The 142,575-nt window shown below is 34.3% G+C and overlaps 1 protein-coding gene across 1 annotated transcript; it reads right to left on the bottom strand.

The window, feature by feature from the left end:
- Positions 1-21,535: 21,535 nt before the first annotated feature.
- On the bottom strand, positions 21,536-98,724 carry LOC129227474 (acetylcholine receptor subunit alpha-like 1). The gene is made up of 7 exons (XM_054862042.1): positions 98,530-98,724; positions 55,813-55,857; positions 52,421-52,530; positions 50,941-51,121; positions 49,206-49,666; positions 30,490-30,859; positions 21,536-21,971 (listed from the first exon to the last, which is right to left on the bottom strand). Exons 1-7 carry the CDS (start codon positions 98,719-98,721, stop codon positions 21,783-21,785), a joined length of 1,548 nt encoding a protein of 515 aa, XP_054718017.1. The 5' UTR covers positions 98,722-98,724; the 3' UTR covers positions 21,536-21,782.
- Between the last annotated feature and the right edge of the window lie 43,851 nt (positions 98,725-142,575).

Below are 142,575 nucleotides of genomic sequence, written 5' to 3'. Positions count from 1 at the left end.
GCGCAATATTTAATTTGCTTCTTGATTATCATAACGTGGAAACGTGGTAGAAAGATGCGGCAAAGTGCATCATTTGTGACGTCATCTAGACGAAGCCATGTTTGAAAAATCGGACTTTTAAAAAAAAATTAATTAAAAAAAACTCTTGGGAAAATAAAAGTATTTTCTGGGTCCATGTTTTTTTTTTTGCTCAATCTATCCATTTCAATGACTAAAAGTAGTACTTTTGACTAAAGGAAACCGCCCACCCTATAATTGTAATTAAAGAGAATATGTAAAAGTTAAGGCACTTAAATTTTTTTTCGATATTGATGAGATAACATTTATGAGTAAGAGGAAACAGTAGTAAACAACAAAGAATATATTTTCTGAAAGGATTGTATTAGAATAACTCTGGGGAAACAATGGCACATATACTCTTCACAAACAAACTTCGAAAAGATCTCTAGGGAAATACGCAATACAATTAGTAGTATTTCCGTTATTAAATGGAAAATCGACTTTTTCAAACTTGATTCCCTAGGCTAATAAATTATAACAGAGCAGTATTTGATTAAGATGGTCTAAAACTCATTGGATTGATGAAAATATTTGACGGTAAAAGTTCGCTTCAGAAATAAATTATATTTGAGAACTCGCTTTGGAATAAGTGTTACGATCGCAGCATAATAAATGCTGAAAATTTCCAAGTAATAAATCATGCGTATATGAGGCAGGGATGTAAGTGAACGTTTTCAAATTGTGAGTAAAACGCGTTTAAAGTTCCAGTTCTAGTTAGCCTTTTACTGAAAATTGTTTCTAAATCATGCTGTACCTAGTTTTACCTACCAGGGCTAGTGTGTTATCTCTTCCTCAAAACAGCAGATAGGTCCACCTACTATTTGTGCTGGTTATCTCCAAATTTTTAGTTTTGGCACTTGCATCACTTTGACACTTACAACCCACAGCCTCATATGTGGTATTTGAAAAATGAGAAATCGAAAAATAACAATAAAAAGAGTAAATTGAAGTTTATCAGAAAATTTTTATGAATAAAAATCACAATATACACTTCAAAAATAAAAAGATAGCTGGAGAAATACGCATTACAGTGTCAAAATTAGTGTTAATATTCGACACATTTGATGGAAATCAAATTAAGCCCCTAGACATTGTTAACAAAAATGTAAAATAAAAAGTATCGTAAAATTTGGTTAAAAAAGGTATAAAAACGAACTTTTTTCCTCGCTGTTGTTATATTATTATAGCATTAGCTCCCGATGTTACATTTATGAGACTGTTCTCTCTTACGCAGCAAAATGAATTGCTTTTCAATGTTTTATATTTTAAAGCTGCAAGCAAGAAGAGATTCATCTAACACTTTTAACTGTACTAAGTATATTAGACCTGCTGATTTAATATTGCAACCATTTCTTGGAAGTCAAATTAAACCACAGGACATTGTAAACATAAAGTGTAACATAGGAACTATCGTGAAAATTTGACGACAAAGGGAAAAAAAAGATTGTGTTCAATACTTTCTTCTATGTTATCGAATTAGTGCCCTGTATCAAATTTATAGGACTGTTCTTCTTTTACGCAACGCAATGAATTGCCTTTCAGTGTTTGCTATTTACTGCTCCAAGCAAGAAGAGATGTATTTCTGCTTCAAATCAATTTTAACTCTCTTATGTTTGATGCCTGTTTCTCCAACTTCGTACAATCGTTAGGGAAAAAAAGTTCTTCCAATTTTAACACATCGAATGGAAAATCAATGAAAAATCGAAACATCGACTCCGACGGATTAAAAACGTAAGGAACTCCTCAATAGCTAAACTAATAATAAAATTCATGATAAGTAATCGAATTATTTAAAAGCATGTCTACATTACGCACAGTATAGCCTTTTAAGGCTCTTGTGCTATTAAAATACAGTAACCCTTCGTTATATCACGCGCCTTTAAAAATCGCTCTCTCTCTCTCTCTCTCATTCAGAAATATCTTGCCTTCCATCTATCGAAAAAAAAAAGTGATAAGACTTTGCTTTTAATTTGAGACCATTTAATTTGTAAAAATATTACACTTCTCAGGAAACTTTTTCTTTAAAACAGGCATGTGTTCAGTAGTTCGGAGCTGCTAAACTCTAAATTATTGTAGTTTAGATTCTTACTTCACTCAACACCTGTTTAATATTTTTCAACTCGTTTTTTATTTAAAGAAATTAAAAAAAAAAAAAAAATAAAAAACTAGCCATTACACTTCTCAGGAAACTTTTTCTTTAAAACAAGCATGTGTTCAGCAGTTCGGAGCTGCTAAACTCTAAATTATTGTAGTTTAGATTCTTACTTCACTCAACACCTGTTAAATATTTTTCAACTCCTTTTTTATTTAAAGAAATTAAAAAAATAAAAAATAAAAAACTAGCCATTACACTTCTCAGGAAACTTTTTCTTTAAAACAAGCATATGTTCAGCAGTTCGGAGCTGCTAAACTCTAAATTATTGTAGTTTAGATTCTTACTTCACTCAACACCTGTTAAATATTTTTCAACTCCTTTTTTATTTAAAGAAATTAAAAAAAAAAATAAATAACTAGCCATTACACTTCTCAGGAAACTTTTTCTTTAAAACAAGCATGTGTTCAGCAGTTCGGAGCTGCTAAACTCTAAATTATTGTAGTTTAGATTCTTACTTCACTCAACACCTGTTAAATATTTTTCAACTCGTTTTTTATTTAAAGAAATTTAAAAAATAAATAAAAAACTAGCCATTACACTTCTCAGGAAACTTTTTCTTTAAAACAAGCATGTGTTCAGCAGTTCGGAGCTGCTAAACTCTAAATTATTGTAGTTTAGATTCTTACTTCACTCAACACCTGTTAAATATTTTTCAACTCGTTTTTTATTTAAAGAAATTAAAAAAAAAAAAAAAAAAACTAGCCAAGTTAATTTTTTCTTGCAATTTTTTTGGAACATTTCTCCTTAACCGGAATGTTTTAAAGACTCACAAATCAGCTAGTACTTAAATGCTAATTGAATTGCTATTTTTATCGACCTTCGTTATATCGAGTTTTCGGATATATCATGCAATTTTGCTGCTTCTAAACAAGCGCAATATAGCGAGTGGGTTACTGTAAATAGAATTAGCCAAACACAATTGAAATAAGTTTAGCAGATCCTTACTAATTTCATTTTTTTTTTTCGATTAAGCAATAAAAACCTTTCGTACTGAAAATTTATATAAAACCGTTCGTAAATTGCAAATTATTGCAGATTTTTTCAACAATTTGCAATTTTTGTGTCTCATGAGCGTTGCTAACTCTTTAGTTCTCATACAAAAGAGACAAACATTTTGCATTCTTCCCATTCTTTTTAAAGAGCCCTCATTTTTGTGAATTCTTGAATTCGCAATCCAACAACTCTTGCTTAACTTTGCATTTTTATTAACGCCACATACAGCTAGCTGTCAAATAAGCTAAGGTAGTTACTGGCTTTGGTTACGCTCGCTCGATAAAGTTTTATGAAAATATTTATGGCTCCGTGTCTCCGCTGGATTTCATGCCTTGATTCTTGAACAGGAATAAAACCGAATTTAGAAAGGAGATAAGGAATATAGAAGTAAATATGCCTTAAGAACGTTATTAATCATAGTGTGGATCCGAACTCACTTGCGAATCACCAGTCTTACTTCAGTAAGTCGCGATTATCTATAGATACTCTATTTATTTTATAGTTGGGGTATTTTTTTTTGCAACATATTTCTTAAGTTGGTTTATGAAATAAACTGAGTGAAGGTAAAAATTTTGGTTTCTTAGTTTCAAAAAGTTCGTCTTACACATTTAATGAACCAAATTTAGAAGGAATCATCGGAGTAGCAGAAAATTATTGATACGATTTAAGAATAAAAAAAGATAGTTATAATATATAGGTAGAAGTTTTGAAAGTAAATATCTGGTGATAATTACTTTTTTTTCTTCATAAGAATTCTCTTTTGACTATAAAACCGTCTACGACAAGGACATGATGTTTCCATTGTAATTAGTATCCGACATAAAAACGAAAGTGGAGTTTAAGGTGGTGTATAAAATATCTTCTTTTTGCGATATTTGTATCTAATTAATCAAGTTCCTAAAAAAAAAGCTTAAAGATGAAGTGGGTTCCTACAGTTTAAGTTTCTAAATGCAGGTCACTATAGCTTAAACTTCTAAAATCTGGTCTGTATAGTATCAGTTGCTGGAAGTAGGTTGTGATAATTTAAGTTACTGAAATTGAATCTCCGTACTCTAAGTTTCTAAAAAAAGGTTTGTGACCCCTGTTCCGTAATATCGTTTGTACAAGTAGTTCCTGCAGTGTATGTAAACCTTAAACATTTCGTTCATAAAAAAAAAAGAAAAGTAGAGCACAAAAAGTGTTTTCCAGAAAATTTGAAATTTTTATAACTGTATAAGATTTCACGTTTTGCAGTGAATTTTAAACCATTGAAACATTCTCCAGTATACTCAAACATTTTTTTTCTGTTCAGCAAAACGAGCTTTTCTATTCACTCATATTCTATGCAAAAGGAAACTTTTCAAGTTTTTCCTTGGAAAAAAAAAAAAAACTTTTAATTTCATCTAAAACCTTCTTAAAAGCATAAAACAAATAGTACCCCGAAGCAGGTAAATATTGATTTCCTTTCACCGAAATTACTAATCTTCTTTAAAGTACTTTAATTCAGTTCAATAATTGAAAAAGAAACTTATCTGTCAAATTATTTAAACATTTATTTGTAATACATTTCCATGTAATTGACTGATCTATTAAATACAAGTTAAACGCATTTAAAAATTCATCTTCATTTTATGCATGATCAAGTTCTAGTTTTAGCTAAAAGAAGTTAATAAAAACACGGCCATATAAATCATAACTCATCAGAAAACTCATTTGTTTCTTATGGTCCATTACCTTTTGCTGAAATTAGGGGAAGGACTATTCTATTACGCTGAGTGTCGCCATTTCTTTGCATCTTTTTCTCTCCAACCATGTTTTTGCTTTCAATAATTTATGTTTCTAAAAACTTTGACAGCTATTTCGTTTAAATCTCAATAAAAAATCAAACATCCAAATGAAATGAAAAGTTTTCGAAAGTTCCTAACCTCATGTTAACCAGACGTTCGCTTTGAACTTTTGAACAAAGGATGTTTTTGAGTAATCACTATTGCTTATTCTTCTCATTTGACTGTTTTGATGTCCTATCATTTTATTTTCCCACCGCCACCCTCTGCACCATAACCGTCGACCGGCTCCTCACGATACTGCTCCTATAGCGAAAGCCGTCTCCAGGTTGCATCCATGTCCTACACACACGCGCATGCATACACAACTGCACACACACACATGCACGCACACACATATACACACAAACACATACACACACATACACCTACACACACATACACATACACACACAAATACATACAGACACCCACACAACTACCCACACACTCATGCCTGCACACACACATATGCCTACACACACATGCACATACCCCCTACACACAAACACACATACCCCCCCACACACACACTCGTGATTGCGAAAAACATAATTTGAATTCAAAAAGACAAAATTCAAATTAATCTTTTTTTTTTTCTTTTTTCTGTTGTATCCTTACTGTCCAGAAACATTTTGCTTGATGTACACTGGCCTCAAAAAGTTAAGGTACAACAAGTTTTTCGAAGCTCACCATAAAAAAGGGGCAGTAACAATAAAATGCATCGTTTTCATGAATAATAATAATGAACTTTAAAACCATTTATAAAAAAACATTGCTACCACTTTTATTTTATTGAAAAGAAAATATTTTAACGAGTGAGAAAAAGGCATGCAGATATCAAGCTTCCTCATATTTTTGTGTGTAAGTTGTGTTAATCTTCTACTGTTATACGAAGCTTCGGTGACAATAGTCAATAGAGTTTAGAAAATGTGTCAGAGACGTCGGTTACACGATTCATTAAGGTGGAAGGCTGTGAAATGGATGGAAATATGATTGTCGTAGAATGATGCTGCAAGACGTCTCAATGTGTCTCATAGTGTTGTTCAGCGACTTTAATATCGATACCAATCCGAAGATTCTGTGTCCAGAGGACCTGTTCTAGGCCGATCACGAGCCACAACACTTGCAAAAGACCGTTTTCCAGTTCTTTGGGCCCGATGGAAGAGAATCACTACTGTGCTACAGTTCGTTGCAAACCCTTTTATAGTATCAGGAAGATGAATCTCTGCTTCTACGGCGCGAAATAGTCTTCATAATGCAGGTCTCTATGCAGGACGATCAGCTGGGTTTGTTCCCCTCAACGGACCACAGCGAGGGATCCACTTATGCTGGGCAATAGAGAAAGGTTTCCTGGACCCAGCTGCAATGGGCTTCTGTGCTGTTCGCAGACGAGTCCAGATTTACATTGGAGAGTGCTTCAGCGTCAGGCGTCTATTGATCTGGAAGGAACAGCGCAATAGATACCATCAATCCAACACTGCTGAAAGATCACAGTTATAGAGGTGGTGGAATCATGGCTTGGGCTGGGATCTCGCTCGGTGGTCACACTGACCTGCATGTGTTCCATGGAGGAACTCTGACTGGTCTGAGATATTGGGATGAGATCCTTGATCCATGTGTCTGCCCATATACTGATGCTATTGGTAATGACTTCATTCTGATGGACAATAATGACGGCCTCACCGAGCTTGGATTATTGAGGAGTATATTGAGGATCACGGTTTGGAACGAATGGAATGGTCAGCTCGATCTCCAGAACTGAATCCGATAGAACATCGTTGGGACTATCTTAGCAGATTGATGCTTTAAATCCTCCCCAAGGTCGTTACATGAGCTGGAACAAGGCTTACTCTGTGTCTGGTCTTCACTCCCTATTCCGGTGTCCAACACCTAAAAAAACAGCATGGAAAATCGACGCTGTCAATGAATTCAAGTTGGGGGGGGGGGGACATTCGTTATTAGAACCCATTTTTGTATTGTTTCTATAACATTTTATTACATAATACAGTGATGATATTTTTTCTTCAAGATTGGACTTTTTCCCGCAAAGACTGCTTTTTTTTTTTTTTTTTTATATCAATCGTTTTTGCAATTCCCCTCTACAAATTTCTACGACGCATTCAATAAAAAAAAAAAAACATTTAATGCACATGTCCTGCAAATTTTTTTGTTTCTACATTCATTCATTTGCAAACTAGACGCAAAAAATCGGTTGTACCTTAACTTTTTGAGGCCAGTGTATTTATTGTTCGTGAAAAACCTTATTTAAAATTTTAACTTTTTATTTATAAGTAAACATAATCTCAGCTAAAAGCTATCATTGGTCTGCATAGTTTGATATGCTGCAAAAACTCCACAGAATCTTCCTTAGGTTGAAGAGTGTTGCCATCCCTTTAAAAGGAATTTCTTTTTACTTAATTGTTTTGTTTATTTTATTTTATTTTATTTTTTTGAACGAGGCTGTGCTGCACGCAAAACTGCGATTAAATGCGCTTTTTAATAAAAGTAAAGAGTGTTCGTTGTTACAATTTCTCAGATTTGTTACTAACAACCGCAAAAAAAGTAAAAATTTAAAATCTGATTGACATTCGAGTAAACTAAATATAATCTCGCTTTACAAAGTAATTTACAAAATACATCTTTCCTTGTGAACCCTTTGACGGTCGCAATTATCATACATTCTTAAATATCTATTACACGCAAATGTAGATATGATACATACTTACTGCTAGTACGTATCATGGTCGCTTTATAATGCATTCAAAAACTTAACGACACAGTCATGACCTCAACTGGACCTTCAAGGAAGTAGAAAGTTTTTTTTTTTTTTTTTTTTTTTTTTTTTTTTTAAACATGGTCCTACACTTACAAAAGGTTTTAAACTCGTTGATCAAACCTTCTTTGTTTTTAATTATTTTAACATGAAAATAGTTATAAAATTTCAAATTTTTCAGCTAGTTGTTTTGTTTGTGTTCTAAATCGAAATACTGAATTAACCTTCTCACGTATTTCTATGCTGATTGTATAGGCAAAATAATCTTCGCATTTGATTGTTAACTATTACTTAGCAAAATAATACTTCTTATGCTTCACTCCGACGCAGTGCAGCATTTGGACAATAAAAAAAAATCCACAAAATTAGCTCATTTTGGGGTAGCATCCACTATTTTGGCTCAAAATACGGCAAATTTTTCAACATTTTTGGCATCGATGCTGCAATTGTGAATTTCTAAACTCCATAAATCCTTGATTTACTCTTTGCAGTGATTCATGTATCGAGCAAAAAATATGGTTACACTTTTTCGTTTTCGAATTGGTGACTTGGATCTATTCTATGCACTGCCGGGTTTAGGGTGTTGAGAAATCGAAATTGCAGCACCCATACCGTAAAGTTAAAGGACTTTTGCGCAATTTGAGCTAAGGTAGAGAATGCTACCGTAAACGCGCTAGTTCGGTGGATTTTTGAACAACATGCTATGCCGTGGGACATAGGGAAACTTGTCTTCTAGCCAAAGCAAGACACAAAATAATAGTTATTGTAAGTTGGAATATCTTTTTACCCGACTGCGCGTGCGCGACGCAAAGGAGGGTAATGTGTTTATCAGTCTATGTATGTATGTCTGTTCCTATGTGGCGTTCTAGGGGCTAAACGCCTTGGTCAATTTTGGCAATTCTTGCGTCAATCGATTTGTGTTAACCTTGGGAGTGTCACTAAACACATGACAGTAATCAAAATTCACCATATCAACAACCAGTTGCCATATTTTGTCAGTTCGGGATCGGCGGACGTTTGGTGTTGCACACTGTGTCGCACGCTACGTGCGTGCGACAAATGCAAGTAGTTTTCCCTGCCTGAATTTTTTTTTTTGTTTACTCAGGCTACTAATTGGAATTTCAGTGGCATAGTGGTCTAAGCGATTGATTCTCCCACTTGAGCCGGTGGGTCAAGCTCCGGATGTACTTTTACTCTTTCTGATGTAAATTCTTTCATGTGTTCTTTATTTGTATTCTGTACTGTAATAAAAAGTATATTACGCGTAACGAACGCAAGAAACTCAAATTGTAGTCCTCATCAAAATAAACCCGTGCAATAAGCACCAAAAGAAAGAAAGTCTACTAATTCGATTTTCATCTCTAACATGTTGCATTTGTTTTTGCCTTGATTCAAGGGACTGAGTTTCGCGACGTGTACTTTCTCGACAGGCTTTTTTTGTTTTGCGAGAAAGATTTGACTCACGACGTTTCCGATTTCGCGTCATCATGAGTTATACAGACTATTTATATAGCTGTGCTGTGGTTGACTTAAGTTCGTGCATTTTTGCCGAAGGTCAAGCATATGTAGCTTTAAGCGGAGTTAGGTCCCTAGAGGGACTAATTATCAGTAGTTTAGACCACCGCAAGTTACTTAATAGACCTCACGATACAAACAAGCTCTTTCAGTGAAATGACAAGATTGCGAAATGTACCGTATCATAATCATTATAACTAAGTAAATGAAAATTAACTAAAAAGTGTCAAATAAAAAATTACTAAATAAAAACAAAAAACCCGACTCGTAAAAACCAAAAAAACTAAAAAAGAAAAATGTTTAAGCCCAGTAGTTTAGAATGTTATTAAGTACTATTGAATAACTACGCCGTTGAAATAGTTTTATAACCGTACACAGATAAGACAAATTATAAACTCAAAAGCAGAATAGAAGGATCAACAGTCGGGGCTCATTCAAATTTCACGGGATTCCTTGAATCAGAAAGGAATGGGCCCCGACTGTTGATCCTTTTATTCTGCTTTTGAATTTATGATTTGTCTTATCTGTGTACGGTTATAAAACTATTTCAACGGTGCAGTTATTCAGTAGTACTTAATAACATTCTAAACTAATGGGCTTATACATTTTTCTTTTCAGTTTTTTTTTTTTTTTTTTTTTTGGTTTTTACGCAGTCGGGGTTTTTGTTTTTATTTAATAATGTTTTATTACTTGAGTTAATTTATATGGATAACTGCATCTTTGTAGGAAAACGTGCCTCATGAGTAAGAAGTTGTGTTATGATTTATTGTAATTACTTGCCAGAAAACATTATTTTAATTGAACCTCGCTGTTGAAATTTGAACAACTTCAATTTTCAACCTGTTGTTTTACGAGTGGGCTGACATGCAGAGAAAATGAAAGAAGATATTCATTTTATGTGAAATAAAGTCCAAACGTGAAAAAAGCTAGAGTATTATTCGTACATTTGATTTCTTCAGCAGTAGTATTCATTACTTACGTATTTACATCATTTAAATCAAACATAGAAAATCTTGAAAACATACCCCCACCCCTTTTTTTCAAAATGAATTTGTTTCAACCGCTATTTGTTCGTTTTTCTATGACTCAAAATATTTACGTTCTCATCTCATCTAATTGTTAATTCTTTGGCACTTTTATTAACCTCATTGAACCACGGCAGCAGCTGCAAAACCTTCCTTATATAGGAGGTTAAGGGGAGGGGGGAGAGAGGTTTGAAAATAATCCTTCTTAATAGAGTCTTTCTGTCAAAAATACTTCCTTCTTTTTATTGATTAACGACCTCAAGAGAACAAAATATGATTTCAGCGACAGACGGATATTACAAATCCATAAAACTTGAGCAAGCGAAAACAAAAGCGTAAAAATTATACGACTTTTGTTGTTGCAGAGCCAATTCCAATAAAAAAAGAAAAAAATACGACGAAAAGAAACTTCGTCGTATATATCTATATATATATTTCAATTTTCTATTAAATTGATGTTGTGATTGTAAATACTGATATTAGCAGGATGTTTTTCTGATAAGAGTCGAAGTGAAACGTAAAATAACTTCCGTTTTGGGAATAAAAATTTTATGTTTTGAGCGTTCGTGGGTTGATAATGTCCAAGCTCCGGGTGCCGAACAGCATCGTCGAATCTGTAATGATTTTTTCATGGATATTGACATTAAACATTGCGATTTATCTTTAAAAAATAAATGAACTGGGAAAAAAGATAGATGCGTATACCGAGCAAAAAATAGAAATGAAAGTTTTTAACTGTTGAAAAAACAATGCAATTGATTAAGGGTATGAAAAGTATTTAAAAGAACTTTTTGTGAATTAACAAGATAAAAGCATGCTTGTTTATTTAACTATTTTACATTTTATATAAAAAAGTTAAATTCATAACAGTTATTAAAATGTAGTAAAATAAAATTTTCTCATTAGTACTTTAGTTATTATTAGTTTTAGTGTTGTTTATTTTAGTGGAGCTATTGTGTATCATTTCATTTTATATTAACTTTCACCGCAATAGTTTTATGTCGTATGTTCACCAAATTTATGACTCACATATTTGTTACAAAGTTTCTCCAAACAACGTGGAATGTTTGTTTCGTTCAGCCATCGCGTTGGCAGTCAATTCATTTTTTTTTTAAATATGATTTGCATATTCTCTTCTTACCACAGGGGAATTAGCTCTTTTACTTCCACCGCCATTCTTATTTACTTTCACCATTTCTATATTTTCACCACAATAGTTTTACATCGTTTGCTAACCGACTGTAAGACTAGGAAGCATTTTGTATTACAAAGTTTCTATAAACAACATTGGCTAATTGATGTGTTCAACCACCGCATTGGCAGTCAATTCAGTTTTTGTATATGATTTACTATTTATCTTCTTATTTACTTTCTCTGCGATTCTTTTATTTACTTTAACTGTTTCGAAATTAACTTTCACTGCAATAGTTCTACATCGTTTATGGACCCACTTTAGGATTCAGAACCTTATATTAATAAGTTTTTCTAAATAATACTGAATGTGTTGCTGTGGCTAACCACCGCATTGGCAGTGAATTTATTTCATACAGATAATTTACGATTTATCCTCTTATTCTGATGTATAATAGCTCAACTTGTGAATTCTTTTAAATAGGCTGATTATGACTAATAACGGAATCGGATCGGATATCCAATCAATAAGTTCCCAGCAGTTTTCGACGGGCGTCATCGAATTACGTTGCACTCGCATCGTAATAAATGCTTCAAGTTTCCACATAATAAGTCATTTAGAAATGTCGCATTCTATAAATAAAACATCAAAATTATCATGAAAAATACATCCTAAAAGTTAAACAATAAGCGTTTATAAATAAAAAATATTCAAAATCCACTTATGACCGATATGAGTATACTTTGTATCAGAATAAACTTTTGCCAGTATTCTTACGAGCAACAGACCCGAAAAGCTCAACTTGAGGATTTTTATGGAATTGGATTTGCGGGTCGATCATTGCTCAGACACCTCATACATGATGATATCATCATTCCTATTGAGTTTTGACTCTATTGAGTTATATGGTTCGCGCACAAGGAAAATCCTATTTAATATCAGCTCCAAGGCAGTTTTTTTCTCTTTCTTGTTCTGAGATCATGTTATGATTCTGTTGGTTATGGCTACGTTAGTTGAGTATATTGTTAGATACGTGTTTAGTTATCCTTACGGTTTTATAACGGAAGTCACATTGGGTATCTTATTGTTGCCACACAAGAGTTAAACTCCACAAAATGTGAACTAGTTTTTTGATAATTGTATGTAAGGCGATGACAAGATATCTAATTTAACATACATTTAACTTCTGCTACAACTCTTTACTAATAACCGCTGAAGTTAAAGTTATTTGACCGATCTCTTTATTGATGGTAGAGTAACCATTACCTTCGACGTCTAGCAAAATTTCTTACAAAAACAGTTTCAGCACATTAGAGTTTTAAAAGTAATATAAAGGCCCTGCACACAACATTTTTAGCTTTTTGAAAGGCACATAGAATTTAATTTCAATAACTTCGAATTTGCAACACTTACTTTATGCGTTCATTTTATTTTAAAAGTTGTTTAACGGGAGGCTTTGTAAAACGTTAATGCGAAACACATGCATAAAGGGCCACCTGCGGAGATTCTTCTTCACATGTGAAGGTTCATGAGATGACAACAATCTTAATATTGTGTTCCAATTGACTTATTTAAAGTTTTTTTGAAATATTATCTTTCATTTTAACTAATCTACATAACACAACTGCGCCGTAAAAATGTATTGAGTTTTCACAAACCTTTGAGCCTCACTCCTGAACTTCTTTTCCTTCTTGATTCCTTTTTTTAAATTAATTATAAGGAGATTTATAATTTCTGCCTCATTTTACGGTACGGTTTTTGTGTGTCGAGATTAATGTAACATCCACCTTAAAACTGAGTTCTATGCCCTCTGTCTAGACAATTTTTTTTCCTTTCAGTCATTGAGCCATTGTTACTAGAATACGCATAATTTAGAATATTTTAACAAGAAATGATGCGTAACTGGATTAAGCATAGTCAAATAATATAATCGAAGGAAATAAATTAATGAAATTTTTATTAGATTTGTGCGAAACTCCTTTCCAGAGGGAATTAAGTCGAAATTCTCAAAATTTGATATTCGATGGGGAAAATTGCATCACATATTAAACAATGAGGGTGGTTTGGAATAAAAGTAAATTTAGGGTTATAAGAAACAAAATCTGAAGTAGGGTGGTTCAAAAATACATGTAAAAAAAGTTTCTCCTAGAGAACAGGACACCCCTTAACATTTTTAGAGTTGTGAATAGTAATATACTGTTAAGAATTTTAGCTTCTTATTTCAACTGAAAGAGGGTGCTCAACCCCCTCTCCCAAACTTCATAAGTATGGGGAAGGGGGTTAAAAAATACATTGAACTGAAAAAAACAATGCTACACACTATATCATATACACTAGTAATTTCCATATACACTGCAATAAAAAATTCAGCGGGGGACATTAAATGTTTTTAAATTTGTGGCATTTTTATGCTACGGGTAATATTGAATTGAGGGGTCATTGATCTCCCTCTTGAAATTAGAGCAAGAAGCTAAAACATTTCCTGCATAATACTATTAGTAAGTCATAAAAAAAAATAGGACTCCGTCCTGGACTTTAGCTGAAAAAAAGTTTATTTGAACCACCCTAATCTGATGCCTCACTTGGGGTATATTTTGAAACCAAACTATTGGTGGGTGAAAACTAGGTGATATATTAAAGACATTCTGAGAGTTCCGCGTTTTCCCAAATAGTTGTGCAGTTCGAAGATGACACTGTAATTTTTTTTTTCTTGAAAAGTTAAGTGATCTTACATTTTCCTTTCCAGCAGATCTTCAAATGTGCAGTAAGTAAATTTAACTAAGTACTAAAATCAATTATTTATGATTTTCACTTTACTTTGTGTTTTTGATGTGCAATTTAAGTATTTTTTATTCATTAAACTCATAAAAAAAACTACTCTGAGGTCAATGGAAAGAGCTGCGTTTTTCCTTCTTCCTATTTTTGTAGAAGATTCATTTTTGATGTAAACTGCAGTTTTGTGTGTATTTTAATTATGCTCCTATTTTTTTTTTGAATGATTTTGCTTTTTAAATCATTTTATATTCCATTTGGAGATTTTAGCGTGTGGTATTCAAAAGCCCATGGGTAGAGCGCCGTTATTATAGAACGTCTTTAGTTCTAAACTAATTTAATATGATGCGATTACCTACACACATAAACCTCATTGGTAAATGAATAAGGTGTTTTTATTTACCAACTAGTGTATGGGAGAAAACAAAATACGCTGGGTAAACGTAAACACGATTTTAATCGCTAACAAACATTCAAAAAATCAAATATTTCATAACCAATTACTTTCAAAGTGCAGTCCTGGACACAATACATAAACCTTTTATCCTCAATTCATCAAAAAAAAAGAAAAGAAAAAAGGTGAGGATCTAAAGTTGAAACACTGAAATTCCGTTTCTTTTTGCAGACCCCTATTTATAGTAAGTAGAAGTTCTAAGTGAAGTTTAGTTTAATTCAAAACATATCGTGAAATTCGTTTTTTGTCCGAAAAAAATTAAATTGCAATGAAGTTTTGTGGAAAAATGAGTATGGGGTTCAGTGGCAGCCAGACTTGAAGTCGCATGGTTTGTCTCACTTGGAGCAATAAATTCTTGCGTAAGTGAAGTCAACATTGGTATAAGAAAGTGGTTAAAGAATGAAAGAAAAAAGATCATTTATAATATGAGAAATTTAAAATGAATGGAGGTTTGAGAACAATATTTATTTCATAAGGTCATAAAAGATCAAAGCAATCATTTTCAAGAACAAAGAAATTGGCTTTATTTACTCAATTTGTACACAATAATTCACAAGTCGTCCTCAGTCAGTTGAGCGTGCGATTTTGACATGAGGACTATGTTACACAATAGTACATAAACACAAGTACGAACAGCTGTATACAAATATTCTTTGCATCTACGTGCAGATACAGGTTCATTACATTCTTCTCCTAAATTCAATGCAAGATTTATATTGGCAGCAAAAACTATAGACTTGCTTATGTTTGGCACAATTTTGGCATTGTTTAGAGAAAAATTCTCAAGTGGGGGTTCTCAGGTTACTCATTTCGATGCGAGTTCTCATGGGTTAGAAAAGTACTTTTTCAAGCAAAATTGAACAATTTTCACAGAAAAAAATCGCTTAAAAATTATTTGTAAATAAAAAACAGCACATAACTATTTTTTTTTGTACTATTGTTTACAAAAACCTTCACGTATTTTACATATTAAAGCCACTATCTCTGATAAGTCGAACTAAAATCTTGGCAATGCTTACTTGGCTCTTTTTGGGGAGTTCAGTGTAAAAGGGATGTGTTTTTGTCTAGGCCTTGAGTTAAAATGCTTTTGCACAATTATACTACATAACCAACTCAACTTGAATTTGGTCTCACTTGCTGTCCACCTCTGAGAATTTGAGCTATGGGCTGTGCCAAGTATATTTCTTTCAAGGGAGAGTAATCAGTAAGAAAAGGAACTTTTAGACGCGGAGTTGGCGAGAAAATCCTGTACCGCTTGTTTCTTCTTACCTGAATTATAGTGTTTGCCAAATTTGCAATAACTCTGCAAACTAAATCCGCAAGTTCTTAAGCCGTTTTTCCTCACCCATATTTCAACAAATGGAATCGTTTAATCGGTCCGGCAGCGGCGCTCAATATGCCAGAGGTGGACAGTACCTTCCCCTACCACCCCAAAAGGAGGTCAACATCTTATGGTCACAGCTCAACTTGTCAGAGCTACACTATTATTTCCATGCAAGACACTGTTGCTTTAGTTCTTTGGCAGTTTTGTACTTACAGTCATGTTGACCAGGGCTGCGGAGTCGGAGTAGTAGAGAAGGATTCGGAATAATTTTCGGATAAATGAATCAGAGTAGGATGTTTTAAAATTCTAGGAACCGTAGTCGGAATCTCTCATTTTTCCTCCGACTCTACAACTCTGCTACGAGTAGAAGTTAAAGTCTCATTGATTTTGGGGTAAAATAAGTCAGAGTCGGATATTTTAAACTTCAAGGAGTAGGAGTTGTTCCTTTTTCCTTCGAGTCTACAGCTCTGCTATGACTGCGGAATCGGACTCGGGTTCATTTTGAGGGAAAGTAGTCGGATTCGGATGTATTAAAATGCAAGGAATTGGAATCGTTCTTTTTTCCTACTTCCGAGTCTACTGTTCTAACACGGCTGCGGCGCCGAAATCTTATTGATTTTTAGGGAAAATAATCGATGTTTTGAAATTCAAGGAATCGGAGTCGTTCTTCTTTTTCGATTTTATAGCTCTGTCATGGCTGTGGATTAAGAGTCGTATTGGAAAAAAATACTCAGAGTCAGGCGTTTTAAAATTCAAAAAATCGGTGCCGGAGTCGTTCATTTTTCCTTCGAGTCTGCAGATCTGTCATGGCTGAAGATTATGAATTGGCTCAATTTTGGGGAAAAGTAGACGCAATCGGAGGTTTTAAAACTGTAGGAGACGGGATCGGAATGGCTCACTTAACCTCCGGTTCCGCAACCCTAAATTTTACAGCTATGTGCATTATGCACACGATGCAAGAGCCTCTAAAAGGTCTTAAGTCACTTGTTTCGTTGATATATTTAAAGCTTTTATCACTCAGGGTACATTATTAGTGTCCCAATATAATATATAAATGTAGTTTTCAATTAATGCAATTGACTAAATAACTGCAACAGTAATTAAAAGACAAATTATTTTAGGTAAGAAGTATTTACATTTTACAAAACTAAGATTTTAATGAATAAATTGCTCGTCTATACTGTGAATTATTGCATTTTGAGTTGGGAAATGCCGGTAAAATTATGGCCTCTATAGTTACTCACCAACGGTATTTATTAGGGCTTCAAAAAAGATATTTTGCCAAGATCACTGCCGACGCAATCACAGAATTCTTTATCAGTAATGCAGGGGGTTCAAAAAGATGGACGCAATTTCAAATTGCTATATTTCCTACACTATACATTGTACATTAATTCTGTAAATTGCTTCTGATTCTACACACATGGCAGTTTACAGATGTTTAATGCCCCTCCTTCGGCTGCATGGAGCCCAATTTATCCCACACTCGATGACTGATACGTCTCTGGGTTCACTGCCGTTGTGATTAGGTTTTAAAGGTCATAGAAATCTGTGGGAAGAGGTGACCTAAGTGATAAGTAAATAGCATCTTTCATCAACCCTCACAAGAAAAAATTGCAGGGTGTGAGATCAGGGGACCTCAGGGGCCATAAGTGAAGTGACAAGTGCAAGTCATATCCCCTTCAGCTGATGCAGTTACGTAATAATTAAATGAGAACTGACTGTACAGCAAAGTACGGTTATGGAGCACTGTAGTGGTAGTACTTAAAAACTTTTCAGCATCCTCTTTCAAACATACGGACAGAATTTTATAGGCAAAGTATAGTGCAGGAAATATAGAAACTTAAAATTTTGCCTTTTTTTTTGAATCAATGTAAGTTTTTTTTTTCTTTGCTGATGTATATAGCATATATGAAAACCTTTTATGTTCCCGTAAAAAGTATACATTTAGAACACTGCACATAATTCTGAATATGATGGCATTTTGAAAAAGTTCAATATCATTATTTCACCGATCACTAAGAGGAATTGTAGAAATCACTTAATAATGACAACGCTTACTAATCCAATTTTATCGCCAAATTTGAAACCATATTACGACGTTGGTGAACGCTAAGATTCCATGTTAAGCAAGATATAATAGATCAGTCAGGTGCGTGAGAGTTTGAGGACTAACGTCTCGGTATATTTCGGAAAATAGAGTGTTTTATTATTACGCAAAATGTGAATTTAACATACCTAGAATAAAGTGATTATTAATTCTAGACAAATCTGAAAAAGTTAAAACCTATAAATTTGTCCTAAATCTCTCCTATTATCCTAAATTGCTTGTGTTTTTCCCCACACCAAAGATTTTATATTCAATCTTTGATGTAGATATGTGTGATTTATTCAATGAAACACAGATAACTGTTACTGATACTCAACATGATTCATTTGTGCGCATTTTTGATGAGCAAAATTTTCTAATTATTAAACACAGAGAAGGGCAATTACGCGGTAATCCAGGATCAGTTTCAGTTGTCGGATAAAAGTTGTTTCAGTGCCTGAACTTCATGAAGAACATAGACTCTGCTTTTAAAAAAAAACACTTATTTCTTGAATATTTTGAATTTAAATTTGGCCAAATTCATCATGCAAAAAGATAACATTGTAGCATTGCTGGCCCACAATGCGAATTGACTGCGATTTTTATAGTTCACTGTAAAAAAAAATTCGAAATGTTACGGAGTATTTCCGTGTAATGTTTGGGATTTCAGTGGTTTTTATCCACTTCTCGGAAAAATCAAGTATCATTGTCAAAAAGTTTCCTGAATTGCTACAAGTCGCACGAATGCACTTCTCACAGTTGTAAAAAATACTTTTAGCTCCCAGTTTAAAGATTAACTAAGCGTATTTATAAAGTGCATCGGCTTCAATTCGACCGTGACCAGTCCAGACTGATAAAGCGTCCAAAGGGCGCAAATCATTCTTTGGACTACGTTGCTTTGCCAGAATTGCAGGCGAGTAAAATTCTTGATGATTTGCCCACAATTTTGTCATAGCTGTGGCCGAGTATTCAATAATGCTTTCTTTGAAAACGCAGTTAAGTGACAAGCTATTAGATTATACCAACCTTAGTTCGCTCTAAAGTTCAGAAACACGACTGGCTTTAAACAGGAAGAATTCTGAATATTTCAGGAGGGTACTGAACTTTAGCGGAAAACGTTTCTGTTTTTTGCAAGGTATGTTACTGAAAGAAATTGGGCACATCAGCTGCCCATTATTTTCCAGGAACGTTTCTAAATCGTTGTTACAGTGTTGCGTTTGTAGCAGGAGTTCACTGTTAGAGTGGGGTACGCAAGAGTGCAAACGTTGGGTAATTAATGGGCGGTAATTCCCCCCTCAACTTTCAGCTTCGAGGAAAATTTCCAATCTTAGTTCAATAACGTTATACCTATTAGGAATCACTACTTCTTACCCTCAAACATTTAATTTCTCTTAACTTACTCTTAAATACTTACTTAATAACTTACTCTTAAGTACTTACTTGATAATTTACTGTTAAATACTTACTTAATAACTTTCTCTTAAATACTTACTGACTTATTGTTAAATACTTGCTTAATAACTTACTTTTTAATACTTACTTAATAACATACTCCTAAATACTTACTTAATTACTTACTCTTACTCTTAAGTAAAATACTTAATTTTTGTAGATTTTCATAATTAATATTTAAATAAAAAATATTATGCAGTAGCGGACGTACGCCAGCCAAAAACTATTATTTAAGCAATTTCGCTGGAAACCTTCAAAATTTTACTGCCTTAGATATAAGTAGAGTCTGAGTTCTTCATAAAGTGAATGCAATAAAACAAGAGTTTAATACATTTAGTATCTTAGTAGGATGTTTTTTGCAACAAAAAATAAACCGATTAAAACGGAATTGCCCATGAGTAAAACTTTAAAATGTAAAAATTGCTATTAATGTTTCAACTTTCTCTTTCAGTTCTCTTTATTTTTTATGTTAATATTATTGAACTTAATTCAAACGAAAAGTTATAAAACTTTATTAAATGTGGTCAAAAGTCCATTCATCTTCAAGAGCAGCTAAGCAAAGTGCTGTTGCAGCATGAATCTTGAAAAAGAAAAGAAAAGTTTCGATATAGAAATCAACGGTACGTGATTGCGAAAATAATTTTTTCTTTCCATATTATTAAATTTCTGTAATTAAAAATCCGAAATTTGATATCTCACCACAGCAACAGTACTGAGACAACTAAAAATAAAAATAATAAAAAATAGCATTGGAAAAAAATCAATATTTTACGAAGCTTTTGAATTACACTGTAAAAACGATTCAGGAACGTTCCTGGGAAATAATGGGCAGCTGATGCGCCCAATTTCTGCCAGTAACATATCTTGCAAAATCCAGGAACGTTTTTCGCTGAAGTTCAGTACCTACCTGATATTATCCTAGAAGTCTCCTGAAAAATTCAGACATATTCCCGTTAAAAGCCAGTCGTGTCTCCGAAAAATTAGAGTAAACTTAAAGAAGGTATAATATAATAGCTCGGCATCTTCCTGATTTATCCAGGAAGCTCCAAGAACAATATTGCAAACGTGGCCAAAGCTTACCAATAATTGCTGGTAAGAAACGAGCATTTTACTCGCCTACAATTATTGCAAAGCAGCGTAGTCCATACTTATTCGCTCCCTTTGGGAGCTTAGCTAGCATGGACAGGCCGTAACAGAACTAACTGAAGCTGATTCACTTTATAAATATGCTCAGTTAATCTTTAAACTGGGAGCTAAAAATATTTTCAAAACAGTGAAAAGTCTGCATTCGTGCGACTTGTAGCAATTCAGGAAACTTTTTAACAATGATACTTGATTTTTCCAGGAAGTGGATAAACACCATTAAAATCCTGAAACGTAACACGGAAATATCCAGTAACGTTTCGGAATTTTTTTACAGTGTAATTTAAAAAATACGTCATGTCACATTTCTTGTTAGCCTCTCATCCTCTTTACCACAAAGTCAGAATTTAAAAACACACGCCCCCCCCCCCCCCGACATCATTTGTAGACGTCTTCAAACGAAATTGGAAAAAAAAAAGCAAATATTTTTGAGTTGTTGTGCACTTTTCCCCAAAGGTACTGCGCACACAAAAAGCAGTAGTTTTTACGTTTCACCCTCAACATTATTCATATTTTTAATGCCAAATAATGGTACTGATTTTGTATTTCTTTGGATTGGACCATATGAAGTGGAAAAGGCGATTAATTAAATACTGTCGCTGGGTCACGAGGATTTCTTTTAGATTAATACGGCGGGAAGGTTTGAAGCAGAAAAAATAAATTAGAAACAAAAAACCAGAGAAAAGAAAAACGGTACTTTGGTACCTTTAAGTGATTTTAGCAGAAGAAACTTAAACACATGATTCCCTTCCTTTTCTCTTGTAGATTTATTTCATTGTTTTATTCATTTTTTTTCCTTTCTTTCTCTTTTTTGATCTGATGAAGAGGCTCACTTTTTTGGCCTCAAAACAGCTGCTGAAATTTCAGATCAATTTTCATAAGTTTTATTCGTACTTTTGAATACGTTGCACCTTTTAACTTCTCATATTTTATTACAAAATTTTTGACGCTTTTTACAAATAATTTTTTCCTTTCCTTTATTGTTATTTATCTGAGACTAATCAACGCGCATAAACCTCAAGTATCTCGCGAGTCTCTTCACTAAAATAAATCGTTTGCAAAAGTCTTCCGGTAGAGCCTATTCCTGGCTTCAGTTTCTGAGCAGCCTTCGGATACGTGGCGCCACTTTCGAGAACATGATATCTATCGGCTGTTTGTCATCATAGAGAGCAGGGGCACAGAGGATGATCCATCCTGATCCGACAATGCAGGCTATCGTGAAGATCCACAGAAACAGACGATCCAGGACCATCGCAACATACTGCCAGTCACTCTCGATCTGAAAAGAGAAGAAAAGAAAAAGTTAAAGTTAAAGGGAACTTCTCAGCCGTAGGTATGGTAAACTAAGAAATTTGAATGAATATTAGAAAAATACACTACCTTCTCACAAACAACGTTGAATTGATGCAAAATACACTGATCTACCTATTTCTTATTAAAAGACTTCATCATTTCATCAGAAAATATATACAGCAAACTCCCGATTATCCACGAAATTTGGTGGCATAAGTGCCGCGGATAATAAAAATCAAGGATAAACTGCAAAAAGGCTAAAATGAGGGACAGCAAAGGTAAGAACCTCAGAAACAGGGATGAATTGATTCATTGTACTTTGTACAGTGTATATACAGGGTGTCCTGAAAAAGACAGACTGTTTTTAAAAATTTATAGCAGGGAAGCGGTAAATGATAAAAAAAATAATTCTTGCAGAAAATTCATGCGTTGGACTCCCCCCCCCCCCCGCTTGAGTTTCAAATTTTAGTTGAAAATTTTTGCAATAAATGGCGCTGCAGATAGTAAATCAAAAACAAGATGGAAAATTACACCGTAATTTTTCGAAAAAAATGAACAAAAGAACAAAACAATATTTTCAAACAATCGTCAGCTGTGTTCCCATGTCGCAATTAGAGGAAAAATCGGTGAATTTTATTTAATCTTTTTTGACTTACCGGCTTGCTATGTGCAGCGCCATCTATTGAAACATTTTTGAACTAAAATTTGGAACTCTGAGGGTAAAAATTTTGCGCCCACCACATGAATTTTCTGCAAGAATTTCTTTTTTATCATTCACCGTTCTCCTGTTATCAATTTTTGAAAACAGTCGGTCCTTTTCTGGACACCCTGTATATGCAGTACGGTAAAAATATTTTGTATTTTTGTACAACAGAACTTAATACCAATAAAGAACAACTGCATGTACGCTGAAGAAAGAACAAAAAAATAAATAAATCAGTAAATAAATAAAACAAAAACAGCTATAAGTTAAAATTTACAATTTTTAAAGAAAAAAAATCCATTGGTTTTTGCTTCTTAGTGCTAAAATACATGCTCCAGCTTACTAAATTACTCGCGGATAATCCGCTCGCGGATAATCGGGAGTTTACTATTATTTTTTTTTCGTGACTGAAAACTTCACTGTTAAACTTCATTTAATTTTGACTCATTTCGTCTCGTCATTTCATCTGAAATTATTATTTTTTTTTGTGTGACTAAAAGCTTTCATTGTTGAACTTTATTTAATTTTTGCTTATTTCGATTTCTTATGTGGTGAAATCCATGCAATTTTGTTGTAAATATGCCTCTATTACATATATTCTTAGTTTCATTTCTTAAGTCATTGTAGGAAACCTTTTTTATTTCCTTCAAGAAATGTATTTGTCCCTCAGATATTGTCGAGTAGTTTATTATGAGTATTCTTTCTTCATAAGAGTGCGTTCGGGTTTTGATGTGCCAAATTTTATTGTCAGGTACAGTTGCATAGCGAAAGTGAGGAATATAGGGTAAAAATCATTCTCACGTGGAAACAAAAAGTATCGCAGTACAGCATCCATCAAATTTTATTTAAAAAATAATAAATAAATAAATAAATAAACGTTTTCTATGTATGCAGTGCCGCTCATTCTACAAACCTATTTATCTCGCATTTATCTATCTATTCACATCTATGTATCGATCCATTTTTACCTATCTATTTATCTACATCTTCTCTCTCTCTCTTTATAACTATCAATCAATACCTATCTATTTATCGACCTCAAATCTGTCTATCTACAAATGAGCAAATTACACTTCTATATGAGCAGTTTATAAGATGATCTATAGGCGTGACTTGAATGTTATACCTAATGAATGCTATATCTATACCACAAAATGGTAAAATATGGTGCATGCACTTTTTTTCGGTTCTAAGTGTTGACACGAACCTCCTATTCGATAGCACATATCAGTAGGGATTTCCTTGAAATTCCGAAACATGTATATGCTATAAATTTTTCCAGCAAAATGTTGTTTCTGGATAATGTTTTTATTAAGGATGCCACATAATTTATGTTTGTATTTCCATCACATTGCATTAAATGTTAAACGTCAAACAACTGTACAACTTATCGTCTCGAATCGAAAAAAAAAAAAAACATTCGAATCAAAAATTTAGGTACATTAATTAATATTGTCTTCTTTTTTTTCTGAGATTAGGGAAAAAGTTTTTTTTTTTACAACTCCTTTTTTATTTTATTTCTTTTTAAAGATGTCTGAACTTAACTTTTCAATCTTATCAACTTTTTTCCTTTATGTTGATACTAGTTTTATGTTATTAGGAAGTAAGGAAAGAAATACGCAAAACAAATTTTGTGACAAAACTGAGGCGCAGAAATATTTTCACATGCTTACTATTTTGAGGTTTTCAGCAATTTAACATTTAATTTATTATTTCTTAATTTTCAAATCTAACAGAAACAAACCACATATAGTATTGACATTTAATTCATTGCACTACAACGTAACATCGATAATTTTTCATTAAAGTTTCAGTTTTGAAACTGAATTTTTTACGCTTTCAACGAATTGTTTTATGTAAATTATCCTCAATGCTAAATAATGATAACATTTCAGAATCTTAACTTCAGTCGTAGTGCGAAGAAAATTAAAGCAAGTTCAAGACATCTAATTACCTTTACTTTGTGTTTCAATTAAATCTCATAAAGAACTTGGTTATCAAATCGTATTGGGATTGTTCATCATTTAAACTGCAATTTTAAAAAGTATTTAAAGTAACAACACCCAGCTTAATTGAATTTTTTACTCTTTACTGCATCAACTAAATCTGAGTTAAAACAATTTTCATCTCCCTTTCTTCCAAGTTGCTTTCTTACAAAAGCCAAGAAGATACTCTCTTAAGCAAGCAGCTTCTTCAAAATCAATTCTAATGATAAATTATCTGAATTGGAGAAAAATAATGCCCCAAAATCACAAGACTGCAGTTTCTGCATGTTTGACGCGAAGAAAACTGTAGTAGCATTCACACCAGTAAACAGATGTACAACATTCATAACCAATTTATCACCACCAAGTATCCAATAAAGACATAAATATAACAAAAGAATTTTCACGAAGTGTAATAAATGATGCCCTGGAATAGGTTCAGATTCAGATCAAGCTGAAAAGAATAAGAGATTGGAATACTTCTCAGCATCTTTTCGTCTGCTACATCCCCTCCATCGATCCCTGGGTGGCCCAACTTTTCGTCTTTGAGGGAACATTCCCCCGGAAACAGAAATGTTGGCACCTTGCCCTGAGGGAGGACGGGTCAATATCGCGAAGGGGTTGGTTGCCAGATTTGGGAGAGGAGTCGGCAGACTATTCGTCCGCTCCATGAATCATTGACTGGATGCGATTTACAGCCGCGTTTTTGGAGCGAAAGCTTTTGTTTTTTCGCCGAGTAAATTGAGTTTTCAATGTTACGAATTTAACGTTCACCGGGTTTTGTGGAATTAGAAGACTTTTTTGTTCTTTCTCGTAGTAACATGATTTTGTTTTTTCAATTTATTTACTTGTTTTCTTTCTGTAATTGTATCACATTAATAGTTCTAATACATTTGACCTTTGTGGACGAAGAAATAAAATTACATTTTACAAGTTGTTCGAAAAGAAAGTTTGCTTTTTTTTCTCTTTTTCAATTTTGAGAGTAAAAATTCCCTCATCAAATTCTATATACACCCAAACCTGATTTTATGTCGTGGATAGAGACCAATTTTTTTTTTAAATTTTTTTTATGCGGGTTAAAAAACATTTTTTATGCGGTGGGTAGGGAACGCATAAAAAAAGTATCACGCATAAAATAATCCAAAAAATTACGATATAGCTAGGAATTCTTCCTTAAACGAAATCAAAATAGTGTGATAATTGATCAAGTGATGATAATTTTGCAGAATTGTCAGACAAAATTTCCGGAATAAGGAAATTTTTGCTAGGTCATAGTGACCTCCCATCGGGGTATCCCTGTAGTCTCTTGAAGATATTACCTCGCACTCATTTTATAAATAATTTCGTCAATCGAGTCCCAATCTGAAAGAAATTTTTAAGTACCGCACAAAAAAATGTATCACAAATTTTAAAAAAATATTAAAAAATCGCACAAAAAACAATCACACAGTAAAAAGACCGAACATAAGCAGGTTTGAGTGTAATTGACTTGCACACTGAAAAATATGCATACAGTTGCACTCGATTTCTTAATACGACCATGATTAATTCGAAGTTATGGATAAAACGAACATTTTGTTAGTTTAGCTTGGTTTGGTATTTAATTGCATTAAAAATTTTACGTATGAAACGTGCATTTAAATGAACGTTTGGGCTAAGATGAACAAAATTTTCTGACCCTTCCGTTGAAAATTTTCCCGATATGCTCTATTTTTTTTTAAAAGAACTACTACGACACTATTTTGTTTGGTTGAGAAAAGGCTACCATGTAAATGAAACAGTTGTTGAATCTCTTAGTGCAAAGTATAAGGCTCACAGACTTGTCTACCTGTGGATATAGTAGTTTGCATAGGGATAAACTATGCATCGTGTGATGTGAATTGCCATTTATCAATCCAGTGTACATTTTATGTCACTTCTTTTCCAGAAACTGGAATTTTTAAGATGCCAGCGAAATATTTTTGGACGTACTGGTGATTACGCTTAGTAATACTAATAAAGATTAATTCTTTTTGAAGATAGGTATGCATGTCCTTATTTATTTTTTTTACAATTTCACGTATTAAAGATATTAATGCGAATAACGGCTATTTCGTGAAATTTTGTCATTTCGTATTATTCGAATTCAACTGTAATTAGATTTTTAACGACCTTATGAACAAGCGCAGTATGCTACTAAAAATTAAAATTTCAACTGTTATTCGAAAGAGTTGAAAGTTTTAACATTTTTCTTTCATAAATATCCCGAGTCAACTAAACCTACGCTTTTGAGTTATTATTATTATTATTTATTCATTTATTTTTATTTATTTATTTATTTATCTTTTGTTTTTGCATATTATGGGTTTAGCTGAATATAACTTTGAAATTGCATTCTTAATCTTATCAGTAACGTTTGAGGCTTCAGCTGGATCATTTTTTTAATTTAAAATGTAGATCTTGTGGCTCTGAAACAAAACAGTAAAAAAATGCACCAGAAAACAGAAAATTCAACGATCAGTAGAAATTTAGGTTAAAATTTGAGTAATATACTTTTCATCAAGACAATGCATCCTTTTCATCGTAATATGTACTATACGAAATAAAAGGTGCAATATCTATGCTGTCTGTTTCTATGCTGAAAAATTTTAATCGGTGGGAATTTTCTGGAGAATACGGGTTTTCAGCGATTTGAGGTGGCGTAAACCCCAATTACCTCGAATTTTCGAAACTCTACCGTACTTGTACATTATTGTTCATATTTAGTCTTAAATACACTCGAATCAAATTTTAAGTAGAACTATTTCATGTGCGTAAAGTATCGACTCCATATCCTTGTGCGATACATTTCATACTAATTTGTTATGTCTAGAAAACAGATTAAAATAACGGAAACTTTTCTACCATTATCATTTCTTGTGTTTTTAGTAAAGCCTAGCAATTAACAATTAGTTGGTGTGCTGCAATTGTTTTACCACTTTTTTATACAAAAATTCAATCTTTCAACTTCATAAAAAAATTGGCATTAATCAGCACCCGGGTAACGCCTAGCCAATTTGTTATGCCTCAAAGATCGATTAAAATAATGGACATTTTTGAACCATTATCATTTCTTGCGTTATTAGTAAAGCCAAGCAATTAAAAATTAGTTGGTGTGTTGCAATTATTTTACCACTTTCTTACATAAAATTCAGTCTTTCAGCTTCATTTAAAAACTGTGGTATTAATTAATACCCGGGTAACGCACAGCTAACAGCTATTTTTTAATTAAATATCTAATTTAACTGCAATTAATTCATGAGAATTATTCTCTATAAACTGTGTCACTGATATACGAGTATTATCCAACTTTACACCTTACACGCACCGCATAAGCTGTAATCCAAGTAAGTTGCCAGCAATTTGTGAACCCCAGCAAGTCAGGGCTAGAACACTTCTAATTAAATGTTATTGAATAGCTTACAATGATGTTTCCATATAATCTGCAATGGTTGCGGCGGCACGGCAGCTCAAGGGAAAGCTTTATCGATGCTGGATTAAACAAGGAGACGCCCGGAGCCTCAATATAGCTGAAGCTATGATATAGCTGCTTTGACTGATGCCGCCTTAGAAAGTCTTTTGATAAACAAATTAGTGTACATTGTTTCAGGTGAACGTTTCGGAATAGATCGCCCTGTCTCGTCAGCAGATGACACATAAATATTCATTTGCTGGAGCTGAGGTATTGAATTGTGTGATTGGAGTGGATCATTTGCTAATTTGATGGTTTACCGAAAGGTTATACGGAACATCTTTTGTTCTGCGTGCGGCGTTAGTAAATGATAGGATGGCTTCGGCTGGTTTCAGGTACTAAAAATTGCTGAATTTAAGTTAAAAGGTATTTTGTGCTTTATTAACCCGAGATAGTAAAAAAGAGTTTTGAAAAAAATTTGAAAAATAAAAATGGGGAAGTGTACAAATACCGAAGAGTAAATCATGCCAACTTATACTGTTGGAGTTATGGAATATGGGCACAATATTTCAACCACCTAGAAGCAGAGTGGTGTATGTGAAGAAAAAAATTAAAAATTTGCAATATCCATATGTTTTCCTTCATTAGAAATTATTGCGAACTATCAAAAAAATCTGAAGAGTGACAGATTACTTTCGGATAACGTTTCAGGGTTCCATAGGTTTACTCTAGTTTCCTGTGAAAAACAATGTTTTTGTTTCGCGAAAACGTTTCCCGATTTGAAACAAGCTTCAGAAATGCCAATTTCATAATGCGGAAAAAAAGCATTTTTAGCTACCAGTGTAAAAAGATATTAGACTTCTTTAAGGTGTTTCTTCTTCAGCCAATCTGTTGCTTTTTCTCACTGATTGGGTCCCAATTGAGGACGAAATGCAGTTTACGGACATCATAGCTTTGAAGGAATTTCCTGTATTTCCGACCAACCTTCGGCCACAGTTGACTTAGGAGGCTTTACTGTACGTATAATACGTTATCCCTGAAGGTTTCTAAGGTCCTTCAGGGCCTAGGTTAGAGGCCCTCAGGGCCTCTAACCTAAAAACATCACTGGCTTTGATCGGGAAAGGGTCTGGTTTTTGCGAGAAATATTACAGATTAGTGTCAGAATGGTTATTAACTCTTAGTGGGAAACTTTCCTGTTTTTTGCTAGATAAGTTATTGGAAGATACTAGGCACGTTTGCTACTCATTTTTTTCTAGGAACATTTTAAAAATATTCGATAGCACGCAGGTTAACAAAGCAACGTGACGCTACTTGGTGAGACCATTGCCTGCTTGGAACTGTGAAGACTGAAAAGAGCGCCATTCTGAACGAACTTTTGAACATAAAAATGGTTTTAAAACAAATTGGTATTCCGATAAAGAAAGATTGAGTTTTGCCAAATACGTAACTGGAAAAAATTAGGCACCAAATGTGCTGATTTTCCAGCGACGTTACTAATTTTTTCAGCAATCACCAGCTGCTTATTATCCTCACTTGAACAAAGTTATGTTCCTCTGATTTTCCAAATTACAATGACCGCAAGAAGAAATATAGCTCGTTGTTTTAATATTTATAAAGAGAAAAAAAATTTGTCGCCATGGTTACAAATCATTTGCGTTCATTCATGGCTTAACTTAAGCATAAAACTTAAATCTGCGAACTCCACAATGCACAGGTCTCCTTCCATGGCCACAACTCCTAGGCCGTAGAGTCTATGCCTTACACAAACACACACACACACATGTGTACATACACAAACGCCTGCATACAAACACGACTGCACACACATATGCCTACATACGCAAAAGTCTGCATACACACACGACTACACACACACATGCCTACATAACACAAAAGCCTGCATACACACACGACTACACACACACATGCCTACATACACAAACACCTGCATACACACACTACTGCACACACACATGCCTACATACACAAAAGCCTGCATATACACACGACTACACACACACACATGCCTACACACACAAACACCTGCATACACACACTACTGCATACACACATGCCTAAATACACAAAAGCCTGCATACACATACGACCACACACACATACCTACGTATACAAACGCCTGAATACACACAAGACTACACATACACATGCCTACTCACACGCGCCTGCACACACAGACCCATACACACACATGTCTGCACACATATTCACACACACTTGCATGCACGCACAGACACGTACGCAAACGCCTGCACACACACGCACTCGTGATTGCGAAAAAACATCATTTGAATTCAAGGTCTCAAAAATTATAATTTCAAATTTTTTTTTCACAGGAATAACTTCACACAGGAACAAGTAAACTTACGTCATTGAAGTTATCCAAGTTCTCCATGTGCTGGGCGATGAACCGGACATTAAGCACGGCCCTCTCGATGTCCGGCGACGTGGGCTTCACGCCGTCCAGCGAGGACCCGTTGATGTCCGGACCCAGTCCCAGTCTTAGGTCGTCCACCGGATAGGCCGGTCCGTAGCTTCCGCATTCGTAGTCGATGACGGAGGGCTTTTCGACGTAGTCGACCTGATGCAGTGGATGGCCGTTGTTGAAGTTGCTGGTGTCGACCGACAGCTTGTTGTTGTCTTCCGGGTTCTCCGGCCTCTGCATGCAGAGGAGACGAGGCAAGAAGTCGATGAAGGTTCTTCGAACCCATGGCGCCATTTTGTGAGTTGAGGGGGATCTGAAACGAAACAGGAAGTCAAAATTGTGGTGCGTCATGGAACTAAACCAGTTGTTGTTGTCGTGTGCCAGCTAGGCCGACAATTTGGGGTGCGCTGCTTCACTTTTCCAACTATACCGTAATTTGGTGTGAAGTCTGACTTCCACAGTACACACATGCCATAAGCACCCGTTTATAGGGTAGGCAACCATTCACAGCATAACAAAGCATTCACACAAAGAAAGGACAAGGACAGAAGAGAGAAAGTACGTCCATGCACGAGCCGCAATTCGAACCCAGACCGTAATGTCGCAGTCAGACTTCTCTGACCACTAGACAAGGCAGGCGACTAACTAAACTAGTATAAATCTCATTATTTTTCTGTGAATAAACATCCCCCTTCCCCACATTTCCATTGCGCAAGGCGAAGCCCATGAAATATCGTGTCCTCTCTCGAATGCCCTAAATCAAGATTGAATGCGCTCATACACTGCGTAGTTCCAGTACACATAGAAAGCAAGTCTCAAATCCTTTATATAAAGTGGAAAAAAACTGTTTCAATGTCCTAAATGTGTACTGAAACTAGTTCTGATAATTCTCCGTTAAAATGAAAATTCATTGAAATGTTCTCCGAATGTGTCTCGCTCGTATGATTTGTTTAAATTCAGCCTGAGGACACATTTAAGAACAGTTTCAAGGCTACCTTGAAAATACGTTGGAAGCACATTAGGGCACATCGTCGCCTCAGATCAACACTAAGACATCTAATCCCAGGAATAACACTAAGATATCCTACTGTTGCTCTGGGGCGACCACATGTGAACGTATCGGTTTCTTCCGTGCCAATGTAATTTTAAGTTCCTTTGGCTACCAAAAATTCTACTACAAAAAACCTTTACTGCAAAAATCTTCTTGTAATGAATCGCTGACGGTTTGTGTCGCAAATGCCTTCCGTGGTCGTACACAGTCCCTTGCCTCGTTAGATTGCTGTAAAATTAACAAAAGGTAGAATTTATGGTAATTCGACCAAGGCGTTACCTTGATAGTCTTCGGATTTTTTGAATTTTAATACTAATGAAAAAGTAAGATCAGGTTATATTTTGGCTTTAAAAAAAAACAAAATATATTACAGGCGGCTCGGGCATCATTTCCCACTTGCGATTTTCGACAAAATCTTTAAAGCGCGGAATTTCAGAAACAATATAACATATTTTGTTTCAGTTTTCTATTTTAACCGAGTGTTTTTTGTTTAAAAAGACATGCAGCGTTTTTAAATAAAATGTGTGTTTGAGTTTTCTGTTTTCTTTCCTCAGTGTTTTGAAAAAGAAAAAAGTTTAAATCATGTTTTTTTTTTTTTTTTTTTTTTTTTTTGTGATTCAAATATTTTCATCTTTTTACTGTTGATCAGTGCTACTGAGCACTATACTCCCTGAAAAGGAGAGCTTCAATTTTTTCGTTGACCAGGTTTTGGAGGCACTTGTAGAAATGAGGGTTTTTTAGGAACTCTATATTTTAATGTAGACTTAAAAATTCAAAGTTTTGTTTTGCAGAAAGTGGCCAGAAAACATTTTTTATTAAGGTATACTGCAAAATTAACATTTTGAGTCTCCACTTTATCCAGGACATTGATTTCAGCGATATCAAGATGGCACTGAACTAAATGAATATTTTGGCACTATGCTGAAAAGTTGTGCGAGAGGAAAAGAGACGAAACCTAGCAAATCTGCTTTAGACCGCGTTCTTGTTTTCATCAAAAAAAAAAAAAAAGGATGAAGCGCCAATTAAAAATGAAAATACTGCTACATAACTAAATTAAAACTGTGTTCTATCCAATTACTGCTAAATGAAATTTTGAATTTTAAAATCTACCTCAATATATACCGAGTTCCCGAAAATCCTCTCTTTTTCAAATGCCTTTAAAACCTGTTAAACGAGTGTTTTACAAGTGTCCGTGTTCAAAAAATGTCTTAACATTTACAGTGTAATAGTATGACTTAGTATGTTTATAAATAGTAGTCTTCTTAAGTTTCAGCGTTCGTATTATAAGTGCCATACCTCTTAGTTCGAAAATTTATTAGCTTCACTGAGATGACACCAGATTCCAGCTATTAGGTTGACGATCCTTTGAAAAATAATAAATCATTATTATCAATTAAACCTGTTTTTGTGCGGTAGATAGGGAAGGCATAAAAAATCGCATAAAAATATCGCTCAAAATCACCCTATTAAGCACTCGTTTTAAAGATAAGTTAGTCAATTGAGGCCCAATTTGATTAAAATTATTATATACCGCACAAAAAAAATAATTTACAAAAAGCCGCACCAAAAAAAAGAAAAAAAAAAAACCACACAAAGGCAGGTTTCAGTGTACAAATTGCAGCAATACTTAAGTCACTTTACCCATAGCGAAACAACTGGTTTGTTAGTGAGTATAAATGTCCCTGTGCTATCTGGAAAAAAGTAAGAGTTTGCTCTAAAATGATGTTTCGCTTTCAGGGGCGGGGGTTCGTCTTATTGTGACAGTTTGTGGCGTAAGAGGAAAACAGAAACTGTGACAAAAATATTTTTTCTGGCAGTTTGCTTGTGTAATATAGTTTAGTCTGTCACGAGGAAAAGTGAAGTGTGATACTTTGTGCTCAAAGGGGGAAGGGAATCAAATATGATAAAAAAGAAGGGGCATCGTTTATGGAAAGCCTCTAACTAGATACCTGACGAGGAAAGGTGAAGTGTGACACTTTGTGCTCAAATGGAGAAGGGAATCAAAAATGATGAAGAAGAAGGGGCATCATTTATGGAAAGCTCCTAACTAGATATTTGATGAGGAAAGGTGAAGTATGACACTTAGTGCTCAAAGGGGGAAAGGAATCAAATAGGATGAAAAAGAAGGGGCATCATTTATGGAAAGCCCCTAACTAGATATTTGACGAGGAAAGGTGAAGTGTGATACTTTGTGCTCAAAGGGGGAAGGGAATCAAATGTGATGAAAAAGAAGGGGCATCGTTTATGGAAAGCCTCTAACTAGATATTTGACGAGGAAAGGCGAAGTGTGACACTTTGTGCTCAAAGGGGGAAGGGAAACAAATATGATAAAAAAGAAGGCATCATTTATAGAAAGCCCTCAACTAGATATTTCACCGTTAGACAAGAAAACTGCCATACAATTAATAAAAAAAATATTAATTTTAAAAGAAAATGAAAAAAAAGTCTTGCTGAAGAAGTCATACATACTGTCTGACCACGGATTGTATCGAAAGACAAACATCCGTTTTACAGCCGGAAATGGATGAATCCATTATTTTTTACCGATGCCAGCTTTTGCAGAAGCAGAGTCTCATTCAAATGAGCGGAATACGCGCATCAAATTTTTACTTTTTCCCCTTATTCACATAGATTCGTCTTATCTGGACGTTTGAAAATTCCATGCAATCCGTGGTTGGACAGTACGTCTGTGATTTCTGAAGCTACCACTATACCTTCAAACTAGAATTTATAATTTAATATTATGAAATGTGCTTTCAAGTGCAGGGTAAAATGTTCCTTTTTCCATGGAACGACCCATTCGCTGCAATACTAACACTGAAAGTAATGTGTCTTGCAGTAAAAAATTTCTATTAGCGTTTCTAAAGGAAAAGTTCGTCCTATTAAGAAGAAAACATGAAGAAAAAAAATGTGCAGAAAAAATTAAATAGCCCATGAGTTATACTGCATACCCCCATAACTTTTAGCTCTTTTGCATTCCTTTTTTTTTTTTTTTTTCTTAGCTACCAGTCATTTTTACGATGAAGTGAGAATATAGTTAGGACTTTACTTTACGGCTGCTCCGCACTAAAAATTCAGTCTCCTACTCTGGAACGTCCCTATACAGGGACAATTTATGCAAATTTTGGGTGTGTACCGGTTTGTGAAATTTGAACTTATCGAAAAGGACAGGCTGACTTGTCCGACATTATGACTCCAAGACAAAATTGGGTTCAACCTCGTTTCTAGTATTTATAAATACGTTATAATATTCGTTGGTTGCTATGTCTTAAAACAAGTGATGATAAGTTGAGTAAAATGTTATTAAGGTGAATCTAGAAAGATAACTGTTCACAAATTCAACAAAAATATATCGGGAAATGTTTACTGTAATGAATCTCATTTTCATACCTTATTTGTTTTGATTAAATCGTCTTCATCTACAGAATAACGTAATCAAACATCAATCTAAATCTTGAGCACCAGTTTTTTTGCAATGAAGCTTTTGTACAAATACTATTTTTTTCGCCCGACAAGTTTGGGACCAAGATCTCAGATAAATCAGCTGTCCATATATAGCAGCCTTAGTTAAATCTAAATGCACTCCTGTTTGTAAAAATTGCAACACCACGAAGGACTTACGCGAGTGAGCTGAAAATTGCAGGAAATGTAAAGTAGGGCATGATATGCAAATGATTAGAATTGCAGACTGGTAGCGCATGCGTATGTTGAGCAGCGCCCTCTGAACGGCGGATCGAAGCTAATATAAATAGACGGCTATTGCGAGGCGTGTATGGTTATCGGTGGTTACATGCTAGAGTAAACGTTAACTGAATTTTTACTACGAAAGAAAGTGAAATTTGAGCGAATTTCGGAGTTTGAACGGGGCAGAATCATCGGTCTTCGTGAAGCTGGATTGACTTATCGGGCAGTAGCCGCTCGTGTGCTGCGTAACAGCAGCACAATCATGCGCGTTTGGAAGCAGTGGACGGACGAGCTTCGGACAGCTCGGAAATCCGGGAGTGGACCCCGAAATGTGACGTCAGCTCGCGATAACAGACACCAGGTGCGTATGGCGCTGACGGACGGCACAGCGTCTTCTAGACAATTGGCAGTACATTATTCAACAGCTACAGGTGTTTCATAGTGTGCTTCATCAATTCGGAGACGTCTGCTGCAGCGTGGGCTGCGCGCAAGGATTCCTTTATACAGGATTCCTCTCACGCAAAACCATCACCACCTGGGGCTACAACGGGCCAATGTGCAAAGGAGCTGGCGTGCTGATTGGCAGCAGGACGTCTTTTCTAACGAATCCCACTTCAATTTGTGCCACCATGATGGCCGAATTCGTGTCAGGCGCTATGCCGGTGAACGGCACATTCCGGAGTGCATTATCGAACGCCACAGTGGACGAACACCCGGAGTTATAGTCTGGGGTGCCATAGCATATCATGGACGACCACAATTGCTACGAATTGTGGGAAATTCGAACAGTTCCCGATACATAAACGAAGATCTACAGCCCCAAGCTATTCTTTTACTGCAAGGATAACCAGGGGCTGTATTCCAGCAGGATAATGCCCGTCCACATGTCGCCAGGTCTGTCATATCCTACCTTGATTCACAGCAGGTACAGCTTCTTCCTTGGCCGGCAAATTCATCGATTGAACAAATGTGGGATTTCTTTGGGCGGCGTCTCGCTCGTGATCCTCGTCCTGTTGCTTCGACAGACGAAATTTGGTTGCGCATACAAACAATATGGAATACGCTTCCGCAGGCAGATATTCAAACTTTGTTTCACTCCATGCCGAGTCGTGTAGCAGATCTTATATCGGCGCGTGGTGGCCACACAAAATACTAATTTCTATCTCTTTTTATTGTTTGTTTGGTTTGAAAATGTAATCATTTTTTGTACCATTACCACTCAACTGTGTATTAAATTTCATTCAACTATGATGCTTCTTTCATGGCGTTGAAATTTTCACAAACAGGAGTGTATATTCTACTTTAAGTTGCAGGTACGGAACATTTAACCTATATATATATATACATATGTCCAATATTTTCAATTCAACATACTTCAACTGAACTAAGGACGAGAGATAGCACAAGGTTAAAATAATAACAATATTTATAAAAACTGGCTAAACACTTTGTTAAGGTTACATGCGCGTGTCAAGAAAAACAAGCAAGCCCTGACCGCCACAACTCCGGCAGTTTTATACATTGAAAACACACTGTTGCCACAAAAAATAAAGGTACTAGAAAATATTTAATTTGCATAAACAACATTAGTCAAGAAACAACAAATAATTCAACAAGAACACAGAACGTTGAGAATAATATTCTTTAAATGGAGTTCTCTAATTCCAGTTCTAATAAGGTTCCTAAATAAAGGAAATTATTTTTCTAACGAATCTTCTTAATGGTAGTTCATAACTAGGCTTGCCAGACGTCCTGACCGGGACAGTTCCGACCAGGTTACCTCACATCCCGGTAAAAGATAAATTTGATCATAGAAGACCGAGAATTGTCGAAAGGCAACTAACTGTAAAGGATTGTTTAAGATAATTGCATCGTCATTTGTAAGATTGGCATGTAAAATTAATATCGAATAAGTTTCTGAAGATTCTTACAACAAGATTCAAACCGAAAAAATGCTTCTAAAAAAAGTCCCCTCCCCCCAGGGGAAAGTCTAAATGTAAGTGCTGTAGAATATTTATTCCATATTCAAATCATTTCTTTTTAGTAAAGTAACATATAACGAGTAAGAAATAAAATATTTTCTTTTATGTGCTTTATCTAAAATTTTAAAAAACAACGAAGGATGTGTAGTACTTTGTTCTGGAAGTCCACAACTCGAGAAGAGGGGGTGGGGGAGCGGGGACAATCTGGCGTCCCGGTTGAATATTGCAAAAATCTGGTAATCCTATTCATAATACATATGACAACACAATAAAATTAGGGTGAACATTCTTTCCACATAATATAAAATTAAAAATTAAAGAAACTCCCGCCTGATTCGCAAATGTAGAACAAAGAGGAAAAGTTGAAAATCCTTTTAAAAGCCTTACTATTAAAAATCACTTACAAGAATTTATATTTGTTTACAAATAGAAACTGGCAACAGATAAAAATTTTAAATCATTGCTTTTAATTTCATTGTTGACCAGCAATGAATTCGGTTACAATCGCTTGAAAAAAAGCTTAGCCGTGTTAAAATCTGCTTAAAAAAGCATTATAATTCGAATTCTATATAACGTGGAAGTTATAAACACATTCCATCAGACGCAGAAAAAAAATTTCTTTATTTTGGTATTAATTTTTAATTTTGAAAAATATGTTTTCACTGCAAAAATCGCGGAAAACCTTTTAAAGGTTTTTAATTAATATCTTTGTTAATTAATGCTATCCGAAGACTCAACCTAGCTATTAACACTCTCGATCAACTCTCCTTTCGAAATATATATATATATATATATATATATATATATATATATATATATATATATATATATATATATATATATATATATATATATATATTTTTTTTTATTTTATTTATTTTTTTTTTTTTCAAAATCATCGGTCCATCCGTTTAGGCGCTAGAGTGCCACAGACAGATACACAGATACACAGTCAAACTTGCAACCCCCTTCCTTTGTGTGTTGGGGGTTAAAAAGAAGCCATCTAACTCTTGACTAATTAAATATTTTCTGTAAAAAAAAATCTCAACGAAGCATTTGTTGACGACACAAAATTGTGGCTTAATAGCTTATAAGTGAATTTTCCATTCATTCTATTGTTGTGTACCCGCCGGTTAAGTACATGTTAAAAATTCCTCTTCAAAAAAAATTCGTGAAAATGTCATCACTATCATCAAATCAGTTCATATTTACAACTATATGTAGTACAACGTTACATACGGGAAGATTGTATTGTTCAGTGGGAATATTATATGGTCTCTCTTTGGTCAGGAAATGAGGTAAAGAATGTTTCAAAACATCCAAAAAACGAAACAAGAATTGTTGTTCAACATTAAATTTTAAATTAAAAAGTACCTGCATAACATTTAATCAGGATAGATATTTTTTATGTAGATAACTTGAACAGAGGTCGGGACGAGTCGCTAATCTAACATGTAGAAGAACGTATGGAACAAATCTGATATACCCCCCTCTTGGCGACTTTTTCCTGTTGGCGCCAAAAAAGCGTCGCCAAGAAAACTATGTATGACGTCATATGTCATACATCGTTCTTAGCGATGCTTTTTTAGCGCCAACAGGAAAAATTCAAATTATATCATTAATTATTTAATGAAATTAATGCATTAATTTTTTTCCGTTGTTTCTCCGGGATACGAGCCCTCGGTCTCATAGTACTTTCGTAATGAGACCTCGGCTCACCGGCCCTGCCTCGGTCTCATTACGAAAGTACTATGAGACCTCGGGCTCGCCAGGACCTCGCTGCCGCTCGGTCCGTTATCCCTCCGCCTTTTAATATACATCACAGTCGCATATAAGTCACAGATCTCCTCCGTTCAGTATACAATAAAGTCACAGATTTTAGGTGAAATTAACACCATTTTTGTGCTACAAAAATGCCAACCAGACCAAAATACAAACTACCAGAAACACACTAAAAACACAATAATTCAAAATATGTTCACTTACCTTTTTTACTTTTCTTTTACTTCCTCACGTGAGGCAGTGCACATATGTTCCGCTCTTAGGGAAATTATCCCATTTTTTATTATCATTACTTTACAAAAATATTTAAATTATGTTTGTTTTGACAAAAAAAATTCCAAAAAAAAACAACCTTATTTTACTTGTATTTTGTACTCCACCCAATTAATTTCGCGAATTATTTCCAAAAACTTTACAAACATATCCTCATTTTTGTATTCACAATTTTTTTTGTATAAATAATAAGCTAAATAAAATTTAAAATCCCCTAATCTATTATATGTTGGTAGAGTACTTTTAACGTGTCTCCATGTGGATTCAATTGTGTTAGTGTGACATTTAGTTTCTGGATCTACAAAATTAAGTTTATGGTTGACTGTTAAATGCTCATACCCCTCCTCCCCCAATGTATCATATGCCCTCCAACAATCGGAGTGCACCGTCGTGCCTGGTAGTATCCACTGCTTAATTGCCAAAAATAGAGTTTCCCTACCCCTATCCCCAACAGCAACCAAAAAAGTTTTCCCCGAACCCCGTTCAACCCCCCCAAAAACCCATTGTCCCTCAACTGCATGTCCCCGATTATATTTTCTTTTCCCAAATTTAGATTCATCAACTTCAATAACTTTCCCAACCCCCCCCCCCCCTATTTGTTCGGATTTTAATTCAATGTAATTTAATATTTCTTCATTAATATAATTTCGCCAATCGGCTAAAGTTTGTGATAAAAAAAAATATTGACTTTCAATATCAGCAGTTTTGGTCCCAATTAAAATATCATATGTTATCAAAAAAATCTCCTCTATTTTCAACTTGCTAGAACTAAACCATGACCCACTCCTGATCGTTGCTTCTTTTCCACAAACAACACCCCCAATAACCTTTCTACAAAAAAAAATTAACCCATCTGAACATTTTTTAGTTTTTTTAATTTTCATAACAGAATTACATCTAGAACATAACATTTCATTCTTAAGTAAACCAATTTCCCTTAAAAATTCTAAAAAAACCTCTTTATTTTCAATTAGTTTAAATATAAAAAATCTATTTAGGACTCCGGTACGTCCAAACGTTGGACGACCTGACGAAAAAGAAAAAGAAGATTCATTCAAAAATTTCAATTGATACTTTTGGACAACATCACAAACCGAACTCATAATTAAAATAGAAAATTCAACTAAATTAACATTAAAAAACAACAAGAAAAAGAATACTCTAAAAGCGGAACATATGAGCACCTACCTCCTACCACACAGACACGTGCAAAAAGACAGACTTCGAGAAACTACTTTCCAGCGTTCAAGTTGCAAAACCAGGGTTGCCAAGTTATCGCCTTATTGGCGATTTTCGTATCGAGCGAAAAATTAAAATCTCGCCAAGAGGGGGGGCATATCAGAGGAGAGCCGAACGTATTAAATTCGTGAAAATTTCCGAATTTTCATGGATTTACGCATTTCGTGGTGTGCTGAGTCCATTTTGACCATTTTTGAAACTGTCTTTCTGCCTGTGTGTGTATGTGTGTGACGTGATTTTTTATTTTTATTTATTTATTTTTTTGTGGCCGCTCTAAAGCAAAACCTGCTACATGAAATCAAACAAATTTTGGTACACATATGCACTACCATCTAAAATTGGTGCCTAATTCCGCGAAGGGAGGAGGAACAATCAAACGTTTTCTAGGTTATACGTGCCTGTTATATCTCAGGAAGTATCCGGCAGAAACAAACAAAATTTGTTATATATATTGACTCCAAAGAATACAGGTATTGATTCAATTTTCATGCCAATCAATCGGGGGTTGAGCAATTGAATGTGTTTTTCTTACTACTTTTGACTACTATATCTCATAGAGTAATGAGCGGTACTATGGGACCGGCTGGCCGCAAGTATAGTGCCTAGAAAGAGTAGTGTGCCGATCGACGGGGAAAAAGTGAGGTCAAATCTGAGGAAAATCCAGGTGGCGCTGCACTCGAGGAGTACGTTATGCTTCTCAATCAGACTCGTTTTAAATCAGCGATTGCATGCTGATTTCGCAGTTTAAAAGCCCCGTTTTTCGGATTGAACTTATTTCTGCGCAAAAGACAAATTCTGTAATAAGTGCTAATTGTTACATGGGTGTTCGTTTATTTTTTGAAGCATATAAAATTTCCTTATGCTAATTTATCTTCACTGAAAATAGTAGACTAAAAGGGCCCATTCATTAAATACGTAAGGGTCCAGAGGGGGAGGGGGTTGGAAAAGCCTCTACGTACCCTTACTTGGGGGGAGGGTCAAAATCATTCTTACATAATATTTTCCAAGTCGGTATTTCACATTAGAAAATGCGCGGTCAAGTGATTTGGCAGAGATTATGTTCCATTTGCGTCTGGAAGGTAAGAAACGTGTTGGGATAAGATGTTTTTTTATTTGTTTTACAAAGAATTTATAGTATAAAATATAATAAAGGAGTCGTATTGCGTACGGCACGCTTTATTTGTAATTAATATTACATCAAAAAAAAAAAAAAAGTCGAAAAAACATTCAGTTTAGATTCTTTTCAGTAACTATTTCTTTACGCAAAAGGTTTAATTTAATAATGTGAATTTAATAACGATTCCAGTGATGTAACGATTCCAAGATTTGTTATTTTATCATTTTGAAAAACGAAATGGAATCTTACATAAGAATAGGGGGGGGGGGGTGAAAAATCTTACGTAACCTTACATGGGGGAGGGGGGTCAAAAATTGCCAAAATCATCCTTACGTAATTAATGAATGACCCCTAAGTATTTAATAACAGCGCATCTTTTATTTCTCTACTAATAATAAAGCTGAAAGTCTCATCTTTCAAAAAAGGTTTTCCTCGAGGAATCAAAACTTCCTCACCATTTATAATATGCTTATAATGCGTTTCAATAAAATGTTTTTCGAAATGCAGAGCACAAATTGAGCAATATTTATCAAAAACTTTATCTAACCTGGGAATTAACGAGTTCCACTTCTTTAGTTTTTCTTCATCTGCTGGAGCTTTAAAAAGCGAAACTTTTTCTTTGCATCTTTTGTACCCACTTTTGCACCCTGGCACGAAACAAGATGATTCTTCTAATGTTCAACTTTGATGCCTCCATTAAAAGCCTTAAACGCTGTTTCATGAAATATTCACGAAATAAAGGTAAAAAAGAGAAACGCGGAACTAAATTGTAACAAAATCCCGCGTCTACTTAATATAACAACGCGAAATTGAACGTGCACCTCGACCGCACTGCCCTCTAGCGGTTTTCATACATTTTGTCTTCAAGAATCGAAGGGGAAAAAGCGCCGATCGGCACACTATTCTTTCTAGGCACTATACCGCAAGCCTGCCACAGACAGAATTTCACAATTTCTTTGACGTCCCTTTTTTTTCATACACTAAAAAAATCCGAAACGTTACTGATTATATCTGTGGAACGTTTCGGGATTTCACACGTGTTTATCCACATTCTAAAAAAAATCAAGTATCTTTGTCGAAAAGTGTCCTCAATTTCTACAAGTTGCACGAATGCAGATTTCTCACAGTTGTGAAAAATATTTTTAGCTCCCAGATTAAAGATTAACTGAGACTATTTCATAATGTGCATCGCCTTTGCTTGATTACGGCTTGCCCAGATTGACTACGCTCCCAATGAGAGCGAATGAGTCTCTGGAGTGCACAGCTTTGGAAGATTTGCCGAAAAGTTGGATTGATGTTGCTTGTTACTTTTTCGTAATTCTGTCTTGACTGTTGCCACGATTTCAATGCGTTTGGAGTTTTCGTTGCAAAGCATGTAGGTGCCAAGCTTATTGATTAAACTGACCTAAATTTCTCTGAAGGTTCCAGAGACGTGACTGGCTTTAACAAAGGAAATTACTGATTTCTTCAGAAAGATTTCAGTATAATTTCAGGAAGGTGACTGAATTTTATCAGGTTATATTTCTGTTTTTTTTTTTTTTTTTTTTTTTTTTTTTTTTTTTTTTGCAAGATTAGCTACTTACAGAAATTGGGCACATCAACTGTCATTATTTTAAAGGAACGTTTCTGAATTGTTTGTACAGTGGATAGATAGTTCTGGAGTCGTTAAGATCTGAAAAGTGTTTTTTTTTTTTTTTCTGTTTCCGAAGAAAAGTTTAGTAACCTTGCATATTTGAATATGTCAGCCGAAGTTGTTATTAAGCATCAAATCCGAAAGCTCAGCGATTATCCTATTGCTTGCGAATATCTTAATCCTAAGTTTAGTTATAAATATTTTTCGGAAAGAGAGAGGGAAAAACAGTCGCTTTATTAGCCACGAAATATGTTTTAGTGAGTTTTATTTCCATATCTATCGTTTTATTTGTATTTGTATCTTTTTTTTTTTTTTTTTTTTTTTTGTCATTTGGCTTGTCATTTTTCTAGTTTATCGTGAAAACTGTAAGAAGAAAACGTGAAACTTATTAAGTAAACCTAACACATCAAACGTAAAAATTTTGTTGCTAAAAAATTAATAATAATAATAATAAAACATTGCTTAAATGGTTTAATATTGTGAAATGATAGAAGAATTTTTGAATTTTTCAGCACATGTTTGAACATGTTTTCACCATTTATTGAAAATACACAGGCTTGAAACAAATAAAAGACTTTGTCCCAGATGTAGAAACAAACTAAGTTGAACGCTGCACAGCAAGGGAAGCACGTTGAACCAATCTCCTCAACCGAACCATTGTTCTTTTCAAAACAAAAAAAAGCAGTTGATGTTACTACAAAAAGCAAATTTGTTTGTTGCTGATCTTTTGGAGTTTTCGGGAAAAATATATTTCCCCCAGATGATTTCAAATGTGAGGTTTTAAGATAAAAATGTGAGCTAATGATCGTAGGAGAAAACTGCTTATGAATTGAAAGCAGGGGAGAAAGATTTGGTTAGAGTTGGCTTGACGTTCAATGCTTTATGCAGTGGTGGTAAAAAAAATGCATCACCCGCGCCGCAAAGGAGAGAAATATCATGCCAACTCCTTTCTAATACTTAAAGAGAAAAAGAATTATTGTTTTAATGTCACAAAAGTTTTAATTTTGAAAATGATGAACATTATCTGGGTCCGGTGAGCTAGCGAATAGTGTCTTTGTTTACTAAGTCTACACTTTTAAATGATTGAAAGACACTATTACATTTCATTTGGGCAACGTATCTGAAATTAAATTTAAGTCTATACTTTTATCCAGCATTTGCAATCTTTGCTGTGGCAAGAGCTGGTAAGTGGGGATCATTTTTACTCATAGGTACAGTGGTGGTAAAAAAATTGCATCACCCGCGCCGCAAAGGAGAGGAATATCAACCCGACTGCATTCAACACACAGTCAAGCATCCCGCATCCCAGATGAATTTGGAATGTATTTCTGATCAGGGAGTTGGTGGACTTCACTTTATACAATTAACACTAAACGCTCAGGTGTATATTGGCATTTAGGAGGAGAAATTGCTTCCTACTATCCGGGATCACTTCACTTCAGTTCCAAACGTCATTTTCCAGGATGATTCTGCTCCGTGCCTTAGGACAAAACTGGTAAGTAACAATTTAAAAAACCTTTATCCTGCCATTAGACTTAAATTGACATGGGGTTAAGTCATTGTTTTTTTTTCTAAACTCACGCGCAGGTTCAGAAATGGAAAAATGAGCATGGGGTCAGCAGTTTGCCTAGCCCCGGAAACACACTCCCGATCTACATAAACAATTATCAGATTCCTGCTATTAAATGTTTATTTCATAAGCTTTGCAGAGTTTCACACACATTCATCGTTAATCGGTCGACCGAAATTTCGCACATAATCCCATAGTTGTGAAAATTCGAGTGTGATGCAATTTTTTTACCAGCACTGTAGTCAAATAGTTGGATTTCGAGCTCAAACGAAAACGTCGATGATTTTCTATATAAACAATTTTTCCCGTACTCCGGGAAAATTCTTAATTAACTCTTCTCTTACCTGTCAATTATTTAATATTATAATTAAAAATTATTTAAACATAAAATTTTGCAAAACAACTAAGAGTTCCTGGCAAAACTGGTTACGGAATTACTGGCAGATTTTGGGTAAGACATTACAACGACCAGCGCACGCAGAACTTTCTTGTAATTGGTCATAACAGTTACAGTTAACTTGTGTACATGTATCAAATTTGCAGGGTTTGAAATCATTCAATCGTCGAAATGCGTGGGCGTGGTGACCTAATCGATATGGCATAGGGCTTATGGCCTGAGAGTCCCGGATTCGACCCTGCCCGGATCAAAGATCGACCGTCTTTATTAATGGCGAATGGGGGACGTTCTATTTGCTCGTAGTCACAAAGTCCCCGAAATGAATCGGTATCTTTTGTGGTTGGTAAACAAGGAATTAACGGCTTTTAGTTTGGTTTTAAATTATCGGTGGTGCTATCTGAGTTAAATCGACTTCCACTTAAATTGGTCGATTAACGGAAGCGGTATCTTTCTGCCTCAAATTTAGTAGCATCGCTAATTGGGCTCGGGTATCCGAGTGGTGTCCCTCCCTGGGTCCGAGTGGTCCAAGAACAATAACAACAATATATTGCATCGCAATAAATCATTGAAAAAACTAATATAGAACTGTATAAATGTGCACTCTGCATAAAAAACTTAGAATACCGGAAAAAATATATAATCGTTTACCATTTAATTAAATGTAGGTTCGTTCCAGATTAATAAAAATAACGCTTCAATTTCATTTCACATGTAAAACCATTGCTGGCTGAAATCTTGCTGAAAAGCATGAATATTTGCAATGTGATATGTACGATTCTTTTCTACATTAACAATAACCATGCTTAAATAAAAGATCTGTTAAATGCAGAATTTTTTAAGTTTATGCATTAGTTTACGAAGAAACCAGTCTCAGTTTTCATAATTCATATTTAGACAATTTTATCTTTATTCCTTGCATGAAAGGCACAAGTAAAGTTTCGCAGGTACGTATTCATTATTTTACACTGTGATTTAAATAATTGTGCTTTCGAAAAATGCTTTTATCTATTGAATTGCAAGCAAAAGATACAAACTGCAGAAGCAAAAGATTAAATTTTTGATTGTATATTAAGTAATGTAAAAACGGGCAATTCCTTTGTAACAGACGTACCACTGTTCGCACCAAAACACCTCCAAAAGACTCCAAATATGTGAGATTCTTGTTTCATTGCGTAAACTAACAGACGTATCAGTGATCGCAAGAAACAATTTCCAAAGACTCCAAATCATTGAGAAAGAATAGATGGAGAGAGTGCAACCCTACTATCCTGATTCGGCAACAGTACCATGTGACTTGGGGAGCAATTTCGAGTTGACCGTAACCGCTGAAGAAGTTTTCATTAGCTGAAGCCATGCATGAAAACAACCTTTAACTGTAGAAGGGAAATATTCGATTTATAGTAATAGTGCAGTATTCTAGCATTGTAAACTGTGAGGAAAAAGCCACACCAGGAGGTCCAGTAACTTTTCTCTAGCATGTACGAATGTTTTTTACTTCTAAATAAAGAAAAAATAACATTTATATGCGTTCAACGAGTAGATATTCCACAGTTGCCTATAATTTTTAAATTTTTGTACTTATTTTACATATAAAAGTTATAAAACATCGTATATCTTGAGTGCAAACAACATTTTAGTTCCATAAAAACACTTTTTACTTAACTAGTAATTATTTTAACCGCTCTTAAGCATTTTGTGTACATTTGCTTTGTTGGCGAGAATCTTCTCGCCAAGCTCCTGTGAACAGCAAATGAGCAAGAATAAAGATTTGCTTTATGCTTCAATTTAAATACTAGTATGCCTGCGTATGAAATCATTTCAAAACACTGATTACAATACATATGAATCCATAAATTTTCAGTCAATAACAGAACACTTTAAACTATTTGTAAATGCCCGTCATTTCAAAGAATAAACATCAAAATACATGAAAATGCAATTACATTATATTTTAAAATCCGGAAAGAAGTGGGGAGAGGGAGTTTGAATGATTGGCCTGTATTTGTATCCGTTATTTATTCATTTATTTATTTATTATGCGGAAAGGAGTTGGAGCCAGAGTTGCTCTGATTTGTAGCCCCGATTTCATAATAAGTGCCGTCGCGTCGTCTGAATAATATTTAATGCCAAAAGAGCGATTGCGTGCCAAAACGCAACAACTTCCCAGCCAAACAAGTCTTCTGACCTGGGAAACATTTTGTCCCAAGCTTATTTCACTGAGACATTTGCTATTGCTCCCTCCATTAGTATTCCTTCTCAATGCTCCAAATATGTCTGATCCTTGTTTAAATGCATAAACAGTTGTCGCACAAAACACCTTGCAAAAACTGCGAATAAGTCAGATCATTGTTTCATTGCATAAACTTTATGAAAAAGGAACTCTACTTAACTGTAATGCAATTAAATTATAAAGATTTCCTGAAAAAAAGTTAAAAATACATTGGTGTGCTCAGTAATACACTGTAAAAAAATTCCGAAACGTTACTGATTATTTCCGTGGAACGTTTCGGGATTTCAGAGGTTTTCACCTATTGCCCGCAAAATGAAGTATCTTAGCAAAAATGTTTCCCGAATTGCTAAAAGATGCATGAAAGCAGACTTTGCACTGGTGTGAAAAATATTTTTGCTATCAGTTTTAAGATTGACTGAGCGTGTTTATTGAGTGTATCGTCTTTAGTTTGATTACGGCCCAGCCGGATTGACTAAGCTCCCAATGGAAGCAAATAAGTCGATTGGATAGCTGCACTTTTGCGAGGCAGGAATTGCAGGCAATGGATATGCTTGGTTCTTGCTTGCAGTTTTCGCGTAGCTTTGGCCATGGTTGCGCAAATACTTCTGGAGCTTTCTTGGTAAATCAGGAAGGTTCTAATCAATTACATTACACCTATTTAATTGTTCAAAAATATTCACGACTGGCTTTAACAGCAGAGATTTCCAATATTTCAGAAAGGTTACTGACTTTTATTGGAAAACGTTCCTGGTTTTTGAAAGATATGTTACTAGTTGAAATTGGACACATCAGCTACCTATTATTTTCCAGGAACGTTTCTGAATCGTTTTTACAGCGTAGACGTATCTGAAGAGATACTCCCGTATACGAGCCTGAAGTTTTTTTATTTTTTTTTTAATTGCTTTTGGAAATATTCTAAAGTTAATTGCACTATATTGAAGTAGAGTCCATATTCTTCAAAGTTCATACATTGAAACATGGAACTAATGTGTTTGGCGTCTTAGTAGGCTGAATTTTTTGGTAGGTTGAATTTATTGATGAGTTTATTAAAATGAAATTGACCGAATGCAAAATATTCGTTGTACACTCTAGGCACTTAGAGCCATAATTATTCAAGTGCACGTTACACTGCTCAAAACAATTAGGGGAGCACGGAGCAATCACACAAAAGTGAAGAAAACGTTGTGAGGCAGCCTTGCAAAGGCATAAAAGGGAATATACCTGATTATTAAGATGCGATGCAGCAAAAAAGAAGCAGAAAACATTTGACTAGGAACTTTACTCCTCTAGAACAGTGAAACGAACATGAAGTTATGTATCTCCAACATCGTCTGGTACAGTTCTTTGAGTTTGCCCCGATTCCAGTCCGCCGATAAACGTCAAGCCATGGAACCCGGTAAGTTAGTGTCGTGGCATTTTTCAATCGAAAAAAAAAAAAAAAGGAACGGTTGAATTTTACCGCTCAGTGAAAAAATGAGCTTCTATCAAATCGCGATTTCTGCATTTGTATCCTTTTTCTACTTTTCGACGACAGAAACGTTGATTTGCTTCCAAAGTTTACTTTTTATTCTCATGTTTTCTGAAAACATTGAGGCCTTATTGGAAGTTAGTTTCCGGAAAAACATTTTTCTCAATTTATTGAAACCATGTGTTTCTAATTTTTTTGAACAGTGTATATAAAATGAAAAATTTTCACATTACCTGAAATTCACGTTGAGTACTGCAATCGTGACAAACACGGAAAAGGACACCAGTATCATCGTGAAGAGCAGGTACTTTCCCAGCAGGGGCACTGTCAGGGATGTAGGTGGAATGATTTCGGACAGCAGTAGAAAGAACACTCCCAGGGACAGCACGATGGATATGGACAGGCTGACCTTTTCGCCCGAATGGGAGGGCAGGTAGAAGACTAACACTGACAAGAACGATATGAAGACGCAGGGGATGATGAGGTTGACGGTGTAGAAGAGGGTCTTCCTCCTCAAGGTGATGTTGAAGGTGATGTCGGGGTAAGGCTCCTCGCAACAGCTGTAGAATTTTTCAGTTCGAACTGCTGGAACCGCCATGATGTCCCACTCCACGCTAAGGTAGAATTCGCTTAGGTCAATTCCCATAGGGATCTTGTTAGAGTCAGCTGTCTGGTATTTGTGCTTGAGATCAACCTGAAATGTTTGAGCATAGAAGTATAGAATGGTTGTGCCACTAGTATTTCGGATCAGAACAACTATTATAATGAGGATGCAAGCTATCTACCTCATTAGTTACCTAGTTACTCAATAGTTAGCGCTGCTTTAACTGTATATAAGGTAAAAATGAGTTCATTGTTGCCATCTATTGAAAAACTAGATAACTAAAACGCCTATACCTAACTTTTCATACAGATTACGTCTATTACAAGAACGCAATGCCTGCACAGTGAGCTGGGTTTTACTGGTTGTATGTTTAGTAATTTTTTAATTAATTTGATTTAGTTACTGTAATTGATTGACTTCATGCGTCTCAAACATGTTATATAATCATGTAATAAAAAAATTTTTTCCAGATATTTAAAGTAAGTTAAGATCAATGATGCTTCGAAAAGTTAGTAAAAATTGCACTTCAAAATTTTAGAAAAATTTTATTTTGAGAAAAACAAAAGTTCTGTGAAAAAAATTTGAATACGGTAAAAAAATTTATGGATTTTTTTGTTCGTAAAATGTTTGAAAATGAAAAATTGTAAACAAACATAATGTATTACCACTAACTTTTCTTAATACGCACTCTCTGTAACAAGTGCTTTAATAACTAAAACTGCGGCTAAATTGACCTATTCAACTGTTAACCTCATCTTGATAGACGGGGCACTATCCAAATGATAGGTATAGGTACGCGGGGAACTTAGGTGTAGAGTAGTGTAATGCAAACAACAGGAGATTACAAAGAACCAACAATAAGTTTTCCACACTATTTCAAATGATTTTCGGAGACGGCATACAGGGTGTTTATTAAGCCTTACATTGATACACAAAATTTCACTTAAAAATATAATAAATAAAAACTACTTCAGATTTTAACGTTATTACTTTTCCATTTTTATCCTAGACTCAAAAAGTTTTGTACACAACGTCAACACGTGCGCACTTTTAGAAGATGCAGTTTTTTTTTTCTTTTCTTTTTCAAAAAGGGAGGGGGGTTCTATAAAAGAACCAAGTTTAACATTTTACATAGGAAGTTTTGAATCCTGTTCGGGGTCCCTATGATCGTGATCCCCCCCCCACACACACACACAATTGCGATGTTTGTGATGTGGTAAATCCGCTGTTTCTGACTGAACGAAATTGATGGACTCGTGAAATTTATCGAAGGAGAAACCATATGCCATATTACCGGCAACTCCATAATGTACGCACTCCCTCTAGATATAAATTGTGCTTCTTGTTTAAAATTAAATACATACTGTGTATCCATCGTATGTCCAGGAACCAAATTTCATGAAACAGGTTTGCTCGTCAAATGGGAAGTATTCCACGTCAATGCCGCAGGAGCTTTTGTAAATCGCTGGAGGCTTCCAAATGACTTGACCGTCAAAATGTAGAATTGCTTTAGTCATTATGGTTACTTCATAGTTTCCATCAGCGCTGAAAAGAAAAAAAAATTCGATATTAGCAGACGTCGATATGCAATATTCTAAAGTGTCAATCACTGTAAAAGCGATTCAGAAACGTTTCTGGAAAATAATAGGCAGCTGTTGTGCCCATTTTCAGCCAGTAATATATCTCGCAAAAACCAGGAAAGTTTTCCCCTTAAACTGAATAACCTACTTGAAATTATCCTGAAACCTTCACGTTTAGAGCCAGTCGTGCCTCTAGAATTCAAAGGAATCTGAGGTAGGAATAACATAACAGCTCCAGAAGCAGTATTAAGCCAGAATTGCACTTCTTGCAAGGCTCGGTAGTCCAAAGACTTATTCACTCTCCCTTGGGAGCTTAATCAGTCAGGACGAGCCGTAACTAAATGAAATTAAAGTCGATACACCTTATAAATACTCTCAGTTAATCTTTAAACTGGGATCTACAAATATTTTTTACAACAGAGAGGAGTCTGCGTTCCTGCAACTTGCAGCCATTCAGGAAACTTTTTGACAATGATACTTGATATTTCCAGGAAGTGGATGAAAACCATTAAAATCAGGAAACGTAACACGGAAGTATTCAGTAACGTGTCTGAAATTTTTTAGTGATTTTTAACATCCATTAGCAATATTAGTGAACATCGATATGCGTTATGTTACGCGTCGATTTTTAAAATTCTCAAATACTGACTTATAATGACTTACGATTTGCAACATGTTTGCGCGGGGATTGAGGTCTCAATAAACTACTTACTATTATTAGAGTGACTTTTGAAAAAAAGAAGTAACTTTTGGAGGAAAGAAGGGAGAGTTGGTCACATAGCAGCCGTCACTCTTGTTTACTGTACAATAACGAGATTGGCAATATGATTTAAAAGGCAAGTGCTTTCTAGGAAAGGGTTTAAACCAGATAATTCCTTTTGCTTTATCTTTTTTTCAATGAGTTTAATTTCACGGAACATTGCAAACAACTAATCAAGGTCTCTATGGCAGTTGTTTCAGAAAATGGAATAAATGAATGACAAGCAGAGAGCAGTTGGCGACACGAAAGCGTGTTAAGTAAATTAGGAAGAACAGAGGATCATCGAAGAAGCTCCACCACAAAGATTTTCCACTAGCAATTGCTGCTAACGCATCATTAATAAATTACACCCTCGATAAATAAGGTAAGAACATTTGAAATTCAAATTTAATAAAAGTAATTAGACAGCATTAAAGAAAAATCAGACAGTTTTTGAATAATTTTTAAAACTACTGATAGATGAAACGAGTTGGATTTTTTTGTGGATTAGAAACTGTTTCTTACTTATTGTAGAGCACTATATCTGGAAGCCAGATTTGCTCAGCAGGCACGTGAAGCTTCGAAACTCCTCCGTATTCCTCCGGCTCCCAGCGAAGTTTATAGTCGTTCCATTCCTGAAAAATACCAAATCATAACTAAGATTACTTCATAAACCAATTTTTAATTTTTTTAAATTATTTTATTTTTTAAAAACCTTTTTTAAATTAGTAGCATTTGAACATAGGATTCATTGACTATAGTGCTCATAGATAGTGCACTCAGCACTAACATATGAAGAAGGAGTAAAATGAAAAAATGCAACAAGGCAAAATACAAAAGGTAAACGATAAAAATGTAAAATATAACAGGTAAAAAATGAAGAGAAATTTAAAATGTAAAATTGAAAAATTGAAAAATTGTAAAAATATAAAATGCAAAAAGATAAAATGTTAAATTAAAAAATTGTAAAAACATAAAACGCTAAAGGATGAAATGTAAAATGTCAAATTGAAAAATTGTAAAAATATAAAATGCAAAGAAATAACATATAAAATATAAAATTTAAAATTGTAAAAATACAAAATGCAAAGGGATAAAATGTAGAAAAAAAAAATTTGAATTTTGACACCTTGAATTCAAATAATGTTTTTCGCAATCACGAGTGTGTGTATGTAGGCGTGTGTGTTTGTGTTTGGGGGGTATGTGTGTTTGTGTGTAGGGGGTATGTGTATGTATGTGTAGGCATGTGTGTTTGTGTCTGTGTGCAGGCATGAATGTGTGGGTAGTTGTGTGTATGTGTGTAGGTGTCTGTATGTATGCGTGTGTGTATGTGTTTGTGTATGTGTGTGTAGGTGTATGTGTGTGTAGTGTGCGTGTGTGTGTGTATGTGTGCGTGTGTGTGTAGTTGTGTGTGTATGTGTTTGTGTATGTGTGTATGTGTATGTGTGCGTAGTGTGCGTGTGTGTGTATGTGTGCGTGTGTGTGTGTAGTTGTGTATGTATGCGTGTGTGTGTAGGACATGGATGCAACCTGGAGACGGCTTTCGCTATAGGAGCAGCATCGTGAGGAGCCGGTCGACGGTGATGGTGCGGAGGGTGGCGGTGGGAAAATAAAATGATAGGACGCCAAAAACTGTCAAATGAAAGCAATAAGCAATTGTGATTGCTCAAAAAGTAAGAAACTAAGATGGTCAATCAGTCTTTGAGTCCTTGTAGACTTCCAGTACCTGCCTTATATGTGTTTTAACAAAGTATCTTAACTGAATATTATGTAGTTGGATCGGTACAATTTTTAGTTAAGTATTACAATTTAGAAACAAATTGCTAACTTGATTACATCAAGTCCTTTACAATAAAGTTCTTCTTTTCCATTATAAAATGATAGATACCAGGATTTCAAAGAAATGGTAAAGTTTTATAACATTCACGTGAACACAAAAAGTAATCGGAATGAGAAAGAGTAAGTAGCATCGAAATATAACAGAATTTTATTTTTCTTTTAAACAAGAGAAAAAATGTTTTAAAACTGGGCGTTAGAACGAGCAGCTATCGTTTAGATACTCAAATGGAAAGAATAAGCACTTGTAAAATATTATACGAGAAGCCATTTAAATTTCCCACATTTAAGAGCAGGTGATCTCTCTTTTGCAAGACTTTCAATCAACACTGCGATGTCGGATTAAATTTTGGAGTCATGGAGTTGGAGTCGGGAATCTCAGGTTTTAAAATGCCAAGATTTGAAGTTCAAGTCAGTCACTTTTCCGCCGTGTCTAGGGGCCATTAATTAATTACGTAAGGGCCCCGAGGGAGAGGGTGGTTGTAAAAATTTCAACATACCCTTACTTGGGGGGAGGGGGGTCCAAACCCATTCTTACGTAATATTTTTAAGTCGATATTTTACATTAGAAACCACGCAGTGAAGTGGTTTGGAGGATAAAAGACTTATTAGGATGAGCTATTTTTTATTTGTTTTACAAAGAATGAATGGTGTAAAATAAAATGAAAAAATCGCACTATGTATGGCATGTTTTATTTTTAATTAGTATCGCATCATATACAAAAAAAAAAAATTTCGAAAAAAACAGTTAGTCTAGATTTAAACTTTTTAGTTAATATTTCTTGATACAATGAGGTTTAAGTTAATTATAGTGTAATTAATAACGATTCCAGTGATACAAGATTCGTGGATTTTACTTATTTTATTATTTTCGAAAACGAAATGTAATCTTACGTAAGAATAGCACGGGGGGGGGGGTGAAAAATCTTATGCACCCTTACATGGGGGGAAAGGGGTCAAAAATTGCGAAAATCATCTTAACGTAATTAATGAATGGCCCCTACAACTCTGCTCGGGGTAAACAGTCAGAGTTACACGGATTTTTGGGAAAAGGAGCAGGAGTCAAAGGCTCTAAAATTTCAGAAGTTGAAGACGACGCAAGAGTCGGTTATTTTTTTCTTCCGACACCACTGCTATGCTTTTAAAGAAACTGCCACCGAGTTCAGTGATAAATAAATTTACATCATACAGTGTTGGTAAAAAAAAATTGCATCACCCTCGCATTTTCACAACAATGGGATTGTGTGAGAAGTTTTGGTCGACCGATTAACGATGAATGTAGGTGACATTCTGCAAAACTTCTAAAATAAACATTTAACAGCAGGAATCCGACAATTGTTTACGCAGATCGGGGCTGTTTCCGTGCCCAGGCAAACTGCTGATCCCATACTCATTTTTCTGTTTCTGTACCTGCGCGTGAGTTTAGAGAAAAAATATTACTCAACCCCATGTCAATTTAAGTCTAACGGCAAGATAAAAGTTTTTAAATTGTTGCTCACCAGTTTTGCCCTATGGCACGGAGCAGAATCATCCTGGAAAATGACGTTTGGAACTGAAGTAAAGTGATTCTGGATCGTAGGAAGCGATTTCTCCTCCAAAATGTCAATATACACCTGAGCGTTTACTGTTCCTTGCACGAAGTGAAGCCCACCAACTCCTTGATCAGAAATACAGCCCCAAATCATCTGGGATACGGGATGCTTGACTGTGTGTTGAATGCAGTCGGGATGATATTCCTCTCCTTTGCGGCGCGGGTGATGCAATATTTTTAACCACCACTGTACCTATGATTGAAAATAATCCCCACTTACCAGCTCTTGCCATTGCAAAGATTGCTAAGTAAATGCTGGATAAAAGTATAGACTTAAATTTAAATTTCAGAAACGCTACCCAAACGAAATGTAATAGTGTATTTCAATCATTTAAAACTGTAGACTTACTAAACAAAGCAAGTATTCGCTAGCTTACCGGACCCAGATAATGTAAATATTTTTCAAAATTAAAACTTTCGTGACACTAAAACAATAATTCTTTTTCTCTTTAAGTATTAGAAAGGGACAAATAGAAGTAAAAATGCTTACCTGTTCAACCCATACATTTGTAGTCATTATTTGATTCTTGATGTTCTGGGGGAAAAAAATTAGTATGAATATCATTTTTCTTATGTAACATATCATAAAAAACTATAGCAACAGCAGAAAGTAACATAAAGTTTGTTTAAATTAATTTTAACGTGACGCGCTAAAATGGTAAGTTTCATTAACAAAAAGAAAAAAAAATTTTTTTTTCTTTAGCATTTCGTATTGTTGTTTGGGATCTTTTAAAAACACATTACAGATCATGTATGTTTTTTGCAATGTATCAAAAAAATCATCACCCTGAGCCAATAGCGCAGACAAAACTTATCTTCTAATTGGTAATATTCGCTTAACAGTCCTTACACGCGTATAGAATACCATACCAGGATTGGCAACGTGGCTTAATACTATTACTTTTAAAGGATTATCCTTTCTTTGCTGTTCTCTTACACCAACTCGCAATAGTTTTTATTCTTTTAAATATTTCAAACTATATTATTTGAGTTTAATTTCCTTCCTAAAATAACTTCCTTCTTTTACTTAAGAAAAAATAAAAACAAATAAATAAATAAAATTCAGAAAAATAATTTACAACGTGGGTGCTAAAGTGTTCCTAGGACGTACTTGGCTAAAAATAGGAAAGTTTCTCGCTAAAAGTTTGTAACTTTCCTGAAATTTACCGGGAATGTTTCTGATAATTTAGAAAAGTTTCCCTGCTTAGAAAACTTAGATAAGTTCACAGTAATAACTTAGTGTTACGTTCTGGTTCGAAATGAATATACTTGCAAAACACAATGTGGACTGTATAAAAGTTAAATCAACACACTTTATTAGTCGGAGCCACTACTCCTAATTAACTTCTAATAATATATATGAAGCCACTACTTCAAAATAAACAACGCATGAAGCCACTACTTCATTAGATGCAAAAACACTTTTGCAAGAAGAAAAAAGAAAGAACACAACAATTATCAAAACTGTTGCCATAGAAAACAATTAAAAAATTAAACTTTTTACGAGGTAACATTTTTTGGAGGAAGTACCAAACATACCGCTCCCCTTGAAATCTCATTAGATTTCAACATATTTTTTTTTTAATGCAATAAATTTTTTTAGAAATAATAAATGGCAACAACTGAATTACAAACTACAACAAGAAAATTTAAATAAATAAATAGTTAAGTTGAAATTGGAAGTAAATAAACCTTATTTATGCCTCTTTTAAAATGTACGTATTTAGTATACACAGTCACTACTCGGACGCTTCCATCAGTTCCGGGAAAAAGTTCAACAATCCGACCAAGAGTCCACTCTAGTGGCGCGGCATTTTCTCTGTGAACTAGAACAATGTCCCCAACCTTCAAATTTGGCTGCTCCTTCCACCACTTGGAGCGAGGTTGAAGAGTATGAAGATAATCTCTTGACCAGTGGTTCCAGAAATCCAGGCGAAGTCTCTGAATGAGCTTCCATCTCTCAGAGAGAGAAGAAGCTCTAGATGAAGTACTTGGCTCAGGAAATTGGTGAATGGGACCCCCAACAAGAAAATGAGCTGGAGTCAGGGCACTGAGGTCAGATGGGTCGGATGATAATGCTGTAAGAGGTCTGGAGTTGAGGCAGGCCTCTATTTGAAGAAGGAGCGTGTAAAACTCCTCAAAGTTGAGAAGCGCAGAACCGGACACTTTCACTAGCAATTGTTTAGTACTTTTAATAGCAGCTTCCCACAGTCCTCCGAAATGAGGTGCATATGGAGGAATGAAAGACCATTCTATTCCTTTCATTGAACTGAAATCTTGCACTTCTGCTTCACGGCACAATTGGTATAACCTTTTAAGAACTCTTGAAGTTCCCTTGAAATTTGATCCATTATCTGATAATATTTTACTTGGACATCCTCTTCTGGATATAAATCTGCGCAATGTTGCTAGAAATGCAGCAGTCGATAATTCTGAGACAAGTTCTAGGTGTACTGCCTTGGTTGCTGAACAAATGAAAAGACAAATGTAAGACTTAAACTTGGTAACTGATCTTTTATGAGCACATTTTGTGTAAAAGGGTCCAGCAAAATCAATTCCAACAATTTCAAAGGGACGAGTTTGCTCAATTCTTGACGCCGGAAGATCTCCCATAACTTGAGGAGCCGATTTCAAACTCAACTTGAAGCACTTGAAGCATTTCTTAAGTTGTTTTCTAACAACTGATCTACCATCAACAAACCAGAATTTTTGTCTTATTAAAGACAACGTTTGCTGCGGTCCAGCATGGATATAAGTTGCGTGATAGTAATCTATGACCTTCTCTGTAAAGCTATGATTTTTCGGTAACAGTATGGGATGCTTTTGATCGTACGATAAGGATTGATGTTTGGAAAGTCTGCCTCCTACACGAAGAATGCCGTCAGAGTCAAGAAACACATTTAGAGGAAGCAATTTACTATTACGCGGTAATGGCATTCCTTTAGTTAGCAATTTTCTCTCGGACGTGAACTCATTTTCTTGAATTGTTCGCACCACACAAAGCACTGAGTTATGAAGTTCTTTGGATGTCAAACAACCAGAGATTTTGGTACGACTGGAACAGCTATTGTTCAAATATCTCAAAACCCATGCACAAACACGTATCAATTTTGTAAACGAAGATATTTTTGCCACGAATTCAGGAACAAATTTTAATTTAGATGCGCACGTGATGATTTTTTGCTTCTCTCTACAGCACATTCAGGAAGAGAATATGTCTCTGTAACGTCTAATGGTATGAAACTACTCATAGGTTGACTTAACCAGTTTGGACCTCGTAACCACATGTCATTGCTGATTAATTGAGACGGAAGTAAACCTCTGGTTCCTAGATCCGATGGATTTTCAGTTCCACGGACGTGAAACCACTTGACTGATGGGATGGTTGTCTGAATTTTAGACACTCTGTTTGCAACAAATGCTTGCCATTTATATGGTTCAGTTGCAAGCCATGCGAGAGTTATTTTGGAATCAGTCCATGCTACAGTATTCTGAACTGGAACTTGAATATTTTTCAAAACAGCAGCTAACAAATCAGCTAGCAACAATGCTGAGCACAGTTCCAAACGAGGCAGAGACTGAGTTTTCAACGGTGCTACCCTTGTTTTCGCAGTAAGCAAAGACACACGAAAATCCGAATTCGGTAATAAACGTCTCTCATAAATTGCTGCACAGTACGCTTTTTCTGAAGCATCACAAAATGCGTGCAACTCTATATCTGCATGCGAAGAAGTTAGAACTAATCTTGGAATTTTCATTTGTTCAAGGAGATGCAGTTCTTCACAAAATGATATCCAATTCCTATTTAATTCTTCGGGAATGATTTGATCCCAAGAAAGCTTATACTTCCACAATTCTTGAAGTAACACTTTCATAAACACTACACAAGGGGAAAGCAATCCCAAAGGATCAAATACACGGGAAATCTCAGACAGTATTTCCCTCTTGGAGTATTCTAGCTTTTGTTTCACAGACTCAATGCTAAAACTAAAATAATCAGCTTTTGGACACCACTGGATACCAAGAGCCTTAACTTCAGTTTCTAAGTTTGCAGCCTCTTCTTCATCTAGGAATTCTTTAATCACGTTGGTGTTATTAGATTTAAACTTACGAAGATTAAATCCTCCCTTTGCCATCATAGTCTTTAACTGCTTCACAAGCTCAGATGCTTCTTCTTCCGATGACGCACCACTTAAAAGGTCATCAACGTAAAAATGATTCAATGTAGCGTTTGAAGTAAGGGGATAGCTATCCTTCTCGTCAAAGGCAAGCTGATGTATTTTTCTCGTGGAGAGAAATGGCGCACTTGCAGTTCCATACGTTACCGTGAGCAATCTGTATTCTTTTACCGGTTCTTCTAAATTACTTCTCCACAAAATTCTCTGCCAATCTACGTCTTCAGGATGTACCCTTATTTATCGAAACATTTTCTCCACATCGGCACAGACTGCAACTGGAAATGTTCTGAATCGAAGTAGAATGGGATACAATTCCAACTGCAAGCGTGGGCCCACCATCAATAGATCATTTAGGGAGCATCCTGATGATGATTTGGACGATGCATCAAACACCACCCTCAATTTCGTTGTTGTACTAGACTCTCTCAAAACTGGAAAATGAGGAATGTAATATGCTTCACTCTTTGCATAATCAGTTTCGGGAACTGGTTCCATGTGTTTCAGTTCAAGATATTCCTTCATAAAATCCTGGTACTGTTTATATTTTGCCGGGTTTGAGCTTAAGGAACGTTCAACTGCATTCAACCTGCGTAAAGCATGCTGTCTAGATTCACCTAATTCTGTTGGAGAGGTGTGGAAAGGCAATTTTACTATGTATTTTCCATCTTCAGCCCTAGAATGAGTATTTTTGAAATGTTCCTCACAAGCCTTCTCAGCACTTGATAGAAAACTAACAAATGGCACCGAGTCCAACTCCCAAAACTTAGAAATAAGTTCATTAGTATCAATATCTATATTATTTAACACAAGTGGAACATTATCCCTAAATAAATTGACAGATCCTGAAATGATCCAGCCAAAAGAAGAACGAACTGCTGAGGGATAACCATCACCTCTGTTGCTAATTTCACCTTTTAACACTTGAAGGAAAATATCTATACCAAGCAAAATGTCAATTCGAGTTGACTTATGAAAAGAGGGGTCTGTGAGTACTAGATCCTTGAAGGCTTCTTGAATTCTAACATCAATTGATGTGTGCGGTAGATTTCCCACAATTTTATTCATTACAAATGCTGAACTTTTAAGCTTTGGCTTAGAATCGAAATGCGGAGAAAACTCCAAGTCTACAAGACCATTAGTACGAGCGGCAGTAGCGCCAAGGCATGACACCGCTATGTTTGCCTTTTTTCTACCTAATCCAAGTCGATTAACACAATCTTCAGTAATAAAATTAGCTTGACTACCAGGGTCTAATAAGGCACGACATAACTGAAACCTCCCAGAAGAATCTAAAGCCTTGATAAGAACTGTACATAGTAATACTTCTTTATTTTCACCTCTAGATACTCTTTCTTCCACTTGAAGAGAAGTAGTACCTGTGTAGATGCTAGGAAGTTCACCGGAAAGCCTAGCGTTATTTTTACTTTCATCAGAATTGCACATTTTTCCTGGAGTAAAAGATTCAGCTTCAATAGAGAGGGTACTAGAGATTTGTTTATTGTCCGAATTCACTGCACTCATACCTTTATCACCCCTATCAATATGCATTATAGAATTATGCGATTTTCCGCACTCTTTGCATTTTTGAGGACATTTACAGAATTTTAACAGGTGAGAGGAAGAAAGACAACAAAAACACAGATTATTAAACTTGACAAAATTAATTCTTTACTGAACAGGCACATTTTTAAATTTAAAACATTTCACCAATGCATGATTACCTTTACAAAATGTACAATCTACTTTTGCTTCAGTCAACAAAGATGTGACTTTGCAATTAGAATTTTTCTTTTCGTTAAAAGAATTTTTACTGTTCTGTAAAGTACGAGCTTGTACACGAAGAAATGAGAATAATTGCTCCAAGGTACCTAATTCATCTTTTTTTAATTCCCGTTCCCACCAACTTCTCGTATTTTTGTCAAGTTTTTCAACTAATGCGTAAACAACCATAACTTCAGCAAATTCTTCAACTTTATGACCTATAACAGCCAAAGAGCTCACAAATTCATTAGCTGAATCAATTAAATTAAGAATTGCCTGAGGCGATTCATTAATTCTTTGTAAATTAAACAATTTTCTAATAAGTGCATTTACTAGTTCTCGCTTATCAGAAAACCTATCTTCAAGTAGTTGCCAAGCAACCGAATAGTTTGCATTTAAAATCGGCATAGAATTTATAATTCTTAATGCTTCATCTTTACAACTAGCCTTCAAATATTGCAATTTCATTGCATCTGAAATGCTTTTATTTTCATGAACACTAGTCGTAAATAAATCCTTAAAAGTTAGCCACTCTTCAATTTTCCCAGAAAAAATGGGAAGAGAAAGAACAGGTAATTTAACTTGTGCGAAATTGTCGCCATTTTCTTGTAGAACAAGTTTTTCGGTTTTCACATTCACACTATCTTTTGCGCGATTAATTTTTAAAGCAAGGTCGTCAATTATATCTTGCAGTAAATAATTTTCATTCATAAATTCCTCGATTTCAGTTTCCTTACACATTCCATAAATTGCATCAAAAATTGAATTTATCTCTACCGATAATTGATTTGTCTTGGTTTCAAATAACTTGCGTTCCCCCAAATCGGCTTTTTCAACAGAATTCTCTACTTTTTCATTATGGCGATTTAATGCCGCCTTGGCGATAAATAATTTTATTTTCAATTCATTCATAGTTTGACGAAATAAAGTGAACAATAATTCTAAATGACTCACCGGCTAATTACTCAAAGCTCCGGTCTCTGGAGGACCATTTCTATGTTACGTTCTGGTTCGAAATGAATATACTTGCAAAACACAATGTGGACTGTATAAAAGTTAAATCAACACACTTTATTAGTCGGAGCCACTACTCCTAATTAACTTCTAATAATATATATGAAGCCACTACTTCAAAATAAACAACGCATGAAGCCACTACTTCATTAGATGCAAAAACACTTTTGCAAGAAGAAAAAAGAAAGAACACAACAATTATCAAAACTGTTGCCAAAGAAAACAATTAAAAAATTAAACTTTTTACGAGGTAACATTTTTTGGAGGAAGTACCAAACACTTAGCACCATTCTGATGGAAGAGGAAACCCCCAAACGGCAAATACGGTCGATCCTAAGGCAGAACTGCGCACAAATACCGAACAACTTACTTGCCTGCACTGTAAAAAAATTCCGAGACGTTACTGATTATTTCCGTGGAAACATTTCGGAATATCACAGGTTTTCATTTTTTCCCCATAAAATCAAGTATCTTTGCAAAAAGTTTAATGAAGCGCTACAATTTGTATGAACGCAGACTTTTCGCTGTTGTGAAAAACATTTTTAGCTGTCAGTTTAAAGATCAACTGAGCGTGTTTATTTAGTGTTTCGGTATTTAGTGGTTCACGGCGGGTCCATCTCGGCTAAGCTCCAAATGACATCGAATAAGTCTTTGAACAGCTGCGGCAAGACAATAGACTTAGCCGATGTAGAGATGCTTGGTTCTTACTTGGCATTCTGGCTAAGCTTAGGCATTGCTTACGGTAGCGCTTCTGGTGCTTTCTTGGTAATTCGGGAGTGTTCCTGAGGCGTGGTTAGTTGTAACCGGGGAGATATCAAAAATCTTCAGAAAAGTTACTGATTTAGAAAACAACGTTCTTGGTACGCACCCGACTGCGCATGCACGACGTAAAGGAGGGTAAGTGTTTAGGGGTCTATGCACGTATGTTTGTTCCCATGTGGCGTCGTAGAGGCTATTCCGCCTTAGAGAATTTTGGTCATTCTTACGTCAATTGATTTGTATTAACCTTGGGAGTGTCACTAAACACATGACAGTAATCAAAATTCACCATATCAAAAACCAGTCGCCATACTGTGAGGTCGGGATAGTGTCGCACACTACCTGCGTGCGACATGTGCAGATAGCGTTTTCACTGCCTTAATTTTTTGTTTACTAAGTCTACTTGTATCGTAACTACATGTGCTATTTTCAGAAAATTCGCAATTCAGTCCACAACTCTCAAAAAAGTTCATAAAAACGTCCTTTATTTTACTTAAAACATTAAAAGCAACTAAAACTTTTATAAATAATACTAATGAAACTAAAGTTAATTACATCAATTCAAGATTTCAAGAGTCAAGAGATAAAGTTCAAACAAGGCTAAACAAACTAAGTACAAGAACTCAAAAGAAACAAAATAACAAGTCAGACAAACTAAACAGACATGCAATATATATCGGTGTCCCAACTGCGCCACCTACAGTTAAACTTAAAGTTACAAAGCTTGAACACTACTAATTCGAATTTCATCTTTGACATTGCTGTTGCATTTGTTTTTGCGTTAATCAGAGGTATCAGTTTCGCGACATGTTATACTTTCTTGAGCAGTTTTTTTAGTTTTGCGAATAAAATTTGACCTGCAGAAAATGTAACAGTTTAGCAAGAGCGTTATGTAGGGGTATTTCAGAAAATAATGATATCTTACACGTGTCTCTATTGTTTAAAATCTTCGAATACGAGAAAGTGTTTTGTGTTTTTTTCCCCATGACTGTACACATAAATATGCTTGTCATAAGTAGTTTTCTCTTAACGTTTATGACACGGATCACACATATGTGATAAAGAAGTTGGATTCTTATAAAATCTTATTATTGATGCACATTTTTCTAGGAAGATGACCTCTTAACAACAATTTAGTACAATAATTATGCAGATTATAATATTGCAGAAACAAATGATATTTGACACGTGTTTGTAGTATTGATAGATTTCGAATACGAGATAGTGCTTCCTTGTTCTTTTTTTTTTCCGCAACTTTACCGAACAAATATGCTTGTCATAATTAGTTTTTTCTTTAACCACCAGTATTTTTTATGCTTTAAGACTTATATAGTTTTAGGTAACTCTAGTTTTACAGCAGTTGGAATTTTTTTAAAAAATTTCTATCTCGTGTGCTGACTCTCTTGAATACTTCGAGAGGGACTTGCAATTTTAGTTGTGGATTTCGAGAGTCAAGCTCAAATATTTGAGCAATGTTTGTTTTACAAATTTTTTGTTTTCGTATTGTATACTAACTGGTTGCTTGGACTTACAGGCTGATTTATCCGACATTTTGGTTCCATGATAAAATTGGATCCAACCTCGTTTCTAGCATTTATAAATACGTAATAATATTTGTTGGTTTCTATGTCGTAAAACAATTGATGATAAATTGAGTAAAATGTCACTTAAGGTGAATCTAGAAAAATAACTTAGTTCACAAATTCAACAAAAATGTATCGGGAAATGTTTACTGTGATAAATCTCATTTTCAGTCCTTATTTGTTTTTAATTCGTAATAATGAAATCTTCTTCTTCTACAGAATAAAATAATCAAACATCAATCAGGCAACACATCTAAAGCTTGTACACCAGTTTTCTTCTATGAGACTTTTGTGCAAATGCCATTTTTTTTCTCTTCAACAGTTTAGAAATTAAAATGGCGGATAATTCGGCTTCCTTTATATAGGAGCCTTACTTGGACTCTATGATAAATAAAAGAAGTGCAGCTCCTTTCAAGCAGTTTTCTGCTCTACTGACCACACACAGGATATTAAATTCTGACTCCACTAGTGCATCTGCCTAACAAGTTGATGCACATTTTAATGTGAAGACGACCTCTGCAGAGTATAATATTTCAAAAAAACTACATCTAACACGCGTCTCTATTGTTGATAGTTTTCGAATACGAAGAAGTGTTTCTTGTTACAAAATAAATATGATTGTCATTGGTAGTCGTTTCTTAACCTTTGTGAAGCTAATCACACGCATGTGATAAAAGGTTTGGAATCTTAGAAAATATCAAAATTTATGCACATTTTATTATGCAGAAGACCCCTTAATAAAAATTGAATAGGACAATAATAAGGAATAAGTAGATTAATAATGTAGATTATTAATCTACATTATTAATCTACAAATTTAAACGATAACAATCATCTACGAATAAATAATGTAGATTATAACATTTCAGGAAAAATGACACTTCACACGTGTCTCTAGTATTGTTCGTCTTCGAATACGAGAAAGTGTTTCGTTGCTGTTGTTGTTTCGTGACTGCACAAATCAATATGCTTGTCGGTATACGCCCAAAATGTCGCGGCCAAAATGTCGCGGAACAAAATGTCGCGGCCAAAATGTCGCTTGTCCAAAATAATAGTTTTTTCTTTAACCACCAGTATTTTCATGATTTTAGACTAGTATAATTTTCAGTTACTCAAACTACAAACTCAAGCTGTAGGTACATCAAATTCTGTGACTGCATCCCGTGATGACTCTCTTGAATGCTTCGAGAGGGACTGAGATTGAGACTGGGAAAATGGGTTTAGAGGGGAATTCAGTGGGGATTTTTTTTTCTAGGGGAAAACCTGAGAAAAAAAAAATCTTTTTTTTCAATTTAAATTCGCGTATTTACATCTAGTAGTTAGTTTGTATCAAACAGCGTTGTTTTAGCTCTGCTCAACTTTATAGAATTCGCATTATGTGGAATATTATGTTACGGAATTTGCATTAATGTTGTGCGTGAGTGATTGGGTGATGCGTGAAATAGGTAAAAATAACCGAGTGTCATGAAGAATGTTCTTAGATAAATAATATACAAAGTTCATAGTTTAAATGTACAGAAACAGATTAATAAATACGATTTTAAAAAAAATTCCGTTGTTTCTTATTTCTCGGTCGGCCAGGGCCATCGTAATCAAATCCATTATGGGCATAACTCCTTTCTGATGCAGGCGCTTGTATTTATGAAGACAAAAAAAAGAAGGGGGGGGGGCGAGAATGAAAAAAAAAAACCAAGTTGAGGAATTTGAGTAGAAAATTTGGTTATTTGGGGGGGGGGAGATTTTTAAAAGAAATAAAATATCATGAGATTTTTTGAAAATATTAGTGGAAAAATACATTTTTTGAATTTGGGAAATTTTGATAGAAAACATCGTTTTGGGGGGAAAAGTTTAAAGGGAAATGGAGAAATCTGGATTTGACCATCTGGCAACACTGTCGAGCTCTAGAAGTTTAAATATGTTGAATTATATTTGATCGGGGCCGTGGTGGCCTGATCGGTAAGGCATTGAACTTGGGGCCGGAGGGTCTCGGGTTCGATCCTCGCTGGATCGAAGATCCACCGTCGTCATTAATGGTGACTGGGCGACGTTAAATATGCTCGTGGTCACAATGTCCTCCAAGTGAAACGATACCTCTGGGGGTGCCAGACCAGAAAGTTATTTCGCTCCTGGCCTGGTGCTAAATCCTCGAACTGTCTATAGATGGCACTACCATCTATTGTGTTGTCTTCTGAAGGCAAGGTGCCTGGCACGCAGTCCTTCACATTTTGAGGGCCAGAGGTCCCTTTGATCAGTATGCTAACAAAAGTAACTCGTTGCTTGGGCTCTATGATAAATAAAATCAAGTGCAGCTACTTTCGTAAGCAGTGTCCATACTCTACAGACTAGAAAGTCTGGAGTTATAGTGAACAGAATTGCGTGAAGCACAAACCACATTTTTGTTAATAAATCGCAAAGTATGTGTCTAGAAGCGCAACAAAAAGGGGTCTGGGTCAAACAGGACGTAGAGTCTGGTTTTAATAGTGTTGCCAGTCCTAAAACGGTGGTCTATATACATACATATGCTTATGACCTCATGATTAACTCCCATCCACGCAGGAAATTAAATCCTGACTGCACTATTGCATCTGCCTGTAGCAAGTAATAGGAAGACGACCCCCTTGCAGCAATTAAGTAAGATAATTATGTAGAATATGATATTTCAAAAGAAACAAAACAACATTTGACACATGTCTCTAGTACTGATAGTCTTCGAATACGAGAAGGTGTTTCGTTGGGTTTTTTCCCGGAATGCGTTTGTCTTAAGTAGTTTTTTCTTTAACCACCAGTATAGTTTTACATCTTAAGACTTTTATAATTTAGTAACTCAGCTTTAAAATTAGTCTTTTGTACTTAACCTATACCATTTCATGGGTTGTCGCTCCCGAATGCGTTGAGAGCAACATAGAATTAAAATAGCTACAGTTGCTAGGATGTTCGTATGGTGGAGCGAAAAAAAAAATGTTATTGAAACCGATTTGCTATATACCGTGTAAAAGCTGCGATTGCTGAATACGAAACAGAAAAACTTATTTTGCAGTCGGATAACATCTCCCCCCCCCCCTCGCCATGAATATACATAATGATCTTGTGGGAACCTGAAAACTGATAATGTAATCGATGTAAAAGTCAAAGAATGCCGACACTTCTGATTTTAAAATATCTTATTGAAGAAGTAAAATAAATACCTTTGTGTGTTTAAAAAGTAAAAAATAAGTATGAACGTGTAATGGAACAAACTGCAGATTACTGCAGACACGTGTTTCGGGGTTACATTGAACCCGTTTTTCAATGCAAAATAAGTAAGCTTATAGATCAAGAGACATCGGACACTCAAAAGTTTTTGACCCTGCCGATCTTTCTGCAATAAAACGATAATTACTCCAAGTTTGTAATTGTACCAAAGTATAAAAATATCTCCCATGACGAAGACTCAAATTTAACTTAAAACGGTTTTGTTAAACAAGTTCAAAATTATTGTGCAACAAATTGGTGTAACAGTGCTACTACCCCTGTACTACTTGAATCTATGGCAAGTTATAGTACCTATTTGCCTTTATTCAAGCTTTTGCTTGAAATTTGAAATTTTGAATTTGCAGTAGAATTTCTTATCGACATTTCCACCTCATAAGCTTTCAACGATTTGACTCGAATATTTCAGTTTAATCTTCACCCACTTCCTGTACTCAGATTGTTTTAAAAGTATGTATGCAACCTTAACCTTGTGACAATTCAATATTCTATGATCTGGTTAATTATCTAAACAATAAAATTATTTTATTCCAATACTAAGCAAAATTTTCTCTAAAATCCTCTAATATGTGGGTAAAAAATGTTCGTATACAGTGCTGGTCACATTATTAGGCTAAGACAGTTTTAAAAGCAAATTCTTTATTGATTACATAACTATAGATACATTAACAAACAGTGAAATAATTATCTAATATTTAGTATGCATTCCCTTGTTCTTGATGAACATTTTAAGTCTTTTTGGCATACATTTCACAAGGTTTACACCATTTCTTAACCTTTTAAAATAGGAGGTAAAAAAATTGCTTATACTCCCTATTATATATACTCACATACACATACTCACTAATAACCTAAAACTAACTTTAAATATAACGGAACACACTAATAAAAAGAACTAGTGAACTGTTTAAACTGATCGAGGTTATGTTCCTGGTAGGTAGATAAACAAAGAACATAAACAAAACAGACAGTGCTGCCACCTGCAAACATTAAATTATGCTAAAATAACGTAATAATCAGTATACAGTACGTACTGTACTGTAACAGTAAAATAAATACAATTTTAGTACAAATAGTGTACAAAAAAAAAACTCTTTAGTCTAATAATTTGGCCAGCACTGTATATTAAAATCATATCTCAATGGAACGCATTGTTTTTTCTGCATGCTATGTAGTTCGTTCAATGTTTGCAAGACAATTGGATGATGAGTTATAATTGTTTTAAACGAATTTCAAGCTAAAATGGAGATGACCTTTCATTTAGAAACAAAGAACCCCGTTAAGGGCGACCAATGTTGTTCAGTACATTTATTTACTGTCATTGAGTGTTATTGATTTGATTGGTTGTGGCAACTCCATCATTAAACTCGGGAGGTCAATTTTTTAACAAAATTTTCGTTTTCGGCAAAGGCCGTTGCCGTTCTTCTATGTCCCCTTGTGGCTTTTTTGACTCTACTTGGGGGATCATTTTGGTGTCGAATAAAAATATTTTAGCCAAATTTTCGGCTCTTTATCTCAAATAATCTTCGAGTTTTTCAAAAAAAACCTGTTTTGTCGATTTTAATTTTTTTTTCATAGTAAAACTCAAAATTAATGAATGATAATTTTTTCTCTTATTCTTGGGAATAAAATACATGGAAAATTGTTGTAGTGATAATTTTTAAACGAAAAGCCGATTTTTGGCGACGGAAATAAAATTTAAATATTTTTTCCCAATGCTTTTCTATAAAGTGTCAATCACCAAATTTTGTCAGAAAATGTCTTTTATTTTCCTCTACACTCAGAAATGTTTTCGAGTTTTTTGAAGTGGTGAAACAATACAAAACAAATTGAAAAGTGTTTTTTTTTCAAAATTTTTCGTTTAAACAAATTTAAATATTTTTTATTGAAAAAAATTCATTTGAATATGTTAGTAAAAAATTATCTGTTAAGTAAAAGAAAAAAAAATTAAAAAAAAAAAAGAAAAGAAATATTTTGAAAATACTATCTTACCAGAGAAACAACATAAAGAAAACCATAAAGAAGACATATCCTTCACGAAGTTATAAGGAATATAAAAAAAAACATATTAAAGAATTTTTAAATGAATATTATTCAATACTAAATTGTACATAAAGACGATTATATAATCCGTCTACGCTATTTTGAATAATTTTTCTGCCTGGATCCAATAAAGGCAAAATATTCGAATATTAAAGTAACTTTTTTATAATTCAGACACCGCTTAATATAATTTTTTTTTAAATAACTGACATTAGATAAAATAATTTTCAACAATTTATGATGATTTTTTAAGTTAGGTTAGCCTTCGTCACTGTCTTCATTCTCAACGACATTTACTTTTTCATCAATGAACAGAGACTCAATATTTTGGCAGTCTTTACTATTTCTGCCAAGTATCAAGCATGAGACAGAAAATACATGTCAAAATCAGATGTCTCAAAATGTATCATATTTAGCTGAGATGGTGAATGAAGATGAAACGATTAAACTCCATTATGTCAAAATCACACCTAATATAATAAAACATGAAGTGCGATCGCGACACAATAAGTCGAAACCATACCGTTGCTTTCATGATTATCAGTCGGAAGAATGACATCACAAGGATTACTCGATATTGTTGTGGCTGTGCTAATGGTAGGCGCACTGTTGGATGTTGCCCACACATTCCTGCTATCGTATATTTTTTGTTTCTCATCCTGGATATTTGACAAAAACAGTAATGCCTGCTGAAATATTGAGTGGCCTGTTCATTGGTGAAAATGTCAATGTGGTTGTGAATGAAGACAGTGACGAAGACTAACCTAACTTAAAAAATCATCATAAATTGTTGAAAATTATTATATCTATTGTCAGTTACTAAAAAAAATGTATGTTAAACGTGTCAGAGTTATAAATAAGTTACAAAGTTCAAATTTTTTGTCTTTATTGGATCCCGACTGAAAAATTATTCTAAAAAGCGTGGATAAATTATATATTCGTCTTTATGTACAATCTAGCATTGAATAAGATTTATTTAAAAACTCATTTATCATTTTTTTACATTCCTAATAACTTCATGAAGGATACGTCTTAGTTTTTTATGGGGTTTTTTATGTTTTTTCTCTGGTAAAATGGTATTTTTGAATTTATTTTTTTGAATTTTATTTTTTACTTAGCACACGATTTTTACCAACTTTGTTCAAATGAATTTTTTGGTAGTAAAAAGTATTTAAATTTGTTCAAACGCAAAATATTAAAAAAAAATCACTTTTTAATTTTTTTCGTATTGTTCCACCACTTCAAAAAACTCGAAATAATTCCTAAGTGTAGAAAGATATAAAAGATATTTTCTGACAAAATTTGGTGAGTGACACTTTATAGAAAAGCATTGGAAAAAAAATTCAAATTTTATTTCCATCGCCAAAAATCGGCTTTTAGTTTAAAAATGATAACTATAATAATTTTCCATGTATTTTATTCCTAAGAACAATTAAAAAATTACCATTCATTAATTTTAAATTTTATTATGAAAACAAAATTAAAATCGAAAAAGTGTTTTTTTTTTTTTTTGAAGAACTCGAAGGTTGTTTGAGATAAAGAGCTGAAAATTTTGCTAAATTATTTTTATTCGACATCAAAATGATCCCCCAAGTGCGAGTCGAAAAAGCCGCAAGGGCATATTTAACATGGAAACCCGACTACTATACGGCCTTTTATCTGACGATTCGACAAAATTATCATCATTCGGAAAAATTTGGAGTTATATTCGGAAAAACTATCATCATTCGTCGAAATTTCGAACTCCATTCGGCAGGATAAACCATCGTTCGGCAAAATGATCGTCATTTGGCGAAATTTAGAATTTTATTCGGCCAATTTATCATTATTCGGCAACATTTGGAGTTTTATTCGGCAAAATGACCATCATTAAGCAGAATTTGGAGTTCCATTCGACAAAATGATAGTCATTCGGCGAAATTTAGAGTTTCATTCTTCAAAGTTATCATAATTCGGCAGAATTTCGAGTTTCATTTGGAAAAATTATAATCATTTGGTGAAATTTGAAGTTTCGTTCGGCAATATTATCATCATTTGGCAGAATTATACACGTTAGGCAAAGTTATCATCATTCGGCGAAATTGGAGTTTCATTCCACAAATTAGCATCATTCAGCGAAATTTGGAGTTTATTCGTTAAAGTTATCATCATTCGGCGAAATTTGGAGTTTCATTTGGCAAAACTATCATCATTTGGCCGAATTTGGAGTTCCATTCGGCGTATTCAGAATTTCCACCTTCCCAAAAATTAAAGTTCGGGGCACCCCTGATTAGACTTTCAAAACTTAGTAGGATATTTACTGTCTATATCCTACTAAGTTTTGAAACTCTAATCAGGGTCTATTAGTAGGATATGGGTAAGTCAACTTATTTTAAATTTCATAGTGTAATAAAAGCAGCAGTTTAAAGCAGTCTTTCAAAAATGAACGTGAACCAGTGTTCTTTTTCGCGATAAAGAAATATAATAAAAAATATGTGTTTAGTTTAAATAAAAGTAATCCTCGCTGAAGCGGAAACTAATTAAGAAGATTTCAAATTTAGTAATTACACTCATAATAGTGTTTAATACAATTACATGTATCTGAAGCGGGAAGATCATTTAATATTTGAATGTCCTGAACTGTTGAAGTTCTATGTGAATTAAAAAAAAGAACCTAATGCTTTTCAGTATCGTTCCTTTATCATTAAAAAAAATGTTCTATTAAATGCCTACATTGTACTCGTTGAAATTATTACCCCATTAAAGCTGAAACTATTAAGTTTTATGTTTTGGTTATATGCCTTAAAATAGATTTTTCGCTCTAAATTAATTCTACGCTTTAGAAAAGCGAAGCTAAACAATTCTTCGAATTTGGCACGACGCCAGGATCAGGAAAGATTGCATTTGAAAGCTGAGAACGACTGAAAAATCTATTTTAATCTCAATTTAAAATTTCGTAGTTCTTGGGCATGAAACTTTTTTATTTTAGTTCACGAAAGTGTATTTCCCGATAAATTTACTGGAATATTTGTATTTCCCTTTTATCTTAATTGCTAAGAGCAAATTCGAAGTTTTATGACTCTTTACTTTTGAAATATCTGACGATCTAGAAAATTTATTTAAAATAACTCTCCGTAGTAATGGAATTTTACTTACTAAAATTGGCAATAGAGTAAAAAGCATAGAAAAAAAAAGTTCTTTGATGTAAATGCGGCTAAGACGATACTAGAAAGCAAGAAACAAGTAACATAAAGAATAACTATCTATTCTTAAATTTACAAAGTAAATTGAAGACTTTAGAAGTGTTTCTGGTGTTTCATTTTACTATCGTCAATAATTTCGTCAACGAAAATGTTTCGGAATTCCCTGGAATCAGAGAAATTTGACGGTATTGCTTTTTTAAAAATTTCAATTGATAACAGCTTTTTCAAAATTATTTAATTACATTGTGATCATCCAATTTTTCTGTTCTGTTTAACTTACATTTCCAGTTCTGTAGCAATTATCAATATCTAAGTAGTATGTTTTGGACATGGACGAAACTTACTTCTTTATGTTTGGTATGAGTTCGTGGCTCTTACATAAAATCTCGAACTGTGTAGTTTTGCTATTTGCAACTGCAGAATCAAGAGCGAAAACTAAGAATAATATTAAAAGCCTTGTTTATATTAGTTACAAGCATTTTATTTGTTAACAAATAGAAGATGGCAACAAATAACTATTTTGAATCAATGCGAATTTTCTAAAGGGTAGGGTGAGGTCGAGGTAGAGCCACTATAAAAATAGGCTGTTGCATCCATAGACTAATAATAAGAATAGACCGAGCTATGGCAACCCTTTTGCTGCTCATAAACCAAACCATGTGACTGGTGGATATCCTAGCAACAGCGGGCGTTGATCGTAGCAGACGATCAAAGCCAGAGAGAAATAAAATAAATAGAATTGATGAAACACGAAAGAATGATATTTTATGGAGTCCGATTTGTAAATTTGTTATTCTAAGTTGTAAATATTTTGTTAATATAATGAGTTTTTCGTTTAGATAGTATTGTGCATTTCCTTTATTCAATTTCAATAACTTTCTAAGCAATTAAAGATGCAAGAGCCCAAAAAGAATCGGCAAACGGTAAGATTTATACCTACAATTTCAATTTAAGATACTGGTTACTACATTTTTCTGTTAACGCAAAACGTTTACGCCATTACGTTCACGCCAACGCTGACGTTGCAGTTCCAAATGAAATAAAAGTTACTGAAAACTGTGATCAAAAACTAATTACTAATATCAAAGTAATGCATAACTAAAAGAAAAACAGTTCAATCTCTGCACCTGGAAAAAAAAATTAAAATGAAAACACATTACGTCTTAAAATACATGTCGAGTGCCAAACTATAGATAATGTTGCCATCTAGCAACCATGCTGCCAAAGTTTTCGCCAAGCCTTCCACCAGTCACATGATGTATCCATGAACCAATTTTTTCATCAGCAAGTCTGGGAAAGCTCGGTCTACTCTTATTATTAGTCTATGGTTGCATCAGCTTAATTTAGCCATTTTGAATCGGATTTTAATTGTTGCGGATCTAGATTTACCAGAGTAAAGTTTCCTGTTCTGCCAAATTGGTTAAAAATGATTTTTCGTTTAATAAACAATTTACCTTCCGCTAAAAATTGCTCGCAGTGAAAAATAACCAAAGACGATAACTTGCCAGAAAAGACAACCACTCAAACACGCTTTCCGATCCTAAATGGCTGATCTTAAGCTGATGCGTCGACTCGTATATATAGCGGCCTTAGATGGGGGAAAGGGGGTCTAAAATCAAGATTTTTTTTAGGAAAGGCCACAAAATCTGACTATTAAATTTATTTTTTTGAAACTTTTTATGCATTTTAAAACTATTGGATTTATAGATTAAGCATTAAACAGAACCATTTAATTATGTTTTATTTTTTTCTCTTAGTGTCTCAGTATACATTTGAACGATTATGTTTTGATAGCCCCCCTTTTTCCCATGGTAGGGTTCAGTGAGTCTAGTTCAGAAAATGCGGTACATTCTAACAAAAATTTGTAAATATTGTTTTTCAAATAAGGATACAGTGAAATAAATGTACCTTGGTTACTATTAGCGGTACAAATGCCCAAAAATATACGAACATTTTTACCTATTATTTAAACAAATAATGCCAACATTGATCTTTTTTTTTTTTTTTTTGTCATTGTTTCTATTCTGAGCTACATTTAGAGAGGGAAATTTTAAAACAAAAAATACCTCCAGAGGTTATCAAAAATAATAACAGCATTGTTTTGTCATTTTATTACAAAATATGGAGCATTGATATTTGACAATCGTTAACTCAGAGACAAAATGAATCATCGAAATGCAACAATTAGCAGTATAGCTCAATGAATGCAACAGTTAGATAAGTCTAATCGTATAGACCCCATCCCAGAAAGCGCCTCATAATAAATAGAATCTTCAAGTTCATTCTTACCTTTATGCAGAGATCTGCTTTCTTAAGACTACACTTTCAGTCTGTATGGAAATTTAGAGTGTGCGGCTCTTATTAATGATTTTAGAAAAAATTTTATCAACAACATGCAAAATACGTTCCATATGGAACGAACATAAACAAATATTTTTCTATGATTTTGCTTGTCGACAGGCCCTAAAACTAAAACAAAAATACTTGTTATTATCTCAGTATATCTCTTCAAAAAAGAACTAACTAAATATCTTAATTAATAAAAGAGAAACTATGTGTTTTTCAATAAAATTCGACTTTTTCCCTGTAGACCTTAAGACCATGTTTAGAATTATTTACCAATACAGTACACTGCTCTAGAAGGCGCTTCAGTTCATACAGGGACGTTGAGTTTTTTCCATTACTTTTGCAGTTCAAGTGTGGGCGCGTGACGAGATAATTCGTTTTAATCAATGGTCCCTGGGTTAACTAAACGATGCTCGTGTACATATTTGTATAAATATTACTCGTGTAAAACTTACAGTAAACGAGAATTAAATGACGTTCTGTGACTTTTCTTTCACATGGGACAGAAATGCACCGCAAATTATCCAACAGACCCATTTTCCTTCACCTTGCCCTCTAAAAATTTAAAAGAGAGGACACGTCTATGATAAAAAAGAGATGAAGTTGAAGCCAGAAGTATAAAATTCATCGGTGCAAATTTGGGCGGGGTTACGATAACGTAGTTGATTCACGAGATTGGTTGTCACCAATCTCTGAAACCGAAGGGATGAGAGCTGACGAATCGGTTTACGTTTTAATGTAATTTAATAAACGAGCTTCATAAACTTGCAACCATAATGTAGTTTAAATGAACTACGATTGAGATTTATTGATACAATGTTTTGTATCAAAAGTATCCCACACTGCAAAAAAATTCCGAAATGTTAGTGAGTATTTCAGTGTAACGTTTCGGGATTTCAATGGTTTTATCAACTTCCTGGAAAAATCAGGTACTATTGTCAAAAAGTTTCCTGAATTGCTACAAGTTAAACGAATGCAGACTTCTCACTGTTGTGAAAAATATTTTTAGCTCCCATTTCAAAAATTAACTGAGCGTATTTATTTAGTGTATCGGCTTCAATTCGACTTTGGCCCGTCGAGAGTGATTAAACTCCCAAAGGGAGGGAATAAGTCGATGGATTACGTAGCTTTGCAAGAATTGCAGGAGAGTAAAATTTTTGTTACTATCAATTCTGTCTTAGCTTTGGCCATGATTGCAATACTGCTTTTGAAATCTTCTTGATTAATCAGGAAGGTGCCAAGCTATCTGTACTAATATTATAAAGAGAGATGCGGATTTTTGTGCGTTTATATGTTCGAAGTAATCTCCGGAACCATTGCACCTATTTGAAAAATTCTTTCACTACATGAAAGGTGCGTTCTTACTGAGTGCCATAGCTATAAATTATGCTTATACGTATTTATAATATTTTTTAAACAACAGTTTGTATGCTACCAGTTTTTATTTAGAGTCGCTTGATTGTTATAAACTTAAAAACAAGAATAGGTTGTACTGCATTATTACAGGCCGAAGCAAAAACCGTTTGTTCTGTCTTTGCAAAAGCAGATTGTCTTAAGGGTAACTTTGAGCTGAACGCTGACGGATGGAAACTTGTGAAAGGGAAAAAATCTCGTTGGCAGCCTAAACAACGCCAAACGTTATACAAGCATTTGAGTCTACAGAGGACAAGGTGTATAGCTCTATTTACATTAAACATTGTAAATAATTTAGGGTCGCCGAATGTTTTTGCTTCAAAACTTATTTAAATGAATTATAACTGAAATTCGCTTCGGGCACATTAATTTTTGAATTCAAGTAGTGCAGATAGGCGATATTAATCAGTGTTTCTAAAAGTTGCAATTTTGCATGCATTTCGGGCTATCCTATAAGGTTTTTTATTCATACTTAATCGAAAAAAAAAGCATCTGTCGATGGCTTCATTTAAGTACATTTAATTTAGAAAATTCTCAACTCAAGGAGTAATTGCACATTAGTACCGTATATTCAAAGTAAAGAGTTAAAACAATGACGAATAGGGGAAAAATGACAAAGAGAAAAAAATGAAAAAAAAATATATATATATATATATTTGGAGAAATATTCCTAACGATGACCGTATTTAAGCATTTAAAACAATATAACTAAATAACATAACTCAAAAATTTATTATCAGAAAATATCAGAAAAAAAATTGCCAAAAAAAAGAAAGAAAAAAAAGAAAAGAAAAGAAAGGCACGTGAAAAAAGATTTCCGAAAAAAAAAAAAAAAACGAGAAAAGAGGTTGATATTCATCCTGGGGGTAAAAAAGAGTCATCTCTTAGTAGAATATGCAACATTAATCCTACTAGCCAATCGGAATTTGGTCACTTAAGAATTCATTGGAACATTTTCGTTGTCCAACATATTTCCAAAGTCTTTTGGGAGTTTAAGGTCCAGCCAACCTATCAATTAGCAGTGGAGTACTTAGCATGGGTGATACCTGAGGCTGTAACTTGTGGTGACACGCCTTCCCTATAAAGGCAAAAAAAAAAAAAAAAAACTAATGTTCTGTGAAAACATGAATTCGGACTGCCCCCTCGCTAACCCCCCCCCCCCCCCCTCTTAGCGACGCGATAGAACTCGCTAGCATATTTAGAACTCGATCTTGCAGAGGAAGACAAACATCGGCAACTAACTTTATTTAATACATGAAATTCTGACTCCGCTTCTGAACTCAGAGAATTGTTTATAACTATTTTAACTTTTCTGACAATTTTTAGATTCTATTGCTTTATGGCAAACATTTAAAAGCGATCTCTGTGACGACATATTGCAAAAAGAGCGTCAGAAGATATACTAAGATTGTCGTTCAATGTTAAACGATATAAACCAGAATATTTTTTTTAAGACAAAATTTGTCAATGAAGCGGAAACTCAATAGATGACTTTAGTTTGCTACCGCTGCAGAGAATCAACGAAAAGAATTATATTAAAACAAGATCAATCCAGCATGTTTTTTAACGTACCCGGAGGAACTGGGAAACTTAATAAATTCAACCCTAGCCTAAAATAGATTCTAAGGCAGACTTTGCGAAGGCTGTTACGGATGTGCGGGGACTTAACTGGAGTGCGAAAATAAAATTGAACAGACGGAAGTTAATAGGTAACAAAACTATAAAATTAAAAATTGAACATCGAATTAATTGGAAGAGTGATACGTTGCTTTAGCAGGCATAACTTTATTCTATTGGGATATATTTTTCTTTCGCCGTTGTCGAGCGTTAAAGTTTAGCCTGTATACCACTTTACTATTTCGTTTTGGTGGCTGCATAGATGGAAAATACAGATACAAAAAGGTTTTCAAATGCAAAATCATGTTTTTATTGCATTACCATTTTAAATTTCTCTTTTTAAAGTTTGCCTCGGACCCCCTACTAAGGGTTGGCGGACCCCAGCTTGGGAAGTTCTTCTCTATCATTATAATCATTTTCTGTTTAAAAAAATCACTTCTTGCCAGTTTTCCTGAAAAAAAAGTCTATTTATCCCGCAAATTCCCTATTTTAAACTATTCCATTTAATTTTATTTCTTTATTTATTTATTTATTTTTGGTATTTTGTTTATTTGCAGTATAACTTTGAGCCATCATTTCCCCATTTTAAACCACCCTCTCAAGTTTTATTAGTTTTTCTTCATTTATTCATACAAAATGGTAGAAAAACCCATGAACTACTGTCTAGTCACCCACAATTATGGATTAATAATTCATAAAGCCATTTTAAATGAAATATTAACGTGGTTCATAGCTGTCCTATCACTTAGGGAAACTCTGAGCCACTTCAGAAACTGATCAAAATAAATTATTTTACGAAAAGTAGTATGATTTAACTTTAATAAATAAAATAAAAGTTCTATACATTTAAAACGTTAAAAAATTCTTTTCTTGTATTTCACAACATCACAAGATTTTTAGGATATTAATTATGCATAGACTATTACTACGCAAGAAGAGCACTTCGAACAAGTTCAGCAATGTTTTTCAAACAGTAATTTCAGAATTGAATGATGTAACTGGTTGTGAATCTATTGCCAACTTTTTTTTTCTTTTTGCGAAATAAAGGGTTTTGAACCTTTTTTCATAACCTAATTGCAAGAGTGCAGCACTAAGACTTCTAATATTTATTTTATCTTATTATTCTTTTAAGTCAAATTTACTAAAAAATTTGAAGTGATACAAAATCATCCGGTATGACTCATGTAGTTTTATTCTTTACCAGCAATATCCGCACTGCTTTGCCAGTAGTAGAAAATTAAAAGGTCATTTGGTTCGCCTGTATATTTATAAATAATGGATGATGAATTTCTCGCCAATATGGCTATGTTCATTTGCTCGCCTACGTTACGGTTCCACGTTATGATAACTTGGTAATTTACTATTCCACGTTATAATAATTTGCAGGGTAAAATGTTTTAAAAATTGGAATAGAAAAAAACTAAAACAAAATCGAACTTTAAAAAAATTGATTCGAGGTGCACACCTTCATGCTACAAACTAATTCTGTGCCAAATTTCGTGAAAATCGGCCGAACGGTTTAGGCGCTATGCGCATCACAGAGATCCGGACAGAAATCCAGACAGAGAGACTTTCAGCTTTATTATTAGTAGAGAATACACTAAAACTATCCCACATGTAACTTTCAACAATCGAGATCTACGAAATGTATCAATTTTTTTCTTTAAAATGGCCTGGAAGCAATGGCCATAAAAGAAATAAAAAAAAAAACAAAAAAGCCTTTCTTTCAGCACCATCATTGTAACTGCAACTTTAAAGTTCTTTTCGAAAAAGAACTAACAACAAGCAGAATGCTGCCATTCACAGTTTTCTAATTCTTTTCCGAAATGCTTGCGCGAAGTTCTTTGCAATTACATTTTAGCCGAATCGATGAATCGATTGCTTTGGAGCGGAGCCGAGGAGAAGGAATAATTGATTTAATTACATTGATTAAGTAGAAAGTGGAGATTAAGTTTCGTACCGGATTTCTAACAGATCAGCGATTAGTGGACATTGTGGGTGTACGTAGTTTTCCTTCACTGCCCCAAGCACATTGAACACAGTCAAGTTATTTTGGTACGTATTAAGCTATTCTGTACAAAGCCAATCATTGGCACTCCTTTTAAAAACGTCATATCTTAAAAATTAGCGGTTTTGAGTTTAGGGGCCATTCATTAATTACGTAAGGATGTTTTTGGCAATTTTTGACACCGGCTCTCCCCCTATGTAAAGGTAAGTAAGAATTTGCAACCCCCCCCAAACTTACGTAAGATTCCATTCCGTTCTTCAAAATAATAAAATAACGAATCTTACATAACTGGAATCGTTATTAAATTCACTATTATTATTTTTTTAAAACCTTTTTGTGTAAAGAAATATTTACTAAAAGAAATCTAGACTCGACAAATATTTTTTGTATATGATGCGATACTAATTAAAAATACGACCTGCGAAACACAGTGCGATTCTTTTATTATATTTTACACTAATTCATTCTTTGAAGAACAAGACAAAAACAGCTCATCCTAATACTTTTTTACCTTTCAGAAGCAAATTGTATATGATCCCGCCAAATCACTTGACCGCGCGATTTCTAATATAAAATCGACTTGGAAAATATTACATAAGAATGGGGGTGACACCCCGCCCCCTCAAGTAAGGGTATGTGAAGATTTTTCCAACACCCCTTCCCCCTCGGGACCCTTACGTAATTAATGAATGGCCCCTTATGCCTTTTTTTTGAACTGCCATGAATGTGTAGCATATCTTTGCAGCACTGTAAAAAAAATCCGAAACGTTACTGAGTATTTCCGTGTAACGTTCCGGAATTTCAGTGCTTTTCATCCAGTTCCTGGAAAAATCGAGTTTCATTGTCAAAAAGTTTCCTGAATTGCTACTATTCAGACTTTTTACTGCGGTAAAAAAAATATTTTTAGCTCTCAGTTCAATGATTAACTAAGAGTATTTATAAAGTGTATCGCTTTGAGTTCGATTGCCGCCGATCCAGACTGATAAGGCGTCCAAAGGGCGGAAATCAGTCTATGGACTACGTGGCAAGAAGTGCTAGGCGAAAATTGGTCGGAAATAAGTCTATGGACTACGTGGCAAGAAGTGCTAGGCGAAAAGAGGTCTAGACCGATAAGGCGTCCAAAGAGCAGAAATCAGTCTATGGACTACGTGGCTTAGCAGGAACTGCAGGCGAGAAAAATTCTTAATACTTGCTTGCAAATCTGTCCTAGCTCTGGCCATGTTTGCAATAATGCTGTTGGAGCTTACGTGGAAACACATGAGGGTGCCACGCTTTATGTTATAACAACCTAATGTAACTCTAAAGTTCCAGAGACACGACTAGTTATAAACGGGAATATTTCTCAATATTTCAGGAGGCTTTTAGGATAATTTTAGGAAGGTTACTGAATTTTAGCGGAAAATTTTCCAGGTTTTTGCAAGACATGCTACTGGAAAAACTTGGGCACATCAGCTGCCCATTATTTTCCAGGAAAGTTTCTGGATCATTTTTACAGTGAAGCCCTGCATTTCTATAACGTAATATTTCGCCGTTAGAGAGCAAAAGTGTCGTATTTGCATTTTAAAGTATATCTGGAATGTTCTTTTCAAAAATGTCACATTTTGGATTGTATTTGATCCATTAGGCATGAAGCATCAGTGTCATTTGTGGAAGATGATATTATTTACTCAAAAAACAGTATAGCTCACAAAAACAGAGCATTTTTCATTCTTAATACTTCCTTTTACCAAAAAGGAAGTATTGTATTCGCAAAAAAATTGTGACTCAAAAATCGACCTTAATTTCCATTTTACTCACCTTCGAATGAATATTGAGTTTTTTTTTCGACTCAACCGCACGTGGATAAGTGCCTAAGAACGTATAGACACGTGAAATATCCATAATGATGGTTCCCGAGTTAATTACAAATAATTTTCTTGTGACGTCTGTATGTACGTATGTATGTCGCATAACTCAAAAACGGTAAGTCTTAGAAAGTTGTAATTTGGTACGTAGACTCCTAGTGAGGTTTAGTTTTGGTTGCATTCGGGTGTTTCTAAAGGGGTCTTTTGCCCCTTTTTGAGGGGAAATCATTGTTAATTTCGATGTAAACTCAAGTGGTGTTATAATTTGTCGAACACTTATCGATATATCGCCAGTCTTTTAGTCGCCAAGTTTTGTCGCCAACCTGGCGACAAATTTGGCGGTTTTTTTAAAAATCTGTTTCAATTTGGCCAGTGTTGGTGATATTTAGAGAGCAAACTATTGAATCACATTAAAATTGCCAGTAATGGGGATATGACATTAAATTGGAGTAAATGGAAGTCATGTGATGCACACATCAGCTCATTTTTTAATCAAGAACGCACTATTTGCCTTTATGTCGGTATTGTAAGGAGAACAATTAGTAACAATAATGACATATTTTAAGATATTTCTTCATAAAACAGAGAAGAAACACCGATTTTCTTGAAAAAGACCTCATGCGTAAAACAAAGTTCAATCAGTGGCTTGAAATACAGTTTTACTACATGATAACTTACATTTAGTTTTTACAATCGCTCTGCTAAAAAATCACTTTTTTTGAGATATGACGTTGTTGAAAGGAGTGAGCGAGGATGTAAAAATAAGTATTGGTTAAAAGGTAAATTGAGGTAGTGAGAAACAAAAGGATGCAAATGGCAAAATTAAAAATTTGGAGGTACCCATTTCAAATGGTAGGTGAACCTTTTCTCTGTCTTGGGGCAAGAGATTGTACTAGTAGCCCTCGTAGGTGCTGCTGTATAGCATGATTTCGAAAAAAAATTCAATGAAAGCCTACCTAGGACCTGAACTTTACACGCGTTTTACTCGAAACTTAAAATACAGGGTGCGGAGAAAGTTCCCTCAATTTTGTTTAAAACGTTTTTCTAGCGTTAAAATCGTATGTTGGCGATTTATTTGGCACATATTGTTTATTGTCATTAAAACAATTTGAGGTTTAATCATTTGTTCTTTGTTAGTTCATTGAGTTAGTGAGCTATGAATCGTGAAAATGTGCGTGTTACTCTCGTTGGATTACACAAGAAGGGAATGAAAACAACCGATATTATTCGAACGACTGGATTCAAGAGTAAAACAGTCTATGTCGCTGTGAAACGCTACAAGAAGACTGGAGGGACTGCCGACCGTCTACACAGTGGTCCTCCAACCACTGCAACGACTCCAGCGAATGAGCAGAAGATTCGCTGTCGCATCCGTCGCAATCCAGAGCGCTCAATGCGAAAGATGGCCAAAGAACTGGAGATCAGCGAAAAAAGCGTCCGAACCATTGTAAAAAACAAGTTAGGACTTTGTTCTTACGAGATCAATCGCCTCCACTTCCTCAATGACACAATGAAGTAGAAAAGATTGATAAAAGCTCGACGGATGCTTCGCTTGACAGCTGGTGCTCGAGTTTCGAAGGTTCTCTTTACCGATGAGAAGATCTTCACCATCGAGCTTACACATAACCGTCAAAATCATCGCCAACTGCTTAAAAGGGTTCAGAAGAAGACCGCTGCTGCAAAAAACATCGGACACAGTCACTTTCCAGGCTCCGTAATGGTCTGGGCTGGCATTTGTGCCACTGGGAAGACGCCGCTTGTTTTCATTGACAAAAACGTCAAAATTAATGCTGCGAGCTATCTATCAGCAGTGGGTTCTATGCGATGTACTGAGGCCATGGGCAACAGAACAATTTGGCCAAGATGGATTCACACTCCAACAAGACGGAGTTCCTGCAACTCCTGCGCATTCGGCCCGATCGACGATTGCCATCTGCAAAGATCTGTTTCCAGGTTTTTGGGGCACGAATGTTTGGCCCCTTAACTCACCGGACCTCAATCCGATAGATTATTCGGTGTGGTCAATCGGAGGAAAAAAATCTCGGGAAAACGATACGCCACGGTCGACATGCTCAAAACGGCTCTGAGGCGTGCCTGGAATGAGATAACGGTGGATGCGTGCGCGAGCATTGTCGGCAATTTCAGACTGCGACTCCGTAAATGTATTGAAGCCAAGGAGCCAATTTTGAACAATTGTTATAATTTTTTTGATTAATATTATTAGTATTGTTTCAATAAAGAATTTTTATTGCTTTAAGTTGTTGATTTGTTGAATTATGTGTTAGTTACAGCCTATTGAAATATCTAATAAAATTGTGGGAACTTTCTCCGCACCCTGTAGTTCACTTGTATCCCTTTGCTTCACACTGCCTCAATTGTTTTCAAAAGTTAAATTTAACAACTGTTAGAAGCTGTCGTCTGTATCTGTCTGCAAAGAAAGCATTTTAACAAGCAATAACTAATACTAGACATTATTTAACATAACGAATACCAAACGTTAAGTTCACTGACATATAAAGACTTAAAATTTCTTATGAAAAAATAAATTGATCGATAGATATAAAAGATAATTCCTGTTGTATTTTGGTGTCGTAAAATATTGTTCATAGTTAATTATATATCATGATGTAATTTTCAGAACTTACACTGTAAACACAATTCGAAAACGTTCCTGGAAAATACTAGGCAGCTGATGTGCCCAATTTCTGCCAAAAAACAAAAAACAAAAAAAAAAAAAAAAAAAAAAAAAAACAAGAACGTTTTCCCTTGATAAAAATTGGCAATCATTCTGAAATTTTCCTTGAAACTTTCTGAAGGATGGGAACATTTCCCCTATTAAAGGCCGTCATGTTTCAGAAACCTACTTGAAAAATTAAGTAGGTTCAAGTAATTGATTTGAATCTTCCTGATTCAACAAGAAAAGCACCAGAAGTATCAGGACAACCATAGTCAAAGCTATGCGAGAACTGCAAGTAAGAAGCCAAGCATCTCTCTTCCAAAACTGCAGCTATCCATTGACTATTTTACGCCCCCCGCCGCCCCCCCCCCCCAACTTCCTCCTTTTCTGTTTTCAACAGTTTCATAGCCATTAATTTTATTTTGAGGGGATGGGAGCATTACATTGAACATTAACATTTTTCTGGGGGACTAGACTCGATGAAAACTTTAAAAACATGAACATTTGTTGTAAGAAGGGACACTTTTAAGTGAGTATTTTCTCTATTTTTTTTTAATAGCCTGAAAACGATATTTTCAGCCTAGGGGGTTTATTTACATTTTTTTCACAAACTAAAGGGCTTCACCCCCTGCTCGTCAACCCTCGCCCTCCAACACCTTTTCTATGAACAATTTACACCTTATATTTCTTTCGAAAGCAGAAGCCTGATTTAAACCAGTTTTGACAACCTCTTTCCGTACTACCGTAAAAAATTCATGGGAACAAAGATTAATGCAGCAGAGTCATTGTATTTCATAGCCTTTGTCTGGTAAAATGCAACACAGCTAATTTTTAAAGTATTCAGTTTCATGTTTCATTTCAGTTTTCATTATTTATCAGAACATGTATAAAATTAACTTACATAAAACATGTGTTGCGAAATATTTTTACTGTGTTCACCAACTTCTATTCGAATTATTTTATAGTATTTAATGAGAATTTGGTCGACCAATATATGAAGTTTCCCCACTTATTATGTTTTTTTCTCATCAGCCCCTCGAAAAACGTTAAATCGTGGTTCTTCTGTATGTCAATACACAAAATTACGTGTTACAAAAATTACAATGATTGTGGATAATATCATACCAAAAGTAAAAATAAAATAAATTATCACGTTGAAACATTGAAAGTACACGTAGAATTGTATGTTCCCAGATTTGCAATGAATGAACAGTATAATATACGAGGACAAATCAAAAAGTCTTTACGCCTATTTTTTAAGTCAGAATATGGGAATACAAAACGTACATTTCCAGCAGTGACAGTTCCTTTAACCGTACCAGCCGTATCTGCTTTTTGCTCGGAAGAGCGGAGCTGCTAGCAGTCATTTAAGATGACGGTTCGTCTTCAGACGTCCACAGCTTCTGAGCAGTCAAGTGTTATTCGTTTTCTATAGAGAAAAAGAGACAAACGCCCCTTGTGTCTCTTCAAGTGATTCTCCAAGAGAGAAACTTTTCCCCGTGCGTTTGGAGCATTTCCCTGCGAGTTGTTATTTGCGTTTGTCCCTTGCTCCATAGAAAACGAACAACATTTCGCTGTTCATAAGCTGTGGACGTCTAAAGAACAACCGTCATCTTAAATGACCGATAGCAGCTCCGCTCTTCCGAGCAAAAAGCAGATACGGCTGGTATGGTTAAAGGAACTGTCACTGCTGGAAATGTACAAATTCGTTTTGTATTCCCAGACATATTTTGGTTTAAAAAATAGGCCCAAAGACTTTATGATTTGCCCTTGCAGAAATAAAAATTTTAGAAACAGAAAAATTCACATAAATTTGTTCAAATTATTAGTTGCAAGAGTGGTCGAATCGAATTTTGACGGATGCGCGATGGGCGAACACATCTAAATATACTTTCTCTCAATTGTGTCCAAGCGGGTTAGAGCCCCTCAAACCGTATTTCTCCCGACTATTCACAATGGAACTTGCTTTGGTAAATATAAGTACGTAAGATGGCTGATCGAATAAGGGGACGCATTAAACTACCGCTTTTTAATCACAACCAAAGCATGTCTTATACGTAAAAACTTCGTTAGTGTTTCGTCTAGGCCCAAAACCTTTCGTGAACTCAAGAAAACAATCTAACTCGCTCTTGAAGCTTCGAGTTGGGTGTAAATTAGTTTTTTGCGTTGTGATCTACCGAATAGTTCAGTCGATACATGTTACCTTGCAAAAAGTGGGAAAGAAGATTCTTTCATTTTTAATTTGTACATATAGGCCGCAACATGGAAAAACCAAGTTTTTCAATACGAAAGTCCTCGGAAGAAGTTTTGGGGGGCCAAAAAATCGGATTTTTTTTTCAAAATGTCTCAGAAATGGTCAAATTTAGCGAAAATTCTCAATGTAACGTTTAAAGAACATTAAATTTCCAACACCTTTTATAATCACAACTTATTTATAGCATGAATAGCAAGCTAGAGACCGGCGTGGAACCCAGGAGGTCCACATGGACCACTTTGGGAACCACTGATAGTTACAGAAGTATTTTCTAATGATATATTCCTTGCCTTGCATACTATTCTGCAAACTACTTTCTTAAAATGTTGAATGTAGTCCACTGCCAATAGCAAGCACTTGAGGTTTGACAAAGTAGGTATATTTTCAAATCACTAAATGCACGATGTTTAAGGGGTGGTCAGACAGATTATTTGCAGACTTCAAACTTTCAATAAGGGTACATATTAACGTAGTGTATTTCCTTTCTTTTTTTTATAAACCAATCATAGATTATTAATGATACCCTTACTTCCGAAGCACTCCTTTCTCCTTTTACATAATGATTATAAGCCTGCAAATTAGAGCTTCAGAGACTTTCTTCAGTCGAAAAACTTATAAGCAAAACAATCAGTAGTTACAATCAAAATATTTATGTACTTTAAACAAACCATATTGAGCCATAATTCTGTAAGATAAAGCTTACAAATATGCCTTGTGCAAGTAATGGGCAGTAACTAAAAATTTTTAATTTTTAATTGTTTTTTTTAAATTTTTTCATCTGTTGTACGTTATCTTTATTATACAAGCTTGCTTATTTGATTTTCGCTGAAAAAACGTCTTATTCGAACATTGTCCTATTGTTAGTATTGAATCCACCACACATTTTTTCAAATATCTCAAAAACTTATTTCTGCAGATACGGCCGTTTACCTGCACACAGCGGAAGTAGTATCTTCATCTGATTAGAACTTCCGCTTGCAAAATATACACAACCGCAGAACTCCAGTAGCGCACGATAACGAAGGTTTATAATTTAAATGACATGAATTTCTAAAGCGATTTCAGGATCCCATTTTCGCATCGGTATTGCGTTGTCAATACACATTTAACACATTCGATCGCTTTCAAAATAGTTTTTATAACGTACAATTCTTCCATCAAACTCTTACAAAGCAAAAATTAATTAATGTTTTAAAATCATATAAAACTTACTCAATGATTCTGAAAAACGCCTTTTATGTCACTTAGATAGTTAAAAAGATTATAAAACGGTTAATGAAACAGCAGAATGATATTTGGCGAAGTGACAAGAGATGGATTTATAAGAAAAACTTCATATTGGGGTCGTTTCCAAAATTTTAAAAGCATTTTTTTCTGAAAGAGCATGCTTAAAAACATTGGATTTGACCATTTTTTAAATAATTTGTTTAAGTTTAATATTTTTAAAAAAAATTACTTAAATCGGTGCACTTTTGTATTTTACGCTTTCGCCGATGACATCACAAATGATGAAATGCCGTTCAGTGTTGCCATTCACAATGCAAAATATTTAATTCGCATCTTTATTGACGTGTATTGGCAACGATATGATTGATATAAGGCCCCTATATAAACGAGCCGCCGCATCAGCTTAAGATTAGCCATTTTGAATCGGAGCACGTGTTTGAGTGGTTGCCTTTTTGGCGAGTTATCGCGTTTGGTGAGTGTTCACTTTAAGCAATTATTAGCGGCACGTGAATTGTTTATTAAACATAATGTTATTTTTGGCAGATTTGGCGAAATCCGAAACTTCTCTGTGATAACCCTAGCAGCGCAACAATGAAAAATCCGATAATAGCGGTTCTAGGTTGATAGCAAGCGTAGAGCGCAATTTTAATTCTCTTCTTATCATAACGTGGAACCGCGGTACAAAATGTGCCAAATAGCATCATTTGTAACGTCATCAAGACCACGCTTTGTTTGAAAAATTGGACATTTAAAAAAATTAACTAAAAAATAACTGTTGGGAAAATGAAAGCATTTTCTGGGTCAATGCTATTTCTTTTGCTTATTCTATCAATTTCAGTGACTAAAAGTGTTACTATTGACTGAAGGAAACAACCCCATTGTGATTCTGATTTGCCAATGTAACAAAATATTACTGCACTACTTGCAAAGAACTGAAAAAAGAAATTGTGAACAATGTGAAAAATATACAACTGAACCATAAAAGGAAAGAATTACACAATGTGCGGAAAAACTTTAAATAGTCTAGTTTTGGTTGATGGCCCTCCAATTATGGCATGTGTTTGATGTGGCAGTGGACACTTTAAAGACATTCAAGCATATAATTTCATTTATTAAAAACTTCAAAAATGGTGACGTGATTTTAGGTTATCCGTATTCTGTTTTACGGGTTAACTATTTAATGCGACATGTATGATAAAATATTTGAACAAAAAACCAACAGCTCCGGGTGCTAAGCTGTAGACCCTGACAAATGAATTTTCCGCTGGATTTTTTTTTTTTTAATCTTAACTGTTTTTCTGTCATAAAATTTTAAAACCGTTTAAACTATTTCAGAAAGTTCTATGAACTATACTAATAAGCTAGCTCGGTTAAGGCCACTATAAAAAGGGGAGCTGACCCGTCGGTCATTTTGGTTCCGAAATAACAGGGCTCAAAATTAGATTTTATAAAAAAGCCTCGTTGCAGAAAACTGGTGTTCAAGCTCTAATTGAGTTGCTCAGATTGATGTTTGATCATTTTGTTCTGTAAGTGAAAGAGATTAAATTAATACAAGTTAAAAAGCAAATTAGGTGGGGGAAATGACGTTTATTAGAGTAAACATTTCCCGAAACATTTTTTTTAATGAATTTGTGAATTAAGTTATCTTTCTAGATTGACCCTTAAGTGATATTTTACTTAACTAAACATCAATTGTTTTACGACATAGAAACCAGCAAATGTTATAACGTATTTTCTATGCTAGAAACAGGGTTCGATCCAAAGCTGGCTTGGAACCAAAATGTCGGATAAGTCGGCCTGTCTTCTTATAGGGGGTTTATGCTCAGTTGGTGTAACCTGTGATAATTGGACATAATCAAATATTGCAGTATTCTCCGACGGAGATCAGCGGCTGTCATGTGACTAAAGTCCAATATTCTCTCCTGAAAATTATACACTCCTTTCTCCGTTGGCACAATGTTTATAAGCCTCCAAATTTTAGTTTCGAAGACTCTCTTGAATCAAACATCTGCTTGACCTGATCTCATTTTTTCAATGAACATATTTATATTTATTGAGGTATGTATTGTATACACACTGGTTGCTTTGACTCAAAAATAAATAACATGAAGTACTATCACTTTCAATATATTGATAACAGCACAAACCTCATTTTGGCGTACAATTCTGAAAACAGTTCGAAAAATCTTAACATTAGCGCCAACGGGGAAATTCCAAGGAAATCCCGAAATTAGAGGCGACTTTGCTTCAAGCAAATTTTGTAGGAAAAAGTTTTTGAAGAAAAGAATTTATAGAAAATATATTTTTGATTTGAACAATTTTCCGTTCAATTTTGAAAAGTGCAAATCCTTTAACATTAGCTCCTACGGCAAAACTAAAAGTCATTGCACGCAGGGCCTGATCACCCAAAAGCTCAGGAATCATGAGCTTCCCCTCAGAATTAACAGGGGGCCCAAAAATGACTTTAAAATTTCAGTTTTTGCTTTTAAAATGTATTTTTAAAAGTATTCAAACATCATAACTCGCTAAATAGAAATTTTGGAAGAATTTTAAAAAGCGAGGACACAGTTCATAAAATGTGGTAGCAAGCTATTATTATCTGTGGAATTAGCGCAAAGTGCTAGAATATATTTTTATCACACTTGATAAATTTTATAAAGTGATATTTCTGAAACCATTCTTATCTGCTGCAAATGGGAGTACAAAAATATGTTATGTAAGAAAGATTAATATACCGGGGCGGGGAAGGGGGGGGGGGTTAACTTTAATTGGAAGTCTGCTTGGCCGTTTTTTCGAAAAAAGACATATTTCATTTGTGAGTTTTGTTTCAATGTGCATTGAATTTTTAGAAAATATGTGCTGAAAACAAAATGTGGGGGACCCTGAAATGAGACTTAGCTTCCTCTAACTTCAGAGGTTAATCGGGACATGAATGCACGAATGTTCTGAACTTAAATCCGGATTTACTTCAAAAAAATTTTGTTGAAAATAGCTCTTGAGGACAAACTCCCGACTGCGACTCCTAGAGATTTTGGTAAGTCAACTCCAATAATGACTCCTGTGCCCGAAAATTAAAGGGGATTTCGACTCCACAGCTCCGACTCTGACTCCGTAGCTTTGGCAAAAATTTAGACACGAAAAGGAAATGACAGACTTGAACTCTTCAAAATGTAAAGTCCTCCACTCCACAAACATTGGCAGAGGGGCGGACTCTAAGGTAAATGACCTATTCCGACTCTGAGTCTTTGAATTATAAGTCGTCGACTCCCGAATCTGACAAATCTTTACCTCAAAATGAGATTGACTCCGACTCCGCAGCCATGGATTTTACTTTAAAATAATTATTGTTGATATCATTTATTTTTATTTTCACGCCAAAGTTTTAATTTATGTGTATTCAGTTTTTGGCGGAGAAATTCGAAGTCATTTATGTTTCTACAAAAAAATATGTGCAGATGATTTTTTTTTCTTTTTTGATAATGAAAAGTATTTCTTTACGTTGACCTTTTTTTTTTCATTTATTTCAAAAATACATTAAACCATTTTAAAAAAATACTTTTTGGCAAGAGCGGAAAACAAACGATTTATTTTAATGAGCTTATTATTTTTATTTTTTTTTTCTTTTGAAAGCGATAAAAGATTGTTTTTAATGGAATAAATATATCAGATACTTTGTTTAAAAGGTCCTACAACTTAGTTCATTTATTTTATTTTTACGCATCTATTTCTTCAGATGAGCGAGGCATATTTTATTTCTTAAGATCGGGTTAAAATGTTAAAAAGTTTCGTTCAAAATAATTTGAGATTTTGGCTCATTTTGAGAACGTTGATCAGATACTAGAAAGTTGATATTGGAATACGGGGAAGTTGGCTCGTTTAGTTTTGGACGGAACTTCTTGTTTTAGTGGAGTTCTGTGACACTCGAGACAGAAGTTAAGGCACCGTCGACAATAATGCACAGAAAAAGATGAAGAATGTGTATAAAAATAGAGAAGCGTTTTTTCTTTCCAACGATGTAAAATTCAACAAGAGCTTGAGCAACTTGCAATTCACTTAGCAGCTTGGTACGAATATGGTCCAACTAGCTTAAGCAGCTAGTAACTAAGCAAATGAGATAGTTGACGAGAGCGGAGGTAATCGGACATTCTCTGATAAAAAATAATCAGCTTTTGAGAAACTTGTTACGAATATGGTCCAACTAGCTTAAACAGCTAGTAACTAAGCAAATGAGAAAGCTGACGAGAGCGGAGGTAATCGGACATTGTCTGATAAAAAAAATAATCAGCTTTTGAGCAACTTGTTACGGATATGGTTCAACTAGCTTAAACAGCTAGTAACTAAGCAAATGAGATAGCTGACGAGAGCAGAGGTAATCGGGCATTCTTTGATAAAAAAAATAATCAGCTTTTGAGCAACTTGTTACGGATATGGTCCAACTAGCTTAAGCAGCTAGTAACTAAGTAAATGAGATAGCTGACGAGAGCGGAGGTAATCGGGCATTCTCTGATAAAAACAGAGCACCCTGGAAGAAATGAGAAGTTACATCATATCACCCATATCCAACATTTTCTCCCTGAAAGCTGCTGAGAAGTCAAACTTCCAAACGTAAGGCTCATTGATCTTCCATGAAGCGTACTTTAAAACTTTACCGTGCGTCGATCAATTTCAAAATTTCAAAAGTGTTTAATAAAGTATATCTTTTACATAAACTGGTAACTTTGAGCATTCTCTTTCTCTTCTATTGAATTTAATTGAGAGGCAGGGGAAATGAGCCCAAAACGAGTACATTAGCTTTGACAGTTCAAAAATAGGTTGTGGTCACATTCGACATTTTATTTATATTTAAAAGAACAAACTTAAGCAAAAAATTGTTTTTAACATAAAAATCTTTAGAAAACATAACCCTTCTGAAATCCTGCTTCGCATGTGGGGTAGACTAAAAGGAGGGTAGGATTAAGCATATGATGTTAAGTCAACTTGGACCGTAATTATTTCACAAATTTAATATATATTGCTGTCCGAATATGCTGGCTCAGTCTCATTGGTAAGAAGCTTAATTTTCCTGATAGGATCGGCAGTTGACTCAGGCTTAGTTACAATCAGACGTGTATTGTTAGAAGCAGAGGTAGAGTTTGGTTTGCGAGTTAGACTTAGCGGCATGTAATTCGAATCTCATGACGCCAGAGGTGTTTTTATTTTGTGTGTACTGATCACATACCAAATAAGCTAAATGGATACGTTTTTAGCTAATTTGTACAAATAAAGGCATAGCCTCCACCCTCTTCGTCCAAGCAACTGAATTCATTTCATCCGTACATAACCTAAGATTTAAACCGCAAAACGCAAAATAGATATTTAAAACCAACAAGGACATATCATGATCCATTTTAGAGTAATCATAATTAAAGGAAATTCAGTTTTAATTAAAACAGCAAAAAACTTTGTAATCGTTTTGTTTTAAAAACGCGCACACTAGGTAAATGTGGTTAATATCTGTAACTAGTAGATACGGGAAAGTTCCTACAAGTTCCTCAGATTCTTACGAGTGTTAGAGAGGCATAAATTCTAAGGCATACCTGTTATGGGCGGAGTACCCGCTTTTGGATTGTTTCCCTATTCAGCTTTTGTAAATGAGATGATTAGTGCTAATATACATAGTGAAAAAAAGTAATAAATTAAGTAATAAAATTCTAGCACAACTTTCAAAAGCAGTATCCTTACGCTACTGCGTAGAAAAGCTGATGCAGTCGTTTTCCGAATGGTGCGCAGATAAGAACATTTTTATGCCCCGTGATGGGTATATCTGATACCATCTACCATGATACCATCTATAGTTGCGCAGCTTGAAAGCGGGGGGGGGGGGACAAGCCGCTACAGAACCCTTGGTTCTCAGATTATGGCCAATACTAATACGGAAGTTTTTTTCACTCTTGTGCCTTATAACCAACTCCTCCATCCTCAGAAGTTGTATTCAGAATATGCAAATTCATCTGCCAGACATTAAAACAATGATATTTTCAATATTTCCAATTATTTTTCAATTAGGTTGGGCACCACCGTTTTTAAATAATAGAGATAATAAATTTAAATAATTAGAAATAATACAGGGTTTTTGAGTTAATTGATGTTTAAACATGTCATGGGTGCACCGGAGGATGGATATTGAAACTTCAAACACCGGCAACAGTATACGTACATTTTTGCTTAGGCAACCCTATACCATCGGTTTTGTAATATTTTTACCTACTTTTTTTTTCTTTAACTTATGTGGAAACTCGATAAGGGTAAATTACTCATTTTTGGGCTTCTTTTAGACCCTGACAACTATGGTTAAGGACCGTAAAAAGGAAGGCAACCTTACTTTAACGTTTTCTCTGCAGCTTTTACTCTGCATTCATGACAACAGTTTTTGGAAACTCGATGAGGGTAAATTACTCATTTTTGAGCACTTTTTAGCCTCTGGCAAGCCTGATTAGTTCACACGCAATAGGTAGGCAACGTTACTTTAACGTTTTCTTTACAGTTTTACTCTTCATTTATGACAACAATTTTTGGAAACTCGATGAGGGTCAATTACTCATTTTTTGGGCATTTTTTAGACTCTGGCAACCTTGCTTAGGGACTTGAAAAGGGTAGGCAACCTTACTTTAGCGTCTTCTTTCAGCTTTTACTCTTCATATATGACAAAAAATTTTGGAAACTCGATGAGGGGTACATTGTCTCCCTCGTTGAAAAACTTTTATCCCGTGACAACCCTGATTAATGAGCCGAAAAAGGTAGGCAACCTTAGTTTAGAGTTTTATTTCCATCTTTTACTCTTCATTTATGATAACAATTTTCGAACACTCGATGATGGTATATTTCTCATTTTTAGGCACCTTTCAACCCCTGGCAACTCTGCTGAGTTTACGTGAAAGACGTAGAAGTTCTAACTTTCGCGTTTTATTTACAACTTTTACTCTTCATCTACGGTAACAATTTTAGGACACTCAATGAGGGTTGTTCAAACTAGAACCCCCTATAACAGGACAGGCCGACTTATCTGACATTTTGGATCCAAAACAGCTTAGGATCCAACCTTTATTTCTAGTATTTATAAATACGTTACAACATTTGCTGGTTGCTATGTTGTAAAATAAGAGATTTTTAGTTGAGTAAAATGTCACTTAAGGTCAATCTAGAAAGATTACTTAATTCACAAATTCATAAAAAATGTTTCGTGAAATGTTTACTTTAATGAAAGTCATTTCCCCACCTAATTTGTTTTTTAACTTGTATGAATTCAATATTTTTCATTCACAGAACAAAATGATCAAACATCAATCAGGCAAGCACCAGTTTTCTGCAACGAGGCTTTTGTAGAAATACTAATTTTGTGTCGCTGCAAATTTGGAACCAAAATGTCGGATAAGTCAGCGCCCCTTATAGAGAGGCCTTCGTTTAAGTCTAGTGGGATCACTCGACGTTAAATCCCGGTTATCACAAATTTGCCATTTTAACTGCGCTTGCGCACGGACTTTGCTGATTTCAAAACTCTTGCTCAAACTAATTTAAAACATTTTAAATTTGTCTGAGATGACAACAGATAAAAATTAGAAATTACAAAGCTTTCTTTGATTTAATTTTTACGCCTCGGTAAAGATTGAGTTTTGAGTCTTAATTATTAATGGGTTCGGAGTCTGATTTTTCTATCAAACAAAGGCCCTTTTCAGAGCCAAATTTTTAGCGTCAGAAGAGCGTACTCGAATTACAGCATCACTTCTAATACAAAGCCGAACCCTCAACCTAAATACAAATGTAGAAAACTGAGCTGTTTACGCCTAACGTAAAATATCCGCAAAAGACGGATATCTGTACTCATATTCCAATCATTTTTGAAGTACATATCGTGTGTTACGTTTACGTTAAATAAATATTTCCAAACCAATAAGTATTGAAGTGTCATTTTTCTCTTTTCTTTATAAAGATAATCAGTTATTCATATCCGTAGTTTCATATAATGTATCCCGAAATCGCTGTGAAAATATTCTAATTGCATTCATTAATTTGTTGGGACTCTAGCTCAGCCGAAATATAAACAAGCAACACGAAATCTCAAAACAGAAAGCCCAAAAAGCAAAGCCCGTGCGCAAGCGCAGTTGAAATGGCAAATTTGTGATAACCGGGATTTAACGTCAAGTAGTGGGATCTCGTATGGGAGTATCGCAAGCAAAAACCTGGCCGAGCTGCAGCATTTCGCGTTAATTAGGAACATAAATTTGGATGAGCCGCATTAAAGAAGCCGATACATTTAATAAACACGCTTGGTCAAACTTTAAACTGGTAGTTTAAAATATTTTTCACATGAGTAAAAAGCACGCATTTGTGCAACTTATAGCAATTCAGGAAACGTTTTTGCAAAGATACTTGATTTCACGGGGGAAAAGATGAAAACTTCTGAGATCCCGAAAAGTTTTACGGAAATAACTATTTTTTTTTGCACTGTATAAATATGCTATCATTGTAAGAATGGTAAACTTGAAGTTTAGCGAAGGACGAAATGAAAAATCATCTTTCTTTTTATTGATTTATTATATTGCTTATTATTGATTTCAAAGAGCCACAAGTATTGATTCCTTTTTAGATATTAATAAACATGATAGTACAGTCGACACACTCTTATTGAAATATCGGTTAAAAGAATATCCCGCTTAATATCATACATTTTAATGAACAAACCATTGTAATTTTTTATTTTGATCCCAGATAGAGGAATATCTTTGCTTATTAGAATTTTTTTTCGAAGATAATTGTCTACTGCATGAAACGGGCTGTATGTTTATTTTACTGTAAACAAAACGACACAATTGCACATTTAGTTGAAACACAAGATTTATAAAAATCCTCTCTTACTTCAGATAGATATGACTAAAATAAAGCTTAAAATGAAGCTTGGAATAAAGCTTAAAGCAAAGCTTTTTATCCTTTAAGGAAAGTTTTGTGAAAGTTTTCACGATTTTCATCCATTTACGACACGCATGCAGCGTGTTATTGAATAGTTTTTATAATTTATTTTCCTATCAAAAGTTTAAAATGTTTTAAATATGAGGCAGCGAGAAGCAAAGGAATGCGTCCTTTTCAAACTTCAAGTAAAACGCGATTAGTGTTCGGATCCTAGGTACGCTTTGATTGAATTCTTTTCTAAATGATGCTATATGGAAGCACCCACGTAAGCTGCCAGTACCATTTTTTACTCTAAAATAGAGAAGGGGCAGGCACACTTACCATTTGAACTGATTATCTCCAAGTCTTTAATTTTGGCATGTACATACCTTTGCTTCTCAGTGCCTCATATGCTTTCCAAGTTTTGCAGTGGTTAGCTAAACTGGATTGATGAGTTGATGTATCAAATAATATCGTAAATCTCTTATTTGTGTACTATAATATACTATTTATAGAAGAGTCTCTTAACTTGACAGTATATTTACTCGAAAGAAAAATCAAATTTAAACATATAAAGAACATTAATATTCGTTGACAATGGTTCACAGAACGTGGAATGTTGGCATTAAAAGCTTTATTTTAAGTTAGAATTATTTTCTATTGAATATTTCATTTGAAAAATAATTTCTGAGAGCTATCTACTAAATAACAATTTTGTAAAATCTTGACCATCAAGAAAAACGATTAGATTTTGTAAAAACTTCTTAATTTTGTAATTTTTTCTTTAATCTGTAAATGCTTAATTATATTCATAGAAAGTTTTAAAAGTAGTGTTGCAATCACGGTTAAATTTTGAAATAAAATATGTTTTTAGGAAATCATTACTTCTTGGATGACATGTTGGGTCAAAACAGCATTCGATTTTTTATTCTGTTTAATATTTATATTTCGATTTCTAACTCCTAAGCTTGATAACATTTTTATGCGGAAATTGCTTTTATGTTATGCTATTAGTTGATGTCAAAGCAAGCTAGTTGGAACATTCCAAATCACGTGACATGCTTCAGAGAAAGGACAGAGAGGAACAGAGAGATGCTACAAGAAATAGAGGTAGAAACAATCAGACTCACCACGTCAATGAGCTGGGACAACTTGAGTCCCATTTTGACCGTAAGGCGGTCAGAATTGTTCCCCACTGGCCGGATGAGGGAATTGTAGCCATTGATGAGGTCGTCGTATAATCGCTTGGCATCAGCGTTCGAATCCCCCCTGCATCCGGCGACGATTAACAGCAGCAGGAGCGGCACCGGGCCGGACGCCATGAGGGAGAGATGTGCCGGATGATGCTAGACGGCTGTTTGCCGGATGAGGGATCAATAAAGAATGACAGGCGGCTCCACCTGGTGGGATGAAATGCACTGGAAAGCGTTCTTAGCGTTGGCTTGGATCCGTTAGACATTTCCTTTGTCACTTTTGTTAGAGGTCAATGATTGTGGTCTGCTGACTATTGAAAGAGATATTCGAATAATAACTGAAGTTGAAGTAATATTAAGTCCAGAAAGGAAATAATTTATAAAAAATAGATTTTTCAAACGGTTCTTTGGAATGTGGCAATAAGAGCTGCTTTCTGAGATCGTAGGTATGAAAACATTATAATGAAGAGTACAACTACATCACATGAAGCTGTTCCAGCTTTTATTAGTCGCTTCAAAACTACTCACTACACTTTTTTTTTATTTTTAAATCTTTCCTTTTTAATGGAATAAGTGGTAATCAAGACACATGTTCTTAATATGATAAAAAAGTAAGTACAAAAATGACCGACATTAATACCTATTTTATTATTTTCTTCTCGGTTTTATTATTTTTTCAACGGGGGTTTCTTCCTTAAAAAAAAAAAAAAAAAAAAAAACTCCTGTTTGAGTTGTGAAAATTCCCTTGCAGAGAAATTGAGCTCTGCCTAATTAACTTTAAACTTACCACTGTAGGTTTTAACCTATTGGGTTGGTAATCTTCCTTAACATGCTCACTTACACATTTTAGTATCCCAAAACTTTCATTTAGTACTATTAGTTTTATGGAAAGCCTAATTTATTCTGTGCCATGAGCCACACCAGTGGATCTCAAAAAATTTTCATTCCGATGCCATAAGCATCATTGGTGGATCTTTAGAAAATTTAATTATTGTGCCAAGAAGATCACCGGTGGGTTCTACGAAAGCTTTATTTATTAATTTATTTTTTCACCGCTGGTGGGTATCAATATTTTTTTTCATTCCGTGCCTTAAGTATCACCTGTGGGTCACGGGTATATTTCCATACCTTGTTTGATAAAAACGATGAAAACTTTAATAATTACTTTACTATGCACTCTGAAGTGTAACTGAGCTACAAGAAAATCAAATCGTAGACACTTTTCACTTTTTTTAGTAGCTCAGTGAAGCTTTCTTTTAAAAAGTTTGTAATTTATTTGCGATTCTAGGTTAGCAAGTGGACAATATTTTTACACTTTAAGGCTTAATAGGATTGCTTTTTGAAAGGATTTGTAAATATTTTATAAGTTCATTAAAATTTGTGTCGCTAATATCTTTAACATGTGTTCTTTCCGCTTGAGATCACTCACGGTAAAAATATTCCGTAACGTTCCTGAGTATTTCCGAGCAACGTTTCGGGATTTCTATGGTTTTCATCCACTTCCCGGAAAAATCAAGTATCATAGTTAAGAAGGTTCCTGAATTGCTACAAGTTGCGCGAATGCAGACTTCTCACAGTTGTGAAAAATATTTTTAGCTCCCAGTGTCAAGATTAACTGAGTGTGTTTATAAAATGTATAGGCTTCATTTCAGTTACGGTCCGTCTAGATTGATTAACATTTCGAAGGGAGCGGATAAGACCTTGAACCACGTAGCTTTGCAAGAATTGCAGGTGAATAAAACTTTTGGTACTATCTTGCAATTCTGTCTTAGCTTTAGCCATGTTTGCATTACTGCTTTTGGAACTTCCTTGATAAATCAGGAAGGAGCGAAGTTTTTATATTATACCTTCCTAACTAATTCTAATTTTCGTGAGACACGACTGGTTTAAACGGGAAGATTTCTGAATTTTTCAGGAGACTTCCAGGATAGTTTCAGGAAGGTTACTGAATTTTAGTGAAAAACACTCCTGTTTTCTGCAAGATATGCTACTGGCAGAAATTGGGCACATCAGCCGCCTATTTGTTTTCCAGGAACGTTTCTAAATCGTTTTTACAGTGCTTAGAATTCATCTAGTTAGCTGAGGCTTGGCATCTTAGGAAATCATCTTAACTTCTTGGGGGGGGGGGGAGATTATTTACCTCTTAGAGTTGCATTCAGAGAACTTATAAATGACAGCACCCAATTTTTCATTGCGCAAATTGATCAGCATGTTGTAAAGTCACTAATGGCGTTAAAATTATTGGCGCGGGACGAAAATTACTTCTTGGCACATACAAATCCCGAAACCCTGTTTCCACATTTCTAATTAAATGTTTTACCGGACACAAAGCTTTGCACGTAGTGCTCTGTGAATCTTGCAAAGTTAATAAAAGCTTCTACTCCCTCATATTGTGATTAATCATTTTATATTATTTTTCCATGTAAATGCTTTAGTCGGTAATTATCATGATATACTTATTGTTCTAACTCTATATTTGGTTTCTTGATATGTTGCCCAATTTGAGCATGGATGCTCAAGCTTTGAGCTAGCAAGGATGTTGAATTTCTAAATTTTCAAATTTCTCTCTCTATAACTGTTGTGTTGCCGAGTGGTTGTAGACAGGCATAATGATGATGCAGGTGTATCTTTAACATGATTTACTAGCACTAAACTATTTACATTATATATAGATAAACTATTCCGTATTACAACGACGAGCGCTACGCTCGGAACCAACCGACATCTCCCCTGGCTTGACGCGCGCTTCTATTACATTACATTAAACCGTTCCGATCTTTTTATCGGACGGTTGCAGTTACTGCCCTAAGGTTAATACATAACAATAACAATCAGCACTTCATTGCATATCATCCAGCAACCACACTGTAAAAACAATTCAGAAACGTTCCTGGAAAATAATGGGCAGCTAATGTGCCCAAGTTCTTCCAGGAACATATCTTACAAACAATAGGGAAGTTGCAACCTATTAAATGTTCATATTTTGGCTATTGGATATCGTTAATTGACCCTCAAAACTAAAAAATTCACCATCGCCGAATTTTAAAACACCGTGGTTGATTTTTAATGAATTTTTAAAAATCCACGCGCAAAAGTGCGCTCTTCTGAAACGTCACGAGTCTACGTCACAGGGCGCGAATGGGCAGCCTTCCGCCGAAGATCCCTTGTTTCCGCTAGGGACATTTTGAGCGCGCTGATATTTTTATTTTTTAGAAATTCAATAATCCTTTTGAACACACTATGGAGGTCGGATTCGTTAAAGCACAATCTAAATAATCTTCCTCAAGTAATATCAATGATGATATTCGAATATTTATGAGAGGATGAGAGGTTTAATGTTCCAGAAACGGGAGGCGATAAATGCGAGGAGATAAGTCTTTTACGTTTCGTCTTCGAAGTCGAATGCACGTTCTTCGGTTTCTCCCATGACATGGGAACCGGTTCGCTAGCGTTTCTCTCCTATCGGAAGAGTGCATGACGTCACTTCCCGTGACGTCACAAGTGGCTTGAACTTTAAAAATTAATTTAAAAAAAACTACTTATCGTATCGCAAAAATTTTTTCACCTATGATGTTCATACATGTTACCTATCATATAAAAATAAAATTGAAAAATCGAAAACTTCCCTATTGGAAAGTTTTCCGCTGAGTAATGTTCCTGAAAATATCTTGGAAGCCTCCTGAAGAATTCAGAAATCTTCATGTTGAAAACCAGTCGTGTCTCTGAACCCTTCCGAATAAACTTAGGTAAGCAAAATATAATTGCTTGGCACCTACCTTCCAGATGTAAAGTTCCTTAATTTGTATTAATTGAATCGTCTTCATCTACAGAATAAAATAATTAAACATCAATCAGGCAACACATCTAAAGCTTGGTCACCAGTTTTCTGCAATGGGACTTTTGTACAAATACTATTTTTTCCGTCCAGCAAATTTGGAACTAATATGTCAAATAAGTCAGTTCCTCTTATGTAGAAGCCTTATTACAAACATGGCCAGAGTTACGACTGTATTGCATGTACGTATCAAGGATGTACGCCACCTGCAATTCTTGCAACGCGACAGCGTCCAGAAACTTTTTCCTTCCCTTGTTGAAGCTAAATCTGTCCGAAAAGGCTCTAGTCCGACTTTAGCCGATACATCATTTTCCTCGATTACTCACCGAAATTCGCTAAATTTGACGACTTTTCGTAAAACTTCGGCAAATTTTAATGCTTCATATTTTGATAACGGGGACATGAGGGCAAATTAATTATGAATCTAAAAACATGTTTCATAATGCTCTTTTTGTTGCTCCTTATTTATTTATTTTTTTATTTTTTTATTTTTACACTATCGTATGAATTCGTGGTAAAATTGGCAATTTAGCTTAAACAAAAGATTCTGGAGGTTACCATCCCTCTGCAATTTTCTGCTTCTCTGTATTTAAAGATCACAAATGCAAGCAAAGCTAAAATTGAATCAGTTCAATAATCTCACTTGACATTTTTATTTCATTCCTCTCATATATCTTAGCTTAAAATATCATTTACAACAGTAAGAAATCCAAAATAAATGATTCATTTCAAAATACCTAAGACATTTACGGGACAAGTGAATAGTTTTCATTTCCAAGTCACGGAAGAAGAGAAATAGGTTTTGCACATAGATGCGCAGATAAACGGACCCATATCTCAGAATATATTTGTTTGATGCTTTCAAAATATTTTCGTAATATCGGTCCGGAAGTAAGAATATTCCTTCCGCATCACAAGCGCCCCCACAGTTCCGTTTTCCGGAAGCAATATGGTGCTGTTTGTTTTGCTGGGAGGAAGTTTGCTTTTTTGCTGCAAGAATGCAGTGTTTATGAAGAATTTATCAGTTATTAAGATGCAGAAGCATCAGAGCATGGAGTAACATTCTGTACTAGAGTCAATTGAGAGCAAAAATTTCTTATTTTTGAAGCGATGTGTTTTTTTTTTTTTTTTTTTTTTACAAATATAACCATTCTGATTGGACTGAAAATTTGGAGTGGCTACAATGAAAGTGGTGTAAATGATTCGACCATAGTTGGGAGTAAATGATGATACTGTAAAAACAACTAAAAAAACTTAAGATTGCGTAAATTTTATTACGAGTATTTTCATTTTCGATCGGTATTTTTTTTATTAGTATAAATCAAATTTCACCAGAAAACTAGTTGTAGCTTGCGCTCAGCCAACTTGAAAAGTCTTACACCACCATCATTCTACCCTTGCGACGGCATTACCGAAAGTCAATGTATGCAGAGATTGTTCTGAAAGTATCAGAAAATTCTGGATGCTGGTCCAACTAGTAATATGGAAACTTCTCAATACAACTTTATCATTTTCATCTCGACAACAACTCAGGTTGTAGAACAGTTTTTGTGCTCGTCTAGTGGTTGACATATTAAGGAATATCTATGCGCAACTGACACTCTTTTTAAAGGACGAGAGTTCAAGCGGGAAATCGTATCGAACTGGAATTGAAATCTTAAGTCTCACCACCATTATTCCCTCATCGGATTTAGGTTTTTTTGTTTGTTTTTAAGTTTTACACTTACAGGTGGGATGTTACGGCTGACTCGAACATTTAAGAGCTGGCAGTGACACGAGACTAGGACGCAATTCACGCAAAGTCGCCACTGGATACTTATAAGTGAAACCCTTGAAAAGGACAGGCCGACCTTCTGACATTTTGGTTCGAAGGCGGCTTCGGATCCATCCTTGTTTCTAGTAGTTATAAATACGATATAATATTCGCTGGTTGCTATGTCGTAAAACAAGTGATAATAAGTTGAGTAAAATGTCTCTTAAGGTGAATCTTTCACACCTTATTTGTTCTAAATTTGTATTAGTTAAATCTCTTTTATTTACGGAATAAAATAATTAAACACCAATCGGGCAACACATGCAAAACGTGGGCACCAGTTTTCTGCAACGAAGCATTTGTACAAAGACTAATTTTATCCCCCCGCCCTCCAACGTTTTGGAACCAAAATGTGGGATAAGTCAGCTCTCCTTATATAGTGGCCTTATTAATAAGGAGTGAACTACCATTTAGCAGAACAACGGAAAAAACTACCACTTCCCCTTCAGTAACGACAGGGTGTTCCAAAAATGAATGATACATTTGAAAAAATCAATAAAAACAAACGGTCAGCGATAGAAATATACCGTTTGTTGTATTATGCTTGGGGCACTATAACTTTTCAAACAGACAAATTTTCAAAATTAGTTAATTATCATCAACAGATGGCGCTGCAAGTATTTTAAAAAGTATTAAAGAAAACGCAGTCTGTAAGATCGCAAAAATGACAGGTATATTTGAAAAGTTAATGCTGCCTGGTTACTTTTTATTGATTTTAGAATTAAAAGAAACCAGTCATTTTGGCGATCTTGCAGACTGCGTTTAATTTTATACTTTTTAAAATATGTGCAGCGCCATCTGTTGAGGAACATTGTAACTAATTTCGAAAGTTTATCTGGCTATTTACTGTTATCCTAAACATAATGCAACAAACGGTATATTTCTATCGCTGCCCGTTCAGTTTTTATTGATTTTTTCAAATGTATCATTCATTTTTGGAACACCCTGTAGCATATAACAATAAAATATGGCTAGGTGAAATGCTTCTAAAAAAATTGTTACAGCTTCCTCTTCAACTGCATGGGCGTAATAACAAAGCCTCACTCGTTGAAATGATTCAAAAAACGTTTATCTAAAATTTCAACAAACATTTAACAACAAATCCTGGCTATTTAAAAAAGCTTCTGAATTTTTTTTCATTGAAATATATTTCGGAATGCAAATGAATGGATAAAAAAAATGCTAACTTTTTTTGAGAATCGACAAGCTTGCTACCAACGTTGCCAGGGTGCTTATTAATGCAACGTATTTCTTAGATAATTATTTGGTTGAATTCTACCTTTATATAATATTGCATCAACCCCGTCTTCTAGTTTTGCATATAGATAACAGTTCAAAGATTTTAAGAGTAATTTAAATTCAACCTGGTCCAAAAGCTACCAGGTTTGGTTTTGTAATAAAGTTTATGTATGTTAATGTAACACCATTGTATACCGATTCAAAACTGTCCCAAATGGCTTCGTGTAAAACCCCCTTGAATGCCTTCGAGAGGGTCTGAAGACATAGGATGGTAATGTTAACGTAGAAATATCGTAAGGTGATGAGTTTAAGACAAATATCTGTATTCGACTTAAGGTCACTATAAAAGGGTGGCTGTCTTTTTCGACATTTTGGTTCCAAAGCTGTTGGAGGACAAAAATAGTATTTTTACAAAAGCCTCGTTGAAGAAAACTGTTGCCCAAGCTTTAGATGTGTTGCCTGATTGATGTTCGATTATTTTATTCCGTAAATGAAGAAGATTTAATTCAAACAAATTAAAAACAAATAAGGTGTGAAAATGAGGTTCTTTACCGTTAACATTTCCCGATGCATTTTTGTTGAATTTCTACACTAAGTTTACTTTCTAGATTTATTCTGAGTGACATTTTACTCAACTTATCAATATTTTACGACATAGCAATCAGCGAATGTAATAACGTATTTATTAATACTAAAAACAAGGCTATATCCATCGATGTCTTGGAACCAAAATGTCGAATAAATTGGCCTGTTCTCTCCAAGGGGTTCCAATTCGACTAGCTTACTGCCCGGTGGGATGCCAGGGTGCTTTTATTTGAAACACTTCCTTTAGGTAACTAAATGGATGAATTCTATGCACATGGGCGTAAGTAATTGCATTTACACCGCCCTTTTGGGTACAAGTCTACAAGAGATCTCAAATAGCACAGAAAATCAAGCTTTAAGTCAAAATCAAAAGTAGCTTCAAGAAAAAGCATATGATGCATGTTGTCTGTCCTGTGTCGTGTCCACTGGCACGTTGTCTCAGCTTGAATTATTTTGCCGGAAAACAAAACGGTCATACAGTCAAAGACAAATGATTGTCTTTCGTACATCTTGTGAAACAATCCTTTACGTGCTGCTTTTGAAGTTTTTTCTTCCCCCAAGAGATGAAAAAAGGCAACAGTAGGATAAGGTCACCAGTAACAGACAAGGGTCAGTAACAGACAGTCATAACTTTGGATTTTAAATCCTTATATATTATTTCTGTAGCCTGTTTTTGGTTTTCTACGCCAGATTTTCCTCAATTCTTGATCGATTTCTTTGATTTACGCCTTATTTTTAAAGCTTATGGTGCTGGCTACTGACGAAAAATAGACCCACGGTCTAAAAATTGTTTTTTTCAGCCCGAAAAACCTGTTTTAAAGAACCAGAATGAGGTTTTCGGTTAAACTTATAACTTTAATTTGCGCTACGATCGACAGAGCTGAATAGCTTGATCGGCAGAGCGTTCTCTTCATAACCAGGAGAATGCGTGTTCGGGCCCACGTCCGGACAATCTGCAACAAAAAATTAGAGAAATATCGCGCATTACATGAACACTTAATTAAGTGAATAACAACTATGAAGGAATAGAATAAATGTGAAGGAACCGCTCCTTGCTGATATGAAAACTTGATGTGACTTTGTGCTAAATTACTTCTGAATTGTACGTTTTTTTTTTTCTTTTTAAGCTTTGGCTCTGGTAAGAAAATTAAAGCATAATGTAAGCGAAAATATAAGTAACAGGTTTAAGATTTCAGACTACAATAGAATTGTTTTTTTTGTTCAGAAAAAAATATAAATAAATCGTATATTGAAATATATATTCTTCTAATGAGTTTTTGACTCTTTGTACAAATAAAAAAATTACTACCTCAATTTGAAGGGTAAAATATATATTTTTTCTTCTTTTTGCAAAAAAAAAAAAAAAAACAATTCCTTTATCACATTTTTATTACATTCGAAAAGCTACACTTAAAAAAGAGCACAGGGTGGTGGTGTCAATTTATTTTGTATTTTAACCGTGCTGTTAACTGATGAACACGTGCTGCCATCTAAGTCATAATGGTTCAGCAGCCTGCGGTAACAAATAGTAAAGGTTTTCAAAAAATAAAACCATTTTTCTTCAATATCTTATCTTATATATTATTCCCCTCTCATTTTAAAAACTTATCAGGCTGACTAATGACGAAAAATGGACTTACGGTCGAAAAATCAAGTTTTTGAAAACGCCCCTTGCTGTTTCAAAACCTCGATGCAGCCTGTAGTTCTTATGCATTTTTTAAAAGCAAAGTTCTAATGCAGTTTTCCATTTTTTACTTCGCTTTCGGCAAAAAAAAAAAAAAAAAAAAAAAAAAAAAAAAATAGCCTGTGTGTGTGTTCATATTTTTAATAAAGCTTAAAAGCACTGGACTTAGTTGTTCGGTTAAATTGATAAGTTTTTTTCGGTAGAGCGTTCGGCTATAAACTAGCTGAACTTCGGGCAAGTTTGGGCTGTCCGATATAATATCAAATTTATATTAGTATTACGCATTACATGTACTCATAACATACAAACGTAATAAAATAAATGCAGTAGGAATGCTACTTGGTGTTTCGACTCTTTTATGCAGGCTACAGTTATCATTCGGATAAGTTGACTGTTAATCGAAGGCTGTTCTTCCTTTTTTTTTAAGCTTTGACTACATCTAGACCACTCAGCATAATGCAAGCATAAAAAAGTATTAGATTTACTTAAAGGAAATCCTTTTTTGTGCAGAAAAACATTTTTATTGTATGCTGAAATATAGAGATTCTAATAGCAGTGTTCGACCTTTTGTACAAATGAAAAAATACTACGCCAAATTAAAACTACGAGTTTCAACCAGTAAACCTTTAATTTTTTATTCGCGCGAATACGATATAAAGCATTAAAATTATTATCAACTTCATTAGCAAGAAATCATCTTCTACTCCTCTGCTTTCTGCTGAAAAAAAAAAAACATTTTGTCTACGTTCGAAAAATTACACTTAAAAAACGAAACTCAGTTCAACTGGTTTTGGTTTTGAATTTTAAGTGGTCAATTAAAAGAGAAACATGTGCGGGCATTTAAGCCGTAACGGTTAAAGCAACCTTCTAAGTGAAATAGATCAATATTCAAAGATAAAAACACTTATTTTCAATCTAATTTATTACTTTTCTAGAATATTCGTTTCGATTGCTACGTGAGATTTTTGTCATTCTTTAATCAAATTCCATGCTTTGCGAATAATTTTAAATCGTATCATGCTGGTTAATGACAAAACATAGAAGCATGATCTTATTATTATTATTATTATTTTATTTTTTTTTTTTTTTGGCAAAAAGCTTTTTTGCTGTTTTTTACTACGCATTCCTTCAATGAATAGCTTTCGAAAGGGAAGGCGCAATTGCTAGGTTTGTTGGGGTGTCGGGCTGTTAATCAGAATGGCGCCAATTCGAATCCGTGCCTAATAAATATCTCTTTAATGTTTCTTTTTTTCCCGTCAGATGCTCACATGGGCAGGACTGTATTTGCTACAACCTGTTTTTTTTTACATGCACAATTATTGCTTTTTCATGAGTCACTACTCATCCACACTTTTAATGACATTTATGTTTGAATTGAAAATATGTACGACCAAAAGGTGAGCGATGATCAAATTATCACAACGTTGTATTTAACGAGGTTTTGTTACTGATGTCTTTAAATTGCATGCCTTCTCTTCTGCGCTTACTTTTTTTTCGGTTCTTCTTCATAATGTTCTTCCTTTGAAATTCTTAAAGGGCGAAATACCTTATGAAACGATTCGAAGCACAGTGCGGAGTTCCGCACGGGTCGACTAGTAATAAAAATTTTAGGCGGGTAGAACTGATGTTGCTGCGACCCATAAATACGGTGCACCCATTTAATGTTATCAGAGTGAATTTTATTAGCCAATTGGTATGTGTGTGTGTGTGTGTGCAAGGCAGTGGTAGAAGGTTTTGAACATATACCACGAGATCAGCTGGTGTTACATGTTCATTTGAATTAAATAAGGCTTCAGGTCTAAAAATAAAAAACTTTTGCGCATTTTGAAGAGAAAAATGGGAATTTTGTCCATTGCTCATATTTCCTCATCCTATCTGTTGCTGGGTTTCATCAGAGTTTTCGGTGTCTGTTTCTGGGGGTCGGAACTTTTTTTTGAAATTGAGCAAATAAAAATAGAATCAACTAATTTAAATGATCCAGAAGCAGCCAAACGTTAGATGAGACGTAGTTGATGAGAGAAAGATAGTTTTAACAGTCTAAGTACATTAAAAGGCTCAGAAAATTGAGTTAACCTGAGAGCGATGTCTGTTACTGGTGCCGTTACCTTACTGTTCACATATATTTTTTTCGAAAAAAACAAAAAAACAAAAAAAAAAAAAAAAAACAAGGATATACCCCCAGAAATGGTGAGTTTATTAAAACATGAAAGTCAATGGGCATAGAGCAGGCACAAATACATGCAAAGTAGTCTTCTTGTTAGTAGTTACGAAATTTTCAGATAAATTTAAACCATCCAGAAGAAAATCTTATCAAAATATTAAAGAAATAGAAGTAAATATTTCTAGAATCCTAATTATCCCAGACTTAGAAGAATCTTCATCAGGTAATGTTTTTCAATTGGTTTTTAACGAAGATTTAACGCAATAATAATAGTGGATAGTTAAATCCTTGCGAATTGTTCCGAGAAAAAAAGAAACATTTTCGGCAAAAATATATGACTATGAATTTTAATTTAGAGGTTATTGTAATTTTTCATTTTATGAAAAATTACAATAACCTCTAAATAAAATAAAAACAATAACCTCTTAAAAAAATTTCTTTGGTTTCCTGGAACTTTGAAGTACTTTCGTACTAAATTAATTTGGTGAAGATATAATGTAAAATGTAGAATGGGTGTTGTTTACGAAATTTTAAAAGTATTTTTTTCTAAAAAAGCATGCTTAAAAACATAGGATTTGACCTTTTTAAAAATAATTTGACAAACTTCAATATTTGTAAAAAAATATTTTAATCGGTGCGCAGATTCAATTATATTTTTTTCCGCTTCTGCGCATGACATCAAAAGTGATTAATTGCCTTTCACTGATGCCATTAGCGCAGATAACAACATTTAATCCGCTTCTAAATTTTCATGTCGTGGGAAACGCGGTAGAACGCAAGCGTAAGCATTCAGTTCACCAATGGAGTAGCGCACCAAAGTTCATCACTTGGGACGTCATTAAGACCAAGCTTTATTTGAAAAATCAGACATTTAAAAAAATTAATTAAAAATTAAACATTTTGAAAACAAAAATATTTTTCGCACTATATTATTTTATTTATTTATTATTATTATTATTATTATTTTTTTTTTGTCATTGTATCAAATTTAGTGACTAAAAGCAGAACTTTTTAATCATGAAGAGAACCCCACTGGAAGAGACGTACACATGCACACATTCATTCGAATACATCAATTTGGTATACGAATCAAATGTAGTCCTAGAAATTGAAAATAGAAAAATATTTATTCGTAATCGAAAACTATTTACTCTAGAGACACGTGTAAAGAATTATTTTTCAAAAATAATGTGCTCTACACAATTCCGTTGCTGGTGCAAAGGGATCGTCTTCATATTTAAATGTGCATCATCTCCAAAAATTTATATGAGAACCCCTCCTTTTTTTAATCACATATTTATAAACAGCATTCTCTATCATATTTGTTTTTCTCGACCAAAAATTAGTAGGAATTGACTTTTTAAAACCAGGGTGCAGACGAAAGTCCTTTTTTGTTCACTAGTGTAATCGAACTTGGGTCACATGAGACATTTTTTGCGATTGTTCCAGATCTCGTTCCAGAAATAAAGTTATTAAACTCTCCCAGTTCAGAACGCACTGGAGGAAGAGCTTTTAGGATTGACAAAGGAGGAAAAAATCAACCAGGATCAACATCGGATCGACAACCAGGATCGACATCGATGACACACAACCAAAAACGTCCTCCTTGAAAATTCTGAGCCATTCCTTGATAAAAACAAGTGATCATTCTGATTTGTGAGTGAAGGAAGATTCTATCATGGAAATGGCGCAAGTGATCATGAATGCGTTAATGCTCTGCGAAGAACTACAGAGAAAAATTCTCAATGGCTGCCAAAAGAATATCTTTGCCAGCTCCTTTTTTAAACACTAAGTTAATGTATGTTTTCCTTATGTTGTGCATGATATATCGATTAACGTACACATTAAACATATCAAAAAATTAGTCATCATTTGAATGTAGATTTTATTTTATTTATGGAACCTCAACCCCTATTTCAGCACTACACTGTAAAAAAATTCCGAAACGTTACTGAGTATTTCCGAGTAACGTTTCGGGATTTCAATGGTTTTTATCCACTTCCTGTAAATATCAAGAACCACTGTCAAAAAGTTTCTTGAATTGCAACAAGTTGCACGATTGCAGACTTCTCTCTATTGTAAAAATTATTTTTAGCTCCCAGTTTAAAGAATCACTTAGAGTATTTATGAGGTGTATCGGCTTTACTTTAATAGCGGTCCGTCTAGGCTAATTGAGCTCCCAAAGGAAGCGAAAAGTTTTTGGCTGCATAGCGTGCAAGAATTGCAATCAAGTGAAATGCTTGATACTTACCTGCAATTCCGGCGTAGCTTTGACCGTGTTTGCAGTACAGCGTTTGGAACTGTACACCTGGCTTAAAAAGGGAAGGGTTCTGGATTTTTCGATATAATTTCAGGAAGGTTACTGAATTTTAGCCGAAAACGTTCCTGGTTTTCGCGAGATACCTTACTGGTAGAAATTGGGCACATCAGCTGCCTATTATTTTCCTGGAACGTTTCTGAATCGTTTTTACAATACACTATTAAGTTTTAACTTACGCGACATTTCCGTGGAACGTAACCCCCCGTCAACTGTAGTTTAATTATTTTTATATTAAATAGGAAGAGAAGTGTACATTTGAAAGTCAGGGAAGTTTTGAGAAACCTTGATTGTAAAAGAATAAAATTCCATGATCACCAAGATTATCTCCCGGGCTAAATTTTTGGGTACATGCAGGAGCGAAACATTTGTTCTCCCCTACGTATTTAATGCACGGATCAATAGGGTTGATCGAAGAAATTGTTTTTCGGAATTTCAAATCAGCCAGGGTGAGAAAAGTGGTCCACCAGGACTAAACAATTACACTTAAAATTTCAAGTCGGTTAAATAATATCTTTATGCTCCGCAAGGCGGTCAAAGTTCGCAAACTGAGATCAAAAATGCTTTTTTTCTTTACGAAAACAATAATTTTTAATAACTTTTCAAATCGGTCAGGTCAAAAAAGGGTACTTAAAAGGTGAAATACTATAATCTTTACTAATAATGAAGCTGAAAGTCTCTCTGTCTGGATCTCTGTGACACGCCTAGCGCCTTGACCGTTTGTTCGATTTTCATGAATTTTGTTACAAAGTTAGTTTGCAGCAGCACCTTGAAGCGATTTTTCGAAAATTCGATTTTGTTCTTTTTCTATTTCAATTTTAGGAAAATTTTACCGAGCAAATTAACACAACGTGAAGGAGTAAACTACGAAATTATCATAATGTGAAACAGTAACATTGGCGAGCAAAGGAACACAGCAAATTGGTGAAAAATTCGTCATCCATTATTTGTAAATATACAGGCAAACCAAATGACCTTCTAATTTTCAACTACGGGTAAAGCTGTGCAGGTACCACTAGTGCTAAATAACATCACAGACCGATGAAATCTTCATGCACAGCTTAGCAGTCGAAATTGGCATATTGAACCAAAAAAGATAGATTTTTTCATCAAGAAGACATTAATTTTTGTACTTTTTTAAATTGACCATCGGCAGAAAAATTAACAATAAATACGTTCTTTAAATTAGCACAAAAATTATTAAAACTTCCTAGTATTTTACCATGTTTATTTTTCGGGGTAGACGTATGCAAAATTTAGAATGCAAGACAAGTCACATTCTAAAATATACACATAACCGATCAGCATGTTAAAATTAAATTTCAGATAAATACACGTACAGGTAAGAGCCCTAAAAGTAATATTTCTTTGCTTTTTTTCAGTGACGAACATTTTATAAATAAACCGGTGTTCAATAAAATAAAATTTTAAAAAAAGGAAGATAGAGAGAGAGATCTACAGATTCTCACAAGCAAGAAATCTTTGGATAAATTAAATAGAGAGAACTCAGATTTCATATTGAAAGTATTCTTACTTTCTCGTGACTGAATCATGGCTAAAATGAAGCCATGTCGAAAAACTTGATGTTTCTGTTACTATTTTACTTGATGTTTCTGTTACTATTTTACTTGATGTTTCTGTTACTTTACCTGATGTTTCTGTTACTTTACCTGATGTTTCTGTTACTATTTTAGCATATCGCTCTGTTGCTGAATATGACATGGAAAGTTATAAATTTAAATATTAAGCCTGAATTTCCTGTTCCGATATTGCATTTAAAATTTCAGAATCTGCAATGTTTCTCGTAATAGGTGACTCATTTTTTTCTATTTCTTGCCACTTTTCAAGGTTTGTGCAGTCATTGCATCAAAGTTAAGGGCTGGAACAACACATTTTCTCGCAGACTGTAAGGATTTTGTTAGTACTCTTACTTCCGTTAGTCTTCTTAGGGTCAGCTGCCGCACGTGGTACTTTTCATCTCCAATCATTGTGAGTAAAATATTTTCTTGTAGTGCGAAGAAGCTGTTCCGTTTTATGACAGAATCGATCAATTTTTCAAATCCTCTTTTAAGTATATCGATCGATTAATAGAATTTCAAAGTTCACTTGTAGAGCTAGAAACTCATATAACACCTCAGTTTACGTCAAAATGACCCTATGTGCTGTTTACTAAAATTTGAGATTCTTAGTCTTAGACTTAAAGATTACTTGCCAAATAATTTTTGAAATAATGAGCCAAATGTTCGATATTCTGGCATTCTCTCACTCGTAAAAATGTTAACGCCTGGCATGAAATGGTGGAATTAAAGGGGCGTTACTCTGCTGACAGTTTCCAAAGCATACATATAATGATTTTAAACAGTTAGAAATCCAAGGGATTAAATTTTGATCTATGTGCCCTATAGCTGGACTTGGAATCCTGTTTCTTGCGAACCGCATATGGATCATTCGAAGTGTACTTGGAACTATTGAGTATTTTAATAAAATTTAAATAAATATCTGCAAGAGTGTCATTTGTCAATGTTATGAGTATAATCTCTTTCATGTTAACTCATTCTTCATATTTCAAAGCAAATAATTTTATTTGCAAAAATAACTTTGTTCATACACTTTACGCCAAGATTTCCACATCCGTTTAGCGGCTTCTCTTCATGCTTGATGTGAATTAATTTTTTCACGTTTTAAATAGTTTATTTTAAGGGTAGGACGTACGCCCCGTCAAGCTATATTTCGATGACTTATGTTACAAAAAGGGAGAAGCGTACAGGTGAAAGTCGGGAACTATTCAGAAAACTTCATTTGAAAAGAATATAATTCCATGATCACCAAGGTTCCTTTCCTAGCGAAATTTTTGAATTCATGCAAGCGCGAAACATTTGTTCTCGCCCACGTCTTTAATACATAAAAGAAGTCAGTCTCTTCAGCGGTTAATTACGTATATTTTCTTTTAATATACCAAGACAAAGAAATAGAAAACTGGCAGAAACAATAAATTAATTATACCGCTAAACTTATTTTTCATCATCTGTGAAACAGGAAGAACATTGTTTTGATTTTGCGTGAAAGGATCACAATCTTAACGGTTGAATGATAGGTGAATTAATTTCAATGACAAATTCTGAAAATATAGATTTTGTATGCTTATTTATTAAGTGAATCTAAATATAGTTAATCGGTTAGATTGTAGGTAGAAGAATAAAACATACTATTAATGCAGGTGTTCAGTTGCGCCATCTTAGAGCTAAATCAGAAACTACAAACATAAGGAAAGGGACTTCTATTAAGGTTTGTTTTAAATACACAAAAAGCAAAGTAAAGGAATTAATTTATTTTAGAATTTAGACCAATCAAGATTTCTTATTTATGTTACCGTTAAAGTATGAAATCCGTTATTTTACAGAATACCTAGCTTGCGTTCGACGAACCTCACCGGTCTAGCTGGTTGATTGGTTGATGGAACCACGTGACATTTTTGACCAATTATATGTATTTTTCACCTGCGTGTTATTCGTCTGCGTCATATCTGCGCAAGCAACCGGTGATCAACCGAAAGCGTTCGATGAAGCACTGGTTCGTGAACAACCGGTTAGTAACCGCTAACGTCATTGCTGTCACGCGATTAACCAACCGGTCGCTACCGGTCGTGCTCGTCGAACGTAAGCCTAGTTATTTCATGGAATAATTGATCGTGTCCGTTAAAGTGTAAAACTCTCTTGTATTTCATGGTTTAACTAGTTATTTCATAGAATACCTAGTTATTTCATGGAATAACTGATCGTGTCCGTTAAAGTGAAAAACTCTCTTGTATTTCATGGTTTAACAAGTTATTTCATAGAATAAGGATCTGCAGCCCGTTTAAGTGTAAAATTATCTATATCATATATCTTGCACGACAAATACATTTACCTTAAACCCCTGTGTTACCCCCAAAATGTTCGCGTAAAACCCAGTGTGTCAACAAAAAATGTTTTTGTTTTAGAAATAATGTTCTTTGTAATTCCAAATGTCATTTTAATAATCCTTGTTGTAACAAATGATTTTATGGTACGTTTCCATAAATACCATTTATACGCTGCATAAATTAGATAAATTGCTTCTTTTTCATTTTAATTGTCTATCATGAGTTTATTTATAGAATACCTAGCTATTTCATTTTAGATAAATTGTTTATTTTACACTTTAACTGTCTCTCATTGGTTAATGTACAGAATACTTAGTTATTTCATAGAATAACTTGTTAAAGTGTCAAATTAATAACATGTTACACACTTTAACGGACAAGATCAGTTATTTCATGGACAAACTAGGTATTCTATAAAATAACTGCATTATATATTTTAACGGTAACATTTATATCACTGTGACAGAAACCTGATGTCTCTGGTTGTCACCATCCACTTTGGGATTGGTTCTTTAAATGCCGTGTAGCCGTTTCTTATTCTATTGAAATTCTAATACAAAGTAATCGCACAACATTTGTTACAATTTGGCTCTACTTTTTGACACAAAATACTTAAAATTCTTCTAATAATTTTAAAGATTTTGAGAGATTAACCATCATTCAAACTCAAACACAAGAGAATATGGCATTTCTACAATTATATAAAAGCAGTGGCAAAAGATTAACTTGCGTACATATTTTTAACCATAAAATCATCCAATGAAATATGATAACTCAAGAGTTGCAAAATTTTAATTTATCAATATACCCAAGTTTCAAGAAGGCATCTAATTTGCTCTTAAGTTATTTAAGAAATGGATTCTTCGAAGGTCTCTTCTCTTCCCTAATTTTTATTGCTTCTTAGATATATTTGTTTTAATTATAGCGAGGACGTTATTTGAAGCAAGCGGTATTTCAAAATATCACGCTTTTGCCCTTGAAATAAGACTTTGGCATACTTTGCTTGCTTGTACGTAATGAAAATACAGTTGGAGTCTTTTATTTCATTTCGTTTTTCACTGCCATCCAACTTTTGATCGCAATATATTTAGACGAAAGGATTGTCGATTTTCGGTTTCTTTACCATTTGAATGCCCCTAAGAGCTGCCGCGCGTCTCTTGTGCTTATCCAAAAATGCGAGAACTGCAATCGCACGGCTATTTGTTGCTATAATGTTCATACTACCTAAAGCAGAATGTTCTTTGAACTCGATAGATGAAAAAAAAAAACGTTTAAGAAACTGAAACCCTACTACGGCAAAAAGCACTACAATGTAAGAATTTAAATGCCGTAGTCGCGCGTTGATTATATATAATTAAAAAAAAAAAAACATTAGTTAATAAAGTACGACAACGGTATTTGAACTGAGTTATAATGTTTTTAATTTTAAAGTAACAGAGAGCATTGCAATAGAACTAATAAATAGGACTATCTAAGCTATCGAATGACTTTTTTTACTCAATAAGACGATAATATTCAACACTGCACCACCTTCCTTCTTACATTTAACTGTTTTTTGTCGTAATCGGGTTTCAGATTTTTTAAACGTTGTTTTTTTTTTTTTAATTTTAATATTTTCTATTTTAACTTGTGATGTGCAACAAAATAACAGCGTGAGTAATACACACTTCACAAGCAAGCATATTTAATTTGATATACAATAATGGTAAATTTAATGCATTGCTATTATGTCAATCCGATAGAAAATTTTAATTACAAAAGACTGATCTTAATAAGGCTATAATAATAATCAACACCAAGTTTACTTTTTACCTTTTGTTCCTTTAGTTGGGTTATTAATAAATTTACTTTAAACCCGCGCTAATAAAAATCGGTCAAAATCGTGGTTTGCAAGATAAAATTGAATCCTCATATTGTTGAAGTCTGTTAAAATGTAGTCTATGTTACTCAGGTCATAATAACGAATCAATTGACATCGTATTGATAAAAGAGGAATAATTAGTTCAGGCGCTATGGTGGAACATATGTAAATAAAAGACAGCTAAATTAAATAAAGAATATCGTCTTTTGCTATTGTGGAAGTCGGTTAAAATGTAGCCTATGTTACCTATATCATAATAACAAATCAATTGACCTCTCATTCATCAAAGTTGGACGAAAAGTTGAGGCACGGTGGAATATACGAAAATACAAACATACATAGACTGCTCTAAAATCGGAAAAATGACATTTTTAGACCCCTGTAAACCAAAAGGGGATGGAATTAAAAATAAAAGTTCTTGGCCAATTAAATATTCCATTCGAGTACTATACATGTTATATATATTGATTTTTGTATTTGGTTTGTAAAAAAGATACAGGTGTTTGAAATTGAGCAATTTTGCTAGTCAATTCACACACTAAAACAGAAATAAAAATTGTGAAAACTTCATTGCACCTTCTTAAATTACGTATAGTGTGCCCTATATAATACATTATACTGAAAAAACAAATTGTAATTTTCAAAATAATTATTTTAATTTGATAACTTAAAAATATTTGAACATAAATGAGTGGTTTATACTGTATGAAACCTAGATGGATTGACCCTTATGTGAAATTACGAGAATTCAAAGAATTAGATAAACGACTAAATGATGCAAAAGCAAGTATATCTAACATTTATTTCAATTTTTAAAAAATTTACTGGTATAATGTGAATTTTATTAAAAAAAAATTGCGGATAAAAATTATATATCAAGTAATAATAATACATAATAATAACTTTAACAAATGCATCAAAAGAAGTTTTTTTTTTTTCTTTCTCTTTTTGCTCTCCACAAAAAATCTTTCAATCTGGCTAAATTTTGTGGCTCATTTTTTGTAGAAACATCCAGTTGAAGCCATTAATAGCACTTTCATTAATATATTTCTTGTAGTTGCAGACAAATCTCATCTTTATTTGGTCATGTCTACTACGGTGAGGGTCCATAAGTAGAAACTAACTCAGTAAGTTAAGAAAATTACTTATCTGAAAAAATATCGATGCATAAAATCAATGTGTAGAAAAACATTACCTAGTCACAAATAGTTACTATCCATATATAACAAACAAATGAAATTATTGATGTTGGATTTAGGACTAATTTTTAAACCATTTCTCTTTAAACATATGTTCATTTCACTCATGACTGAAATAAATGTGATACAAGGAGTTTAGGTGTTCAATTGTTAATTGAGATGAAATTATGATAATTTCATAACTCCAACACAGCTATGGGTGCTTCAATAAATTGTTATTGAACATAACTTTCAAGATAGATAGGTTTTACTGATGAGACAAAAAAAAAAAGGAAAAATTATTTGCGATTGCAGCAGGTATTGTATGATTATTTATGTCGTATGCATGCTTGTTCTAACGGATAAGAGTTTGATAGTTTATCAGTGCCATAATAAACACTTTTGCCATTGATAGTAGAAAGAAAAACCATCTGCTTTCCATTGAAAATTAGATTCATTGTGGCAAATGTTGTTTAACTGACAATTTTTATTTTGGAAGGAAAAGTTATAACTAAAGTAGAGACGAGTTTCGCTACCAAAGAAATCGTTTTGTTTCAAAGAACGTCGCTGCAGGGCGGTTGAAATAAATGTGTGTATTTCGTCAAATATACTTATTCATGAATAAAACAAATTTCCTCAAACTCACACCCCCAATCTCAAATGCTATTGTGAATTAGACGAGATGGTCCTCTGCCCATATCTTTAAACTCAGTATGTTATTTAAGAGCTATTTTTCCCCTACTATTTCTTCCCTTATTCACGAATGGAGATTAAAATTTAACACAATAATTAAGGAAACATTTCAGCAAGTATATCATAAACATACTTTTGAGAAAATGAAACACGAAAGAAATAGTTAGTTTTGCTAAACTTACAATAAAAAGACGTAACTAATGAAATTTTACCATAGTTCAAGTTACTCTAGTTACAAAAGACGTTGATTCAAATAATTAAAATTTAGTAGCATCTAAAAGACACTTCACTATGTTACGTAAAAAAATTGAATAAAATTAGAGCATTCCCTCATCTTCAAAAAAAAAAAAAAAAAAACATCTAAAATAGAGGAAAAAATGAAATTTTCGGAAATTTTTGATTTTTTAAAGTACGATTTCGTCATCAAGAAATTCATAAACAGTTACTAAATTAGAGCAGATAGTTAGTTATAGATAGTTTTTCGATCTGAATCATTTTTACTGTTTTTTTTTTCCATAGAAGAGTTAGAAGAGTTATTTGAAATTTGAAGTCAATTGGCAAAATTTCAATCTTTGTAATATCTCAGATTCAAAAAAAGATCCGAATAAATTTTACTTTACTCTTTCCCAATAGAGATGTTTTTTACAGAATGTGGAAATATTTATTTTTTAGGTGTACGTTTATAATTTACGGAGTTATTGAGTCACAAAATGGCTGCCATGAACTCTGAAACTTTAGACTTAGCGTAAGCATCAACTTCTAATTTCAATAACAAAGCAAGTTTTTAAACTTCCATACTTTGGATTCCTCATAGATACTAGTTCAGGTTGTCGACTGATACGGGAAATATTAACGTAAAAACAGTTTAGTTATTAAAATCTGGTTCTTGGTGAACATAGGCAGAGTAAAACACAGGGTGTCTAGAGATTAACTGTTTTTTAAAACGGCAAAAAAATCGTATGGAGGGCTGTAAGTATTTTCTACCCAAAGTTGTTAATTTTAGTTCAAACATTTTCCAATAGATGGCGCTGCAGAAAGTAAGCCCTATAAATCAATGAAAGATAGAAAATTACATCCTTACATGAAATACACCGCCAGCTCAATCATTTCCAGCCGAGGACTGCAGTTTCGTGCTTATTAGCACTCATCAGTCCGGCATAAAGTGACTGAGCTGGAGATGGAAAACCTTTTGTTTGGCACTCTTGGCTTCCTTAAGAGGCTTTCCATCTCCAGCTCGGTCTTTTTCCTATGCCGAGCTGATGAGTGCTAATAAGCACGAAACTGCAGTCCTCGGCTGGAAATGACTGAGCTGGCGGTGTATTTCATGTATTTCTGCTTTAGCCCTGGCTATTGGGCGGTAATTTACTGAATTACATTCTTCTTTTTCAAAAAACAATTCTATTGAACAAAATTACATAACAATGTTTTCAATACGACTACCGTCGGTTACAATCAAATCGGAGAAAATTTTCAAATTTTCTCATTTCAATAACGGGTCTATCTGAAGGGCTATCAGTTAAAAGAAATTTGAACTAAAACCCGTGACTTAATTGGGGGGTGGGGGTGGAATTTACGCCAATCACATGAATTTCCAGCAAAGAAAGTTTTTTTTTTTTTGTTTTTTTTTTATCATTAACCGTTTTAAATATTTTTTTTGGAAAAAAAATTTGAAAACAGTCAATCTTTTTCGTTATACCCTGAAAGAAATAACAAACTTCAATAGCACAAATTTCAGATCACTGCATACACGCGTTTCCGGGTTGCAAGGAAACAATATTTCATTTCATTATGAGTGAGTTTCTGAATAATGTTTATGATATTTTAAAACAAATTGAGTAACGTCGTTTCCTGATCAAGACAGAGCAACATTTAATTTTCTTTGAGTAAGGCAATCTTCCGAACGTAACGTTGTACTACGTACAATTGTATGTTTGACCTTCAGATTTCTGACGATAATGGCGAAATAAATTTTCATTGGAAAAGGTAGTCACTTAGATTGGAAAAAAAATCTGTTAAGATCATGGAGTGTGAGGAATCTTATCCAACTTAAGGCCAGTATATAAGGGGAGTTGACTTATCCGACATTTTGGTTCCAATATCGCTAGGGCACAAAATTAGTGTTTGTAAAAAAAACCTCGTTGCAGAAAACTGGTGCCAGAGTTTTGGCTGAGTTGCCTGGTTGATTATTTTATTCTGTAAATGGAGAAGATTTAATTGATACAGGTTAAAAACAAATTAGGTAAAGAAATAACGTTCACTACAGTAAACATTTCCCGAAACATTTTCGTTGAACTTGTGAATTAATTTATCATTCTAGATTTAAATTAAGTGACATTTAACTCAATTTATCGTCAGTTGTTTTACGACATAGCAACCAGCGAATATTATAACGTATTTATAAACACTAGAAACACGGTTGGATCCAACGCTGTCTTAGAACCAAAATGTCGCATAAGTCGGCCTGTCCTTTTATAGAGGTTCTAATCCGACTGACCTGCTATGTCCTGGAAGAATTCTACTATAAAACACGGTATTCAGTTGCGATTTTACGTGGAGTTGAATTCAGTTTCACAAATTAAGCTAATGCAAGTTTAACAAAAAGATTATTGAAAAAAATGACTTTAATTTTAAAAGCATGAGCGAAGGGACGGGGGTTAGGATATTAAGAATTTAAAACGGATGATGCACAGCGTTCTTTCTAAAAACAATATCAATGAATTGATATATTTTTTTTTATAATATGGTATTCTTTTTAATCTTAGTTCACTTATATGAACAACGGAGGGATTTCTTGGTGAAACTATAACCCTCTTGTTTAACCACGCATAATTTTTTTGACAAAGAATCTTGATTTCTGGACAAATACAGAGCATCAAACCATTTTTGTTTGGGAGATTTTTCCATGTATTTTGACAAGACATCCATGTTCAGGTATTTTCTCGTTTCTTATTTCCAATAGAAAACTTGAGAAGTGCGTATGACCATCTTCTAAGTGATGTCTTATAATTGTTCTTACGGTGATTGATTGTACAAAGCTCCGGGGGAAGACTTTAATCCGGCTTAAAGTAAATCTGCATGCGTTTCTCCTGGGTAGAACACTGGGTTCTCCTAGGTAGAACACTGGGTTCTCCTGGGTAGAACACTGGGTACTCCTGGGTAGAGTTTGACGAATGCCAACGGCAAATACGAAAGTGATTTTGCCTACCTCTCAAGCTGTTGCCTGATTTTTTAAAATTTTCTACACTTTAAAAAAAAATTCGGAAAAGTTACCGATTATTTTCGTGGAACATTTCGGGATTTCATAGATTTTCATCCATTTCCTGAGAAAATCAAGTATCTTTGACAAAAAGTTTCCTGAATTGCTAAAAGATGCACGAATGCAGAATTTTGACTGTTGTGGAATATATTTTTCGCTGTCAGTTTAGAGATTGACTGAGCGTGTTTATTTAGTGTGTCTGCTCGATCACGGTTCGTTCAGATTGAATAAGCTTCCAATAAGAGCGAATAAATCAATGGTTAGCTGCAGCTTTGAAAGGCAGAAATTGCAGGTAAGGGTTATGCTTGGTTCTTACTTTTGTGTCTGCTCGATCATGGCTGCTTTAGATGTTCTTCTGGAGCTTTCTTGTATACCTAGAGGTTCAAGGTTTTAACTAATTAAGTTAAGTCTGCCAGATTTTTTTTTTTTTTTTTTTTTTTTTTGAACGTTCCTGAGAACATGACTGGCTTCAACAAGGGATATTTTCCGACTCTTCAGAAAATTTTCAGCATAGTTTCAGAAAGGTTACTGACTTTTAATCGAAAACGTTCTTGGTTTCTGCAAGATATGTTACTGGCAGAAATTCAGCACATCAGCTGCATATTTTTTTCCAGGAACGTTTCAGAATTGTGTTTACAGTGTAGAGTTCTATCTACTGCCTCTGTGTCCAAGCGGCAGCTCATCATACATTCATCCCTCATTATGGGGCAAATCTTTTGAAGAAGTTGTCCCAATAACCCGTTTTTTAGCCAACATTCCCAGTAAAAGTCTTAGATAGAAGGAAAAAGCATGAAAGAATTCTTATGCATCTTAAAAATATCTCTAAAAAAAGAGTCAAAAATAAATAAAGCATTAAATAAAATGTGTCCGTCGGTCTGTTCCCCCCTCCCCTCTACTAAATTTTAAGTGAATAATCTGATTTGAAAAAACTTTTGTTTTGTTCGAAAGACCTCCGTCCCGTATTTCACTTTTTGATTTGAATAAGTTTTCGCTCCATTTTAAGCAGTTCAATTAAACTTAACATTAGCACCTACGAGACCGACGAGTTGAGTGCGTGTTTAACTTTTCGCCACCCAAAACAACAGCGTCACTTCCGTCAAACAAAAGTCGGCCGATCAAAATTTCAAAGCTCCCGCATGAAAAGTTTCACTTCAAACAAGACAGACGTAGCAGAAATGCACAGATAATTCGGTGCTTGCATTACACTGAAAAAAAAAAAAAATTGAATTTTGACATCTTGAATTCAAATTATGTTTTTCGCAATCACAAGTGTGTGTATGTAGACGTGTGTGTTTGTGTGTGGGGGGTATGTGTGTTTGGGGTATGTGTATATGTGTGTAGGCATGTGTGTTTGTGTCTTTGTGCTGGCATTGCTGGCATAAGTGTGTGGGTAGTTGTGTGTATGAATGTGTGTGTGTGTGGGGGGGTATGTGTGTGTGTAGGCATGTGTGTTTGTGTCTGTGTGCAGGCATGAATGTGTGGGTAGTTGTGTGTATGTTTTTGTGTGTATGTATGCGTGTGTGTATGTGTTTGTATGTGTGTGTAGGTGTATGTGTGTTTGGGGTATGTGTATGTGTGTGTGTAGGAATGTGTGTTTGTGTCTGAGTGCTGGCATGAATGTGTGGGTAGTTGTGTGCATGTTTTTGTGTGCATGTATGCGTGTGTGTATGTGTTTGTGTGTGTGTGTGTATGTGTATGTGTGTGTATGTGCATGTGTGTATGTGTATGTGTGTGTATGTGCATGTGTGTGTAGGTGTATGTGTGTATGTGTCCGCGCGTGTGTGTAGTTGTGTGTGTATGCGCGTGTGTGTAGGACATGGATGCAACCTGGAGACGGCTTTCGCTACAGGAGCAGCATCGTGAGGAGCCGGTCGACGGTGATGGTGCGGAGGGTGGCGGTGGGAAAATAAAATGATAGGACCCCAAACACAGTCAAATGAAAGCAATAAGCAATCGTGATTGCTCAAAAAAAAAAAAATCCGAAACGTTACAGATTATTTCCGTGGGAAATTTCGGTATTTCACAGGTTTAATCCTTTTCCGGGGAAAATCAAGTATCTTTGTCAAAAAGTGTCCTGAATTGTTACAAGTTGCACGAATGCAAACTTCTCACTGTTGGGAAAAATATCTCCACCCTCCAGTTTTAAGATTAATTGAGCATATTTATTAACTGTATCGGCTTTGAATCGATTGCGTTGCAAGAATTTTAGGCGAGATAGATTCTTAATACTTGCTTGCAATTCTGTCTTAACTTGAGTCATGTTTATAAAAATGCTTTTAGAGCTATCTTGGAAAATTTGGAAAGTGCCAAACTGTTAGATAAAACCATCTTAATTTTCGCTCAAAGTTCGAGAGAAAACGTAGCTCCTGAAAACTATGGGCTTTAACTAGGGAGATTTCCGAATTCTTCAGAAAGATTCCAGGATAATTTCAGGAAGAGTATCGAAATTTGGCGAAAAACATTCCTGCTTTTCGCGAGATTTATTACTTGCAGAAATTGGGCACATTACTGCCATTTATTTTCCAGAAACATTTCTGAACTCTTTTTACAGTGTAAGATCTGCTGTTTGCGGTGAAAACGATGTCATTTTGCTTAATTATTAAAAAATAAGTATGTAAATTAATAGATCATACATAATTATACTAAAATATTAAAAAAAAACCGTGATCGCAAAACGCTCAGCTCTGACTTCACCCACAATGAAACTCGACTCATAACTGGAGTAGAGCCGCTTTTTTTAGGCGAACGCATCAGCTTAGAATTATCCATTTTGGATTGGAATTTTTCATTGTTGCGGAGCTAGGGTTTCCATAGCAACACTGTAAAAACGATTCAGAAACGTTCCTCGAAATTAGTGGGCAGCCGATATGCCTAATTTCTGCTAATAACATATCTTGCAAAAACCAGGAACGTTTTCCACTAAGAATCAGTGACCTTCCTGAAGAATATGGAGATCTCAATGGTTAAAGCCCGGTAGGTTTAATACAATTGATTAGATTGTTTTAAATCTACTAAGCAAGCTCTTGAGCATTGATACAACCACGGCCTACGCACTAAGGCAGACCTGCAAGTAAGAACGAAGCATTAGCCTTGCCTGCAATTCTTGTCTTGCAAAGCTGCAGCTATCCAGAGACCTATCTGGAAGCCTAAAAAGTAATTCAAACAGCGTCCGCACATCATCCGCCACGTAAAGCGGACAGAGTAACGTTTTCCGAAAAGGGAGAAGCATTCATACTTTGCGGACGCGAAAAAGGCACATGTCAGTCTCTCACCCAATAGAGAGAGCGCGCTCATCTCGTGGAGACCAATGAAATGCGACGCCCAACTCTACGGACGTCAGAGCCGTCAGATATCTGGACTCTCGCCCCGTCGACGGGTGACGGCTCTGACGTCCGTAGAGTTGAGCATCGCATTTCATTGGTCTCCACGAGATGAGCGCTCTCTCTCTCTATTGGGTGAGCGACTGACATGTGCCTTTTTCGCTTTCGCAAAGTAAGAATGCGTCTCCGTTTTCGGAAAACGTTACTCTGTCCGCTTTACGTGGCGAACGTGCTGTGCAGACGCTGTTTGAATTACGCTTTAGTCAACTTAGACGGTCAATTGATGAACTAAGGACGATACACCTAAAAAATACACTCAGTTGTTCTTTAAACTGGTAGCTAAAAATATTTTTCGCTCTTGTGCGGAAACTGCATTCGTGCAACTTGAAGCAATTCGCAAACCTTTTTTTAAAATATACTTGATTTTACGGGGAAATAGGTGAAAACCCGTGAAATCCCGCAAGGTTCCACGGAAATAATCAGTTACATTTCGGATTTTTTTTACCGTGAAAGTTTCAGGTTTTACCAAATCTGCCAAAAATAATATGGTATTTTTATTTGTTATCAGTATTAAATTATGGGAATCAGTAATCTAAATATTTTTTACTTAGATGAATTTTTACTGTTTATGCTCATTTTGCTTTTCCTGAAAAAGCGTGGTTTTACGAAAAAAGTTTCAGTTATCAAAATATAAACAAATAAAGAACTACTTTAGCAATGTGTAAAGTTAAAAAATATATCCTGTCATGAAATGTGTGTTAGATTTTTTTTTCAATCAATGTTAAACATTTTTCTTTCATTATATGTCTATTTCAACATTTAAATTATGGTCCAAAACCTATCAAAAAAGAACAATTTGCACCCATTATACCATGACGAGTGATTTTTTAGTACGTAAATAAAATTAATGGGAACTGACTATGGTTTAACGATGTTCCGGTTAAAGAAGTCGCTAACAAAAGGGCGCTACTGTATTTACATTCAGTATTTTCCCAGAAATGTTTTTTATTAGCCCGTTTTCACCTTAAACTCAATATTTTTTTTCACTACGCAAATATCTATTTCTTTTACTAAAAGTACAACTGTTTGAAATGAAATTCAGCAAAGTTTTCTTGTTTTGCAGTTTGAACACGATATTATTTAATTACTTTTCGTGTGTGCTAGTAAGAGCTTTCACATTTCTGCTTTTAATAAAAATTGTTTCAGCAAAAATGTTAATGTTCGAATGAAAAACGAAAATGCAAAAATGAGTTTTGCTGAGTTTTTCCTTGTTCTTTACCAAAATAACATTAATGGAACAGCAAAAAGTGCCATAGAAACATACTTAGTTTATTTTCTTTCTGAAATCTAATCAAAGAAGACAATAAAGAACAGAAAACTTCTGAATATGTTATTTCGGCTAATAGCTTTTTCAACTATTATTTTCTAAAAAATATTTTTCTCACTTTACGAACTTTCAAACTTAACTTCTAAGTTGCTGACATAGTCATAAGGAAAGATTTAAAATTTGATTTAAAAATAATTAAAAAGCATGGTACATTTCACTTTAAACATACATTACAGGGCTTTTAAAAGGTTTACCTTTGTCATTAAAAGTCAATTTTTTACTTTTCAGTCTATAAAAGTCATTTTTTAGTTTCAAGTCTATAAAATCCCTTTCTCCAGTTTCAAGTCTATAATAGCACTTGTTTTCAAAATATATTATCTATTTTTTCTTAAAAAATTCGGTTTCTCTTTTAATTTTCCTTGTACCCTCTTTTATCTTTTCGCACGTTTCTTCAATTAAAAAAAAATGATCGTACTGTGCACACTAGCAGTAAAAGTTGTAAATTTTGGAACGCATTTTACAACTCATTAAGACAGTTGTAGCGAAACATAATATCTCGAGAATGTAGTTTTTTTTTTTTTTTAATATCAGAGGGAAAAAATTTACAATATCTATGTAAATTAAGCATAAAGAATGCTTTAGAAAAATTACTGCAGTCAATTAGTTCAAGAATCTCTGAAAGATCAATTTGTGTATATTTGGACTCTGCCCATTTGCTAGAAAATATCTGGAAACTGGACTTTTAAAAAGGTTTTAAGTAACGATACGTCTTCTTCTATACACTGTAAAAAATTTCAGACACGTTACTGAGTATTTCCGTGTAACGTTTCGGGATTTTAATGGTTTTCATCCACTTCCTGGAAATATCAAGTATCATTGTCAAAAAGTTTCCTGAATGGCTACAAGTTGCAGGAATGCAGACTTCTCTCTGTTGTAAAAAAAATATTTATAGCTCCCAGTTTAAAGATTAACTGAGAGTATTTATAAGGTGTATCGACTTTAAGTCAATTACGGCTCGTCATGACTGATTAAGCTCCCAAAGGGAGCGAATAAGTCTTTGGACTACTGAGCTTTGCAAGAATTGCAATTCTGGCTCAATACTGCTTCTGGAGCTGTTATGTTATTCCTATCTCAGATTCCTTTGAATTCTGAAGGCACGACTGACTCTAAACGTGAAGATTTAGGATAATTTGAAGAAGGTTACTGAGTTTAAGAGGTAAACTTTCCTGGTTTTTGCGAGATATGTTACTGGCTGAAAATGGGCACATCAGCTGCCTATTATTTTCCAGGAACGTTTCTGAATCGTTTTTACAGTGTAAAGTAAAGTTTCAACGGTACAGCTTCTTCTCAAGTAACATAAGAAGGAGGTGTATAGTTACTAGAAACCAGTATGGAAGCCCAGTCTTCTTATTAAGTAAAGTTTCGACGATACAGCTTCTTCTCAAGTAACATAAGAAGGAGGTGTATGGTTACTAGAAACCTGTACGGAAGCCCAGTTTTCTAGAGATTTTCTAATAAACGGGTAGGTTTTTTCTAATGAACAAAACAAGTACTCGACAGTGTGTAACCATTGGAACTGAAACAAACGCTTTGACAGTACAGCACGGACTGAAAAATACTTTAAAAACGTATCGTGTATATATGGTACCTTTGCCTTAGAAGATATAAGTCGTCCAAGTAAAGTTTCAGTTAAGATTCTTTACTTCAGTTTACGTCTCACAGTCTTACTACGCTTTATTCTTTTACTCTATTTCTTTCTGTTATTCCTTTACCATTCTTTGATTTCTACTAACTGTTGAAAGTATTCTCTCTTCAGGTTTTATTCTTACTGTCCACTGCATCAAGATGACTCTCCTTTGTTCCTGTAATCGACAGCTCTTTAAAGTCTCCTCTCTATAGTCTTCCTCTTTAGGGAATTTCTTAAGCTTCCTGCTGCTCTAAAGCAACGTTTACCTTTTCAGCTTCCCATCACTCGAAAGCAACTTTCACTTCTTCATCTTCCATCCTGTGCAGTGCATCCATCACCTCCTCCTTCCCGTTCTGTGGCATCCTTCATATTTTCAGTTTATGTCCTTTCTAGGGCATCCGTCACCTCTTCAGAGTCCTCTCACTCCAAGGCATCCTTCACGCCTTTAGATTCATCCCGTTATACGCCATCCTACACGTCTTCAGATTCATCTCGTTATACGCCATCCTTCACGTCCTCAGATCCATCCCGTTATACGCCATCCTTCACCTTTTCAGCATCTGCCTCTCTCTCTTTTCTAGGGCATCCTACATTTCTTCCACTCCACTGCATCTTTAACCTCTTCTATTTTCGTCCACTCTAGGGCATCTTTCCTTTCTTCAGCTTCCTTGCTCCATAGAATATCTTTCTTTCTTCAGGTTCCTTCGGCGCTAGGGCATCTTTTAGTCTTCATTGTTATCCACAAATTGGATAAATATTGCAGACACGGACTTCGGAGTTACACGAAACCCGCTGTGCAGTCAACGATTTGTTTAAATTAAAGTACAATATAACAGAAAACGGGAGAAATATTGATGTATTTGAAAGTTAAAGGGAGTTTAAGTGAAGACTAATTAGAACTGTGAGAAAGCAAAAGTGAAATATCCTGAGGTTGTGATTAGAAGTACAATGATAAAAATTGAAGATTAGTGAAGAACGAAACAAATGTGGAGTAAGTATGCAAGTATACTTAATGATTAAATGGGTGATTCTACAAATTCGAAAAAAGTTCTAATATGTAGATTTCAAAAAATTAATTAAAAAAACGCAAAATCTGAAAAAAAATCAAGAAAGTACTTTATAGGTTGCATAATTAGAATAAAATATCAGACAAGCTTAATTGTTTGTATTTTATTGTATTTTTGCATTTTTATTTATTTATTTTTATTTTCTGGAGGCGTGTGAATGACAAAATGGCCATGTAAATGACGCAATAGTATATTAATGAAATTTTTAACCTGTAAACTCAGACATGATTTTAAACATTGTACTGTCATTGTTATTATATTATATTGGGTTAGAACTGATGCTTTTAATTGATTAAAAGGTAAATTTAATAATGTACTGTAATGGCTTGTTTGGCCATTTTTCATCTTAATCTTAGATCTGGATTTACAGCTTTTTATGTATCTTTCTTTTTTTGGTTTGGATTCTTTCTTTTCCCAGTACAATCTTCGTTTATTTTGGTTGGGTCAAAGCTTGGTTCCTAATAAGTATTTGTTGCAAGGATCGTGAACACAATTGAAGCAACTTAAAGAATGCATCTCTAGTTCTTCAGAAAATTTCTCCCACCTTACCTGATGAATCTTCATCGTACCTTTGAAAGAGTTTATAACATCTGGAAGATACTTTTCAACATTTTCTATGTCTTTTTTTCTAATAATTTCCGAATAGATTTTTTTCATTTTTATCTTTAACTGCAGCTATAAATTTTTCAAATTTTTCAATATCTTCGCCTAAGGCAACAAGACGGTCACAAGTTCGCTTGATAGTTGCTCCAACACCATCAGGTGCTCCTTTGCCATGTCCGGCCTCATTATAATTCCAAACAATTTTTATTAAAGACGGAAATTTAAGTAAAATTAAATGCTGTAAAAAATAGAATATTTTTTTTAATTTCTGTATTGGTTTGCTGGACTATCTGATACAAAATGAATAGTATTAATTACACCGCCAGCTCAGTCATTTCCAGCCGAGGACTGCAGTTTCGTGCTTATTAGCACTCATCAGCCCGGCATAGGAAAGTGACTGAGCTGGAGATGGAAAACCTCTTAAGGAAGCCAAGAGTGCGAAACAAACTGGTAGCTAATGTGGAATTAGCAGACCAGACGAGTGACCGAAGCAATGGTTCGGTTCAACTCGAAGATTGAACGCAAGGCAAGGTATATTCAGTAACTTACAGCCCATTAGCCAGGGCTGAAGCAGAAATACACCGCCAGCTCAGCCAGCTAAGTTACTGAATATACCTTGCCTTGCGTTCAATCTTCGAGTTGAACCGAACCATTGCTTCGGTCACTCGTCTGGTCTGCTAATTCCACATTAGCTACCAGTTTGTTTCGCACTCTTGGCTTCCTTAAGAGGTTTTCCATCTCCAGCTCAGTCACTTTCCTATGCCGGGCTGATGAGTGCTAATAAGCACGAAACTGCAGTCCTCGGCTGGAAATGACTGAGCTGGCGGTGTATTTCTGCTTCAGCCCTGGCTAATGGGCGGTAAGTTACTGAATATATAGTATTAATTAGTTTCATTATTGTTTAAATGCTGCTTCAATAGTGCCATGATGTGTGCCATAACAGTCTCAGGATCATGACGCAAAGAATCTGATTGGGTACAAAACGATTTCTGTTTTCCTGCTGTATACATCATGCCAGTATGTAAAGTTATCTGTTAGCGAGAGGCACCAAAATGGACAGCTTGTGCTTCTTTAGAATATTTGCAGGCGTAATTTTCTGAAAAGTCAATATGAAAAAATTATCTTATTGTGTGATACTTCGTTTTTTAATTTTTTTGAAAAACCTGAAATGATGTTCAATGTTCAATAAATGTAGTAGAACTTTTGGAGTAGTATTTTCCAAGCAAGCATAAAGGTCACCAACACTTACTCGGACATATTCTTTCTTAGTTATATTTTACAGTGATTTCTTGTTTTGTTTTAGCACTTATCCTGACTTCTTTTTTGTTTACCTATTTTTTGTACTCAGTCATGTTATTCCAATTAGTTTTATCATGTAAAATAGTTTTTTCTTCACATAAATGACATTTTCTCAAGTAGCATTAGTTCTTTGCTGGCTTACAACATTAAATTTCAATTAGTTCATCTGTAGAAGATGCCGTGATCACATTTTCTTTTTTCAGCGATGCCATAATGAATCCAAAGTTCTAATGTTGAGTACAAAGATGGATCACCTGCTTCTATTTTATGTGGAACAACCCAAAACGGTCTGTATTTGCAAAAAAGGCTATAGGAAATTTTGGAATTGCTCTGAGAAATACATTTTTTATAAAGTTCAATAAGAGTATTGTTAAGGTACAGCTTTTATTTTTTCTCTTTCCCTTTAGTTTTAGTGTCTTTCTTTCCAGGTGATAAAGTATTTTCATCACTTGAGTAAAATTCTATCACTTTTTTTTCTATGTAGCATTTTCTTGGATTTTTGTTTCTTTCATATGATAAAATATTGGGACGTGTGTTGTTTACTTTAAATATTTTATACGATAAAAAGTGTTTACCTTTCTTCAGGAGTCTATATTTTTCAGAATTCTTCCTTGAATTACTTGAGCAAACAATTGTTTTTCTATGACTGATTTTATTTTCTTTGCATTACCTTTTAGTTGGTGTTCTAATGCTGCGCCAAAGAGTAAATTTTTGCGAACTTCAGCAGGAACAGCAGGGCAATTCTTCAAGATTTGATTAACTTTCCAATTTGGAGTTAAATCTTTTGAATTTGTGTTTTTTTTAAATCTTCGACTGATTTTTAGCCTACTTTCCCAGTAAAAATCAGAGAAAGAAGAAAAAAGCATGAAAGAAGGCTTAATACATCTTAAAAATATCCCGAAAAAACAAAAAAAAAAGTCAAAAATAAATAAAATAGTTAGATAAATATTGAAAAATTAAAAATTGGAAAGTAGGGGTATTGAGATGGGGAAAAATGTCTGTCGGTCTGTCTGTCTGTCCCCCCCTAATAACTTTTGAATGAATAGTCCGATTCGAACAAATTTTTTTTTGTTAGAAAGATCTCGGCGAGGACATCTCATTCCCATAATTCATTTTTTGATTTGAACAATTTTTCGTTCAATTTTGAACACTTCAAAAAAACTTAACATTAGCGCCTACGGGGAAATTCAAATCAAAAATAAATCTTGAACTTAGAAGCGAAGTGGCTTCAAACCAACTTTGTAGGGAAAAACTTTTGATAAAAAACATGTATCGAAAATATCTTTTTGATTTGAACAAGTTTTCGTTCAATTTTGAACAGTTCAAAAAAACTTAACATTAGCGCCTACGGGGAAATTCAAATCAAAAATAAATCTTGAACTTAGAAGCGAAGTGGCTTCAAACCAACTTTGTAGGGAAAAACTTTTGATAAAAAACATGTATCGAAAATATCTTTTTGATTTGAACAAGTTTTCGTTCAATTTTGAACAGTTCAAATCTCTTAATATTAGCGCCTAAGGGGAAACTGAAAGTCAATATAGATTCCGAACTTAAAGGCGGATTTACTTCAAACTTTGTTGGAAATAGCTCTTGACGACCTACTCCCGACTCCGACTCCGAGAATTTAGGGGCTCCTGACACCGACTCTGACTCCTGTTCCCGACAATTAATCGGACTCCGACTCCCCGACTTCGACTTTGACTTCGTAGCTTTGGCAAACATTTATACACGGAGGACAAATGACTGACTCCGATTCTTGGATATTCGACTCCGACTCTTTTATCTCAAAATGAGATTGACTCCGACTCCGACTCCGCTGCTGTGGTTTTAACTGTGAAATAATTATTGTTGATATGATTTGTTTTTATTTTCACGCTAAAGTTTTAATTTAGGTATTTAGTTTTCGGTGAATAAACTCGAAAAATATGCGCAGACAAATTTTTTTTTTTTTGACGATGAAAATTATTTCTTTAAGTTGACATTTTATTGTTTTTTTTTTATTTTGGTAAGTGCATTAATTCGTTTAAAAAATTATTTTTGGCAACAGGGGAAAAAGAAACGATATTTTTAATATGATGTATTTATTTTAATGAACTTATTATTATTATTTTTTCGTTTTGAAAGTTGTTAAAAAAATTTTTTAATGGAAAGAAGTGTATTAGCTGCTTCGTTTAAAAGGTGCTGCTACTTTATTTGTTCGTTTTTTTGAAGAAAAGTAAGGAATATTTTATTCCTAGAAATCAGCTTAAAATATTAAAAAAATATGTTTGAAAAAATTTGCGATTTTAGCTATTTTTGAGAATATTGATCAGGTACTAGAAAGTAGTATGGGTATACGGGAAAGTAGGCTCGTTTAGTTCTAGACGGAACTTCTTGTTCTCCTTATGTATTCTTTTTTTCAAATAGCTTCAATTTTCCCTTTTAATTTCGCATTTTCTTCTCTAAGTTTGATATTTTCACGATAAATATTGCTACGATTCCGTCTGACAACCTTCTGTCCTTTTCTCTTTTGTCTTGACATGAATGTGTAAGAAGAAAGAATTTGAAAAAGTTTCACTTGTGAAAGGCCCTAATTCTTTAGAAATTGCTAAAACATTACAACTACTTAGATAACTTTGCATTCTTGAATTGTTTGGTGTACTGGTCAAAATTGTTCTGTCCTCAAAACTCAATGGTACATCTATTTCACTTTCTGGAGTTGAATTATCTAATGCAGCCTGACTGATTCCCCCCCCCCCCTGTATGTTAAAGTGTCGTTTCCCCACTTTTTATGTTTCTGTCTTAAATCTCTATCAATCATATCTTTTGCTAGTTTAACTATGCTTTTTTCTTTATGCTTGATATACCGCAGTTTGGGTATTTTTCATATATCTATGGATTATTACGTATTCTTTCTCTTCTTGCCCTTCCTCTTAGTTTTCGTCTTTCTTTTTCTTCATGTGGCGTCAATTTCTTCTTTTTTGCCATTTTTCACGCTAAAAAATGAAAAAAAAAATCAGTTTTTACAGGAAAACCAAAAGCATTATTCGAGTTTTCAATATAAAAGTAAGAATAGCTACAACTTTCAGACAGTCAACATTAAAAATGTCTTTAAAAATGTGTCAGAAAGCAGCAAGTTTAGATTTAAGAGCAGCCTTTTCGAACAAAACACTAAACCCTCTGACTGCTTAATTTGTTGACCAAAGTCGCTTCAAAAAATGTTTTTTTTTTCCACATTTATATATATATATATATATATATATATATATATATATATATATATATATATATATATATATATATATATATATATATATATATATATATATATATATATATATATATTGAAGAATCGAAAAATACATTTTTTCTATCTGGAAAATATTTTTTATGGAGATTTCTATCATGAGAAACTAAGTTACCAAAAAATCCAAATTTCAGACCAGATAATCAAAAAAAGTTATTTTTAAAAATTTAAGAAAATATAAAGCGTTGAGAAAAGAAAAAAAAAAAGGGAAGAAAAATGCTTGCACGCCAAAGGCGCAGGATAAGCAGAATTTGCTACATTTCGATTGCCCACACAAAGCACGGTATAAGCAGTCAGAGGATTAGTACTAAAATACTAATCATAATGTTATCTTTTCTATGAATATTATTTTCTATTTTTAAACGGTTAATTTGCCAAATGTACACGGTCCTGCAGTTTTTTCTTTGGAAGAATAATTAAAAATCAAAACAAAAATTTTGCCAGGAAAGAGAAAATAAGGCAATGTAAGTACTTAAAAAATAAAATTTGCTAGATATTAACTATTAAACAGATATTAGCTGCTGCAACAATGGAAGAATTGCACAAAACTAAATTCTCAAAAATATTAGTGATTTAGACAAATTTTTCAAATCATTTATTTAAAATCTGTTACTAAGGCATTTAATGTGTCTTCAACTGTGATTTTAATGTGCCAAATGATCACAAAAACTTAATTAAATCTGTTGTCAAAGAAAGAAACTCATCAGAGAAAAACTAATCTATACCAATGTTTAATGATATACATATTTATAAACATCATAATTTCAACTATACTTAATCTTATTTCATCATTCACATGGCCTTTGAGTCATCCACATGTCTCATATTGAGACATGTGCATGACGTAAGGAAATGGGCATGTGGATGACAAATCACAAGTAATATGTTCTCATAAAGTCATATATAAAGATTTGTAGGATTGACCTTGAATATAAGAACGTACAAATGTAAGATTTAGAACTTTTTATTATCAAAATTTATTTATATGTAGATTTTACTACCATTCTGTGAGTCATGCTAATGATCAAGATGAAAAACGCTTACCTTGAAAGTTGAGTTTAACTTGCTATTAATCAAAAAATTATTGCAGAGCAGCCAAATCAATCTTCAGTCAGGAATAACAAAGCTCCATGCTTCTTTTTAAGATGTGTTGCCAGATTTTGAAATAAAACATTTCAGAGAAAAATATTAATACTTTTCAGGCAAGTGGATGACTGATAATCACTGGGACAAAGCTTAGATTAATTTTTAAAGATATTATTTTCACATTATGTTGATTTTTTTTTAATTTAGATCTTGCGCACATACACATTCAAAAATTAAAAAAAAAATCCTGAGAAAAAATCACTTGTTTTTTAAATCTACGTTCCATAGATTGTGAAAATTACACCTACGGGACAAGGCATGTGAATGACATTTCAATGTAATATTTTATTTTCAAAAGAATAAAAATTAATTATTGACATTGTTGATAATCATAATTATAGTACTAAAGATGCATAAAAATATTCCCAAAAGAGTTTTTTTAAATTAAAAAAAAAGAAAAAATCCGTATGGAACACAAAGTTGCCCATTTATATAGAATCACCCAGAATTGATGAAGGAGTTTGTAATGTTCCAGAAATACGTTTGATACTTTAGAAGTTTTTGCTATGTAATGAGGCTTTTCTCGTTCGTATCCAATTTTTTTCGTTTACTTTTTGAACATACAGGTCAAAAATGAAAGATATCACTTTTAGTTCAATAAAATGAAATTTATTGAGCAATAAAAATTCATTCAGTTATACTTTGCATTATGAGCATCGAAATGTCAAGATTCAGTCAAGATTTAATTAAAAAAATATATTATGAAATTTTTTTAATGCATTATAAAAATATTCTTCATCCAATTCTAGAAAGCTCATTTTATTAAACGCTATAGAAATCTCACTAAATGGGAAATAAACATTCGAAATGTCCTAAAACTACATTTATAAGGAATAGAAATTTCAAAAAGCATCATTTGAAGCATGTTCGAATACATGTCATCATATTTCACTCTTTTGAAAAACTTTACCTACTATTCAACATTTTTATCAAAAGCAACTTTGTTCTGTGCCATAAACGGCGTCTTCTATATCGCATCCAGTCCGCGAAAAGCGATCCCGAAAAGCGCCCTCTGGGGATGAGGATTCAATCGATATTCCGATATTGAGCAGCTTCATCGATTGCAGCGCAGCAATCAGAACGAGCCTTGCTGCCGAACCGGATTCTTAAGCCCTTATTCTCTTTTTCTTTCTTCTCCCTCGATTTCTGAGGACAAAAGAGATTTACTTTGCCTCAATGTGTGGAGGAAAGATTTTCTATTTCATAAGAACCTTTTGAAGGGGGTGTGTTCAGAACGTTTTCCCTTCCATCACCAGGAATAGAATTCGAATCAAAACCTATAAAACTATCTGTTATTTCAGGGTGAGAGGTATCTTTCAGAACTTCTTCAGCATAAGAAGCTTTTCGAATCCGATTTCAACCGTAGAAATGCAAAATAAAGTACAAAACTACAGGGGGAAAAAAAAAAGAAAAAGCATATTTTCTTCTTTTCCCTACTATCTTCGAGTATCTTGCTAAGAAACAATCTTTTTAGTACAACAGTGTCTTGTAAAATAGAACATTTATCTTTTTGATATTTCTTGGTCTTTAGAATAGTTTTAAAGATTTTTAATTACTATCGTATATGCAAGCAGAAGTTGTACACATCTATGCCATCTATTGGAAGTTTTTTGAACTAAAGTCACAAACTCTGACTTAAAAATGTTTTAAGTATATAAGATGACTGCTGCACATAAGTTCATGATGAAATAAGAATGTAAAACTATTGCGATAAAAACTTCAAGCTAAACAAATTCACGCTTAATCGAGATTTGAAGATTTCCATATGGATACCCTTACGAAAATGGTTGATAGAGCTTAATAGAATTTTATAGAAAATTATATATTGGGTGAGTGCAAAAGTTCGTGCGGACTTGCAATAGATGGCGTTAGAACGGGCGTAACGTGTTGTCATTAATACCACTATCTACGTAAGTCAGATCGTTGGAAAGGTGACATGTGCAGCTTTCATTCCAATCAAAATAATTTGTGCAGATACAAACTGCTTCGAAAAAGATTACTTTTAAAATGAGTGTTGATAAAGTGCATTTACGGCATGTTATGCTTTACGAGTTTCGGAAGGAAATAAACGTTGCAGCAGCCGTAAAAAACATTCAAGACGTTTATCAAGATCAAGCACCAGCTAAACGAACTGTGGAAAATTGTTCGCAAAATTTTGTTGCGGAGATTTTAAGCTAGAAGACGAGCCACGACCTTCCGACATTGATGACGACGTTTTGTGTTCTTTAGTTTAGAATACTCCGCGAATTTCAACAGAGGAAGTTGCTACAGCACTTAACGTTGACCGATCCACCGCTTTTCGGCGTTTAAAAAAAATTGGATTTGATTTAAAGCTCGATATATGGGTGCCCCATTTGTTGACCGAGAGCAACAAAATCTAGCGAATTTCTGCTGCCGTATCTTTACTCGGGCGGCTCAAAAACGAGCCGTTTTTGGATCGATTAGTGACGGGCAATGAAAAATGGGTCCTGTACAACAACGTTCAGCGCAAGCGCACATGGAAACAGGCAGGTGAACATGGTGACGCAATGGCAAAGGCCAGTTTGCACCCGATGAAGGTGATGCTCTGTGTTTGGTGGGATTGCAAGGGTATAATTTATTTTGAGTTTCTCCCCTCCGGCCAAACGATTGATTCGGACAAGTACTGTCGTCAATTAACTAATCTGAACCGAGAAATCAAACAGAAACGTCCGAGTTTGTCAAATCGCAAAGGCGTAGTCTTTCATCAAGATAACGCTAGACCACACGTTTCAAGACAGACGCTACGCAAACTGAACAGCCTGAAATGGGATGTCCTAACTCATCCACCGTATTCTCCTGATATCGCACCATCGGATTATCACTTATTCCGGTCATTGCAAAATCATTCAAATGGAAAAAAACTTGACTCTTTGAATGCCTTACAAAACGTCGTGTCTTCGTTCTTCGAATCTAAACCACGCAGTTTTTATGATCCGTATGCTGCCAGAACGTTGGAAGAAGATTATAGACAACGATGGAGTATATATCATTGATTGAATAAAGAGTTTTGCTTGCCTAATCACTGTATGACTTTCTTTCACAAACTCCGCACGAACTTTTGCACTCACCCAATAGAAGTCTATAAGAAAGTTCCTATAGAAATTATTTCTATATAATTCTATAGATATCCATATAGAACTTGAGACTGAAGTTTCTATAGAGAATTTCTTCTATAAAGTTCTATAGAAACTGCTATACAATTCGAGCATAAGGTTTCTATACATAATAAATTCTATAAAATTCTATAGATTTTGTTCAGAAAACTTCCCTTACTGTAGAATTTTGTAAAAAGTTGAGAATTCGTTCATTTTGTTTACAATTATAGTTTTTATTAGTGTTTATATAATACTTCTAGTTTAGAAAGCCTAAAAAGCCCTAGTTAATTAGGAAGTTTAATCCCTAAAATGAAATGGTTTAATTCCTAAAATCTATTTAATTTTAAGAATAATTGTTTTAACAATTAATTATTTGTTAAGGTCATTTTTTTATTACAAGGGCGGATTGTAGTATGGTCTGTAACAATAATACTGTTGCATTTTGTCATAGTTCGATGAAAAAAATCAAACTTAATTAAATAAAAAAATATACTCAGAAAAGATTAAAAATTATATATTATTTATAATGTTTAAGTTATTTTATAGTAATAATAAAACTTCTAAACATTGAAATTAATTCTAAAAATGTGAGAATTCGTAAAAATTCTTGTCAAGGTTTAGTAAATAAAATAATCAAAATTCCAAGATGCAACTCCGTATTTTGTCGCGAGAGTTTGCCAGCAGTATTTCTCTCAATCTCTTTGCGCATGCGCCAGTCTGTTTTCCCTTTTCTGCCCCGAACGGCGCCGGCAATAGCGTCCATCTTGCACGTGCGATCCTCTAAGCGTTTTGCGATGAAAATGGCTGAACCTTGCCGAATTCGTTAAAAGTATGTATTATTTTTGTGTTTTGTTATATTTATATTTTTATTGTTATATTAAACAAATTGGGAATGAAAAAACTTATAAATAGTAGTTATAAAACAAAACTCGAATTTTAAATCAGGAATGAACTTCATTATGAATCGGAAATAGCATTTGATTTTACTAAATAAAGCTCATGACTGAGTAATGACATTAATTTACTAGTGATTTTTGCGTTATAAATTTATATGTAAGTAACAATAACCGAAAGTTTGGACGTGTTAACATTGTTTTTTATAGTGATAGGGGTTTTAATATTTAATTAGCACTCCCAAATGGTACCACTGTCCAGTGTTATGAAGTGTCTTTATCTAACAATAATGTGTAATCGTTGTAATAAATTGCTGCACCTAATATTTTTAGGCATAATTTAGTTTTGTCAAACGTATATTAAATATATGTAAAGCATTGTCATTGTGTTTTATGAGACTCTTAATAGGATCTAGAGGCTGTATAGGAAGATCTATATAGGCTCTATAAGAAGATCTATAGAGGCTCTATAAGAAATACCTGTATAGAGTTTTATAGAATTATGGCCCAATTTTCTATAGGGCAGTTCTATAGAATTCTATAAAAATAACTCTATAGAATTCTATAAGAAGTATATAGAATTCTATAGAACTAATTTTATAGAAACCTATAGAATTTTTCTCTATAGAATTCTATAGAAAACGGCCTATAGAAAATTGGGCCATAATTCTATAAGACTCTATATAGGTATTTCTAAAGAATTTTTTTATAGAATTCTATAGACCATTTTCATAAGGGTAACGTTTTGTAGTGAAGAATTCCATAGTCCATTACACGAGCGTGAGAAAAATACGGATCCAGAGTCGAAATGAAACTGAGGGTTTTGTAGTTAACTTGATAAGGGTTGAACGGAAATACATTGAATAAGGGTGAATTTAAAAAAATAATTTGATCCTGACAAAAGTTAAAGATTTCGCAATCAGAGGTTGAAGCTAGAATCTGAAAAGTTTTCTTTGAAATATGTATCAAGATAAGAATCAATCAGTCAGGGATAAATTATCATTGTAGTAAGAAATAGATCTCATTGCAATATTAATTACTAAATCATTTTGTAACAAAAATGCTTTTAAAAAAAATGCTAACTGTTTAAATTAGAGTAAATGAAAAAAGATAACATTTTCGTAGGAAATTCATTTAAATATAATTCGTGTAAGAAATTCTGAAAATAAATCTGATGTAAAGAAAAACCATTCAGTTTCCTTATATAATCGTTAAAAGTTAAGGGGGTGAGACTTACTTTCAAAGAGTATAAAAAATTAGCAAATCGCACTACCGTGATAGGTTCCACTCGCCATATGAAGCAATGCACCGCGTTAATAGCTATATAGTAATCACAAAGAAGAAAAATTCTTTCAAGCGGTCACAAAGTCAAATCCAGAAGCGATCTTTACTTCCCATTAAACTACTTAATGCTTTGTAGTTGATTAAATAAGGGTTAAATTTAAATTTGTTAATTAAAAAAGCTCGACGAGTACATTACATAACATAATCATACAGAAACATAATCAATTGAGGTTAAAACGAAATTTGAACATGTATTCATGGTATTTCTTAGTTCTTGCTTATTGCACAAAGGTTTATTGCAAATTCGTTGTAAGGGACTAGTTACGGTTTAAAGCCGAATAAAATAAATCAATAGGAACTAGAAACTATTTGTAGTCAATCAAGATTTCTCGCAACGATGGTGAGGTTGAACCGCATCATGCACTGAATTAT

This window comes from Uloborus diversus, chromosome 8, assembly GCF_026930045.1.
Source record: "Uloborus diversus isolate 005 chromosome 8, Udiv.v.3.1, whole genome shotgun sequence".
Taxonomy (NCBI): domain Eukaryota; kingdom Metazoa; phylum Arthropoda; class Arachnida; order Araneae; family Uloboridae; genus Uloborus; species Uloborus diversus.
The sequence above is the reverse complement of the archived record's forward strand: the minus strand, read 5'-3'. Positions and strand labels throughout refer to the sequence as shown.

Excerpts from the sequence above, each read along its gene's own strand:
- LOC129227474 (XM_054862042.1), bottom strand. The coding sequence starts at position 98,721 with ATGGCGTCCGGCCCGGTGCCGCTCCTGCTGCTGTTAATCGTCGCCGGA. Across the intron at positions 55,858-98,529 it reads TGTCCCAGCTCATTGACGTG|AACATCAAGAATCAAATAAT; the intron begins GTGAGTCTGATT and ends TTTTTCCCCCAG. Across the intron at positions 21,972-30,489 it reads ACTTGGATAACTTCAATGAC|ATCGAGAGTGACTGGCAGTA; the intron begins GTAAGTTTACTT and ends TTCTCTTTTCAG.